Here is a 143,625-nt window from a genome sequence, read left to right as displayed (position 1 = left end):
AAGGGATGTTTATTCAAGACAAAAGCCTGGGGGCGCCTGGGTGGCTCCATTGGTTGAGCGATGGATTCTTGATATCAGCTCGGGTGGTCTCATGGTTGTGGGATCGAGCCCCACGACGTGCTCCACACTGAGCAGAGCCTGCTTGGGATTCTCTCTCTGCCCCTCCTCTGCTTGATCTCTCTCTCTCTCTCTCTCTCTCTCTCTCTCTCTCAAAATAAATAAATAATCTTTAAAAAAAAAAGGAAAGAGAAAAAAGCCTAAATATCAGTAAGAACAGTGAGCTTTGAGGCATTTTAAATTGCCCTATGCTATCCTCCCCCGGGTTCCACGGTGACTTGAAAGTCGACAGGCTCACAACCAAAGTAGCTGTGAAAACCCACCAGCCTCACAGCCACAGGAGAGGGAAAATGGTTGTGGAGCTCCCCATAGCCCCGTCTCCAGAGAATTGCCACTCTTTGACCCTAGAAGGGCCCCATTCACAGGGTTTGTCTTCATTTCCCCTGGCTCGGAGCTGACTCAGTGGGAAAAGCCCCTATCCTCAGGGAGGAGCAAGAGGCTAGCCAAAAATCTTAGAAGGAAAATCTAAGCAATGAAGTGTCCATAGGAGGGCCGGAAGGAATTTATGCATCATGGGGCTGAGTAGGGATCCAATAGGAGCCCCAAACCGCCCCCTCCCACCCCACTGGGGTGGCAAGAAGCAAGACACAGCTACGGCTAAGGCACTGGTGATAAACCTGGAGATTCTACAATTCTAAGCGAACGTGCAGAGACCACAACGTGGCACCTCAGCTCCCCCGGGGGCACTCTGCCTACTGACAAGACCCTGCCCATTGTCACCAAGTGGGGTTAGAAGGCAGGCAGGCACGGACCCCCTGTTCCCAGAGAGGGCGATGCCCAAGCTGGACGAGTAGGCACACATTTTTCTTGGGCTTAAATGCAAATCCGATGCAAACGCTTCAGAGATGGCATCACATATCCTCAAGGAGATACGTCGTGGAGGGGTGTGTGCGCACATGGGTGCGTGTGTGAGGTTGTGTTTCGTGGGCATGCCGATCCTTTACGTGGACTGATCATTCTTTTCCCTTCCTTCTTCCTCTCTTACCACTAATGCTGCCCAAACCTTTTCTTCGCTGTCTGCCTCACTTCCCCAAGGCACTCTGTGTGGCTGCAAGGAGAATACGCTCACCCATGAGTGCTGACTGGCCCTTTTGACCTGCTAGTCATGTCATCAAGCCAGCCAACGTGAAGAGTCTACATGGCAAGGGCTTCCTTTCCCCCAACGTCCACGCTCAGCGGGAGACCTCGTTGCTCATTGTCATGTCCAGGGTTAGACCACAGACATGGCAGACACCAACACAGCACCTGAGCCTGATTCTAGGACTGGGCGGCTCAGCCTGGAACCCACCACAGGGTACCCCCTCCCTCACCTCTTCAGTGCTCACCCAGCACCTCGTCTGTCCATATGGCAGTAGACATTGCTCCTGTCCCAGCTCCCCGCTGGGGGTGAGGTCGGCAGGGGGATGGGGGCTGTGCAGAAGTAGACTTTAAGTATGTGTTCCCGGCTTTGAAGTAGGTCCCCACTGCAGTGCTGGAAAGTAACCTGCACTCCTTGTGGGTATGTTGAGATTCCTTGTAAAGCTATAAATGTCATGTGCTCCTCACTCTTGGTTTTGCTAAGAAAACCTTTTCCTGCTCTCCCTACTCTTTCTCTCTCATCAGGGAGAGGAAGAGGAGTAAAGGGTCCTGCCTCACCCTCCTCCAACCCCCACCCCAGACCTGGGGAGTTCACTTCAGCCGGCCCAGGTCACTCCTCACATAGTCACATCCTGTGACCCTCACACTGGGCTGGCAGAGGAAAGGGCGTTCCAGAATCTTCAACAGGTCATGGAGTAAGAGACACCTGTCTTTTGGCCAGGTGGGGAGGAGCTGCCATGGCCACCTCCCTGTCTGATCCCCACCTCACACCATAGAGCTGGTGTTTCTGGTTCCTTCTGTGCTAAGAGGACAGGGGGGTGGAGGAGGGGACCCGCTGCAGGTGTCAGGCCTCCAGGAGGATGGCCAGGGCTCTTGGGGACAGCTGCCTGCTGTCCCTCATCAGGGGACTGTTTTCTCCTGCCATGGAGAAAGCAGGCCCTTTCGCCCCCAGCTCCTCCAAACTGTGTGAAATGGAAAGTGACTTGTTCCTCACCCATCTTGAAAGCTGAAGGGGGATGCCGGTTGTGTCCGCTCTTTGCAATCTGGCCACACACGCCCCTTCCCAGCTGTAGGAAGTGAAAGGTGGGTGAGGAAGCAGGACAAAGTCTGGTTTATCTGTGTCCTTAGATGAGTCTTATGCTCTCACAAAGAGAAACTGCTGACAGTTAAATAGTATTTTCAGTTGTTCTTATATAAGAAAAAAAAGAAATTTTAAACTAATTGTGCCTTGGAGTAGGTGTGGATGTGTAGATGCGGGCCACCTCTGTTGATCTCTCTCTCTGCACCCCTGGTCACCTTTGAGAAGCCAAAGACGGCCCTCAGGAAGAGTCAAAGCTCACCTCTTTTGTTCTCTGGCCTACAGTCTGGGATACCCTAAACTCCTATCCTGAACACAGCATAGACAGAAGACAGCACTCAGCTATTAGAAGAAATACATATATTAAGAAACCGTAAAATATTTTGTTCATGGGAAAGAGACCATCCTCTTCAAAGGATGCTAATATCAAGACTATTTGATTTTTGACCAAGTATGTGCAAACGCTGCTTCTAGAGATATTTCTATGCACAGGAATTAAGGAAAAATTTCCACCTAACTTGCCGGAAAAACCACCGCCCAAAGTGAAGCCTGGCCCAGTTGGGGAAAGTGGCCTGGGTCCGAGCTTGTGGCTCAGTGCAGAAGCCCCCTGAGGACTGTAGAAGTAGACTAAACCTGACTCAGTCTGACAGAGCATCGAATCTGACTTTTGTGGCGGCCTCTCTCATGGTTTCTGATGCCTCTGCTCAAGGATGTTCTGGCCTCAGAGACCACTTGACGGTTGCATAAGGCCACACGCATCCCTCTCCTTTGGTCTGGGCAGGAGGGAGCCTTGTAGATAACAGGAATTAGGAATTCCAGTCTAAAAGCTCTTCCTAGACCTGGATTTCCTCCTTGTCCTGCCTTTTCTTGCATATTGGAAATCTCCACTTTCATCCATCTTGTTTCCCTAGGGTCAGCTCCAAGGTCAGCATGCGCCCCAAGGTCCAGGATTCCCCAGGGTCCATAACGTCCACGTCGTCTTCATCTGGGCTTGTACTTAGCGCAGTAGCTGGTACTGCCATGGGTTTTTGCAGTAGGCCTTCTTGTCCCTTGCCTTTTTTTTTTTTTTTTTTTTTTTTTTTTTTTTACTGGGACTAAAGCCACTGAAAATAGCTTATTATCTTTTTACTCAGGTTCATTTGGAAGGAACCTGTGTGCTCTATGGCAGGACTGGCAGAATCCTGCAAACAAGGATCTTACTGGCCTGGGCAGGGTGGCTCTTTCTTATGACATGGGTGCCCCACAGTCCATTCTGCCTCCCATCGTGTGTGCTCTCCTTCATCAAGGCACATAGCATCCTCTCTCTCAGCTCTTGGGGCCACATCCTTTTTCTGGCTCTTTCTGGCAGCCTAAAGCTTAGTGTGTGCCCGCTGATGCTGGCTGCTTTCTCTGGCTACCCCGTTGGCAACAAGCATCTGGGAAGCTGCAGGTCCTGATTGGCCTCGCTCTGGGGATGAGACTCAGAGACAGTGGGAGCCAGGCCATTCTGAGGTTAGGGGCAATGCAATCAGACCGGCCTGGGGTGAGGGTTGGGATTCTGTGCCTGATGGGAGATTGATGTAAGCAAGAAGCTGCTCTTTAAAGCATGGTTTCCCTAGATCTTACAAGCCACATGGTTACTGGTGTGGCTTGCTTATTGAAGTCCCTAATTCCCATAGATCTCATCTACCTTATGGCAGTTTTCCAGGCACAGTCTCCCAAAGTCTCCCAGTCGTTCTTAAGGAGCATGGTGCTGTTTGAATTTGACTATTTCTTTGATCTTCTTGACCCCCAAAATTCCTAAATTCTTTGATAATTTTTTTTTCGTAAAGAGGAAACTCAGATATTCATGACATGTGGCTGAACCAGACTTGGTAAACTCACATTTTTTGAGGTTGGGGACATGCTTTGGTCCCTTGAGCCTTATGTATACTCAGAATGTCTATTTCTTTTTTCTTTTCTTTTCTTTTTTCTTTTTTTTTTTTTTTACCTTCCATGATTACTGACTCTTGAAATGCCTCTTGATTATGGTTAAGGAGTATTGGGGTTTTTTTCTTGCTATTTTTTTCCAAGACACATGACCATGGATATGCTATAAAGCCATGTCCACTAACTTCTTCCTGATGTGAAAACTGAGCTTAGAAGACATGCTTTCCTCTTTTGGTGAGGCTGACATTCGCAGACTTCAGCATTCCAATTCCTGACAAGTTTGGGAAAGAAGAGGAAGGCCAGGAGAGCTTGTCTGGAGTTGATCTCCATGGGATAGTCTTCAGTTGGATTGGAATTGACTGGTGATAGTGGTGTAGAGAGAATTGGTGGTGACGTATGACTGGTCAATGAATTACTGTGTGCAGAGTGAAGAATTAACCTTGTCCAAAGGAAGGTTTGGCTCATGCCCCCAATTCGTAGTATGTAACCTCTAAACCTGTGGAATTTCCTGCTTGATATGTTTACCTAGGGCCTTGGGCCATGTCAGATAGTCTACACTAACAAAGTGATTTATGTTGGGGGCCTTGGGCTATGTGGTATCAGCTTGACTACTGGAGGAGCTAGAGACAGAAGTCAGCCTTGCTGGTGATCACCTATGTTTACATGACTGATCTCTAATAAAATCCCTGGACACCAAGGCTTAGGTGGGCTTCCCTAGTTGGCGGTACTCCATGCATATTGCCATGCGTTGGTGCTGGGAGGATACACCACCCACACGATCCCATTGGGAGAGGATAACTAGAACCTCATATCTGGAACTCTCCTGGACCATGCCCTATGCACCTCTTCCCTTTGCTGATTTTAGTCTGTATCCTTTCACTGTAATAAACCATAATGTGAGTATAACAGCTTTTCTGAGTTCTGTAAGTCCTAATTAATTACAAAACCTGAAGCTGGTCTTGGGAACCCCAAAATTTAGTAGGTATGTGGAGTGGGATTCATTAAAACAACCTTGGCTCAGTGACACATAGCAAAAGCATGATTTGGGTACATGAGGGGGCAGGATTTGATGAACCTTTGGTTTCTGAATGACCAGTGGGTCACCTATGGTATGAAATTACAGCTGCACTGCTATCAGTTACTGGAGATAAAAATTACCAGTGTAATTTAGAAACAATAGATCCAACTCCCATGCAGTTAGCTCACTGGATACATAAGGAAATGCAAAATGAGATACAAGCTAAATATACAATCCCTTGGCTATTGCTATAGCTAAGATGAAAATAAAGAAGAATTTGGGGCAGATTCTAATGCTGGGCCAAGCATGGGCTTTGACTGATTAAAAAGTTATAACTTCTAGCATCAGAGCTGCTACCAAAGGGAAAAGTTATGGTGAAACAACAGATGGCTATAGAAATTAGAGTGAGTGACAAGAGAGAGCTAAGAGAATCATTCCAGCAGAATGGAAATCTTTGAAGAGTCATCAAGAAATGAATAACATTTCTGGTGGGCATGTAAAATGGTACAGCCACTGTGGAAACAGTTTGGCTGTTTCTCAAAATGTTAATCATAGAATTACCATATAATCCATCAGGCCCATCCCTATGTATGTACCAAAGAGAAGCGAGAACAAATATCAGCACAGAGACTTGCATATATGTGTTTACGGCAGCATGATTCATAATGGCCAAAAGGTGGAAAGAACCCAAATGTCCATCAGTGGATGAATGGATACACAAATTGTGGTATATCCATTCAGTGGAATACTATTCAGCCATAAAGAGATGAAGTACTGATGCACACTACAACTATGAACCTCAAAAACATTATGCTACATGGAAGAGGCCAGACACAAAAGTTCATACATGATTCCTTTATATAATCTATTCAGAATCAGTAAATCCATAGAGAAGGAGAGATTAGAGTTTACCAGGGGATGGGGGAATAGAGGGATGAAGAGTGACTATCTAATGGATACCCGGTATTTTTATGGGGTGATGAAATATCTAAACTAGAAAGAGCTGATAGTTTCACAATATAAATACAAAATAAAAAGTTTCACAAGCAAAATGCCACTGAATTGTACACTTGAGTTGTATGCTATGTGAATTTCAGCCCTGATAAAAAAATTTTTTAAGGGGTGAATAAAGGGGTCATTGGTGGGGTCAAAACAAAAGTCTTAATGCAGCATATTGGAAGGAAGCCCTACTGGTCCCCCAACATTAAAGGTCCCTAAATAAATCTCTATTTTCCCCAGTTTGGAAGAATTTTAAAAGCCAGAAGGCAAAGATGACAAGGAAATGCCTGACCTAAAATAGCTTGGGGCAATGATTCTACAAACTAATCAAGATAAGGATTGACAAAGAGCCAAGGTCCCTTGGCCCAGTCCCTGACTTGAGATCCAAAGCCATATGCACTTGTGTGGGTAAAAGGGCCAAGGAGTGGAGAAGAAGCTTCTGAGACTCATTGGCATAGGAACCCAATGCACTGATTCCAAATCTGTTGAAGTCCTAGTGGTGGGTTTAGATCAGATTGGGAAGATAGGGGGATGCAGTAACTGATGGGATTAAGGTGAAACTTTAGATTGACATGGAATTTTTATTTATTTATTTTTATTTTTATTTTTTTAAATTTTTTTATATTTATTTTTGAGAGACAGAGTGAGACAAAGTGAGAGTGGGGGAGGGGCAGAGAGAGAGGGAGACACAGGATCGGAAGCAGGCTCCAGGCTCTGAGCTGTCAGCACAGAGCCCCACGTGGGGCTTGAACCCACAAACCACGAGATCATGACCTGAGCCGAAGTCAGATGCTCAACTGACTGAGCCACCCAGGTGCCCCTGAAATGGAATTTTTAAAAAAGGGAGTTTGGGTTTTCTACATAAAGTATCTCGAGAAAATCAGTACACGTGTTGCACATATTATGTTGTTAATAATGTATTTTAGATTAATATTTAATGGGTTTTAGTATATGTGCCTAGGAAAATGCATGTATTCTATAGGAAAAGTTATAAACTTTGAATCTCATCTTTGTATCACCATGCGGTTATGATCAATATTTAACAGAATGTTGCCCATAAAGTCTTTTGTATCAAGAATAAAGCTTCTAGAGGGGCGCCTGGGTGGCTCAGTTGGTTAAGCGGCCGACTTCGGCTCAGGTCATGATCTCACAGTCCATGAGTTCGGGCCCCGCGTCAGGCTCTGTGCTGACAGCTCAGAGCCTGGAGCCTGCTTCAGATTCTGTGTCTCCCTCTCTCTCTGACCCTCCCTCGTTCATGCTCTGTCTCTCTCTGTCTCAAAAGTAAACATTAAAAAAAAAAGAATAAAGCTTCTAGAATAATAAAAACATTAATTTTTTTTTTAAAAAAAGATACCTGGTGGACAAAAAGTTTATCCCTTGATAGTGACATGTTAGAAACTGGAGTTCTGGTACTAAAAATTTTCCATAGAGTAGACTTGTGTGGGCCACAGACTGGGACTGATGGCAAAAGCCTATGAGTACCACCCAGCAGCAACCACTGAGATCTGGAACCAGAAAATTTCTGGATACTGTGGTACAATGTAAACCATTTGAGAGACAATTACTTGCTTGCTTAATTGAAACTTCCCTATAAAGTACATAAAATAATTGAAACCTGAAACACCCACAAATGTGTTGAGTGATGTTGGAGAAAAACTTTAATGTGGAGGGCAGTAGCCAGAATAAAATGGAAAAGGTTTATGCAGGAACGTGCTACTGGGGCATGCAAGGAAGTACTCATCATATTCACAAGCAGATAACCTTTTTTCCCCTAACACTGACTTTGGAAGCAGCTGAGGAGCTGCTGGATTCCATGACCACATGGGAAATGCCCTATGAGTATGTCTCTATTGACTAACAAAGAGTTGCTTGGTTTATAGATGTCAGTTCCAAGTTGAACAAATAGCATCATGTTTGGAGACCAACACTCAGAAGAAAGTAAGAACAAATCAGCTCAGTAGGCTGAATTGCATATTGTTTACCCTGTGTTTGGGTCTTTACCAACTCATGGATGGTAGCTAATGGCCTGTCCATGTGGCTAGGCATATGAGCAGTGGAAAATTAGACAAGTAAAAAAAAAAATGCCAGTATGGGGCAGAGTCCTAGGGAAATCACTATGGGAATTTAAGAAGTGCATAAAAGTAAGATTTGTTAATACCCATCAGAAGAACCCTCTTTCAGGACTGTAAGGTGAATGGAACTGGCAAGTCAATATTCTGGTGCACTCGGTTGAGTTGGCCATCAGGACGGTACTGCAGCAATGCAGAGATGGGCTGACTGTTGACATATTTCTTTTGCACCCTGTGATGCACAAAATGCCAAAAGTGCTGTCTATTAGCAAGAGAGAGACTGCAGAAAGCTATAGAGTAGATTTCTCAGGAGGAAGGCTCCATTCATAGCTGGCAAGTCAAATTCATGCTGGTAGCCCTGGAGACTACAAAAGCATCCTGACAAGAGTAGACACTAGACTAAGCTTCACATACCCAGTAGTAGATGAAAATGCTCAGAGTACTAAAAGGGGGCCGGAACAGAAAAGACTGTACCAATTTGGACTGCTAAGTTATATTTCTTCAGTTAAAGGAACACATTGTACAGACAATAGTGCCCATAATGGGCAAAGAGATATCAAATGGACATGTTACATATCATACTCCTGGTTTAACAGAGAATTGGAATGGGTCGTTGAAACATTCGTTATCTAAAATGGAGATAAAGACATGAAGGGCTGTCTTACATGCCTTCATGAGGATGTGCTTACACTTAATGCATAAGGGGCAAAGGAGGGTCCCACTCAATATATCCCTCTGCTTTTCTGAGGGATCCAAGGTAGAGGAGGTTGGGAAGGACACTAGTACAATCTACCATCTTCAACACATCACTTTAATTTTCCTTTCCCCCTTTTTTCTTTTTCCTGGAAGAGGCATTAGGGAAAGAGTAAGCATTAAAGCCAGTATCCTCAGTCCTGCTGTGAAGGCTGCAATTTTCTAGCTTGTATAACATGGGGCAAGGGAATCTCTAAACCTGTTTCCAATTTCTGTAACATTAGTATTATAGTAGCAATCTCATAATATAGTTGTGAACGTTATCTTAATAACATATATATTGGACATTATCGTTAAAGAGCAGACAATTCTTCATGGAGCAGGGAAAGGGTATTCAGATCCAAACTACCTGTGCTTGAAGGGACTCCTTTCATCCCTTTCAATCTGGGATTTGAAATCCTCTGTCTCGGGAGCTGTCCGTGGTACTGATCTCACACACCTCTTGGGAAGGCCTGCTCTGTACTCTACCTGTGTCACTCTCCTGGGGTCTGAATGATGCCTCTATCTTAGCCAGAAGCCTTGCCTGCAATAAGTGTGCTGACCACACTTCTTCCCTGCCCATTCCCTGCCTGCCAGTTCAGCCCTTTTGTGAGCCTTGTGGAATAAAGGTTGACTCAGAGCCATCATAATGAGATAGGAGTTCTCAGCATCCATACTCCCAGCTCTGGAGAGTTAGAATGGGGCACCTTGCTGGGTTTGTCCATGACCTCTCGCTGCCAGAGAGAGTGCCAGGCTCTAGCTCTAAACTTCTGCAGAGGAAGCCCACCACTCCCCACAAAGCCTAAGAAGTATTTAGCTCCTGCTAGAGCAGTGGCTCTCAACAGGGGGCAACTTTGTCCCTCAGGGGACACTTGGCAATGTCTAGAGATATTTTTGGTTGCTACAAATAAAATGTTGGGGCATTTGTTACTGGATTTCTAGGGGACAGAGGCCAGGGATGCTGCTAAACATTCTGAAGTGCATAGGACAGATTTATCTAGCCTACAACCAAGATTTATCTAGCCAATTTGGCCCCAAAATTAATGGCCCAAGGTTGAGAAACCCAGATCTGAGGTTTGAGAAAATTTGAAGTGGTGGCTAGGACTTTACTGGATAATGAGGTCTAATTCAATGTTCTTTATTCACCAGCCCTTACCTTGGATAAGTCACTGAACTACTCTGAGCCTCATTTTCTACACATAAATGCTTAGGTTCCTCAACTAGAAGGCCTCAAAGCCCCTGCCAGTTCAAACTCAACAAGTTTGAGTCTTGATGTCTTCATCAATACTTGCTGAGTATACCACTAGGAACCAACATTCTATGATACTATGAATATATAACATAAAATATTAAAAGGAAAGGAACAGAATGGGAGAGGGTGAGAACTGATAAAATGTTAGTACCCAAATATACACAGAAAGTATGCAAAAATAACTGTGCAGATAAAATACAGGTGGTAGATCCTCACGTACTGAGAAAAATGACATCTTCACTAGCAATTGAAGAGATGTAAAATAACTGTGTTACTTTTGCTAATCTTATGAAAAATCAACACAATGTCTTTGGAACTATAATGGAAAAACAATGCACTTAAATATTCCTCTGTCTCCCTCTGAACAAACTTTCAACCTGGCACTACAAAACAGCAGCTACAAAACTGGTTATGCTGTACAATCAAATCATTCCATCACAAAGAGTATACCTGAAGCTTACTTCTGCACCTGTGAAGATTCATGCTAGCCTTTGGACTGGAAGTAAAACATAAGCTCTCTTGCTTTTCGGGCCTTGAGACTCAGACTGGAGCTAGACCTCAGTTCTCCTGGGTCGCCAGCTTACCGATTCACAAGCAGATCCTAGGACTTGTCAGTCTCCATAACCATGTGAGCCAGTTCCTTGTAATAAATCTGTTTCTGTGTATAAGAAAGTGTATAGGAACCTAACATTCTAAAGTATAGAACAAGGTGCTAGATTATTGTTCCTCCTCCTTCTTCACTAAACAGTAAGACACTGGATTTAAAGAATTAGTTTTAAGAATTAGGAATAAACCCCCTTACCATACCTTCCTCTAGCCTCTTAAATATCTTGGCACTACCTTCAGAGTTAATGGGGGCCAAAAGGTGTCGAGATCCCAGAAGAAGACCTATCGTGGATTGTGAAGTCCACTCCTCAGGAGAAGGTGTAAAGTTGCAGGTATAATTCTTTCCATGTGGAGGTCTCTGCCTGAGGCAGTCAATGTTCCTCATTTATCCCTGTACAAGAAACTGTTTTATAAAAAGGACCAGAAAGAGGTTGCTTCCAGAAATGGTGTCTTTCAAGTTGATACAATTTGGAGATGGAGGTCTCTACCATACTGGTTTCAGAGATTTGACAAAGACAGGCCAACCTAGCTGTGCCAAGGTGGGGAGGGCACACATCATAGGAACATTTTAAATTGCCTCTCTTAAAGCCATATTGGGGGACACCTGGCTGGCTCAGTCCTTTAAGCGTTCAACTCTTGGTTTCGGCTCAGGTCATGATCTCACAGCTTCGTGGGTTCGAGCCCCACGTAGGGCCCTGTACTGGCAGCGTGGAGCCAGCTTGAGATTCTCTCTCTCTCTCTGCCCCTCCCCCACTCGCACTGTGTCTGTATCTCTCAATATAAATAATAAACTTAAAAAAAATCCATATTTGCATGACCCTCTATTGCATCGCCCCTGAGTGTGAGGAATCAGACCTCTTTACTCTGCCTGTAGATCAGACAGCGAGAAACAGTTAACACCCCTAGGAAAAGGTACTCCTAGAAGAATGAGCCTAGGAAGTATCCCTCTGTTCCCTAAAGTCTCACTTACTTGAGTCTGGCAATCAGCCTTTTGCTGTTTCAGAGGACTCTTCAATAGAGAAGTCACAGAAAATCAGGCATAGGAAGTAAATTGAAGCAAAGGCAATGAGAAGAAAGGTGAGTACCACCAAACACAAAGGAAAGCAGACACCTCAGTGGAGTAAATGGTGACCCAAAAAGACCAGAGGGCAGTAATTATCCCCATTCTTGGCATAAGAGTGGGAGGTACACATGGTTGGGGTCAATACTGCACATTGCAAATCAGAGAAGTTGACTGCCTAAGAAAAAGTGAGTCCTCACTTATTCACCATTCTGTGGTGGACTTTGGGAGGAACTCCATGGAAGGGATTCAGGCTCTGGGAGGGGATAGAGGAGACAACTTCCAGCCCAGACCATCTGTGGCTCTCTGACTTTGCCCCATTGCACAGGGCTCTGTGCCCTTAGATAGCCCTTATGATATTTCTCTCCCCCCTGCCAGGTAAGGCTGGACAACTTCTTGGTCAGCTGCCAGGTGCCCATTTTGAGAAACTGGGAAGGATTACAAAACTGGGCTCTGAAACACTGTACCTACAGCAGACTTCCTGTGCACAAGCTGGTGAGGAGCACATAGTCTGTTGGACGCTGGACTGCTACAATTACCAAAATGTTCCAAATGGCCCCAAATGGTATGTGACACTGCAAGTGTGGGCATGTGTGCATACTTTTGTCCACATGTTCATATATACACATGCATTTACTACACTTATGTATTTACACTTGTAGAGATATCTTAACACATGTCTCTCCATGTACAAATGGAAACTGACCTTGTGCACATAGATCCTCTGAGGTCACAGTGCTGCTCTGCTTCTCAGAGAAAGCCCATTGTGTGTGAGGCGACCCTGTTTATATCTTTGGCCATAGCCAACTGGTTTTTGGTCAAATGACCCCTGGGGCTGTCTTGTAGACAAATCTCCAACGGAGCTCTTCCCAGATTGATGTGGAAGAAGGGGTGGCTGTCTGGGGCTCCAAGAACAAGGCAGAGGCCATCACTGCCTCTGTAAGTCTAGGCCACTAACATTGGTGCCCACCAGGCTCCCAGACAGGGCAGACAAAATAAGCAGTTACCAAGCACCTAGGCCATGACAGCACTCTTGTGAGCCACAGTGGTGGTCTTTCCCTTTTGTAAAGCCTCCATGCCTTTGCTTCAGGAGTTTTCCTTTCCAGAGTGCCTGTCTATGGTCAGTGTTCATGGCCCAGAGACACTGTCCAGGAAGTCTTCTCTTGTCCCCACCTTCCCTTCTCCCAAGCTGCAATTAGTCACTACTTTCCCAGGACTCCTCCAATTCATTGTTTCTGTGTTGGTGCATTCTAATATGGCCCCGTGAGTACCTGCCTCTCCAGACCACCAACTACGGCATGGGAGACCTGCTATATGTCTTACACCATCTGCAAGTACCAGGCAGGTAATAAGTCACAGTGTCACCTTGATCTGAAGTAGTTGCTCAACCTTGGGCAGTTAATGCCCCTATAAGTGGGACATGGGGAGTACACACATCCTTCCTCTGATTAAGGTGGGTAACGTTTAATTAGTGCTAAGCTCTGGGGTTATAAAGGTATAGAAAACACATTTCCTATCTGTTGGGATCTCATTTTCCAGAGAGAAACATAGAAATTTAAATACAGGGGCACCCAGGTGGCTCAGTCGGTTAAGCGTCCAACTCTTGTTTTTGGCTCAGGTCATGATCTCACAGTTTTGTGAGTTCGAGCCCCACATTGGGCTCTGCACCGACAGCATGGAGCCTGCTTGGGATTCTCTCTCTCCCTCTCTCTGTCTGCCCCTTCCCTGCTCACGTGCTATCTCTGTCTCTCTCAATGTAAGTAAATAAAAACTTTAAAAAATTTTTAAGAAATTTAAATGCGTAGTTTTAATGAAGTTAGGTACAGAGTGAGGGTACAGAAGTCTCACATATTTGGGCCTCATAGTGACAATGCAGGTGCTGTTGCTCACTGTGTGGTCCTTCACCTGGTGTCTGGGACACTGTGTGACTTGGGGAGGGCCAGCCAGGCAGAGCACAGAAGCCACGCCAGCCAGCAAGGCAATGTAGCTTCCTAGTGAGCTGCCCCAATGCACCGGGGCTTGGGGCTTCACTTGTTTGCCAGGATGAAATGCTGGGGGGGGGGGGGGGACAACTGTTCTCATGGGAGTCAGGAAGGTAGTTCTTAGCCCAGCCCAGCACCCAGCCTGGCACCTGAGGGAGGAAATGTCATTCCTATCAAACTTGAGCTCAACTCCCAACCCTTGATCCCCATATTCCCTGGGAATGGTTTTCTCTGGCCTCTGAAATACGTAACGGAAATAGATATCTAGAGGTTATCATAAAAAAAAAAAAGATAACAAGCATTGGTGAGAATGTGGAGAAAAGGGAACTCTTGTGTACTCTTGGTGGGAATGTAAATTGGTGCAATCACTGTGGAAAATAGTATAAATTTCCTCAAAAAAAAAATTAAAATTACAACAACCATATCATCCAGCAATCCCACTTCTGGGTTATCTATCCCAAGGATTTAAATCAAAATATTGAAGAGATATTGCACTCCCACATTCATTGAAGCAATATTCATAATAACCAAGATATGGAAGCAACCTAAGCGTCCACTGATGGACGAATGGACAAAGAAAATGTGGCACATATACAATCGAATACTACTCGGCCATTACAAAAGAAGAAAATCCTGCCATTGTGACAATATGGGGAAACCTGGAGGACATTATGCTAAATGAAATAAGCCAGTCACAGAAGGATGAATACTACGTGATATCATTTATATGAAGAATCTAAAATAGTCAAACTCATAGAAGCCAAGAGTTGAATGGTGGCGGCCAGGGGCTGTGAGGAATGGAAAACAGGGAGGTGTTGGTCAAAGGGTACAAAATTTCAATTATACAAGATGAAGAATTCCTAGAGATCTACTGTCCAGCACAGTGCCTATAATTAGCAATACTCTATTGTATACTTTAACATTTGCTAAAAGGGTAGATCTCAGGTTAAAGGTTCGTATTGCAAAAAATAATTAAGAAATTGGGCACAGAGAGGGGTCCCTGGGTCGCTCAGCTGGTGGAGTGTCCGACTTCGGCTCAGGTCATGATCTCACAGTTTGTGGGTTTAAACCCCACATCAGCTCTGTGCTGACAGCTCAGAGCCTGGAGCCTGCTTCAGATTCTGTGTCTCCCTCTCTCTGCCCCTTCCCAGCTCATATTCTGTCTCTCTCTGTCTCAAAAATAGACATTAAAAATTAAAAAAAAAATAAACTGGGCAGGAAGAAACTTTTGGAGGTGATGGTATGTTTATGGCACAGATTCCAGTGATGGTTTTACAGGGGTACACGTATCCCCAAACCCATCACCTTGCCTACATTCTATATGGTCAGATTTGCATGTCAATCATACCTCAATAAAGTGGTTTTTTTTTTTTTAAGAAAAAGCACATTGCTTCACTAAGTGGCTGTCAAATCTCAAATATTTCTACATTATCTTGCCATGAAATCTATTTTTTCCAACAAGAAAACTAACAGAATTTCATTCTTCCGTAAGAACTATTGTCAAAGTGATTCTTTCTACAACCGTCCAAAGTAATTTCTCTCCTTTACTCAGAGACCTTTCCTACAGGAATTGTAACTGTTCTTTTTTGTGAATCTGATGAAAACCAGGGATTCTCTTTAAAGAAATGACCCTGAACGTGTGATATAATGTTTCACATATAATTTCTGTGGCTATTTGACAGATGTCCCTGGATCCAGGTTTTTTAAGTGTAGAAAAGGAGCATTTGAGGGGCACCTGGGTGGCTCAGTTAAGCATCTGACTCGATTTCTGCTTGACTCACAATCTCACGGTTCCTGAGTTTGAGCCCTGGGTCAGGCTCTGTACTGACAGCACGGAGCCTGCTTTGGATTCTCTTTCTCTCTGGGTCCCCTCCTCCACTCTCCACGCTCTCGCTCTCTCTCTCTCTCTCAAAATAAATTAATAAACTTAAAAAAAATACAAGCAATATTTGAGCTCTAAAGCTTCTCAGAAGCCGAGATGATGATTCTTTCTTACACTGATCAAGCCAGTCTGGACGGTGACAATACCCCCCTCTCCTTCTCAAGTGTACTGCTCCAACTCCAGGGAATATTCGGCTCAGACCTGCCAAGGTTGACTGTCCCAGCAGAGGCCATGCCTTCAAATATCTCTTCCCTTACCCTTTTTGCTCCTCTAACATCCTGAGCTGGTCTTAATTCATTGCACCGGTGTGGGGTAGATGCAACGGAGAAGCAGGTGGGCAGATGGAAGCCATCTAGTGGTAAATCAGGGCTGGGGGCCCACTCAAGTCTGCCACTGGGTCCTTGGCAAGACTGATCCTAGATCCCTGGCCAGCACTCCCCCCTCCTTCTGCTGCACTCCTGCCCTGGGCCCACCTAGAAGGTCACACTTGAGGAAAACGCCTCCTTAGAGAGAACCCAGCTTGACTGGGGTCTCCCAGCAAATTCGAGAAGCTCAGAGAAGGGTCATAGTGCAAGTGGTAGGAATTCATACTGCTTTCTTTCACACATGGTGGTAGGTCATTCTGTATAATCCCTAAATGGTATAGGAATGGAGAATGGGCGTCTCTCAACCTTCTCAAAGTACAGACGTAGGGTATGGCCCCCACTGTGGTATCCTTGGGAGATTCAGATCTCATGCTAGATCAGTGTCTGAAAGGTAAGAAGCTTAGGAGACTATTCCCAATAGATCAGAATGCAGAATGCAGGCCCAGTACTGGGCCATGTCCTTTGTTGCAACACTTCCACTCCATTCACATTTCCTACGCAGTCTGTGAAATGGGTGTAATTACCCTGACTCATGACACATTCACTGGGTTTTTTTTCAGCATGAGAATAACGAAATTCCTATGGACTACTCTGCCCTAGGGTGAAACTGGGCAAGCTTCGTTTGTAGGCCTAGTCTTGTTAGATGCAAGATACATTGGCAATGGCTTTCTGTACTCCTCTTTCAGAGAGCAAAGAATAGATTAAAGCTTATCTGCAAGGCTTGCACAAGAAGGAGCCTCGTGGCTAAAATTCCAGAGAACTCGTGGTTATCTGGAATTTCCTATCAGATTATTTCACGTCAGGGCTCTCTTCAAATGTTTGTTTTTTTTCTTAAGAAATGGGTCACAGGTGTGTATAATCTGTCTTTTCTTAATAAAGCTTTGATAACATCTGCTTGGGTATCCAAACTCCTTTGTAAAGTTCCGCAATCGTTTCCCCTGGGCACCGTAAGATAACACCTTTCCCTGTGTAACCTGGAAGCCCAACAGGACTGGAGGGCACTCCACTCCAGGTGGTACCTCTAACCCACCATCTGGCTTGTCCCATCTGCGCCAAAGCCCCTCTGCCTTTGGGGAGATGAGAAATCACCTACCTCTCTCAGGAAGTCTGTGTCTGGGCCAAGCTGCGGTTCTTTGAGAAAGGTCTTCTGAAGTGGGAGTGGAGCGAGGCAAGGACAGGGGTAATCAGTTACCTTGCTCTCAAGACATTCCCCCCCCCCCCCCCCCCCCAGCGCTGATCAAAATGAACACCAGCGCCACCCAGTGGCAAATCCCCATTAAAACAGCCTCTCTTTGGAATGCTTGCGTGGCTCCGTGGGTTAAGCATCAGACTTAGGCACAGGGCATGATCTCCCGGTTCATGAGTTGGAGCCCCGCGTCGGGCTCTCTGCTGTCAGCACAGAGACCGCTTGGGATCCTCTGTCCCACCCCTATGCTCCTCCCCCGCTGGTTTTCTCTCCCTGTCTCTCTCAAATAAATAAAACAGCCTCTCTTTTCTGGAGCCACAATTGTCTGTCTAGTAAGTAGCCTCTAGCTACATGTGACTATTAATTACTTGTAACGTGGCTGGACAGGAATCAAACCCAGGCAGAGAACAGGGCCCAGGGCAGAATGGGGCCCAGAGATGCAGCATTCTCTTCTGCACGCTGAGCCTCTTGACGTCCTGCAGAGGAACTGAGCTGGAACCAGTGAGCCAGAGTGCAGCCTCAGCTCTTCCCTGCTCTCTAGGGGTCCTTGGAGAAAGCACTACCCTTGCTGGCATCCGTTTTTTTTTTCTTCTATCAAATGGAAAGTATTAAACAAGATGACCCCAGGGCGCTGTCGGGCCAAAAGCATCCCATAACCTCTGTTGTTTCTTCTGTCCTCTCCGTTCTAAGTGAAGGCGGGAGCTGGAGGGGAGGGCCTGATCTCCCCGCTCGTCAGAAGTTCCCACCATTTCCTAGCAGCTCAGGGGCCTCGAGGGGACAACAGAGACACATAGTCGGCATCTCAGCTCTTCACACAGCCACTGTCACACAGCCCTGAGAGGAAGACCAGTCAGGGGGCGATGGTTCTCCCCATTTTGCAGAGGAGAAAACGGTTTCGGAGACACCGTCGGACTCAGCCAGAGTCAGACGCAGACGCACAGGATGTTAGTGCTGGGAAAGATGTCAGAGATTAAAGGGAGATAATCCCCGCTGTTACTTTACTGATAAGGAACCAAGATGGTGGGCGCAGGCAGTATAGCTCTGATGGTGACAACAAGGGGCCCCTCAGGTTCCAAGACTCCTGGACCTCTGTTCTTCCCTTTAAACTGTGCCTCCGCTTCCTCATCTATAAACTCCGACAGTGGTGCCCCCACCTCACGCGGTGAGCACTTCGCACTTAGAGGAAAGTTCCCAACAAGTACAGCTCTTATATGACGCTGCCTGCACTCGCCTTTCATCTCCATTCAAAATGTATCCATGACGTCTGTGGCTAGAACTACCCTAAACAGACTTTTCAATAAACATTCACCCTTTGTCATCTGCAGTGGTGGGCTGAGAACGATCAGTGAGAGAGTTGAAAAGACAGCGTGCGGAGGGTGTGGAGGGGGCTGCGATTTGGGGAATGATTCTCTTGCAGGTGTAAAGGAATAAAGAGCCTGGCAGTCCCCTCCACCCACCCACCCGCCTGTCCTGCAGAGATGAATGCAATGGAGAGGGACACCCGGGGCCAGCTGGCAGCTCACAAAGAGTTATTGTCCCTGTGCGTCTGACCTTGCCCGAAGTCCCTGGAAACGGGGCAGCTGAGTCCTCGTGGCCGTAAGTGCCATCATCAGAGCACAAAACAATCTCTGCGTGTGTTCCCGCCTCTCTCCACGTGACGCTATCTCACATTGCACAGCGCTTTACAGTTTATCAAGGTCAGACTCAGGCAGATCGTATCCTTGCTCATCCCCGTGCAGGGTGCGGAGAATGTCTGTCTTCACCAGGCCTACGAGCTAGAAAGCAAGACGCAGAGATGGTTGCACAACTTCTTATAAGGTCACCCCGCCGGGACACGGCTCCGACAAGGCCCGAACTGCCGTCTGACTTCCCGCTGAGTGCTGTCCAAGCCTCTGCGCCAAAGGAGTGCACTGACCAAGGGCTGCTAGCGCCTTCCATCGATCTGCTCAAACCGTAAATGCACTGAGACGCTGCATACAGTTCTGTGCTGTCACACTCTTCCTTTGTTCTGTTTTTTCTATGCGTACTCTGAACCCCGAAGGTACTGCCTAGTGTTGGGACAGAGCCCCATAACATACCCGGTGAGGGGAACACAAAACATTTGAAATCCCCGGGACCCTAGGATGAAGACATGTCCTTTTAAGCGGCCATATTTCTAGGGGGACATTTTTTTTCTAACAATTACAAAGGATCTCTGGCTATGAAAGAAAACAGCCTGGCACACCAATTCCACTCCTAGGTATTTAGCCAAGGAAAATGAAAGCATATGTCCACAAAATTACTTGCCCGTGAGAGTTCACGTACAACCCAAATACGGATTGACAGGAAATAATATACCCACACAGTTGGATATATGCTACTCAGCCATACAAAGAATGAACTACAAACAACGACAGGGATAAATCTCAGATGCCTTAGATTTACCAAAAGGAGACAGACAAAAGAATATTCGCTACATGATTCTATTTAGATGACGTTCTAGAACAGACAAGATAAATTATAGTGGTTAAACTCAAAACAGTTGTAGAGGGCAAGTGGGGTGGATGGTGGGAAGAATTCACTAGAAGGTGACACAAGGTAACTGTTTTTTTTTTTAAGTCTTATTTATTAATTTTTGAGAGAGAGCATGGGACTTGAACACGTGAACTGTGAGACCATGACCTGAGCCAAAATCAAGTCAGCTGCTTAACCAACTGAGCCACCCAGGTGCCCTGACACAAGGTAATTTTTTAGGATGATGGAAAAGTTTATATCTTGCTTGGAGTAATGGTTTTCCAGGTGTATACATTTGTCAAAATTCACTGAAGTGTATACTATGTCTCACTAAGTGAACACGTTAATAATACATTGTTAAGTTTTGCATCATTTTGAAGTCAAAATTGAGGCAGGGTGCCTGGGTGGCTCAGTCAGTTAAGCGTCTGACTTCAGCTCAGGTCATGATTTCACAGCTTGTGAGTTCGAGCCCCGCGTCAGTCTTGGTGCTGACAGCTTAGAGCCTGGAACCTGCTTCGGATTCTGTATCTCTCTCTCTCTCTCTCTCTCTGCCCCTCCCCTCCTCACATGCACTCTCTCACTCTCTCTCTCTCAAAAATAAATAAACATTAAAACAATTTTTTTTTATGTCAAAATTGAGGGAAAGGTGAGAGTCACTTTAGGAAAAAGTGTTTTTCCCATAACTCTATTCACACACACATTTTCTTCTGCATGTATGGTTCTATACATCAGTGGTTTTATACATATTGATTTTGTGGTCATTTTTGGAACATTTTCAGAAATGACGCTTGGCCTTTTGTTATTCAGTCAACCTAGCATTGAGCAAGCACCTAACCACATGTCTGGAAACATCTAGAGGTAGTGGATTGGGAACACAGAACCAAGCAAGACATAGGCCCATAGGGGGGCCTCTGGAATCAGACTGCTTAGGGTCTGTCCTTTACCAGCTGTGTACCCTGAGCAAGCTACATGGCCTCTCTAAAAAGATGGGGATGAGCACAACATTCACGCCATTGGTTTTTGTGCTGATTAGAAAAAATAATCCACGTGGAATGGTTAACATAGAATCAGGTACGCAGTAAATGCTCAGTAACTGTTAGATATCACTATTGTTACCGTCATCTTTTATATATGCCAGAAATTCGGGCAGGCCCTGGAAATTCAGGAGAAAACCCCGCGTTTGTATTACGCAGCTCAGGCTGCTATAAAAGAATACCATAGACTGGGTGGCTTGAACAACAGATATCTGTCCTCACAGTTTCCAAGATCAAAGTGCCAGCAGATTCCCTTCCTGGGGAGAACCCCCTTCCTGATTTGCAGATAGCTGCCTTCCCACTGTGTCCTCACAGGGCAGAGAGAGGTCGAGCTCTGGTCTTTCTTTCATAAGGACACTAATCCCATCGTGGGGCTTCACCCTCATAACCCCATTTAAACCTAGTTATCTCCCAGAGGCCTTGCCTCCCAATGCCATCACGCAGGGAATCAGAGCTTCGACGTGTGAATTGCGTGGGTGAAGGAGGGGACACAAACCTTCAGTCTGTAACACATTCTAGTGGGGGAGACAGACAAGCTGACGGATCATTACAATACTATTTACTAACAACTTTGACAAAGCAGACAATTTAGAGATTCTGTGTTATAGATTATCTTTATTCCTCCAGAGAGTCCCTGAGGAGGGAAATGACCTTCTTCAGCTTTTAGGGCAATAGACAGCACAGTCTGGAGTCGGGCCTCCTGAGTCTCGGTCCAGCAGGGGATTTACCTCTGAAGGAAGAAGACCTATATCCTTGCTCCTTTGAATTTGCTCCAGCTCCAACTACAGTTTTTTTGTTTTGGGGGGTTTTGCTTGTTTGTTTGTTTTTTGTTTTTTGGAAATGGCGACCTCTCAGTGACTAGAGAGACAGGCTAGGTCACTCCCCCCCCCCCCCCATCTGGTTCTTGTGTTCAGTCCATTTATACAGAAACATGTGTTGGCAGCTTTCTGGAAGGTGACAACTTCATCTGCCCCTCTGCAAACCAGGGGTCTGTGGAGGAGGGTGTCTCAGGGCACAAAGAAACGGGAGGAGAATTTCTCGAGCTGGCTGAGAGTAGGACCCAGATAGACTAGCCCTGGGTCTACTAAAGCGCTTAGTAAATCAGCCCTGACTCCAGCTGAAGGCAGGAAGCCCCCGGGTTTGCCAAGCAAGGGACTGGGGACATGGATCGTCTCTGCAGCATTTGCGTCCCACATTTACCTCCTGGGGGTTTTCTCATGGCCGACGGTGAGCACTGCCCATTCCTCTCTCCCTCTTCATCGGAAGTGCCACACTCACGTAGACCTCTATGTGCACACACACACACACACCATTCCAACACTCAGCCACAGTCCCACGTCACGTGACAGCTCACACAAACCCAGACTCACCGCTCATTCTGACTCCCAAGTGCAGAACCATACATACAGCCTCCAAACACACGTACACAGTTGCACAAGCACCCACCATGCACACGTCCGTCCCTCATATACACACAGGTGGCCCCTCATCCACAATGCTTTGTGGTCGACCTCTCCCCGCCCATCGCTTGTGATTTGTCAGAAGGGGACATTCGGCATGTGTGGGAGAGAGCCCCCTGGACCCCTGTGTACTCAAAGCAAAAAACCTTGCTGACTGATAAACCTCCAGGTGGTTCTTTGTCTGCAATATCCGAGGCACAAACAGTGCGATGTGTCTGTTGAGCGAACAAATAAAATGTGAGCTGCTCATCTGGTCCTTCGGGTTTGTCTCTGAGTCACTGTGGGGGCTTCCGTTATTTACTGCCAAATGTACACCCATCTTTTGGTTGGCTGAATTAAGCATTCCTTAATATTAATCCCTTTTTGCGGGCACCTGGCTGGCTCAGTGGGTGAAGCGTCTGACTGGATTTCGGTTCAGATCATGATCTTGTGGTTTCATGAGTTCAAGCCCCACATCAGGCCCTGTGCCAGGAGCGTGGAACCTGCCTGGAATTCTCTGTCTCCCTCTTTTTCTCTCTGCCCCTTCCTCTGCTCCTTGTCTGTCTCTGTCTCTCTCAAAATAAACTTAAATTTTTTTAAAAAAAGAGAAAGAATCCCTTTTTTATGTGTTTATATGTGGGGAATATCAACCAAAGGAAGATAGAAATGGCACTAATTGTCCAGCACCCCCCCCCACCCCCAGTCAACAGGTGCAGAGTGGAGGTCAGGCATGCTGCCTCTTAGAGTGGAGGCTGCTCAGAACAGACATGGTAAGAAGGGGTTCCTCCTGGACCACTGATGGGCTACTGGAATCTCACCTTCCCTCTCCAGAAAGACCTGAAGGGATAGAGCTATGTCTCGAAGACATTTCCTGATGAGTATGTATATAATTTAACCACTGATGCCTCAGACTGTGACCAGACCTCTGACTCTACAGTGTCAGAGTCACCCCCACCTCCATCCCCACCCCCAAGGCAGAAAAACAACCTTTACTCTCCAAGCAGAACCAGTTTGTTCTCCTCCAAAGTCAGAGCCAACGGGTTTGTCTGCCACTGACTCCCTTCCCTGCCAGATCCATGCCATTGGCCCAGCTGTTGCTTGACCTGTTGTGTGAAATTGCCAGTGAGGGGAGTTAGGAGCAATTCCATCTGTTTCAAATGAATACTTGATTATACTCCCAGAGATAAGGTAAATAAATCCAAATGGTTTTTGCAGGGGGGTCCTTCCTCCAGTATCGAGCGATCATTTGATTTATGATCCACTAAGGGCCAAAATACCCACAGTAGTTGAACAAGTGGACATCCCAAGATGTTCCTGTCTGGCTTCTTTTAAGGCTGCTGGGGATGAACATCCATTTTTTCCTTTCTCACCGGGGGGAGAAAACCAAGAGGAAAATTTCCATACACAAGCTGGAGCCTGCTCTGCCCAAGATTAAGGAATTAGGGAAAAATGTGCAGTCGGGATCTAGTTAAGATTTTCAGGGACACGTTCAGGACTCTGCACCCAGCATGGGCCCTCCGTAGGGAAAGAGAGATGGGGTCAGTTCACAGTTTCTTTCCATAAGAACTGGCAGTGCAGGGTCAAGACTCTTGGAAAGCACTTACTTTTCAAAAGTATTTGTGGGGGCGCCTGAGTGGCTGGGTCCGTTAAGTGTCCAACTTCACCTCAGGTCATGATCTCACGGTTGGTGAGTTCGAGCCCCTCGTAGGGTTCTGTGCTGACTGCTTGGAGCCTGGAGCCTGCTTCCGATTCTGTGTCTCCCCCTCTCTCTCTGCCCCTCCCCTGCTTGTGCTCTGTCTCTCTCTCTCTCTCTTTCCCTCTGCCTCTCTCTCTGTCTCAAAAAAAAATTTAATAAATAAATAAATGATAAAAAGTATTTGTGTTTGTATAGCCACATTCAAAGCAGCATTGTTCACAACAGCCAAGAGGTGGAAACAACCCAAGCGTCCACAGACAGATGAATAGATAAACAAAATGTGGTCTCCACACACAGTGGAATATATTCAGCCTTAAAATGGAGGGAAATCCTCATATATGCTACAACATGGGTAAAGCTGGAGAACATTATGTCAAGTGAAATAAGCCAGTCACAAAAAAGACAGGCACTGTATGACCCCACTTATATGTCATATTGAGAGTAGTTGAACTCCTAGAAACATCGAGTAGAATGGTGGTTACCGGAAGCTGAAGGTGGGGGGGGGCGGAGAGTGGTGGGGGAGGGAATGGGGAGTTGTTTAACAGAGAGAGTTTCAGTTTTGCAAGGTGCAACGTTCTGGAGATTGGTTGCACAACAGTGTGAATGTGCTTAACCCGTAAATATCGTTAAGTCGGCAGATTTTATGTTATGTCTATCTTACCACAATTTTTTTTTAAACGTTTATTTATTTTTGAGACAGAGAGAGACAGAGCATGAACGGGGGAGGGTCAGAGAGAGAGAGGGAGACACAGAACCAGAAACAGGCTCCAGGCTCCGAGCTGTCAGCACAGAGCCCGACACGGGGCTTGAACTCACGAACCGCGAGATCATGACCCGAGCCGAAGTCAGACGCTCAACCGACCGAGCCACCCAGGCGCCCCTACCACAATTTTTTTTTTTTTAATTTTTTTTTTCAGCGTTTATTTATTTTTTTTGGGACAGAGAGAGACAGAGCATGAACGGGGGAGGGGCAGAGAGAGAGGGAGACACAGAATCAGAAACAGGCTCCAGGCTCTGAGCCATCAGCCCAGAGCCTGATGCGGGGCTCGAACTCCCGGACCGCGAGATCGTGACCTGGCTGAAGTCGGACGCTTAACCGACTGCGCCACCCAGGCGCCCCTACCACAATTTTTTCGAAAAGTATTGTGTATCTGCTGTCAACAGCTGAGCAGGATGTGGACAGCTCTGTCTTTCAGACCTTTGGATCCTGCACGTGCGGGGACAGTCCGAGGGGCTGGCCCTGCGAGCTCCACACAGCTCCTAGGGGAAGTGCTCGAAGCCCCCCCTCTTCCTGCAGGAGGCAGGCATGCCAGGCCTGGGAGTCTTCTGCAGCTGAGGTGGACAACCCCACGGCGGGTATGGAAGGAGCCTGTCGGGACAACTCAGGTCAGAGTCCCCGTGAAGTCCAGCAGGGAGCCTGTGCCTGAGAATTTGTGGTGCTGCTCCCCTCCTCGGCCCTGGCCTCAAGAATGAAGGAGTCAGCACAGAACCGCCCTTGCCAATGAGGCCAAAGAAACCAGTCTTCCTTTTCATCCTTCTGTCATCCTGTTGCTTGCTCTGGTTTGGCTGAAGGCCCTTCTAAATTGTGTGTGTGTGTGTGTGTGTGTGTGTGTGTGTTATTTATTTTTGAGAGATAGAACGTGAGAGGGGGAGGGGCAGAGAGAGAGGGAGACACAGAATCTGAAGCAGGCTCCAGGCTATAAACTGTCAACACAGAGCCCGACGTGGGGCTCGAAACCACAAACAGCAAGATCATGAACTGAGCTGAAGTCAGACACTTAACCAACTGAGCCACCCAGGCACCCCCGGCTGAAGGCCCTTCTAGACAGGCAGTAAAGTCACAAATGTTGATGTTCCCTATGTTAGGCTGAATAATGGCCCTAAAAAGTATCCAGGTCTTAACTCCTGGCCCCTGTGAATGTTACCTTATCTGGCAAACGAGACTTGCACACAGTATTAAATCAAGGATCTTGAGATGGGGAGATTATCCTAGATTATCTGGATAGATCCTAAATATAATTGCAAACTGTGTCCTCTAGAAGTAAGGAGAAGGAGACTGGACACACAAGAGAGAAGGCAGTGTGAGATTTAAAGAGAGATTTGAAGTTGCAATCCTTCGGGATTTGGAGATGGTGGAAGGTTCCCCCAAGGCAAGGAATGCAGGAGCCAGCTCCAGAAGCTGGGAAGGACAAGGAAGGGACTCTTCCCTAGAACTTCCGGGAGGAGTGATACCTTAATTTCATCCTGGTGAATCTGGTTTTCAGGCTTCCGACTCCCAGAACTGTGAGAGAGTAAATGTGCGTTGTTTTTTAAAAAAAATTTTTTTTCAACGTTTATTTATTTTTGGGACAGAGAGAGACAGAGCATGAACAGGGGAGGGGCAGAGAGAGAGGGAGACACAGAATCGGAAACAGGCTCCAGGCTCTGAGCCATCAGCCCAGAGCCCGACGCGGGGCTCGAACTCCCGGACCGCGAGATCGTGACCTGGCTGAAGTCGGACGCTTAACCGACTGCGCCACCCAGGCGCCCCAAATGTGCGTTGTTTTTAAGCCACCAAACTGGGGATAATTTTTTTAATAGTAGCCATAGGAAACTAATATCCCCTTCACGGTAGGCTGGCCGGCCCATGCTGTCCTTCGTCCTAGCGGGCTTTGGATCAGGAAGGAGATGGATGGGGAGGCCAGAGGCACTTACGTGCACCCTGCATTCCTTGGGGATCTTTACTGGACCGTGGGGGAGCAGAGGCCTGGAATGCAGCGTGGGAAGTTCCCCAGCAGGGAGAAAGAGAGACAGCACAGTCCTGGCTCCCTGAGAACTTGGAAACAGACTACAGGAACCCCCAGGAGCTGCCCTCTGCGTGCTCAACAACCCAGGATGAGCAGGGTCATGTTCCGGAAGAAGCTCAGAGTCCTGGTGGTGACAGAGCCAGTGCAGACAGATATCTCAAGCAGGGAGGAACTTGGGCTCTGACCATCATTCTTAAGAACATCCAGGTCCAGAGCCAAAGTTCACAGCCTCCAAGAAGGGCAAAGCCCCAGGGTTGAAGACAATGCACAGACGCCCACGGGTGACTCCTCCTAGCACATTCCCTCATGTGCCCTGAGAGTCCTTGCTGGGAGAGGCCCGTGCAGGGCCTGGAAACCCCACACCACGACCCGGTCACAGCTGCCTGGTGGCGAGCACTCTCTGTGCATTCAGTGCTAGAGTCGCTCTCTCCAGGGGCTCTTCTGAGTAACTTCATCACTTGGGTTCCCTGATCATTGCAAATTTTCCCCTCACTTATTTAAAAAAAATTTTTTTAAGGTTTATTTATTTTTGAGAGAGAGAGACAGAGCATGAGCAGGGAGGGGCAGAGAGAGAGGGAGACACAGAATCCGAAGCAGGCTCCAGGCTCTGAGCTGTCAGCACAGAGCCTGATGCAAGGCTCAGGTCCTGATGTCTCGGTTCTTGGGTTTGAGCCGAAGTCAGACGCTTAACCAACTGAGCCACCAGGAGCCCCTCCCTTGCTTATTTTTTATCTTTTCTTGATTATCTGTGAGCTGCTTCAAAGCCTCTGTGTGGAGGGAGGATACATTATTAAACAAATGGTTACTTTTTTTAAAAAAAAACCTTCAGAAAAAGAAGATGTTAAGAACATTCCCCACCCCAGTTTCACCTCACCTCCTGTAAAATGAATCCAAGAGAAGAAGAAGAAATCAGCTGGATTATAAATATTCCGGCTCTTTTAATGTTTACCAGATTATCCCCGAATTTAGCAGTTTAAAGCAACCATTTTATTTTGCCCGCGATCTTGTGGGAATTCAAGAAGGACTTGGCTGGACAGCTCTTGCTTGAAGTCTCTTATGCAATTTCACTAAGATGTCTGTGGAGGCCAGAGTCATCTGAAGGCTCAACGGGGCGGGATCAAAGACAGCTTCACTCGTCTGATGCCAGGTGACATTGGGAGACAAGCACACCACCAGCCCGAGCATTTATGTGGAGCCTCTCCATACGGCTTGGGCTTCCTCACAACATGGTGGCCTCAGAGAATTCAGACTTTATTTAATTAATTAAGTAATTAATTAAATGTTTGCTTGTTTATTTTGAAAGGTTTATTTTTGAGAGAAAGAGAACGTAAGCAGGGGAGGGGCAGAGAGAGAGGAAGAGAGGATCTGAAGCAGGTTCTGGGTGGACAGCACCAAGCCCAACGCAGGGCTTGAACCCATGAAATGTGAGATCATGACCTGAGCCGAAGGAAGACGCTCAACCGACTGAGCCACCCAGGCGCCCCTCAGATTTTTCTTTTTGTTTTCTAACTTGGTAACTCAGAGCTCTGAAAGTGAAAGACCTAATATATAAAATCTTCAGTGCCTTAAAAAAAAAATAACAACTTTCTTGAGATATAATTCACATGCGATAAGGTGTACAATTTTAACATAGTCGCAGACTGGTGCAACCATCACAACTATCTAATTTCAGAGTATTTTTATCACTCGGGAGAAACGCCATACCCATTAGCTGTCACTACCCCCCCCCCCTTCCTTCCTCCTTAGCCTGTCTTGCCCTGCCAAAAGCTGCCCAAACCTGCCAAAACGCTCGTGAGAAACGAAACTGTCATGTCTCACAGGTTGCTTGGGTTTCTACCACTTCCTTCCTCTGAAGCAATGAAGCACAAACCATCTACCTGCCGGGATTCATTCGTTTGTTCAATGAATATTTATTAATAGTCTGCTTGGTGACATGAACTATGTTACTTAGTAACCAGGAGTACCTTCCTGAACAAAAAGACAGAAATCCCTGTTCTGGGGCGCCTGGGTGGCTCAGTCTGTTAAGCCACCAACTTTGGCTCAGGTCATGATCTCGCGGTTTGTGGGTTTGAGCCCCGCGTCGGGCTCTGTGCTGACAGCTCAGAGCCTGGAGCCTGCTTCGGATTCTGTGTCTCCCTCTCTCTCTGCCCCTCCCTCACTTGTGCTCTCTCTCTCTCTCTCTCAAAAATAAATAAACATTAAAAAAAATAATAAATCCCTGTTCTCCTTGATCTATTTGAGCAGAGAGAAAGAAAGAATGAATGACCAAATTAAATAGTATGTCACAAGGTGGTAAGTACTAAGGGGACATAGAGCAGAGGAAGCAGGACAGGGAATCCAAGAGGGATGGCAGTTTTAAACAGGGTGGTCAGGGTAGGCCTCACCAGGAGAGTGACATTCGGGAAAGACAAGGGGGAAATGCAGCGAGAAAAGCATACACGAAAAACCCTTCGCTGCCTCTCCTTTGTCCCCAAATCAATTCCTGACTTAAAACATAGCCTTCGGCTTGTTCTAGCCTGGATCCTGCTTTCTTCAGTCTCACCAACAGAGTCACACACACACACACACACACACGCATGTGCACACATGTTCTGTCGCCACACTGGCCAGCCTCGAATGTCCTACTCTTCCTGTGTCGCACATGGCAGATACATAATGCTAGTCACGGCATAAACATAAAATAACAGGGTTTGGGGAGAACAGAGGAGGCTAGTTGAATGCGGCAACATGGAAAACATACAAAAGTTCTAGCCACAGGGGCGCCTGGCTGGCTCAGTCGGCAGAGCATTCACCTCTTGATCTCTGGGTTGTGAGGTCAAGCCACACACTGAGTGTGGCTCCTACTTTACAAAAAAGTCGTAGTCATAAAGCGAGGCTTCCAACCTCACGCTCACTTCTAACCGCAGATCGTTGGCACGTGAAGGGGAAGTTAAAGGTCATCCATTCCGCCCCTCACTGGGGCCCAGAGATGGAGGGTGGCACCCTTGGGGTCCCACAGCCTTACCTGCACAGTGAGGCCAGATATGCTGCAGGAGTAACATTTTATGCACGCAGTTTTCTCGTGAGGCCTCAAGTTCCTCTACTGAGTGTCAGAAGGAGAAATGACTGGTTAGATTTCCCCTCCACCACTGATGAGGGGCCGCCGTTGAAGGGGCCCTTCGCAGATCTCTGCGACATCCGAGGCAGCGTCATCTTTCCTGACTGAGGATTCTGTCTGGGGGCTCTAGGAATGTGCTGGAAAAGACAAGGGCAGAATCTTTGTTGTTCCTCAGGAGGAGAGGACTGTCAAAATATAGAATCCAGAAACAATCTCTTGGCTGTGGACCAAGGCTTGACTGGCTGTGGTGGAATCTTATGAGCTGGGGTTCTGTGGTTGGCACCAGACTCTCTGCCCGGGGTCTGGAGGAGGGGAGTCTCTGATGGCTCAGAAAGAAAAGGGGCACTTTAGAACTTCAGGGCTAGAGTGTTATAGCCATAACACACACGAGGAAGTTAGAACTAAGTGTGAAGGTCACCGGATTGTGACAAAGCCAACAAAAACAGTCAAATGAATAAAGCTGTGTTGTCAGTTCTTCTACGGGGGGATGGAGGTGTGGGCTAAGGGAACGCATGAGAGAGCCTGCTTCTCTCAAGAAGTCTCAAGTCTCAAGTCTCAAGTCTCAAGAAGACTGGTCAAGTCTTCTTACTCCTGTTTCCCAGGTGAGGCCCAGGGAGGTGAAAAATTACACCCAAATCTCCAAATCCCTCCCAAGCTCTTGCAACCCAGATGCTTCAAGAATATCCATGAGCTTCCTCCATGGACCAGTGCATTCCCCTCAGCAGGGCTCCCTCCCAGACCCCCTCATGATGTCAGTCCCATATTCTTTCCCTGAGGCTGACCTGATCCCTGACATCCCTCTAACCCCCACTGTCCTTCAGACTGAGGCTCTTACAAGCTGCCTGACCCTGAGCAAGTGTCTTGACCTTTGGCGATCTGCTTCCTCTCCAGAAATATCTGTGCTAATGACGACAAGAGCTACCATTTATTGAGCAAGCTCCCATAACCAGGTTCTGTACTGAAAATTTAACACACGAGGCTTCATTTAAGCCTTAGAACATCCCTATGACATAGATTCTGTTATTATTTTCATTTTATTGACCAGGAAACTGAGGCTCAGAAACACAATACCTTTTGCCTGAGGTCCCAAAGCCAATACTTGCTGGCTCAGGATTTGAACTGAGATCACACTCCAGGCTCAAGTCCTCTACTATTACTGTCTCTGGTAAGATTTCTCTGAGGTTTCCTTTTTCCCACTGGACAACTGTGTATTTAAAAATGAGGGCGCCTGGGTGGCTCAGTTAGTTAAGCGTCTGACTTCAGCTCGGGTCATGATCTCATGGTTGATGGGTTTGAGCCCTGCGTCAGGTTCTGTGCTGACAGCTCAGAACCTGGAGCCTGCTTTGGATTCTGTGTCTCCCTCTCTCTCTCTCCACCTCCCCCACTTGCACTCTCTCTCTCTCTTAAAAATAAATAAACATTAAAAAAATGAAATACTGTTAAAGGTCACTCATCCCCCAGAAAATTCCCTGCACCTCGAAAAATTGGATGGATAAAATGGGCAGACAATACACAAACAGAGATACCAATAAGAAAAAAGTTTACCATCCTAGTAATCAAATAAATACAAGTTAAAATTAAAACTGTGTGTCTTTTTTGCTTAACAGATTGGAAAAGATAGAAAAAGAGCAGCCACATTTAAAAGCCGAGGGCATAATTTAATTTACTCCTGATTTGTTGCTATTTGGCCCATAGAATTTATAATTTTTCACTCGTGTAAAGATTTGCTCGCGTTATTAGAAGAGCAATAAACTTTTTAAATGATAATTGCAAAGACAGGTCAAGTGCAAAACTGGATAAGGAGCCAAACGGTGCGCAGGACGGAGCCCCCGCTGCGCTGGCGACTCCGGCTGGCGCGCCGCCGGCTCGGGGACCCGTGGGTGCGCCCCAGGCCGCCCGGAATGAGGCCTCACGTGGGGACCACAACTCCCAGGCACCCGCGCGCCCGCCTCACCCCGACATGTGACCGCGCCGCCCGGGTCGCGACCGCGGCGGCGGAGGCTGGACGGACTCGGAGCTGGGAGCCCCGAGTGAGTAGCAGCGGCTGCGGCGCCCGCTCGGCGCGCTCACCTCGAAGGTGAGTGCAGGCTCCGCCGACAGCGACGACGCGGGGCGGGTGGCCCGGGCGGGACCCTCGAGTGCCCGTCGCCCCTTGGCCGGGAGCGAGCCTTGGGGGGACGCGGGAGGGGGAGCTGGCGGTGGCTTTGCTTTGGGGTTTTCTCTTATTTGTGCCTCCCGCTGGGAGTCAGTCCGGCCGGACCGGACGAGCGGTGGAGGCGCGGTGGGTGAAGACGGACTTGGCCGAGGGTTCCCTGCCCTGGGGGCAGTGACTTGGCGGAGATTCCGAGAAGGCCCCCATCAGGAGCTTAAGGCCCGGTGCACTTCACGCACCGAGAACACGCCCGGGGGTGCGGGTGGGGGGCTCTCTGTCGCGGCTAGCCTGTGGTCTGAATCTCTGGGGGGAAAAAAACCCCAGACCCAGCTACTTTCCATCTTCCCTACATTTGGGTAGGAAGTGGCATTTCAGACTATTTTTTTTAGGTGGAGTTCACCTGGGAGAGAATGACAGCTTGCCAGACTCTTTGGTCTTCGAAGAAATCATAATACATCCCACGAAGAATGTCATAGAATTGAAGATACAGGAAGCCAACACTGGTCACTTAGTCGAAGGCTCACCCCCCACCTCCTACTGGGTTTCTAAAAGGGGAAATAGAGGGGAAGAGTTTGTGAAAAGCTCCGGAGCTGGGCAGCACAGGACAGGGACATAAGCTCCCCGCTGAACTCTTGGGTTTATAAATGAGAGAGCGCTTCTCAAAGTGTAAGTAACCGCAGATGAGAACGTAAAGAAAACAAGTCCATGATTGCTCTCTTATTCACCACAGCCTCTCCCTGCCCAGGGTGGGGCCCTGAATAAGGCACAGATAAGTTAGACTTGGGGTCTGGAGGCTGAGATTCCACCCAAGTGGGGAAACGAGGGTAGGGCGCTGCCTCATGCATATCTGACCACGGGGCCCTGTTTCACTGAAAAATGTAGCCCCAACTCAGAGTATTGCTGATTTGAGTCTTGTTCTCCGGTTGAAAAGGCAAGGGTAGGCGAGGCTTTGTCTTCCCCCGATTCTTCACTCCCCAGTAGGTGGACCCACTCTCCGGGCACTTCCAGCTTGGAACATACTAAACTCCGTCTTCCCCCTGGCTGCCTCCTGCGCACGCCCCCCCTCCCCCCCCCCACCCCCTGCTTCAGATGTCCAAGCCATCTGTCTTCCTGGCTGGGTTAGGTACCTCCCCAGGGGGCTTAATCCCCAGCACCCCCAGGAAGCATCCTCTGTGCCTCCCTTGCACTGAACTACATACACCTGTTGTAATGATCTCTTCCCTTCCCTCTCCCCTGATGGATGGTTAGTTCTGTGAGGGCCAAGGACTTGTCTCGTTTGTCTCCGTATCTCCAGCATCTGCATCCCTAGCAAAACGAAAATCATTGTTTGTCAGCTGAATTACATTTATTGCTTTGTGGGTGTTCAAATCCACAGCAAAAGTTGTTTGAGGCTCCTGAGCGCGCTGGCCCAGGCCCAAGGATGATAGAAGGAAGCCAGTTAGGGAACTTCTCTGACTGACTAGCCGTTGGGGACATTCCAGTCATGCCAACCGCTTTATTAAGTGAACCCAGAGAGGGGGCATATGGTGCAATACCCCCTCTGCTCCCAACGCAGAGATGGTGCCCAAGGCTTCTGTTGAAGCTGAATGAGCGTAACTCCAGTGTAAATGGAGTCTCACAGGACGATTGGTACTTGTTTGTTTTCATATGTCCATCTTTTGTGAACATTTTGTCAAGTCAACGTATATGCTTTTTGAAATCTTAACAAGGGATGTCTGGCTGGTAGGATTGAAAATGATTTATACTTTCTTTTTGGTACTGTTTCAGCTTTTTACATTAAGCAGGTACCCCTTTCCCATTAGGGGGATAAAAAGCTTTTATCTGAGATAAAATTTTATCTCAGAATTCTTCAACATGATTTTTATATGATTCCTAGGTTTCCCTTTTCCTGTTATGTGGTCTTGGGCAAATCCCTTCCCCTGCTGGGACTCATTTTCCCCATCTGGGAATGAGATGGAGGTAGAGAGGGGCCAAGTGGGACCAGATCAGTGTTTTTCACACTGAGTTTCTGCAGAGCTCGGACCCCTCTCCCCTCCTCACTCAGAACCCCAGGTTTTATATGGTGGAGTTACAAGGAAGATTTTATTTGCCAGTGATCCCTGGCAAAACACACACACACACACACACACACACACACACACACACACACACCAAAACAAAACAGAGTTGAAAGCCAGGGGACTAAAAAAAAAAACCCTTTGAGAGAAAAAAAAAGTGATGCCCAGCATGGTGACTATAGTTAATACTACTGTATTGTATATTTAAGAGTTGCTGGGAGAGTAGATCTTAAAAATTCTCACCACAAGAAGAAAATTTGTAACTGAGCAGTAATGGATGTTAAGCTAGTCTTACTAGCTGATCATTTCACAATATATACAAATAGTGAATCATGTTGTACACCTGAAACTAATATAGAGTTACATGTTAATTATATCACAATAAAAGAAACTCTCTAAGGACACTCTAGCTCTGACATTTGGGGATTCTAATACTTGCCTTAGAAGGCAAAGCTTCTGTCATCTGATCCCACTCAGCCAGGGTCCCCTTAGCTGGCGGAGCCCTGACGGTATTTGCAGAGCCGCTGCTGTGGACTGAGGTCCTACTTACCCGGTGATGAGAGAGGACCTTCCTTTTCCTGAGACGGTGGACTAATATTGATCCCTCCGGCTTTAATGTTGCCGAACACAGTCATTAAGCCTGGTGTGGGTATTGAGAATCGCCACCTGGCTCCCTTCTTGTCCTCCTTTCTTGGTGATCGAGGGGAGCATAGCATCCTGGAATCCTGGCTTGGCATCCAGCTAGACCCGGCTTAGAATCTCCACTCTGCCAACTTCCTAGCCTTGGCACCTTCAGCAGATTACTTAACTCCTCTGAGGCTAGTTTCCCCAAGTTTCCTTTCCATGAGATGGGCCTAATTGTCCCTGTCACACACAGGGCTGTTGTGAACTGAGATTATGTATAAAGAACCCTTGATGCCCCCGCCGACACAGGATGGGCAAGGCGCTCTTTGAGAAGGGCACTCAGATGGCGACTGCGTGGTCTGTGCTTCTGCCTTCCTTCTTTCTGCGAGGTGGAGAGCTCATCGAGGGCAGAGATGTTAACCTTTGTCCAGAATGCTGGGCACAGAATGGGGTCACCAAATGTTTAATGTTAAATGAGCAGACGGATGTGGAGCACAGAGTGGAGATGGCGGCATTGGCCCCTCCAGGATACACATGGCTGGAACAGAATGGCTAGGGCTCAGGGTAAGAGAGGCAGCCGTTCCACAGTCCGGTGCTTCCCCACTGGGTTTGGAGGGCACAGAGGGGACATCTCAGCGTGACCTGACAACACCGACCTGTGTGGTAGTCCCCACACCTCACTTCCACCCGGAGCAGGACCAGCTCCGTGATAGCTCTGCTGTGCACCTGCTGTGGGGCCTTGGGTGCGTCCCTGCCCGGCCTGGCCTCAAGTTGGTCCTGGGGACAGCTAACGTCCCTTCCTGCACTTAAGACCAGTGACCTCGCTCCTCTGGGCCTTTAAGGGAGGCTGCTGGAGAGCATTAGGGGCCATGACTTCCACTGCCCTAAGCCCCCTGTAATGCAGATTCCCTTCTCTTTCAGATGCATTTCATTTTCTCCAATGAGGTGGTGCTTCTGTTTGATTTCTGGAATGTCCACAGTCCTGCAGGTAAGAATTGAGAAGCCTAGGCTTGTAGCTTGGAAAGCCTGGTAGTTCTAGGCAGTGGACAGCCTGGGTTCTCTTTACGCTCTGTGGACGTTTAAGTGGGCTCAAATGTAAGGGCCTGACTCCTCTTACATTACAATTGAGCAGGAACTTTGCATTTATAATTCCATTTGCAAACACTGCTTTTCAGATCCCAAAAGGCACCGTTTTCTCACTGTCACAAAGGCCCAGAGAGAGGCCAAGGATACAGCTTTTGCCTCTACTACAAGAGAAGGAACTGAAGCCCAGAGAGGGAAAGAGACTCATCCAGGGTCACACAGCGAGTAAACCTCAGAGCCAGAAGTAGATCGAGGTGTCTTGTCTCCTAGCACCTCCTTCATAGCATGCCCAGCGTCAGTTCAGAAACCCAGAGCAGCCGCTGCTGGTTGGGCTTTAGACGAGACACCAGTTTACAAGAGAAGGATAGGGCTTTGACTTGAAAAGGCAGAGCTGGGCCCGAATTCATGATGGAGTTCTAGTTCAGCTTCAATAACTGCATTTTAAAAGTAGAATGAGGGGCGCCTGGGTGGCGCAGTCGGTTAAGCGTCCGACTTCAGCCAGGTCACGATCTCGCGGTCCGTGAGTTCGAGCCCCGCGTCAGGCTCTGGGCTGATGGCTCAGAGCCTGGAGCCTGTTTCCAATTCTGTGTCTCCCTCTCTCTGCCCCTCCCCCATTCATGCTCTGTCTCTCTCTGTCCCAAAAATAAATAAACGTTAAAAAAAAAAAAAATTTAAAAGTAGAATGAAAGTGGCCCACATGCCCATCCTTGCAGGCGTCGATCAAATAAATCATGATCATGCCTTGATGCCGGGGATCCCAGTCTGTAGTACCCCTTCTCAAGGCTCTGAGTCGACTGTGCTCTGCCAGGCTGTCCCCCTCAAAGCCTCTCAGGCAGGTGCAGTCAGACAGTGGCTGGGACTGGAGTCCTCCTGAAGACCTCCTCATGTTCCAGTCGACCGCTCGCTGTCGGCTGTCAGCGAGGACCTCAGCGGAGGTTGTTGGCCGAAGCCCTCCGTGTGGCGTCTCCTATGGCCCCCCGGTTTCCTGTGGCAGGGCAGCTGGGTTCCAAGGAGCGAGTGTGTCAAGAGAACGAGGTGGAAGTGCACGGGATTTTTAAGACCCAGCCTTGGAAGTCACAGAGCCTCACTTCCACCTATATTGGGTGAGGAAGTCACAAAGGTCCTCTCAGCCTAAAGGGTGGGGGGCATGGACCCCACCACTTGATGGCAGGATGCTGACATTGTAAGCAGAGCACATTGGCAGGGATAGGGTGAGGTGGCCGTCTTTGGAAAATAGACTCTATCACAGACACTATGAAACCCCAGAAATAAGGCAGATCCGTGTGAACTAAGGGGAACCTCTGTACAAGGTGTACTTGGATGGCGACGTCAGATGCAGAAGAATATGCACAGACAGGATGCTGTCGTTCAAAGGCTTATATTGACAGCGAGGATCCCTGGAAAGCTATGGAGGAAAACGCTCCAGGGAGACGACTGGGGTTTTAGGGACTGGGCTGGGAGGAAGACTAACCTTTCATTGTATACCCTTTTGCACCAGTTGAATTTGTACCATATGCATGTAATTACACGTAATTTTATATTTTAAATAACCTGCATCTTTTGTAGATGATCTCCTCCTGGGAGCCCAATAAAATAACTATAGCTGGACCATTTAGTATCCCTCCTCTTGTCTTGTAAAACCAAAGTAGCAATTAGCAGCTAATTTTACACAGCAGCCCTAGTAAGCACTTAATGTTTTCCATAAAATAACTTACTGGTTCCCCCCCCCCCCCACTATTATACAAGCAATAAACACAGTAGAAACTTTGGGAAGTTAGGTGAGAAGAAAATAAAACTCTCTTATATCCTGGGGTGCCTGGATGGCTCAGTCGGTTGACTGTCTGACTCTTGATTTCAGCTCAGGTCATGATCCCAGGGTCATGAGATCAAGCCCCATGTCGGGCTCTGCACTGAGCATGGAGCCTGCTTGGGGTTCTCTCTCCCCCACTCCCTTTGTCCCTCCCCCACTCATTCTCTCTAAAATAAATCTCTTATATCCTAATTTGCTAAGATGATTACGACTCCTTTGCTGAATCTCCCTTCTTCCAGACTTTTCTATGTACATACTCATAAACGGAACCTCACTGTACATGCTCTTCCCTTAACAAGAAGTCATGACAGGGGACGCCTGGATGGCTCAGCCTATTGAGTGTCTGACTTGTGATTTCGGCTCAGGCGGTGATCTTGAGGTCGTGAGATACAGTCCCACATTGTGCTCTGCGCTGGGCGCGGAGCCTGCTTGGGATTCGCTCTCTGCCCCTCCCCTGCTTGTGCCTTCTCTCAAAAAAAGAAAAAAAAAGCAGTCTTGACAGAGACTTGTGACCCCTGCAGGGGGAGCAGCTGGGGGCGGTGGCATGTGTCTTCTTCACCCTAGGACCCTACCTTTCCCAGAGGGCTTCTCTTCCTGACCTCAAAGCCATACCCCGATAGGCCAACCCTTCCAAGAAAGAGCTGGAGAGGGAAAGAGACAGTGAAGTTCTGAGCCCACGGCAGGGGGAGAAGATGTGAGAGAGGCAGATGGGATGGATTCAGAGGGAATGGGTGGAGGTGGTCTCTTGCCACCTACCCCAGGCCCCAGGGGAAGCTGCCAGAAGGTGACCACGGCTTGCCCGGCCCGGTCTCTGCAACTCGGCTTCGTTTGACAGGCATGGCCCTTTCCGTGCTGGTGGTCCTGTTCCTGGCCGTGTTGTATGAAAGCATCAAGGTTGGCAAAGCCAAGCTGCTCCACCAGGCTGTAGTGAGTGTGTCCGTCCTCTCCAGCCAGCAGCTCACTGAGGAGACAGACCGGGATTCTTCAGCCTCAGACTCGGCCCCGGTCAGCAGAGCCCGCCTCAGGTAACAGGCACAGTGTGCGGGGAACGGCAGAGTACTACTCACAGTCACCCTGAGAGACAGGCTGGGCCCACAGGGCATTAGTCCCACTTCACAGAAAGCACATCGAGGCCCAAGGAACAAAACTTGCCGAAGTGCTTACCGTAAGTAGTGAGGACACCTGATGCCCAAGCCAGAGCTGTGAACAGCCACTTGGGAGGCTCAGACCTTCAGAACTCTGTGCAGGCCTCTGCCTAGCAATACGGGTGTCCACCCGGCCCCCCCTCCAAATCTCAGCAGTTTCTTAGGTCACTAAGGTTTCCAAACCCAGGATGGAATCTGCAGCCGTCCCTACACAAGTACTAAGAATTGCTGTCAGCGGTGGATCCATCTGGGTCAGGGAGCCCCCTCCTCCCTCCTCCCTCCTCCCCCTCCTCCCCATCCCGGTTTGATAAGGCAGTCCCGTAGGGTCCCAGTTCTGCCCTCTCTCCAGCTCCAGCCGTGCGTCAGGAGCCTGCCTGCTCCTTACACGGGCATCTCTACTATACACACCCACCCTGCAAGGGAGGCGTTCTTATTCCTGTTTCCCTGATGAGGAAATTTCAGTTCAGAGAGGTTAAGTTATTTGTGTTAAGTGACAGAGCCAGGAGCTGATCTGCCACCAAAGCTCATGTTCTTTCCATTGTAGTATTGCCTCCCACAGTAGATTCAGAAGGAAAAAAAAAATCTGCTTTACTGATTGATGAGTTTGTATTATCCTTTATCAGACATGACAGAATACATGTCTCATTTTCCCTTTTGCCTAGGATGCCAGGAAGCTCAGAGCTAAATGTAGTAAAGAAGTGATTATCCAAGGCTCCTTGTACAAGGCCCTGTCCCGTCAGTGGTTTCTCATAGAGCTCTTTGAAAAGAAATCTCTTCTGGGTGAAGCATACAAATTACAAATAAGCTGGTCCTGTAACTCAGCTGCTCTTTCTACTTCCTGCTTCCAGCTCATTACCAACATTAACATGGCTCTCCTTTTCATCTAGGTGGTTTTTCTGTCACTTTGGCCAGTCGCTAATCCATGTCGTTCAGGTGGTCATAGGCTACTTCATGATGCTGGCTGTCATGTCCTACAACACCTGGATTTTCTTCGGCGTGATCCTTGGCTCTGCTGTAGGATACTACCTAGCCTACCCACTTCTCAGCATGGTTTAGCTGGTGAGGGCTCTGCGGGCACCGAGGGCTAGAGAGAGCTGGGGCCCCCTCTTCCAGACATTGAAATTCCAGCCCCATGTCTTCCGTTTCTTCTGATGGCGGTTCCTCTCCTCGCTCCCAGCTCTTGGAGACTTTCGGCTGAAGCCGGCACTTGCTGCCTGGAGTTCGGAGGCCACCGCAGCTACCTCTGTCTTCAGCCATCATGCACAGGGCCTGGGCACGGTCATTTTGTACCTTAGTAAGGCTTCTGTGGCCCGAGGGAGAGTGGAGAGACCAGAACCTGGGGACAGGGTTGCTGAGCCCATGAGGACTTATTTCTGCGACTCAAAAATTAAGAATTTCCAAAGATCTTCAAGACAGGGAGATGGGTTCTGGGTGACGAAGGTCATGGAAGCTGTATACCTTCTGCTCTCGTGATTTGTGCCTTATGTAGAGGAGCATCTTCCACTGGCCTTCCTGACCTCTTCTGTCTGAGGGATAGAGACCACACTGGCTCCTTTTTCTCACCTTTCTGCCTTTGGGACACATAAAGTTTGTCCCCTGCTGTGGATCATGAGAACAAACTAAGATTTTTCATTTTCCCCACTGAACCCCTGGTTGGCAATTTTGCACATTAATACAAGACAAAATTTTTAATGAAATGACTTCATGTTATTCATGATGGACAGCAACTTCTGCTGGGAACTGTTTCTCTTTCTTGTGGGGAGAATGAGTGACAGCAGATTAAAGGCAGAGGAGCTGGACTTATCCTCTGGATAGGGAGCTTCTCCCATCAGACAGCACTGCCTGCGGGAGGAAGACAGTCTAAGGGCTTGAGGTGTCTGGGGCACTTTGGCTCCAGTGCCTCCTTTGATCCGGATCCTTCTTTTAGCAGAACGGAGAACTGCACTGAATATTCAATACTTAACGTTCTCTATTTATTACTTCCTGCTCAGCCATAATCATCTGGTGGGGAAACATGATTTCATTCACTTGAAATAGTGGGTAAGCCACGGGGGTTGCTGACCGAAGACGTGATAAGCAATCAAACCAAAGCATTACATTTGTAGACTTAGATGGAACTCTCCAGGTAGTTCACGTTACAGAAAAAGGAAATAAGAGACCCAGGGAGGGAAAATCACTGCTGTATACTGTAATGTCTGCGTTCAAGTACCTCACGGGCTAGATGAAAGACGGTCTTAAGCTTTGGGGATTAAAAAAGAAATATACATTTTAATAAATATATATATTTTAAACAACGTGTGACCATTCTTGTGTTTCTCCTCACTGAGACAGCAAGCACACGCCGCCCCCCCTCCCCCCCCTTATAACTCAGCAGGAGCTGAGACTGAGTCTGTGCACCTGCTATGAAGACAACTCTGTGCTCAGGGAAGCCAGCCCTGAAACGCCACGCCCTCAGGCAGACACCCCACAACCTTAGCCGAGCCGACAGTCATTCTTATGCTCACACACCAAATACTGACTGGGGGCTGTGCCGTGAGAAAAACAACGCTTTGTCACACAGACTGCAAAGCACCTTCTCTCCCTAGGCCAGAAGCAAAAATACATCAAACCCCCCTCTTTAATTTACAGTGACAACAGCAACAGAAAGTACGTGCCGCCTTCAATATTGACCAGTGCAACCTCCACACCTCAGCAGGAAACTGGAAGGCTGTTCTGTGTCATGACGGATGGAAGGTTTCCAGTGTCCAGTGCGGTCTCGCTGATGCAGCCTCAACGTATCCAGTTATCCGTGCTGAGCGGCTAAGGCTCCCTCCCCTGGGCACTGCTGAGATGAGCACTTCCATGGGTGACTGGCAACCTCTTTGGTTTGATATAGCCTCTAAAGGTGTGTGGGGCCTGAACAGCACAGAGGGCTTTTAGAAAATCTATGCTCTAGAGAAGCTAGGTAGACTAAGCATGTGGACATTCTTCAGGGCCAAGTCACAAAAGATAGCACCTTCACTAACCTGAATTTTTAAAAATTTAACAGACACCTAGCTTTGTACGTGCCAGTGTCCTAAGCACTTTACAGTATTAACTAATTTAACCTTCACAACAAGGTAGGAAATCTGTCTGTCTTAGAAAAGAGGAAGCTGAGCACTGTGAGTGGCAGAGCTAGGAGGCAGGGCCAGGCAGCCTGGCCCGAATCTGCTCATCCGCACAGATGAGGGGGAGGCTAAGAGAGTAACTGGCTAGGACCACATGATGCCCAGTGGCACGAGGCTGACTGTATGTAGACTGTGGGGACTGAAAAGTCCGTGCTGTGTATTTTACCACAACAGTCCAGAGATTCTGTTCCAGGAGATCTGGGATGGGGCCCAGGAGTCTGTATTTCTTACAAGCACCACTGCCCTCTTCCCTCAACGCAGTGATGGTCGCCACCATGGTGGACCAGAGTCCAGGCTCTAGAATAGGCTGGCCAGGATCTGAATTCTCGTCCTCTTGCTTCATAGCTATGTGACCTTGGACAAATTAATTTACCTCGAAACCTCAGTCTCTATAAAATGGGGTAACAGTGTCTTCTGCAAGGGCCATGGAGATGAGACAGTCTGTATAAAGCACTCAACAACAGAGCTGAGTCAGTGGTAGTTCTGTTGCCCAGCCCCACTTATGGCAGACAAGCTCACACAAGATCTGTCTTCACAAAGGATGGTGTCAGACCATGGGAATTCAGGAGCCTATCTTACAAACATTTTAAACCAGGGAACGTTTTTGTTAAAATTATTCTTTTTGAAGACTGGTTGCATGGTCTTTGGAAGAAGTAAAATGACCACGTATATTTTCTCACTACTCTTCTAGGCATTTGCCCTGGCCCTGAGTCCACAGGGAAAGGAAGCTGCTCTCAAAGAGAAGAATCAGGGATGCCTGGGTGGCTCAGTTGGTTAAGCATCTGATTCTTAAGTTTGGCTCAGGTCATGATGTCAGTCGTGAGATCGAGCCCCACACCGGGCTCTGCACTGAGTGTAGAGGCTACTTGGGATTCTTTCTCCCTCTCTCGCCACCCTGCCTTCCCTCCCCCTCTCAAAATAAATAAACTTAAAAAAGGGGGGGGGAGGAGAATCAGTCCCTCAGGTGCCATGATGAATGATAATGCAGCGTTTGGACCCTCCCACCTTCTGTCCACGGCTTCCTAGGGTGCAAGACTGAGTGTGCCAGATCAAGAGAACGAAATGACGGGTTCTCAGATAACCACGATGCCCCAAGCCTTCAACGGCTGGGACGAATGGGGACAGCAGAGTGGGGACATTCCTGGAAAGCCTGAGTTCCGGGGTACCCAGGGAGTATGTCATAATGCTTTTGTGCATGTTAACCAACCCAGGTCTGTTACAACTCTTACCCTGAGATTCCCAGAGAGGAGCACGGCCTGCCTTAGCACCAAATTCGATTTCTCCCCAAGAGCTTGTGTCGAGTTCCATTGCAGACATTTATTTGAGTTTGGTTAATTTCAAATATTCATTGACCTCTTGTATCAGACTTAAGGCAGAGAAAAGATACATGTCCCAGGACTGCAGGCAAGGCTGTTAACCGAACCGGGGTTTAGACAGTGTAATCCACCCTGGGTTCCACCAGGGAGACCTCACCCGAGGCGACAGGTTCTGTTGCTGGTGCACGGTTGAGCATCGGGAGGCAGATCAGTCTGAGTTAGTGAAGAGACTAAAAAGCTCACAAGAGGACAGGACTCTTGTAGGTGACTGGCTGGAGGCTACCCACCAGCCTTTCCTCCCAACGGGACACTGAGGCAGGACCCCAACGTTGTGAAGACAGGCTCACGCTCCTCTCGGACCAGCTGGGCGGGGCGCTCAGAAGCTGGGGAACTCGGATATCTGCACCGCTGTCCTCAGAACGCTCACCTTCACCTCCCCCTGTGGCTCGTCTAGACCCAGGGCTGGCTGTGCAAAATCGCGCTTAGGGAAGGGGCGGTAGAGAAACCTTTGCACCGGTTTCCTGGGGCTTCATCCCAGCCAGTCAATGTCATCATCATCGTCATCATCTCCAAAAAGGGGTGTCGGGGGCGGGCGTCCCTTCAAGCTCTGCCAAAACAGGAAAGAGTAGTCAGTCCTCACTTGTCCCTGCACCAGACGGCCTTCCCGCCTGTGTGAGGGGAAGTGAACTGACACCCGTTCCCGGCTCCAGGTTGGAAAGGAGGGTGTTGGTTACGGTTTTACTGAAAGGACTAACCCCGAGGCCATCAAACCTGGGCTTCCAGATAAAGCTGAGACAAGCAGGCAGAGAAGGGAGGCAATCTTCCAACACAGACACAAGAAGACCAACTTTGTTTGGCTAATTTGGTCATTTATTTGTGAAACACATGTATTGATTTGACAGGTTTCTTCTCATGCAGTGACTTACACATTTCGTGTGGGAAAAGCAGGGTCGATAGGGGAGAGATGGGAGCAGGAGGAAGAAAGAGAGAAGCAGAGCAGCCCTAAGGGGAGAGAGAAGATGCAGGAAGATGAAGGGAGGCTGGAAAGAATACAGCTCTATCCGAAAAAACATTGCTGTGGCCCATGGTGGCCTGTCTGTTTCTAGATGTGACCCCGCCATTTGAGAGAGAGTTGAGTTCAGCGGCGTGGCCACATTACCAAGTGGAGAAGCCAAGAGATGAAGAAAGCCCAGGAGCACAGGGCCACGGCCCCCGCACCCTTGATCTCACTGGCCCTTCCCTCGCTTCCTCCACCCGGGTAGTAGGAAAAGGGGGATTAACGGGCTATGGAGGAAGTTCCCTACTTTTCATGACTTGAGCTCCTGGCCTTTTCTTCTGGCTTGGTGGGGACCAGGTCCCATGGGGCAAGCAGGGATTGATGCTGGAGAAAGGCACGCACAGACCACCCCCTACTAAGATACTTTCTGCTCTGAGCTACCCTGGCCCAGGGTCAGTCTTCACAGGGCCGGCCAAACAGAAGGCAGCATGATGTGGTCAGGGGTGCCTGGGCTGATCCCATCTCCACCACCAACTAACAGACCTTGTGCCTCTCTCTGGGCATCAACTAGGTGATCTCTACGCTCTGACAGTAGTGAATAAAAATGTGCCTCACTGCTTCTGTTCTATTCCGGCTCTCCATTTACCAGCGTGATAACCCTGAGCATGTTATTTAAACTTGCTGAGCCTCAGTCCTCTTTCCTATAGAACAGGATAAAAGTGCCTACCTCACTGGATTAGTAGCGGATTCAATGAGAATGTCTGTGAGGTTTTCAGAGTACCCCGGAAATAGGAATTAACTTGATAGTATTCATAGTAATACCAATAATATACTGCTAATTAAACACTCCAACTATATTTAGGGCAGCCACTTGGGATACTCAATTGGTTTTTCGTTCTTATTTTTAAGTGCAGAATTCATATGCAGAATTCCTGAATGGAAATGTAATTGTTGAAGGCTAACAGGAGGAAATGGTGCGTGTCCCGCAGGGGCACAGGCAGGAGGGAAAGGTTTTGGTCGATGCAAGCCAGCTCCTTGCTCTGCCTTGGTTCTGGCCAAAGGCAAAGCCCACTCTGGCTGACATGTGAGGGGAGAAAATGTGCCCCCAGTCACCGCACGTTTCTGTCCTTGGGACAGTCTGAGCCTGAGGCTGGTGTGTGTTCTCCATCCACGCCTCCTCTAGTGACATTCCCATCAGAGCAGCTGAATGTCCTAGTGACAGCCTGGCGTTGCAGAGTGGGGACAGGCTGCACGGGCAAGCTGCTTCCGGCCGCCACCCTGGAGCTCTGTAGAGTGAGGCTGCTTTCTACCCTGGGTGTTGTGGTGACAAAACAAGACAGCAGCTTGGAAAGCAGGCTGGGGAAGCAGAAAGGCTCAGGTGCCCAGTTCAGGAGGAGCCCAGCTCTGCCACTAATTCCCTCTGTGGCTTTAGGTAAACCACCTTTTGGAGCCTCAGTTTCTCTATGAATAAGGATGCAAGACAAGACCTTCCAAGTCCCTTCAGGTTGTATAATGCACATGGTCTCTGAGCAGACCTGAGGGAACCTGAGGCTGTAGCGTTTTAAGGCAGGACTGAGCAGCACAACTTCCTTCACTGACAGTAGAAACCATTCCCACATGGACGGAGATCGTGATCCTTTTTCAGGAGTAAAGTGGTATCTGCCCATCCCCCCTCTGCTTACAGAGCTGCCCCCTCCCAGCCCCAAGCCTGCTCCCACAGGGCGCTGCACACAGAGCCCAGGGCGTGGGCCACCCACAGACTCCGGTCCTCTTCTCAGGGCCAGCGGGGAAGGGCCCCCAGGTAGTGGCGGGAGGACTCGGCAGTGTCTGGGATTTCCTTACCACCTCATCTTCATCCTCCTCGTCAGGCTGTGCTTTGGGCCTTGAAACTTTCAGAGCTGCCCCTTTAAATAGTTCATCTTCTTCATCCCCAGAGAGACTGAAGGAAAAATCAAGAAAATCAAGTCACAGACAATGTTGCTGTTCCTGTTCCAGCCCACGGCGCCCACACGAGGAAAGAATTCAACAGCTGTGATGACCACCCAGGAACTCCTCCCGCCTCCATGCTAGCCTCTGGCACTCCTGACTCCCTTCATAACCTACAGCCAGCGTGATCTTTTAAAACGAATATATCAGGCCGTGTCACTTTTTTGCTTAAATCCCTTTAGTAACTTTTCATGGTACTTAAAGTCCAAACTTCTAAGAGTGATACAAAATCTCACATGACTCGGTCCCTACTTTATTCTCCAATCTCAGGTTAACACCACTCTCCTACTTACTGTGCCTTCTTTAGTTCCTTGTGTCATGTCCCTTTCTACCACAGGGCCCTTGCACGTGCGGTTCCTGCTTTCTGCAGTCTCTTCCTCCCACTCCTGGCATTGAAGGCTCCTTTCCATTCTTTAGGTCCCAGTTTAAAAATTGCATTCTCAGAATCCTTCCCTAACCTCTCTATCTAAAGTAGAATAATTCCCCCTTTATTCTCTATTATAATAATAGAGAATTTCTTTTTTTAAGCACTTATCATACTTTTATAATACATAAATATTTGTGTCTTCCCCACTAGACTATAAGCTCCTTAACTCAAGAACCAAATCTGCCTTGCCTACCACCCTATCACAGTGCCAACCACAGAGCCTCTCACATACATGACTGAATGAATAAGTGAATCAGACAGTCCACCTCTGAGGATGCGTTATCAGCCCTAGAAAAACCAGCGGCAACCTCCACATGCAGCCGCCTTGTTCTGGAAACTCTGCTGAGGCAGACATACCCGGTGTGCTGAGAACAGTGGTTGGGTGCGCCTGCTGCTCCAACAGCTGGAGAACCCGCCTCTGTGCCCCCTGGCTCCCTATAGGGAACAGCGGAGCTAGTGACATCCTCGTCTTTCTTGAGCTCTGGAGGCTGAGGCTCTTCTCCTGGACTTTCGGACCCCGAGGCTAGTGGGTCCCCCTTCAAGAGGTGTGAAGTCAGGGACAGTCTCGCAGTGCTTTCTGGCTCCTCAACACAGGGATTTTCCAATGGGCTGGCAAGTGTCTCCTCGCACTCAGAGTCCACAAGTACAGGGCCCGGAGGCATAGGGGGAACGGAAGTCGGAGGCCCCAGAGCTCTCTGGGAGGGGCCACAAGTCAGTTCAGGTGAGAGGGACCCCTCTTCTATCTCTGAGAGCGCCTCTGCTTCTGAGGGCTCCCCTTCCTTTCCCTGTACCTCTTCCTCGGGAGTGGAGAGGACCCAAGGAGGTGGGGGGACAGCCTCCTGGACTGCCTGCTCCGGTGACAGTGAGGGGGACCCCTGCATCTCCCCGCTCAGGGGCGCTGGAGGCAGTTCAGCACTGCCTGAGACTGAAGGTTGCCGAGGCCGCTCTTCTTTCTCCTCCTCCTCTTCTTCACTGCTGCTCTGTCCCTTGTCTTGCTCATGTTGGTTTAACAGCTGAAGAGTCACCATCTGTTCAAAAGTCAAGGAGGAGGAGATGACCGCTAAGAGGAAAACAGCAGGCATTCCTATCACTTCCGTCCCTGGTCCCTGTTTACACAACTACTCATGCAGCTCAAATGACTTTGCCTCTTCCTCTCACAGGAGGCTGCCCTTATGTATCCAGATAAAAGTCACTCCAATTATCCTAATTATTGATGAACAGTCTGGAATACCTTTGAAATTTATGATCCCTTGGAAGGTACTTAAGCAACAAGATACCCGCTTCAGTGAAACAATCAACAGCCGGCCACACCTTGATGGTGTTCATGATGGTCCCCAGAACGGCCCTGCCATTGTAAGATTCCTCCAGCTCGAACTCTCCCCGCAAAGACTGGAACACCTGGTTCATGATCTTCTTGACCTGTGTGAAGACGTGAGGAGAGCGAAACAAAACTTGTATGCTGCCAGAATGGAGTGATCAAGGGACGCATGTCAGCTCTAGAGAGGCGTTTGGAGGGCTGAAATGAAGCCTCCTGGAACCAGACAACACAGCTGGTCACGAACTGAGACGCCGAAGGCTGTCACTGTGGAGAACGATGTTAAATAAGGAACCGTGTTGGATGGAAGGGCTACCAGGGACAGGCGAGCTGTGGCACGTGTGCCCACAACTGCTTAAATAGCATTTATTGCTGCTTCTTCCCACCATGGCCACCACCGGAGCTGCCGTGGGCTATGAGGATTAGTGGTACCAGATGCTGGGCACGCTCCTCACTCTTGTGAATTAGAGGCACTTCCCTTATCTGTCAAAACCTCAGGATAGGGCCCTCTGGGCTTTGCCACCAAAGTGACGGGCTCCAAGGGGTTAATTTTTACTTAAGTCAAACAAGTGGTCTATCACTGAAGGCAGAAAATAAAGCTATCAACACAACACATTGGCCACATTCTTTCTGAATACCTGCTACGCTCATCAATCCCCTGATACGACCTGGGCTGCTTCTTCGAAATACTCACCTTCTCTGAGGGGTCAGTGGCAGCAGCTGCAACCCCAGACATTTGGGACTTGTTCTCCAGGTCTTTGGTGTGCTGTTCATTTTGCTCTGTCAGGGCTGTGACCTGGGCCTGGAGGGCTAGACACTGCAAAACAACCAGACCGTGGCCATGGCCTCGGGAGCCTGCACTGCCAGATCCAAGTCAGGACACCCAGGAGGACCAGAACCATCCTAAGCATCAGTGTTAACCTCAGGAAGGTCTGCTGGTGTCCATACGCCCCGCCCACCCCAGGCCTGCTGACTCAGGGCATTCTGTTTCCTCATCACTCAGCCTCAACTCGCAATTTCGTCTCTGCTTCCCCAGTAAGGCCACTCGCACTGTTCTAACCAGGTCAAGAGCATGATGAGAAAAGGGGGGATGTAAGTCCAGGGACACAGACATATAAACACCAGTCATTAGAAGCAGCCTATTCACCTGCAAGACTGCCTTCATCACCCGTGGGTCCAAGATTTTCAACTAGATACTGTAAGGGTGGACAGTGACCTCCAGACGTGGGGACTTTCATACCAAGACCCTAAACCATCTTCTAGCTCTGTCATTTTCATGCCAATGAGTCTACCATACCCACACCCCATCCCATCTGTGTGCTTCCGCCCAGGGTGTTCTGCCGCCTTCTTCACCTTCCCGAGGCCACTTGTCCTTCTTGGCTCTGCTCCCTTAGGCACTTCCTCTTCTGCGCCTCACAGCACTCAGTGCTGATCTGTGTCTCTCTGTCTCCCTTTCTTGACTGTGAGATTCTCGAGGGCAGAGTTCTTTGTAAGCCCTTTCCCTAACGGTGTCTGGAGTCCAACTGGCAGTCAATAAAGATTTGCGTCATAAATGACCAAATAATGGAATTAAACACCTTCCAGAACACTAGTGCTGCCTTTTCTCTCTCGAGGTCACAGACCTGTCATCCCAAATCAGTAAGACTACTGACAGACCGGAGAATTGAGCAAGTGTGGTTTGGTTTTGGTTTTCAAGCTGGTAACATCTTTTAGGTTCAAAAGAATTTACGAGACTCCACGTGTTCACCTCACATTAACTGTGCTAAGCTGTCTGGCCCAGGAGAAACACCTACCTTTTCCTGAAGGCGGAGCAGCTCCTGCTGGCTGGCGTCTCTCTGCGCACACACTTCCTGGTATTGCAGCAGGTGTTCATCCTTGGCAGAGGCCAAAAGGTGTTCACATTTTGCTTCCCACTGGGTCTGCAGCTCAGCCTGTACGAGAGACAGCTGCCAAGAGAATGGAACGACCGCATCCCGGGCGAGAGCCGTCACAGCCAGGGAAGCCCATCTTTCATTAGGCAAAAAGAATAAGCTAACAGCCCAGACTTGATAGGAACACAACTATTCGAAAGACCTTGATTACTTTCAAAGTAAATGTACTTTGTAAACGTAGGGATGCAGATGTCATTGGCTGTCGGGAGTCTAAAAACTACTCCAACCAGATAAAGGTGTGACTGCCCAGCAAGGTTGCGAGAGGACAGGACCGTGACGTGATCATACTTTTCAGAATCTGGGCCCTAAACCTTACAGGTTCAGAAGAAACAGTTTTGTCAAAGTTCCCAGAGGTGACCAAACTGAGGGCACCAATTCACTCAACAGTTAGACGCACAAATATGAATTTATGAACTTATAAGGAGAAAGGTCTCTGTCAAATGGACTATAGATCCAGGTGTGCCCTGCCACTCTCCCGGGCTTCCCTGCCTGATTTACCCAAGTAAATCCCTTTTTTCCAAGGACGATCATGTACCTGAAGGCCTATTTCCAAGTGCGTCAGTTTCCCGTTACCTGCTCTGCAGCTGCTTGGTCTGTGGACACCCGAGCCTTTTTCAAGAGCTGCCGAAGCTTGTCCAGTTCCTCCTGGTAGGACTTACGGATTTCATCGATCTCCTCCTCGGCCCGACAGCGCTCTTGAGCAGACTTCTTTTTCCTTTCAGAGAGGTTCTTAGGAATAAGAGAACCATCGTCAGCTCTAGCTGTTTGACCGAGGATCAATGCAGAAGGTGTTGATATTGGTGGTAGTTTTGGACCCTGCTGGGTCCTTCTGGAAACAATTCAACGTTAAATTTAATTTTCCTTCTATATTTAACATTCTCAGCTACTGGACAAGAAAAATTGTGACAAGAAGAAAGGAAAACAAGAATGGTTTTATCTACAATTCTATTAAGAGATGGTGAATATCTTAACAGTGTAAGAGCATAGGGAAGTGGACACTTTCATACCTGCTAGTAGGAAAATAAATAGATATTCTCTCTTTGGATGGCAATTTAGCAGTCCTGTGAAAGGAATTTCAAAATATACGCACCCAGGAATCTCACAAATTACCATTTATCTTAAGGAAGCAATAAATCATGTCCACAAAAACTGTGTTACAAGGGTGGTCACTGTAGTGGTATCTGTAACAATGAAAAACTAAAACAGCCCCCCCAAAAATCAGAAGGAATTAGGTTAAAAAAAAAAAAAACTGATAAAATCAGAAGAAACTGAAAATGAAAACCAAGATTTATCCCCTAAAAAGGAACCAGGCCACAAAGCCCTTACTAAAGAGTTTCGTAGAAATGTCAGAAACAGTTTGTTCTTTTCATATTTAAACTGTTCCAGAACAGAGGAAAAAACCAGGAATGTTCCCATTTTGTTCAATGGGGCTAGTTTAGGCTGACCTTAAAATTTTAACACAACAAAAGATACTACAAATACTAAATAATATTTGTAACATCTCTGAGTGACAAAGGATGAACACCCTCAGTAGTGTTTATAAATCAAACTAATATTACAACAGGAAAAGAGAGCAAAGGACATTAAAAAGAAAATTTACAGAAGAAAAACAAATAGGTATTAAATATATGAAAGCTTTACTACTAACAAAAATACATGTTAAAACAAGACAGCATACTGCACCTATCAGACTATGAGTATTAGAAAAACTGACATAAGCCGAGGTGGAAAGAATATAGAGAAACGGGCTTCCACAATGCTGGAAATGTAAGCCAGCATACCCTTCTTTGAAAATAATCTGGCAATGTGCATTTTAAAACTTTAGATGTGTAGCATTTCCTGTGATCTAGCAATTCTAATTCAAGCAATCAAGGTTATGGAAATGCTCAAAAATAAATTCACAAAAAATAACTATATAATACAAGGATGTCTACAGCAGCAATGCCTGAAATTGTGAAAAAACAGAAATATAAATATCCATCAACAGATGAATAAATTACGGTATAACCTCACAGCAGACTAGACTACTATGCTGTAATTAAAACGAATGAGAAAGTTCTCATTCTTAGTAGTACAATGTCCAGGATGTAAAAAAAAAAAAAAAAAAAGCATTAAGCATGATTATCTTATCGTTACAAAATGATCCGTGTACATATATGTATGTGTAAGTGCAGGTGTACATATGTTTTATACACACAGAAAACAACCTGCACGGATAATTATGCGTTGTTTACAGTTGTTATCTCTAACGCTTGAGATTGGAGAGGAAAACAAGATAAATTTTATTTTTGATTTTATACTTCTGTCTTATTTGTATTTGTTACAATGAACACATGCTACTGTTAATATTTAAAGGAAAATAAAAATGTTTATTAAAAGCTGATCCTGGCCACCTGGGTCCAACAGAGAAACTTTAGTTGTAGAACTCACCTTTTCCAGAGATTCCTTCTCAGCTCTAAGATCTGCCAGCTCCTCCTCCAGGGAGGTCACCTTGAGCTCCAGTTGTCTCCGGCTTTGCTTTTCACTTTTGAATTTGGACTGTGCTCGCTCAGAGGTTTCCTGGAGCTCTGGGATATAACGACAAAGAGACTACTAGCCGCACAACCAGGGGCATCCCAGCCGCTCCTCCAAACCGCACCCCAAGGTCTCCCAATTCAACCCCGTGAGCGCCTTCCTCTCACTCCCTTTGGCACCAACTCACTGACCAGCAAAAGGTGTATCGGGTCACGAACCAACTCCCTCGCCGACCCATGCTCATTTCTCTGCGTGTGTGTCACCTTCTCCACACACAAAATTGAAAGGAAACATTTGAAGCAGTCCGAAACCACTGGCGACATGTATCACTGCCACAATCCTCTTTCAGTCATCGGCTCCACACACTGAACTGATCTTTATTTAGCTTTAGTCCAGGCCCTGTCTCATCGCCGGGTAAGATACTCCCAACCTTCTTGGTAGTTGGGACATTCTACCAAGAGTTTGCTTTTAAAGCATCAAACAGGGGGGTACCTGGGTAGCTCAGTCAGTTAAGCGATCGATTCTGGCTCAGGTCATGATCTCACAGTTGATGGGTTTGAGCCCCGTATCAGACTCTGTGCTGACCGCCCAGAGCCTGGAGCCTGCTTCCGTCTGGATTCTGTTGTCTCCCTCTCTCTCTGCCCCTCACCCACTTGCAGACTGCCTCTCTCTCTCTTTCAAAAATAAATAAACATTAAAAAAAAAATCAGACAGGGGTGGCTGGGTGGCTCATTCAGTCTCTTGATTTCAGCTCAGGTCATGATCCTAGGGTCATGGATGGAGCCTTGTGTTGGGTTCTGTGCTAAGTGTGGAACCTGCTTAAGATTCTCTCTCTCTCTCTCTCTCTCTCTCTCTCTCCCCACCCCCCCCACCCTCCCGACCAGCTCACACTCTCTCTTTAAAAAAAATAATAAAGGGGCGCCTGGGTGGCTCAGTCGGTTGAGCGTCTGACTTCGGCTCAGGTCATGATCTCACAGTCTGTGGGTTCGAGCCCCGCGTCAGGCTCTGTGCTGACAGCTCAGAGCCTGGAGCTTGTTTCCAATCCTGTGTCTCCCTCTCTCTCTGCCCCTCCCCCAGTCTCACTTCATCTCACTCTGTCTCTCAAAAATAAATAAATATTAAAAAAAATAAATAGGGGCGCCTGGGTGGCGCAGTCGGTTAAGCGTCCGACTTCAGCCAGGTCACGATCTCGCGGTCCCGGAGTTCGAGCCCCGCGTCAGGCTCTGGGCTGATGGCTCGGAGCCTGGAGCCTGTTTCCGATTCTGTGTCTCCCTCTCTCTCTGCCCCTCCCCCGTTCATGCTCTGTCTCTCTCTGTCCCAAAAATAAATAAACGTTGAAAAAAAAAAAAAGTTAAAAAAAATAAATAAAAAATAAAACATAAAACATCAAATAAATGTTCAAATAAAGCTATTTGTAATATTTCTTAAAAAGGTAACACCTCAAAGTTACATTTGTTGGGAAAACTTTTGAGACCCTTATGGCGCTTTAGAAGTAACCATCCTAGGGTATCACCAAAGCAGAAAAGAAGACATCTGTACAACATTCAAATCTAAGACTGTCCCTCAGGTGCACCCGGGGGACACTCTAAAAGGGAAAGGGTGTATCTTCAAGGTATCACTCTAATGACTGACATCAGTGTTTTTAGCTCTTTCCAGGCAAGCAAACTTTGCTTCTTCCCAGTTCTGCTGCTGCTCCAGCTATGCCCCACCCCCGGTCCCATCTGTGCCTTCCACGTTTGTTCCTATACACCGAGGTGCATGAATCAGGTGCATGAAGCACTCTGGGCTTCCCAAATCTTCTATTCAAGGCCCGTGTCTTGAGCAGCACCTTTGTGCCAGGCATTGAACTAACACGAACTTGGAGAAAAGGACTTAGCGAAGATGAGCAAGACACCATCCTTGTCCTCCAGAGGCTTGTATTCTAGGAGGGAACACGGACATGTAAATCGTGCTGATCTAAGGCTAACTCTGATAATGTCAGAATAACGTACTTAGAAGTAAAGAATTTTAAAGGAAATCAAATGTTGTAGGAAAACAACCAGAAAAGTTTCTGAAAGAATAAATTTTGGAGAATTAGAGGGAAACATTGGTGACAGCAGACACACCAAGTCCAGGGAAGAGCATGGAGGAAAAACAAGACAAGAACCACAGGATGGGCTGAAGCTGCAGCAGGCTGGTTAGGATGTCCAGAGACAAGATGAACTGAGCAACATAAGAGGAAGTAGGCCAAGCTGGAGAGGCCTCGAGTGCCAGACTGAAGGGCTGGAATCCACCCTCTAACAAGAAGGCAACCGCCACAGGAAGCATTTCTTCCTTAAACTTCCAATGAGTCACGAGTTAGAGGAACCCATTAACTCAAAGGCACTGAAGGCAACACTGGCCCAAACAAAGTAGAAGAGTGGCGGCTGGTCCATCCAGATGGGTAGTCCATTCTTTAGTTGTCCTTTATGTCAAGCAATCGTGTAGGTTGATACAGGCCTACTTTCATTTTTGCCTCAGTCCCTCCCAAGCAAACTTCATGAGCGTCATGACAAATGGATGGGGAGGAAGGACACGGTTAAATTCCTTTTTACAATAATAACAATAATAATAATTATTGTTATTATTATTATTATTAAGTAAACTCTACCCCCAGCGTGAGGCTTGAACTCACGACCCTGAGATCAAGAGTCACGTGCTGTTCTGAATGAGCCACCTAGGTGCCCCACACTTTCATTCCTGAAGTTTAAACGGCAAACGTCGCAGCCCCTCCACCAAGGACGCACCTGAGAGCTCTGCCTGCAGTTTGATGAGCTGGCCCTTGAGGAGGTCTGTCTCCTTCAAGCTTTCTGTCAGCTGCATCTGCAGCTCCGCTTCCTTCTTCTGGTGAGCGGTCACCTTCAGCTGCAGACGAGAGACTTGAGCGGTGGCTGCTGTTAACTCTTCCGTCACCTTGGCCTGAATAGTAACAAAGTATGACGCCACTTCAAACACGGCTGTCCCTTGCCTCCAAGTGAGGACCCAACCGCACACACTCTGCTGACTGAACTGGCAGGAAGGGAGCTAACCCTCAACATGCATTAAACTGAAATCAAGCCTTCAATATACGTCTCTGGTCCACGAATTCCCTTGCGGAAATCTGTCCTTAGGAAGCATTCAGCAAAATTACAAAAATTTTGCCACGAGATCTTCACTGCCGATTGTTTCCAGTTGCAAAAGAATGGAAAAATAAAATGCTGGGAAATGGGCTTGAGGAAGCAAACTGTGATACATCTATCCTGCACGCAACTATCAAGAACGGGGCTATGAGAGAAAACGTCGGGGACAGAGCCACAGCCTACTATTAAATGTTACCAATCTGATACGTGAGAAATGGTATCCCTGTCCATTTTCTAACTTTCCTAGGATAAACACGTATGGTTTTTTTTTTTTTTAAAAGAAAAGGATCTTTTAAAATTTAAACTGAATGCCTTCAACACTGTCAACTTGTGAGTTTGCAGCTTCTCCCTAGCGGTCCTGACCACTGGCAGTATTACGATGGAAAGCTCAGCCACATGAGAGCAACTGTGCTGGGGGTTCTTGGAAGAACAGAGCTAACAAAAGAAGGAAACGTTTCAGTTTTTCTGAGGGCTGGACGTATTGCAAACGGTGCCCTGGATTGGCCTAAGAGAAGCTGCGTGTGCATGCCCGAGTAACATCCGGCAAAACCACAGTGATTACCCTGGAGAGCCCTCTAATGATAGTCTGTGCAGTACGCGTGATGATTAAGAGGACGGTCAACAGAACAGAATGGTAAACAAGTGACAAATACCACAGTCTCATCACCTGAACTGATGTGCTCCCATAAAAGTAAGGAGAAATGAGATGACAGGAAAGGCAGTGAACAGTTGCTCGGCTGGTGACCAGTCTTGATTTTGGACAGTGAAGTATTGATGTGGTTGGACCATCTCTCCTATACTATTACGCTGCTACTCCCGTTCCTCCTCCTGTACTATCTACTTGTGCATTTATAGTTGTTTACTTTCTTACTGTCACTTGTCCCTTCTTATGGTATTCACTGCACCCCTGCAGATTTAAGCTTTCCAAAGCCTTTACTGGTTTTCTAGCTTACATTTACAATTTTTTTTTTAACATTTTATTTATTTTTGAGACAGGGAAAGACAGAGCATGAACAGGGGAGGGTCAGAGAGAGGGAGACACAGAATCTGAAACAGGCTCCAGGCTCTGAGCTGTCAGCACAGAGCCTGACGCGGGGCTCGAACTCACAGACCGCGAGATCATGACCTGAGCCGAAGTCGGCTGCTTAACCGACTGAGCCACCCAGGCGCCCCTCTAGCTTATGTTTAAAACCTGATATTCTGGGAGCACCTGGGTGGCTCAGTTGGTTAAGCGTCTGACGTCGGCTCAGGTCATGATCTCACAGTTTGTGGGTTCGAGCCCCACATCAGGCTCTGTGCTGACAGCTCAGTTTTGGATTCTGTGTCTCCCTCTCTCTCTGCCCCTCCCCTGCTCATGCTCTGTCTCCCTCTCTCTCTCTTTCTCTCTCAAAAATAAATAAAACATTTTTAACAGTTTAAAAAATAAAATGAAATAATAAAATAAAATAAAATAAAATAAAATAAAATAAAATAAAATAAAATCTGATATTCTGGCTCTCCTAAAAGTGGGGGAAATAAAGCAAATTAAAAGTGTATCTAAAATAAAAAGAAACAGGCTATGAATGAGTATTGAGAACCCCCTGACAAAGACTCTCTCCTTGACCAAACTTCAGTCAGACTCCTCTGAGCCCCTGACCTTGGCCTCCCATCCTGTCTGTGGCCTGCCCAGCCTAGTTTTAGCAAGAATCCTGCTATGTCCATTCAGAGACAACCCCTCTCCTTGATATCTGAACAAGTTCTTCATCCTCGACCTTTGGTATCTCAGTCCTTGGCCTGTCATTAGCAAGAATCCTACTAGGTCGGTTTAGCCAAGAATCCCCCTACCCATGATGTCTCCTCTGAGTCATTTTCTGGCACTGACCCTCACTCTGCTCCTTAGCTATAAATCCCCCATCTGTCCTTACTGTATTTGGAGGAGCCCAATCTTTCTCTCCTTCTGCAACAATGTTGAATAAAGTCTTCCTTACTATTTCAGTAAGTGCCCAAATAATTTTTTCTTCTAACAGTATGAGACCTTTGGAGTGAGCTCTAAGATACTTATTTCTGCTGTGTGGTAGCCTTAGGTTTTTACCTGTTAAACACAGAGGACAATGGTATCTAGAAATTCCAGACAGAAGAGGGGTTTTCATCTGCCCCAAGTAGAAAAAAAGTTTTAGTCACTGTACTGCCACATGTGGCCTAATGGGACCTGAGCTCACACAGCACCCACAGAGCATCATGTCTGTCTGTGGCTCGAGAGTTCACAGATATCAGAGCGAGGGCCATTCACAAAGGACTCACCGCAGCTAAGACCACTGGAAGGGCTGTACGTCCCTGGAGGGGAGGCAGTGGGATGGGTGGTCCCTCCCTCACCAAAGGACAAGCGAAGTCAAAGGTCGCTCAAAAGTTCTTTTTAGCTCAGGGCCTTACCTAGAAAGGCCTGTTAGAAGCATGAAAAGCAATACTTTCACCCAAACACACATGTGTGCACAGAGGAAACAGTGAAGGGATGAGTAATAGGAAAGGAAAGCAAAGGCAGGGAGAACCAAGAATTCAGAAAAACAAGTAAAAAAGAGCATTCAAAAGTTAGAGGCAGGAAAAGGTACCAAAGAAAAATGGCAATTGTCCTTTCCAAAAGGAAAAAGGACATAGCTGACTGGAAGTGAGGCCCTGGGCAAGTCTCTGACTCTCTCTGGGTCGCAGTTTGATCCTCTGTAAACCAAGTGACCTCCGACAGCTCTTGCATTAGTCCAGGGTTTTATGTGGAAATACTAACCCTGTCACAGAAAAAAATAAAAATAAAAATAATAATAATGATTAATTCCATTTACCAAATATCCACTGAGCACTCAGCCAAAATTTTCTGAGCTGCGTTGGAAGGCAGAGAACTGTCTCCAGGGATTAAAGGACCTCAATTATCTCCCTTTAGGAGAATTTTCACAGGGACGACTGCTAAGTAAGAAAGAAGTGGAGCAAAAGAAAAGCGGGTAGAGTCGAGCCTTGAAAGTTTCCCTGGAAAAAAAGTGGCCAAGTGAGGCATGTGGTACTTGGTACCCGCCCACCAAGCCCTGTGATCCTTAGTCCAGGAGATGCTCTCCGATGTGTGGAAGCAGGGTGCCTAGAACCTGGTGGGTACTTAACATACTGCAGCTGCTACCACTGTTATTATTACTAATGTTTCTGCTCTTACAGACAGAACATCTACCAGTTACAGGCACTGGGCCAGACATTTCTGTTTATCAATACGAATCACGTGGGTGGATTAATAAGCTAACTCATGGGGTTGGCAAACCCTGACCCACGGGCCAAACTGGCCTGCTGCCTGTTTTTGTAAATAAAATTTTATTGGAACTCACACACACACCCCTACTGATACTCAGCATGAGAATCACATGGTGAAATTACTAAAAACAAATGTGCCCAGCTGCCATGTCCAGAAATTGCCGTAAAAGAAACCACTAACAAGAGCAGGGTCTTTAGCTGGCTGTGCATCAGAATCAAAAGGAGCTTTTTAAAAGTTCAGATTTGGCTTTTGGCTAGATATCCTGAATTAGAATCTTAGGATGAAGTTTAATAACATGTATTTTTTTTTTTTTTAATTTTTTTTTTTTCAACATTTATTTATTTTTGGGACAGAGAGAGACAGAGCATGAACGGGGGAGGGGCAGAGAGAGAGGGAGACACAGAATCGGAAACAGGCTCCAGGCTCCGAGCCATCAGCCCAGAGCCTGACGCGGGGCTCGAACTCACGGACCGTGAGATCGTGACCTGGCTGAAGTCGGACGCTTAACCGACTGCGCCACCCAGGCGCCCCAAGAACATGTATTTTTTAATCAAGCATCTCAAGGGTTCTGAGGCAACCAGACTAGCATTTGGGAACAACTGATCTAGAAGTTCTAGTAATCATTTTAGACCTGAATAACAGGTCTAACAGCTAGACCAAACATGTTTGGGTGTCCCTGCCAGGTCTATGGATTAAACAAAGAAAGAAAGGAAAATGAAAAGAAAGGAAAAGAAAGGAAAAGAAAAGAAAAGAAAAGAAAAGAAAAGGAAAGAAAAGAGAAAAGAAAGAGTAAAGGAGAGAAAAAATAAAAGTAGAGGAAGGAGAAGTAATAAAAAGTATGGCAAATGGGAGTGGTGAAGTGACCCCAGTACTGTTTGGTGATGCCAATGTCATAGGCTGCTGACCTTGACCCAGGCCAGACAAGTCAGCCACAACAAACAAAGGATGTGGAAAGTAGCAGTGAGGAAGGACCGGGATCAGGATGGAATGGGGCTGTGCTAGGCAAGGCACTGCTCATCAGAGGCTAAGAGGTCGGAGCTATTTCTTCCCTGGATACTATAGCTAAGAGAACACAAAGAATGAAAAATTACATGAGACGTAAGTAAGGAATCCTCATCATGATCAGCCAATGAGGTAAACTCCACAAGGTTATCAAATGCATTCAACTCAACTTTTCAAGTTTCCAAGAAACATTCAAATAGAAAATGTAAACCATTTCTTAAACCTGAGGTAACAGACAACGGGGTCAAGGGCTCCCAACTGAGGAATCCATGCCGGATAAACAGTACTGCCAGAGCAGAGACAGGAGGAGTGAGCTTCCGAACCAGCCCAGCCCAGCCCAAGGCCCACTAGAGTCTTGCTTATAGCTACCCCAGGAACAGTCAAAATTCCTACTTCTGAACTGACTAAAGCCAAACAGCAGTACTTCAAAATGCTCCAGCAGACGCAGGTGAAGGAACAAAGTAACCAACCTTAAATTTCACCATAGTGTTTGTTATGTGGCATAAGAATTTTCTGTTGTGTCAACAGAATAAATTTCGTTTTCTAATAAATGATGTAATCCTCACCTTAATCAAATTACTAAGATCAAGGATAGTTTTTGAGTCAACCCATTGCAAAGCATATTATAAAACAGAAGTCTGGATGGTGGATATACTAAAATCTGTTGGATGCTTTCTAATTCCTTTCCCAATGATGGCAAAAACTTTTGCTGAAAAGTAGATCGGTAAGTCCGTACACAGGACCACTCCTGAGCTCTACACATCCTGATGGGCTTTCCTCTCCCTTGTTACTTTACCTTCTCTTGTTCAGCATGCAATACTCTTGCCTGTGTGTTTTCTGTGGCTGTCTGAAGCGAGTTGTTCCTCTTCTCCATCATCAGGTTATTCTGCTCAACATACCTATGAAATAGGGGAAAAGACATTTATCGAGCACCGAATGTATACCGGGCACAATCAGTGCTCACAACATTGCTCTACACTTCAAAAAACAATCTGAAAGCACTTTTGTTTTCCTTAGATCTGCAGTAATCAAGTTTGGAGGTAAGAACCAGGGCTGGAGGTATTGCCTTGCATAATGAAGAGAAGAGGAATTGGAAGCATGTATGGTGAGGGGGAATGAAAGAGAAAAGAGGAAGGAAGAGAAGAAAGCCCTTATCCCCCCCCAAATCCCCCCACAAGTGGGAATCAAGAGACCCTAGAAAAGAGAAATATGGAAGAATGATTCTTTAAGTGAAATGCTATATGCTATGACATGTTCCCCTGACCAGCCCCCTAATATCTTCAGAAGGATCTAGAAAAATTACACAATGTTTGGGCTTTATATGGAAATCAGTGAAGTTCTCATTGATGAAATAGAGTCAGCCCACACAAAAGAGAGAAGAGTTGACAGTATTCCTAAGGGTTTTCTACATATTAACACCACTTTTACAGATGAGAAAACTATGGCCAAGAGGAATAAATAAATATACAAAGCCACACAACAAAAGAGGAGCAGAGCTTGGATTCAAACACAGGTTTGCCTTATATCACAGCCTACTGTGCTCTTTCTACCAAAATGCCTCTCAGAAAACAAACAGTAATTCACATGACAGGCAGGAAACAAATAGCAGAAGTACACATAAACTACACTAAACAAACATGCTTATCTAACTTGGGCATTTACAAATGAAACCCTCTGTCCATCCTAGACAGTGCCCCGTACCTGTCATTACCTCTGATTTCGTTCAATTAGTTCACTAATCTTGTCATTCTGTTCTTCTATGCGACTACTCTTTTCGAGGATCTCTTGTTTCAATCTTTCATTTTCCTAAATTCAAAATATACGATGTATAACTTGAGTTTTTGAGAGAAAAGTGCCAGAAATATAAGGGAATCAGCTTGAACTGACGGGTAACACTGTTATAAAATTTGAGATTAAAAAACTAGAACTTATGTCCATACAGATATAATATTTAAAACATCAAACCATACCTGATGAATACAAATCACTATGCCCAATAGATTAAACATATACATGGACATAAAATGAAGCAAAATTCCAAACTACAGTCTAAAAAAAAGTTTTCTTGTGACTCTATATTGATGAGGCACTTGGACTCAAATTAGGACATAATGGATTTTCCAGAATTTCCCAACTCAGTGCAGCATTTATCACAAGCTCTCTATCTGTGCTGCAGAGGTTTTAAAGCATAGTGCATCCTGAAAGAGAAGGGGGCAAGACCCGCAGGCTGTGTTCTCTTCTTGATCCCTCTCACCTGAATAATTCGTTGGATGTTGCCCATAATCATGCTGGTTTCCATTGTAACCGACATGCTGGGAAGCAGCAGGGAATTGCCAGCACTGTGCTTCTGTAACTCTTCAACCTACAAAAGGGGGAAGGAAGGACTTTGTGAGAAATTTTTAAATGAAGAAATAAAACTTACCCAAGATCTGACTACTTTTTTGAAGAGTTTCTGAGACAATCTTGAACATAAGCTAGTTTTCTTCTGCCACCTGGATTCCAAAATAAAAACTAACCTTCTAGGAAAATAACTACTAACTACTAGGAATACAGGAAACCAAGGAAGAGTTTACCCGTAGTCTTGGTTGCTCCCTATTTGCACCCCCTGTTCATTCCCCTACTTTCAACACAGCCCCAACCCTGACTCAGTCACCTTGGTCATGAGATGATCCATTTTATCAGCCACTTTGCTGACTGCCATTCGAATTTCAGTGTTATGTTGCCGGGCTTCAGTCATGAGAAACGAAGCCATGTCACTGGATCCTAAACAGACATAAGCCAAAAAGAACCTTATGAAACTGGAGCAGAGGAGACTGTATGAGGAAAAACCAACAGCTCTTGCAGCAGAGGAAAGAAAGAAATTAACATCTCAAAAATACTGGGAAATGCTGTAGGCGATTCACACTGTCAGGAGAAGATATAGAGAACACAGAGGAAAAGGGCTCCAAAGCTAATAGTAAGCTATGCTCCTGCAAAATGCATTGAGGGAGACAGTCTGGTCCAAGGGCACAAGGATGCCCACGCTGGTCTGCCATAGCACTAACAGCTCAGATTACTTCTCCACTCATCCAAGTGCATGCCAGGCATCGTACCAGGTACCAGGGATTCAGCAACGAATGAAACCTGGTTCTGCCCTTGGCGAGCTCACAGTCTGGTGGGGAGACTCACAGGAAAACAGATTATTACAACAGAGTGTTTTAAGTGCAAGAGATGGACCATGTACAAGGTACAAAAGGAGCACAGAGAAAAGCAAAGATTAACTCTTTGGTGACACATATACGCAGTTCTGTCTGTGGGAGGAGAGAAGGTAGGGATGTTAACAAGCAGGGAACATTTCACAGAGGAGAAGAGATTAGATGGTTTCCCAGATGGAGAAGGGGCAGGGCTCCAGACACAGTAGCATCCATGAAACCCTTACCACTCCGGGACCATAATTATGTTGTAGGATATGCTGTCTTCTTCTTACCGCTGTCCTAAGACAAGCTGCGGAATAAGAAGGTAGGATAGCATTCCAGCTATTTACGTTTTAGTTTGTGTTGGTTTTTAAACATAAAATGTACATTTCATTTTCTTTCGTTTTTTAGTACAAAATTTACATTTTATTGTTTTATTTTTTATACCAATGAGTTTTTTGTAGACACTTGTACATGCATGAAAGATACCTGTAAGTTACCCAAGTAACTGTTAACAACAGTTTCCCACGGTCAGGGATATTAATGATGGAGATCAGGAAGTTTTTACTTTATACTCTTGTGTTGACTTTTTTATCAGAGCTTATTATTTTCATAATTTAAAAATGGTAACAAAGTAGCTTCCATTTGAGATACTGAATACCCCCAGTCACCATTTTCCCCAACATGTTATTCTCTTACAGTTTTCTATAAACTCTACAGAACCACTCTGACAGAGCAATGTAAAAGGGCTAGCAGGAGAAAATGCAAAAACAAAACAGAAAGTGGGCATGACAGGTTTTTTGCGGATGATGGAAACATTCTAAAACTGGACTGCCGAGAAGGTTGCACAACTCTGTAATTTTACTGAAAAAAATCCTTGATTTATGTGAGAGAGAGAGAGTAGGGGAAGGGTGGAGAGAAAGGGAGACACAGAATCTGAAGCAGGCTCCAGGCTCTGAGCTGTCAGCACAGAGCCCGACGCGGGGCCTGAACCCACAAGCGGTGAGATCATGACCTGAGCCAAAGTCAGGACGCTTAACCCACTGAGCCACCCAGGCACCCCTCTCAAGAAAGCTATTTAAAAAAAAAAAAGAAAAAAATGGAAGAAATCTATTGGAGTGAATATGAAAACGGGCTGGCGGCGGGGGGAAGGGGAGCAGAAGATGAGAAACCATGGGGTCCGCTCCCTACCTTGAAAATGGGGAGACTGAGAGAGCGGTGTGGGGTACAGGGGCCGCGCGGGCTGCAGCTGGGAGGTGACGGCTGACACGTGGGGATAAGCGTAGGCTTGCATACCTGCATAGGGCTGAGAAAATGCCAAGTTATGGCCAGTTTATAAAACATTCACGTCTTTCTTTTCTGCTTAATCTGTCTTTGATGGCATAAAGAGATTAAGCTGGAAGGAGACGCAACCTTGTTAAGGGTGGAGACAGAGTAGATCAAGTTCGGTACTGGGTAGGCACTGCAGCAGGAGAGTGATCTGTGTCATCCAGTGGTGCGTGATCACTAAAGTCCTGCCCAGAAAGTGAGGGAAGTGTGTCTCAGGTCCCTCCCCAGTCCTCTGGCAGTATGATTTAATTAAGTAGGGATTCATCTCCCAGCCACTGGGCCTACTGATGGTCTAAGAAATTTTTAAACTAAAGAAACATGGCTGAGGCTCCACTGGGGTCACAGGACAGGTATTCATTGAGATTTCAAAGTAAATCCACCAGTCTCCAAAGGATGACTCTTCCCTGCTAGATTCTGATGCTCTTGTGACCAAGAGCTTTCATTTTCTCCTGAACTGTGGTCCCTTCAACTATAAAATGAAAATAATAACTCCACTCAGGGTGGTTGTGTAGACTAGATGAAGTGATATATATGTAAAGTTCCTAACAGCTGGTAAGTTAAGTGCCTGGCAGATAGGAAATGCTCAATAAACAGTAGCTTTCATTTAAATGATGATGGTTATTCTTCCTTGAGTTAAGGAAATCCAGCTCATTTCCAGGGATAGATAAACTACCTACCCAGCCATTATTAACAAAAACAAACAAAAAACTCAGGCTATAGGATAGTAATTGTCCACTTGGCAGTGGGGAGAGGGCAAGTTGGGCCTTTATTTCACTCTTGACATACCCTGTCCCACCAATGGGGCCTAGCTCACCAGCCATCACTCCTACCCTTCCCCTATGGATCACCAAGGAAGTGAGGCCCTCTTATTACTGGGGGTATGTTTTATCCACCAAATATGTCAAGGCAGTAAAAAGAATCCACTGTCCTGGCAAATGTCAGCAGAGGAGACAGACTGCTGTCACTGCCTTCTGTGAAACAGAATAAAACTTACTTTAGGAGATCTCTTTTGGAAGATAACTAGAGAAAGAGTCTCCATAGAGACTCCACCCTCAACCTACAACAGTTCTGCTAAGTACAATGCAAAATGTTAGCCTATCAGCTGCTAGATAGAAAAGAACACAGAGGACTTGAATACGCCCTTCAAGGAGACATGTGCAAAGGAAAGAAAACAAACACTGACTGGGCCTTTACCATGTGCCAGGCCTTGTACCGGGTGTTTTGCCTGTTCTCACATTTCTGCTTTACAACAAGCTGTAAGGTAGGTGATCCTTTGTCTGGTTTAGAGATAAGATAGTGGCAGTTCAGGAAGGGTGAGAGTGATAAATTCTGATGTGGGGAATCGCTACGGTACAATCTGTGCAGGAAGGTGAAAAGACACTGACAAGAACCTAGTAAGTTACAGCTTATAACTGATGTGGTTTAAAAACCTTGTTACCTGAAAGGACTGGGCATTTCCAGACACAGCTGAGTGGGAATCGAGAGATGCAACTTGCATTAAGGCAGCAGAAGGTGCCTGGAGTCCAGAAACAGATGGCTGAGGTGCTAAGATAAAGCAGAAAGTTTTCACCATTATCCATCCTGCCCTCCCTGGCAGAAGTCTGGCCTAGAACTTTACATACTACAACACACTCCGGACTTGACCACTGTCCTCATCTACTCTCCTGAAACCAACTCTGCTGGAATCTCAGCAACGGGCTGGCACAAGGAACCTGGGGGTCTCGGGCACATGTGACTCAGACCTATGGTCCCATCGGCTGACGGGAAGTACAGAATTACATGCAGGGGGGTGTCTCCTTAGCTGAGTGCACACTTCCGAAACTGGCAATATCCCACAGCGGGAGACACAGCAGGCAGACCAAATCCATCTCCAGGGCTGAAAACGCCCCACCCAGGGACAAACTGACAAGTTTTACACTCTAATCCGGTTCTCAATACTAAAACAATGCAGCCTAACAATGTAAGGAACAGGGATGATAACTCTGGTGCTGACTTAATTCAAGGCCACAGAGCCAGAGAGGTTCCTTACCTTGTGAGGTCATCTGCGGTAGCACGGGATGCGCTGGCTGGAGAGAGGGCTGCATGGATGGAGTTGCCACCGGCTGTCCAGCTCCTCGCACAGTGTTCACTTCCTGAAACAGGAACAAACATTTTGGTTACTATGTAGTGGGTCCTTAAATGAAGACTGAGGCTGATCGTCTACCCTAAACCTGCTTACCCCCAGTGTTTTTAGGCAAAGAAGAGGAAGGAAAGGCAAGAGTTTAGGGTGTGGGCCGTGGGAGATCCCTTCCCCCTATAAATCATACCAAATAATTAAATAGAGTTAATTTCTTCAAACATTCTAAGTTGTTGATATTTTAGGGACTAAAGCAGCTGTAGTGACCGCTCTCCAGAATGTATCATTTTCCAAGCGAGCAGTTACCTTAAAATTGACCTAGTGTGTTCCTAGAGAACAGGGTTCTCTTGCAAGGAAACCCGGGGAACAGTATAGCCTCTCCTCTTCTGCCAAATAATCCCCACAGACCTCAAGGTACTCACTTAAAATCAGACAGATTGGGTTCACTGAGTCTCTTTTTAGAGTGTTTTCCCCCATTCTTTCTTTTCATAAAAATCAAAGCAATGTTGGTCTCTACTATAATTCTACACAAAATTATCTTCTGAACATTTGCCCAATTCGTACAAGGAAAAGACAAACTTGGGGCACAAAATATGGTGACTGTGATCTGCTATCTTACAGTTCGAAGGCTGAAATCTCTTTGACATTCTTTTACTTTAGAACTTCCCCTTGTCCCCTCATATTCTCAAAAATGTATTATGCATTTCTGGAAAAGTATGACAGTTTTACATCACTGCAGCTCTAATCCACCTAAATGTCTAACAACAGAATGAAAGGAATTTAAAAAATAGAGCTAACAGAACACTGAGTTGCCTTTGAAGAAAACAATGCTTTATTTATTTATGTTAATTATATTATTTACAATGAGTACCTATAACAAGAGGCCCCAGAAATCCTATCCTCCTTTAAAACATTAAATCTACTGAGAGCCTAGGGCACCAGGGTGGCTCAGTTGGTTAAGCAACAAACCCTTAATTTCGGCTCATGTCATGATCTCATAGTTCATGAGTTTGGGCCCCATGTGGGGCTCTGTGCTGACAGCATGGAACCTGCTTGAGATACTCTCTCTGCCCCTCCTGTGTGCCTTCTTTCTCAAAAATAAAGAAAGAAACTTAAAAAAAAAAAAAAAAAGAACTCTTAAAAAAATTTGAACTTCAAAACTACTTAGAGCTTTGCCAGGAAGAAATAAAACAAAATGATGAAAAATAAAGCCTATTTTGGAAAATTTTTTCAAGAGCATCACCTTTGCTTTGTTTTATATCAAAGTCAAAGAATCCTAAAAATCAATCTGTTATGTGTTTCAGTTCAACTGAGAGAGGATGATTTTATTCAATAAGGACCTGACCAACAGGAAAAGAGCTAAGTTAGAACTAAGCTACTTTCATATCATACACCAAATTCCAGGTGGATAAAAATCTTAGATCAAAATATGAAATAATACTTTTAGAAAACACATGTGATGTTTATAATATCTGAAAGTGAGAAAGCTTTCTAAACATAATGTCAAAACATAATGTCAAAGCATAATGTCAAAAGCAAAAGACATAGGGAAAAAACTGATACAATTCATTGCAATAAAATTCTTGAAATTCAGGGGTGCCTGGGTGGCTCAATTGGTTAAGCGTCTGGTCTTGGCCCAGGTCATGATCTCTGCTGTCAGCACAGAGACCACTTCGGATCCTCCAACCCCCCCCACCCCCACCCCCACCCGGCCTCTGCTCCTTCCCTGCTCACTTTCTCAAAAGCAATAAATAAAAAAATTTAAAAAAATCTTTTTAACTTCAAAACAACCACACCATATACAAACCCGAAAGACAAAACAGTGCGATCCGCAGCAAAAGGTAATGTCAGTGGGAACACCAACATGTCCGAAGAGAATCTAGACATTCAATCAACCAATATGAATTGAGCATCTTTCATGGTTTGGGCACCATGCTGCCTCAAGCGTGGTTTTTAATGACAATAGAGATTCTAGAAGAAGGCTAAACTGACTACTTAAAACTTGCCTGTTCTTGTGGCAGATGTAGGAGATTGCTTCCATTTCTGAGGGGAAGTACTAATCACAGTGGAAACACATGTACCAATACTAACCTGCATCGTTTTGAATATAAGCTCTCCACATGATTCTGGGTTACAGGCAGAAAAAGTAATAATTTTAACCAAAAGAACACAAGGTAGAAATATTAGCACTATTCATTCTAACAGAGCCAGGGGGTCATACCTCAATTTCTGAATCATTGGAATCCAGCTGTGGTGGAAGGATGGGCAGCATGGGCTGGCCCATTTTAGCCATCCTAGAGATCAACTTGGCTTTGACTGTATCAGGATTCTAAAAAGAGAAGAGAGTCACAAAAGTCACTATAATCAAGGCTCACTACTTTAGTCCTATGTCTTTGGCTCTTAAATCAAATCCTTCAGTAAGCCCCCCCTGCCATGTTGATTTGAAACTATTTCTTCTACAAAGTAAGAATTAAATATGTCTTGCCAAAGAAAGCACACACGGGTCACAATTAATAATAGCAGTAAAAAATAATTCCCTGTATGTTGGAATGAACACAGGGGTTCCACATGTATTACCTCATTTCAATCAAGTCTCCCACCAGGCGTAATTCTTCTCATTTTACAGGTGAAAAACTATATACAGATCAAGGGAAAGAGGCATTGTAGATGACAGTACCCTCTGAAAACCCTGGGAGAAATTCAGCAAATAGATGTTCAGAAAAGATTTGGGGAAAGAAGGAAACAGGAGCTCTTTGTTCCAATTCAGGTTCATATAACTCTGACTTGGCATTGACTACACACTAGTCCCTGTGCTAGAAGCCTCTATATCTGTTCAAGTGCAGCCTTCAGAGTGGAGAGTACATACCCTGAGGATATAGATGATGATCTATTGGGCATAAAAAGAAATGACCATAACCTCTATTTTCGGATTATTTTAAGCGGTTAAAAACATAAGATATTAAACTTATTTATTACAGGGATGGACAGTACTTTATACAATTTGTAAACAGATATATATTAGGCGCATGTTCTCATTTTTTTAACTGATCAGAGGGACATAATCAAAGAAAGCCGAGTCCATCAAAAGAGGACTAGATATACCATAACCACACAGTGGCATACCCCGATCTAGAGATAAAAAAAGAACAAGGAAGCTTTCAGTATACTAACACGGAAAGATACTGTTAAATATACCATAATGTAAAAAGCATGGAGGACAACATGTATACTATGCCATTTTTTGTGAAAGGATGGAAAAATAGAATATACATTCCTATTTGTTTGCATCTGCATTAAAAACATTAAAAGAGTATATATGAAACTAATAAAAGCATTTACCTAAAAGGAGAGGGAGATGGGATGGGGTAGATGGGGCTAGGGGCAGGAGTGAATCTTTGCAATGTATATCTTCTTATATTGTTTTGATCATTATCAAAACATATGAATGTAATCACCTATTCAAAACAAAAAATAAAAACTTAAATGTAAAAAGAAAGAAGAAGATGGTGAGTTTTGCCTCAATTAAAAAAAAAAAAAAACTATTGCGGCGCTTGGGTGGCTCAGTCAGTTGAGTGTCCGACTTCGGCTCAGGTCATGATCTTGTGAGTTCGAGCCCCGCATCGGGCTCTGTGCTGACAGCTCAGAGCCTGGAGCCTGCTTCGGATTCTGTCTCCTTCATTCTCTGCCCCTCCCCACTTGTGCCCTGTCTCTCTCTCAAAAATAAATAAATGTAAAAAGAAAAAACAAAAAAAAACCAACAACTGTAAAAGACAAAAGAAAATTTTTAAAAAGTTTGAAGACCAGGTGTCTACTGGAAGTTACTGAAGCTTAGAAACGGTGACAACAATAGCTCTGCCTAGAAAGTACCAGAGAACCCACACTAAATAATTTTCGTGACCGTTTGAAGATCCGAGGTTATCATTGTTTTTCAATTTTCTTAATTCTCTGGCTTCAAGTTTTGGGGTTCTGGAGATCACTCGTTATACATACCAAATCAATTATTTGTTTAATAATTCCTGCTTTGGGCTGATTATAAACAAGTAAACCAGGGCTAGAGAGAAATTAATCATCAGTTTCACTCCACGCAATTATCTTGTTTCCCAGCATGGAGCCGAAGGCCCCAGGGCTTTCATCTCATCCTCATGCGGCAAACTCAGATGCCTTCACCGACCAGGCAGGGCAGCAGTCAAGAACAGTGTTCATGCTCCCAAAGGCTTTCAAATCCAAATTCTACTACAACCGTATGCTAGTCTTCTCATCTTGCAGTCAGAGAAACACAGAGGCCCAGTGACTGCCTCAAAGTCAACTAGTTGGTGAATTAGTGCAGGATTCGTCTAAGACAATGAAAGCGTGAAGCCACACAGTGTTAGCAGTAATCATGATAATAACAAGAGCTAATGTTAAGTGAACGCTTACAGTATGCCATACACAATGCTAACACCTCCACAGACATTATTTTATTTAAACTTCATAAAAATCTCTTAAGTATAAAGTGAAGGCATACTTTATGTAGGCTCTGAGCTTAGTGCTTTACAAACAGATCACAAGAACCCTTTAAAAGAACTATGAGAATTATATCCACTTTAATAATGAAGAAGCTGAGGACCAGAAGTTAGATAATTTTCTCAAGGCCACAAGTTTACCAGAATAAAGATCTGAACACAGGTCTGTCCTTGTAGAAGCCCAAGCTAATTTATACTAATTTCCAAGGAAGGGGAAATTAATAAAATAGTGAACTTTTTTTTTTTTTTTTTTTTTGGTCTATCCTACCCTAGGCACATGAAACCTTTTCAGCAGACTTGGGGTGAGGGAGACAGACTTGCATACTCACTGTATTTACTGTCAGCTGTTCATTGAGGGAGTTAGATTTGATACGAAGAGCCGGCTCCCTGAAAGTAACACATATGCTAAGATAAAAAAAAAAAAATCCCAAATCCATAATCTTAAGTCTCAATCATGCTGGATAAGCAAACTGTTTTTGAAAACATTTGTCAATTCACTTGCTGTGAAAGAGAATTTTAATCATTCTTCGGTTTGCACAATCTCTGAAAGTTGGTGAAAATGACTAATTTTCCATTCAAATTTTTTTGATTATTTCCATTTTTTTCCCCTTGAGTATGTGCTTTATGTTTATGCCTTTTACCCAATTTTCTTCCAGGGTCTGGCAGGTATTCATATACATCTGAGTTAGTGGTTTAAAAGACTGTGAGTATTAATCAATTCTTTGTCAGAGAAATCTTCAAGGAAATATTTTCCCCACTTCCCTCATCTCATTTTTTCCCAATTATTTAAAATTATTTTAGTTTGCAACTACACCTTATTTCTTAACCCCTCTACGGATCGCATGATCCGTATGATACAACTTCAGGATCTTACCCTGATTTGAAAGGCACCGATGTAGGTGGTGACACAACAGGGTCAGCAGAGAGGCTGTCCGCACCTGGTATGGGAGAAGGGGCGGCGGAATCGCGGGAGCTAACGCTGTGCCCATCAGAGCCAGAATCTCTGGCAAACTTGACCTGGGAAGAGATCAACCACAGGTGGAACAGGCTACAAAAAAAGAGATCCTGCCTTCTCTGCCCTGCTTTCTTTTACTTATTCTTCACTACACAAGTCATTACCTGTTCCCTTGTAGCAAATCAGAAAATGTAGATAAGCCAATCATCATCATCATCCGTAATCCAACCACGACACAATAACACTGCTAGAGTCTGTGCAGTGTTTCACATCTATGTGTTTGTATATTTTTTACAAAAAAGGGACCATATTGTTTTGAAACCTGCTTTGCTCACTCAGTAATACATTTCCATGTTACTAAATTGCCAATCTACAACATCATTTTTAACTACTGAAGAGTATGTCTAACTTCAAGGGTCATACCCATACCTGCTATTATCTACAGGAAAAAGTCTCTAAAAGACTATGGAAACAGAAGTCTTAAATATGTTGCTACAAAATTTATTTCACCAATTCCTAGTTGTTAGACATCCAGTTCATTTCTAATTTCCCTGTCACATCATAAACAATACTTCTATGAATGACTTTTTATCTGTATCTTTGCACATAATCTTTCCCAAAGTATAAATTCCCAGAAGTTAAACAGTTGGAGAAAAGGTATGTTCATTTTTAAGGCTTTTGGTATACACCACTACATTTCACACCACAAAGGGTGAACTCCTCTCTCTCTACTCCACAAGTAGTGTGTAATGTTCTCTTGATGCTCATCACACTGGGTATTATCATTCTGTATCAGCCTGGTCAATTTAATAAGCATGTCAATTTGTAATTCATTGATTATTAGTAATATAGAGTATTTTTTTTCTTATGGTTACAAAATGCCAGTCTTAATGGATTCAAATTGGTTTGCTATCTTTTTTTTTTTAATGTTTATTTATTTTTAAGACAGAGAGTGAGAGAGACACAGAGTGTGAGCGGGGAAGGGACAGAGAGAGAGGGAGACACAGAATCCAAAGCAGACACCAGGCTCCGAGCTGTCAGCACAGAGTCCGACGCGGGGCTTGAAATCACGAACTGTGAGATCATGACCTGGGCCGAAGTCAGACGCTTAACCAAACTGAGCCACACAGGTGCCCTGGTTTGTTATCCAAGACCAATCATGACTTCCTCAAAGTCAAAGGAAAACTCAGAATATAAAAGCTGTGGAAAAGGCAGCTCAAAGCACATCAGTAAAAGAAGGCTGGAATGACTCAGCAGAGATAAAGGTGTTCAATTAGGAAAGTCCTTGAGAAGAAAAGCATATCATTGGTTGCAGCAGAAAGAACAGCCACAGTGAAGATAATCATAATTTTTATTTTCTACATTATATTTTATAGTCACAAACACTAGCACACCTAACAAACACAATGTAAAAGCAAACAAGGTCTTTTTTTTTTTTTTTTTGGAGGGGAGCATTAATTTATTTAACCACAATTTGTTGCAAATTTTATTGTAGAAATTCTACATATTCACGACAAAAATTTTGGAGGATGTACAAAAGAAAAGTTTCTGAACTCCATTTCCATTCCCCAGAAAAAGTCACTTTTAATCATTTTTTTTAACATTCCAGAAATTTCCTATGAAGATATGGGCAATATACATGTATCTATCTGTATAGATACAGACATACATATGTACATGTGTATGACTGTGTATATACATTTTTATATATGTTTGTTCATAAATATTTTATATATTTACATACACATGCATACACGAGATCATACTATCCATACTAATTTGCAACTTGCTTTTTTCACTTAACAACAGATTTTGCATATTCTGTAAGAAATGCATAAAAGTCCACTCCATGAAAAACCATAACTTACCAGTTGCTTAATGATGGATATTTAAGTTATTTCCAGTTTTTACTATTATAAATAACATGGCAGAGAGAGGAAGCTAAGTATCTCTATCTATGTACAGATATCTTTGCATTATTATGTAAACATAGAGACAAAATAAATTAAATTTGTAGCCATGGAAATACTAAAGCAAAAATCACGTACATTGGATAGGAACCACTATTTTACAGACAGAGTAAAAAAGTTAGTGTAGAGAACTGACTTGTTCAGTCACTACCTCTTCTAGACTCAACAGAGCACCAGGAAGGACATAAACCTTGGTCTCTAGATTCCAAAGCTGTAGCTCTTTCCAACTATACCATCTCTTTAAAAGATAAAAAATAAAATAAAAAGACTTTGAACTTGTTTTTCAAACATATTTATTCATTTTACTTAATGGCAAAAAGGACTCATCAAACACAAAACAGCACAATTTCACTCACCCGCCTCATCTCCACCTCGTACACCAGGATTGAGTCTGGCGACTGAGTCCATCCGGTTACCCCTTCAGAGCCGGCAGCACAGGCTGGAGGGATGACAAGCAACCGCTTCCCTCCTTTTTTCATGCCCAGCATCCCATCCTCCCAGGCCTTCAGGAATCAGACAAGAGGAAAAGCTTATCAGACACAAGCCTTCTCGTAAGACAAAATGAAGTGCTGGGATTAGGATCCTCTCATCTACACTTTCAGATTTGGACCTCTAAAGATCCTAGAGAGAGATCAAGTTCAACTATTCCCCTTGCCACCCCACCCCCCACAGGTTATAAGAATATCTAGAATACTGCTTCTATTCACTTGTAAAAGCCAGCATATTTGGGGCTAGATGAAATACGCTTATCTTAGATAATGAGAGAAACTGGAGGAGAGAATGATATTAAAAGAGAAATAATTTGCGGGGCGCCTGGGTGGCGCAGTCGGTTAAGCGTCCGACTTCAGCCAGGTCACGATCTCGCGGTCCGGGAGTTCGAGCCCCGCGTCAGGCTCTGGGCTGATGGCTCGGAGCCTGGAGCCTGTTTCCGATTCTGTGTCTCCCTCTCTCTCTGCCCCTCCCCCGTTCATGCTCTGTCTCTCTCTGTCCCAAAAATAAATAAAAACGTTGGGAAAAAAAAGAGAAATAATTTGCAACTATGTGGATGGAACTAGAGGGTATTATGCTAAGCGAAATTAGTCAGTCAGAGAAAGACAAATATATGACTTCACTCATATGAGGACTTTAAGATACAAAGAGATGAAGGAAACAAAAATAATATAAAAACAGGGAGGGGGACAAAACAGAAGAGACTCATAAATATGGAGAACAAACTGAGGGTTGCTAGAGGGGTTGTGGGAGGGGAATGGGCTGAATGGGTAAGGGGCATTAAGGAATCTACTCCTGAAATCATTGTTGCACTATATGCTAACTAACTTGGATGTAAAGTAAAAAATAAATACATTTTTAAAAAGAGAGAAATAAAAGCTATCATTCATTAAACACATTTTCCAAGTACTCTGGTAACTGCTTTAGTTGGACTGTATTGTTTAATCCCTAAAATAGCCTCATAAGGTTAGAAGCATTATCCCCATTTTACAGATAAGAAAACTGAGGCTTACGGAGGCTTAAGTAACTAACCCAGGATCAAATTATTAGTGAATTGTTAAGCCAAGATGTAACACTAGATCTATCTAGCTTTAAAGGTCAGGCCTTAACTCCTATGATCTATAAGAAAGTCTCCAAAAGATTCTAAGAAAAGGAGTGATAAACAAAGCTATGAAGAAAACCGAAAACCTTTTTGTCACTTGAGTGGCAATGAGTACTTTTACCAATGAGTACTTTGTAACACCTCAACATTCCTGACACAATGATAGCCCACATTTGTAAAATACTCTGAATTTTATAAAACACTTGCACAGTTGGTAAAGAAAAACTTCACAGTATGAACCCAAGTCCTCAGACTCCAATCCCAGTGTTCTGCCTGCTATATCATAGCTGCTCACAACGATTGGAAAATGATGATTCAAAGCATCTCAGACAGATAAAAATCACCCATTATGATACAATTCTAGAAGAAACAGTTTCACTTCTCTCCCTATGAGGCTACAAGAAGGACTTAATAATTTCCTCACAGTAACACAATGAAAAAGAAACAGTAGGAATTAAAGAAATGTCCCCATCTTTGCCTGAGTGGCTCAGTTGGTTAAGCACCCAACTTCTGTTCAGGTCATGATCTCACAGTTCATGAGTTCGAGCCCCGCGATAGGCTCTGTGGTGACAGCACGGAGCCTGGAGCCTGCTTTGGATTCTGTGTCTCCCTCTCTCTGCCCCTCGCCAGCTCACACTCTGTCTCTCTCTCTCAAAATAAACATTAAAAAAAAAAAAATTGTTAAAAAAAAAATGTCCCCATCTTCAATATATTCTCATAGGTTAAATTTTCCCATGTAGTTTTCCAGATAACATGGAACTTATTTTTCCTACTTTTTAACCACACCTTGCTGGACTCAATGCACCCAGGCTAGAAATTTCACAAATTTAATCTAAATTAAGCCCACTGAAACTAATACAGTCATACAAAGAACACAGTTAACACTGTACCTTGATGACTTTTCCTGATCCTAATTTCAGGCGAAGCAGCTTATCTTTGTTAGCAGTAGAATCCAAAACCTGCAATTTGATCAAAGTAAATGAGGTCAGCCAATTTCCAAATAAATAAATAAATAAATAAATAAATAAATAAATAAATATAATAATAATAATGTGATAGTCAATATAGATCAGCACAGTATTCCTGGAATAAGGAATGTCAAATATACTGGGCAGGGGCGGGGAGGGGAGGGGGTAGGGAGTTCTTAAAAGACCCCAAAAGAAGGGACCACATCATGGCTAAATTGGGACTTGAATGTCCATTTTTTTTTGACTTAGTCTAAAGTTCTTTCTATCACATCATACTGCTTTTGAGAGCTTAATGATATTAAAACACAAAAGTCCATTCTATTTCCAGTATCTATTACACACAAAAAAACAAAGAAACAATTGTTAGGAAAGTCTAAAAAGAAGTTTTAAGCTTTGTGCAGTTGGCAGTATCATAGCCAATGAGGTTTATCTGAGGTGTGATTATTGCTAATACAAGTTTTTAAGACCTAATCCCATCAGAATAAATTCAAGTTTGAAACCAGTATAGAAGGACAAAGACATACACACAAACCATTACCAAAAATGATACTTAGGAGGAAACTGGTTTCCATTCTAAATAGATGAGACCAGGTGGCACCGAACAGATTGAACATATTAGCATTTCATGACTATACACCAAAAGCAGTCAGAGCAGCGTCCCTGAAAGATTTCTATTTGCCAAGAGCAGCAATTCACAGCAGTAATGCTTTACGTATGAAGAGCCCTCATGCTATTTCAGTTACAAAAGCACTTGCAGGCTCCATTTCCTTACCTGGCCCAGCACATGATTCTGCAAGAGCCAGCTGGTATAGGCCACTTCCAAAGAATCTCCAACTTCTACAGCAGGGCCCTCCACTACAACGAGGTCCTGGCAGAGCACTGCATCTAGGGAGGGGGTGCTATTGCACTTGGCAATGCACACCTGTGAGACGAAATCAAAGCAGCATAAACTTAGTTCGAGCTCAGGAAATATTATCGTTAATGCTCTTTTCTAAACAGTGCTGTCCACTAACAAAACTGATTACGTGTTTAGGAATAAACCACTCTGAAGTCAGTAATCCTGCCAGGAATCAAAGTGCTTAAGAGTAAGGCTTTGGAGTCAGACTGTCTGGGTACAGATCTGGGCAACTGCCACTTATTAACTTATGGCCTCAGCCAAATAACTTAACTTCTGTGAACCTTATTTCATACAGGTTATTTTGTAAAATGGAGATAAAAACTCTGCAGTTAAGTTATACAACTTAGTTAATACAAATACAGTATTTGTATCTGTAGTTACTATCTGTAGTTGTGTCTGGAGTATCTGTAGTTAATACAAACACAGCACTTGGCACAGTGCCTGGCAAAGAATAGTAAGTACACAAAAAGCATTAGCTAGCATTACTCTGATGATTTTACTATTTCAGTGTTCAGGAACCTAGGAAAGAAAGGAGGGCTTCTAAAACACTTTCAAAAGGCATTTCTAAAGACAAACTAGAAAAAAGGCCATTTACAAAATCATGCTGCATTCCCAGAATTTGCATCTTCACTACTTACAGATTTAGTCATATTATCTTAGCACAAATCTTAGACAAAAGAGTCAGACACATCTTCATGAATAATTATGGTCATTTTAAAACATGATACACATGAAAAATTTGCTACTCATTTTCTTAAAAGAAAGGTTTTATGGGGTACCTGGGTGGCACAGTCAATTAAGCATCTGACTTTTGATCTTGGCTCAGGTCATAATCTCATGGTTGGTGAGTTTGAACCTTGCATCAGGCTCTGCACTGTTAGTGGTGAGCCTGCTTGGGATTCTCTCTCTCTCCCTCTGCCCCTCCCTGCTCACTCAGTCTCTCTCTCTCTCAAAATAAATAAATAGAGTTAAAAAACAAGATTTCGTAATTGCAATCAATTACAACGAGACATCATTTTTTACCAAGCAAACCAGACTAAAAGAAAAAGGTGATTTCTAAGTGTTGGCAAAGGTATAGTGAGAGAGCAGATATGAATGTGAAATATTATAATCTCTCTGAAAAGCAGTATGCCAAACTGTCTAGAGAACCAAAAAATATTTGGACTCTTTGACACAATCTTCCACATCTAGAAATCTAGCGCAAGTAAATAATCAGGAAAAAAAAAAAAAGAAGACACAGACTTATATACAACAATGCTTGCTACAGTATCATGTCAGACTGAAAACAACCTAAATGTCTAAAAGTAAGGGAATGGTTAAATAAATTCAAGAACATTCATACTATGCAGCTTTCAACAATGTTTCCAAATAATTTTTCATGAGGTGGGGAAAAACGCATTATACATTGTTAAAAAAAATAAGCAAAATATTGAACTCTTAAAGGAATATGCCTATTTACATATATTACCCATAGAAAAAGGGAAACAGGGGCCTGGGTGGCTCAGTCTGTTAAACCTCTGACTTAGTTTCAGCTCAGGTCATGATCTCATGGTTCGTGAGTTTGAGCCTCGCATTGGGCTCCGTGCTGGCAGTGCAGAAACTGCTTGGGATTCCCTCTCTCCCTGCCCTTCCCTCCCTCACGCTCTCTCTCTCAAAATAAATAAATAAACTTAAAAATAAATAAATAAGGGGCACCTGGGTGGCTCAGTCAGTTAAGCATCTGACTTCAGCTCAGGTCATGATCTCACAGTTCATGGTTTTGAGCCCCACATCAGGCTCATGTCAGCTGACAGCTGAGAGCCTGCTTCGGATTCTGTGTCTGCCTCTCTCTCTACCCCTTCCCGCTTGCACTCTCTCAAAAAGAAATTAAAATGTTAAAAAAAACCTTATAAATAAATACATAAATAATTTTTTTTTTTTAAGAAAAAAAGAAATCTAACATATTAATAGTGGTTCCTTCGGGCACTAAGATTTCAAGTGATTTTTTAAAAAATGCTTTTCTAAATTTTCTACAAGGATCATGTAACATTATAAAAGTTCTTTTGAAACACTATTTTTGAAAGATAGTTTTATTTATCCCTTAAAATAATTTATAAAGTGAAAAATGTTTGAAAGAAGTTTGCATTAAGCCTTTTTGCTCTGAAAGTCACATTTTCAAGCAATTTCAATAAACATTCCTATTATTTCTCTGAGCCACAATAAGCTCAAGTGACAAATTTAGTGGTTTTTTTTTTTATGCTTGTCACTAACAACACATAGCAGGTTATAAGTTTCCCATATAGTTTCCTAAATCAAGAGAAATCCAAACTAGTGTTTGGCTTTTCACAATAAGAATAAGATGGTTTTACCTGTTTATTGAACTCCACAGCAGCCTTTTCCGACTCAAACATGATGGACCAGTTTTGTCTCTGGTCATCATAAAAGGTGCTATAGTTATTGGGCCGAACCTGGGGAAAGGAGAGATACTAGGATAACCCAACCACAGGTAGCACAGTGCATCATCTGACTGCCTAAACTCATTGAGAAGGGCCTTGACTGAAGTGGACCCAAAGAGACATAGGGAACTTTCTTCTTCCCTCCTGCCCTCCACCAACCACCCTTGGTCCATTTCCCAGAAGGCAGGCAAGAGACTTTTTTGACAGGCTCTGTTAAGACATCCACACAGACATCCAGGAGCTGAAATAGTAGATCTAATTCCTACCAGGTACGCACAGACCAATCTCTCCTATAAACCCTTCCCAAAGGAGCTAATGATTCCAACATGGGAAGTCTTACCATGAGCTCAAAGTTCAGATGAATCCTGGCAACAGTAACTGGCTGTTGTTGACTGATATAAAGAAGAATCCTATACTGTATTCAAGTAAAGATAGGCAGAAAAAAAAGAGAACGGAAGTTAAAAGGCAATACAAAATCAGCAGTAAGATGTCAGGGGCTGTGCTTCAAAGAGGCATAAAACTCAAAACTCAGTTGATTGCTGAAAGCTTCGATTTTAAATTATATCCATTTTAATCGCTTCTCATTTTGGCCTTATTCTTTTACTGTAATTAGCAATGTCTTTATTTTGTCAGTGTTTCCATTGGTATGAGGGGTGACAAGAGATCTACAAATGGCCAACAGGTGCATAGAAAGATGCTCCACATCATTAGTCATTAGGGAGATGCAAATTAAAACCACAAAAAAGTACCACTTCACACCAACTAGAATGGCCATTTTTAAAAAAGGAAAAATAATGAAATAGTGGCAAGGTATTAGAGAAATTGGAACCCTCACATACTGCTTGTGAAAATGTAAAACAGTACAGTTGCTGTGGAAACAGTCTGGCAGCTCCTCAAAAAGCTAAACAGAATCACCATAAGACACAGCAATTTCACCTTTAGTGCATCCCCCAAAGAGCTGAAAATAGATAATCACCAATGTTTACTGTACCATTATTCATGACAGTTGAAAGGGAGAAACTACCAAAAATGTCGATCATCTGATGAATGGATAAACAAAATGTGTTACCTACATACAACAGAATATTATCCAGCCCTGAAAAGGCATGAAATTCTGATAACACACTACAACATGGATAAATCTTGAGAACATTACACTAATTGAAATAAGCCAGACATAAAAGGACAAATGACAAATATTGTATGATTCCACTTATATGAAATATCTAGAATAGACAAATTCATAGAGACAATGTAAATTAGAGGGATGCCAGGTTGGCTCAGTTAAGTGGCCGACTCTTGGTTTAAGCTTAGGTCATGATCTCACAGTTTGTGAGATCAAGCCCGTCAGGCTCTGCACTGACAGCACAGAGCATGCTTGGGATTCTCTCTCTCTCTCTCTCTCTCTCTCTCTCTGCCCCTCCCTCTTCCTCCCTCTCTCTTAAAATAAATATTAAAAAAAGGAAAAGATTAAAGATTACCAGGGGATATGGGAAGGGAGAATGGAAAGTTTGTTTAAAGGTGACAGAGTTTTTTGTTTGGAGTAATGAAAAAGTGGAAATAGACAGTGGTGAACACTGCTCAGTATCATGAATGTACTTAATGTTATTGAACTGTGCACTTAAAAATGGTTAAAACGGCAAATATTTTCTCTCTTTTTTAATTTTTATAATTTTATTTATTTTCAGAGAGAGACAGAGCAAGCAGGGGAGGGGCAGGCAGAGAGAGAGAGAGAGAGAGAGAGAGAGAGAGAGAGAGAGAGAGAATTCCAAGCAGGCTCCACACTCTCAGCACAGAGCCCGACACGGGGTTGGAACCCACAAACTGTGAGTTCATGACCTGAGCCAAAACCAAGGGTCAGACACTTAACTGAGACTGAGCCACCCAGGTGCTCCTGAAAATATTTTGTTTCATTTATATTTACCACCCCACCGCCCCCCCCACCCCCACATACACACAAAATCATAGTTAAGCAAATAATTACAATTCAATTCCAGAGGGGAGGGAAGAACTTGGGGGCTCACATACAATCTGGTACCAGAAAGTACTTTCCTTATCCTATGTTAGGCAGATAGAGTAAGGGGCTGATCACCTCAATCCAATCCAATTATAGGCTGAACTGGTTAAGGAAGATTCACAGATTTATCAAGAGTTGATCTACTTCTGGGTTGTCTCTATCTCAAGCATTATCTTCCCTGACTTTTGATTAAGAACCTAGAAGGTCTCTGACTCCTTGGTCCTGAAAGTTCTGCCCATCAGACATTCTGAGCTGGGTTCTCCTCCCCCTTAAGTTCAAAATTAGCAAATGTATTGAGATGAAAGTTGTTGCTTGCTGCTTATTACAGGTACTCCCCCTACAGTAGGACTTTATCTCCTATGCACCACAAGATGACAGAAGTTTCCCTCTGCCTTTCTGGCACAGCCCCTGGACTTCCACGCCACCCCAGAATTCTGCAAATGTGCCATGGGGAAAAACTAATCTTGTGTTTGGAGCTCCTCTAGCTTCTGCCAGTATCTCTTTCCCCCAAGAGGTCTCTCTGATTGGGCCATACCTGATGCTTGGTCCACCCCTAGGCACATCAGCAAAAGAACCAAGAGAAGGAAATACTTGGCTCATCGGCTTTTCCCTCTTTGAAATTTTAGTTCCTCTAGTCCACATCTTTTCTAGAGCTCTCCAGTGAATTTTAAAATATAATTTTTGCAATTTATCTGCTTTTTTACAATTGTTGCAGTGGGAATTGCTACTTGCCATAACCTACTGCATCTTATCGGGGCTGAAGGCTGGTGGAGTCTCAATACCAGATTTTTAAAATCCAATGGCAACTCCTAATGAATTAATACATCTGGATAATAATCACGGATGGCTACTACATAACAAAATCAGGGATAGTTAGACACTATGTACCTCTGGATGAGAGAATGAAAGATTTAAGGGACATGGTAGCCAACTGCAATGTATGGACCTTATTAGATCCTGATTAAAACAAACTAAAAAAAAAAAGAGAGAGAGAGAGAATCAGGTAAATCTGAACACTAGCTGGTAGTGAATGAGATCAAAAAATTATTGTGGGTTTTTTTAGGTGATAATTGAATAATGGTTATGTTAGGAAAAAGATCTTGGGATATATACTAAAGTATTTACAGGTAAAATTGTATGCTGGAGATGTAGTCAAAATAAGACTAAGAAGAAGGAAGACAGGCTGGAATTAAGATGAACTAAGAAGAGGGGAGCCTGAGTGGCTCAGTCAGTTGAGTGTCTGACTCTTGGTTTCCGCTCAGGTCATGATCTCATGGTTGTGACGCTGTCCATGGAGCCTGCTTGGTATTCTCTCTCTCCCTGTGCCCCGTCCTAGCATGCACTCTTTCTCTCTCTCAAGATAAATAAATAAACATTAAAAAAAAGAAAACGATGGAACAAGATTAATAACTGTTAGAACCTAGTAATGGGTTTCTGGGGGTTCATTATTCTAGTCCCACGATTTTTATGTGTGTTTCCAAATATCCAGTTAGACTTTTTTGTTTGTTTTTAATACAAATGAGTGTTGTCTATTACATTAGTTACCTGAACAGGCCATCTTATCTAGGTCTCTGAGTGTCTCAGGAGCATGGCCCTTAGTTCACTGGACCTCTGAAATTCCATAATTTCTTAGGCTGCTCTCACCAACGTTTAAAATGTTCTGGAGCAGAACTTGAAGCTAGAGACAACTCACACAAGGAAATCAAGTCTCGGGGCTGCTAGCCATATCTTCTTTTTGATCCAAACCAATAGTATTCTGTGTGATCAACTACCCAACTCATTGTCAAACTTTCAAAGGATAAACACCAGTCATTAATTCAGGTGTAAAGACAGAATGCTCTAAGTAGAACACTAAGTGTTGTTCATTACCTAACAAAGGATTGTCCTTAGTAAATGGTTTACTCTAAAACTCTCCAAAGTCTTAAGCTAGTTCCATAACACAAAGGTCAAACTTAAAAGACTGAATGGTTGCTTTGTTTTAATGCACAATAGTAAGCAAGACAGGACTATAACTATTACTATGTACCTTGTATTAAAAATTCACATTCAATACAAACAAACAATCATTCTAATCCTCTGATACGTGAGACACTGGGCAAGCGTAAGTACAAACCAGCTCAACAGTATGATCTGGGACACCTGAAAACACACAAGAGTTCTCACCTCTCTGGCTGTGTGGTTCCCCAGGACTGCAGCACCAAACTTGCCCTGCTTTACATACTGACCATTTGTGCTAGAGAAGCAAGAAAAATAACAGGTATTACTAATAATTCTTTAAACTCAGCTTTCTCTTCTGCCATGTAGAAGTGGGGAATCTAGTCATTCAGTCTCAAGAAGACAACACAGGTGAGCAGTTCGTAATTTAAAGCTCTTCTACAACTTCTTTACTCTCTAAATATCTATTCATAATATCTCAGTGAAGTGGCTTCCTTTCAGCACTTAAGAAGGCAGTTGTTGAGGGTACAAGCACTTCCTAGTACACAAGGTATACAAGATAACGGCTTTTCAGGGTTTTACATACCGAATTCTCGAACTGAAATGTTCAAAAGCATTACTGATACTTCGCCTGTGGAAGGACTGTGCAGCCTAACTGCAGTTTATTTCACAATGAACAGAGGCTTATTGAGAAAAGATGGGCACCTAACCCTAACTGCAGAGAGCACTCCTTCTCAGCTACTTACTATCGATACGCATGGACTGCTGTTGCAACCAATACGGTGGAAGTGCCTGTTGTACTGGGTGCTGGTTTTGGTGTTGCCGGATTTCCTGAAGATGAAGAAAAAAACAAAAGATGTCATTCATGTCTTTGCTGAAACTGATTTTAACCACTAAAGGGGCTTCAAAATTCTTGTTTACATTTTACAGTTAAGTGGTACAGTGCTTTCGTGACCATTAGCCTTATCTGATCTGCAAAACAACCCTATGACCTCATCTGGGGATGAGGACACTGAGGCTCTAAGCACCCCAGTGTCTTACACAATGATAGCAGCAAGCCTAGGACTAGAATCCAGGACTCTGCCTCCACTCCAAACACAGCAAGGTCCTATCCCATCTACTTTCTTTTCTCCAATATTTGGCCAGCTATAATAAACATAAATAAAGTTATTTCTCCTGCCCTTATTTTGGGGTAGAAAATTTATGATGATATTCAGGTCATATCCATTACTTAACTTTTGCAGGGTACAGGGTAACATTAGTGTTTTAAAACAGTATATTTAGGGGTGCCTGGGTGACTCAGTCGGTTAAGCATCTGACTTCAGCTCAGGTCATGATCACATAGTTTGTGAGTTCAAGCCCAGCGTTGGACTCTGTGCTGACACCTCAGAGCCTGAAGCCTGCTTCAGATTGTGTCTCACTCTTTCCCTGCCCCTCCTCTGCTCACGCTCGGACTCTCAAAAATAAACATTAAAAAAATTTTTTTTAATAAAACAGTATATTAAGAGAAAATTGCATATTTACACTCACCACATGAATGTGGGGAGAACACTGGTAAAGACAAGAAACCAAGAACTTACTTTCAAAAGTATCCTTGCTTGATTTCTTTCTTTCTTTTTGTATTGTTAAAAAGATGACAAGCTTAAAATGGAGTCACTTATGCCAAAGCCCCAGGGCACCAAACGGAGACTAACTCATAGTTTTGGCTCTCCCAGAAACGGAATCTTAAACCAGTTAATCAGGAACTCCCAGCTCAGCACAAGTCAGACAATCTGCATAATAGACCCCTGCCACCCACTAAAGGAAAGTAATCCTGCAATAGCGATCTTGCTTTTTTGCCTCCTGTAACTTCCTCGTTCCTACTTCCTTCTCTCTGTAAGAGTCCTTTTTCTTCAGCTCCTCAGAGCTCCTTTCTATCTGCTAGATTGGAGGTTGCCCAATTTATGAATCACTGAATAAAGTCAGGAAGATCTTTAAAATTTATTCAGTTGAATTTTGTTTTTTAACAATATTGACACATCTTTTTTTCTGATTATAGAATGCATGTACTCTGTAATATGCAAAGCTTGGCAAATACAGAAATGGATAAAGAAGATAAAAATGACCTGTAGTCTCACCAGCTAAAAGTAAAAGTTCATAATTTGATGTATTTATTCCTAGTTCCTTTTTCAAGACAGCTTTTTTTCTCTATTTTTTTAAACAAAATTAATACTCCAATTTGACAATCTCCTTTTCTTACTTAGTATTAGTATTTCTTTTAAAGCATTCTCCAAAACAAAGATAAAATAATCCTAAAAATACTTTTTGGTGGTTACATAAAATACTACGTTATGACTCTACCAGAACCTATTCAATGTCTTATAAGTTGACATTTCTTTGGACTGTTTCCAATTTTCCTCTATTATAAATAATGCTATGGTGATCATCCTGAAAACACATTTTTGTATGTACCACTAATTACTTTCTTAGAACAAATTCTTACAACTGGAATTATGGAGTGAAGAAGTGTAAAACATTTAAAGGTTTGTTACGTCCTGCCCAAATGCCTTACTGCATCAGTTTACATCCCTACCAGCAGTGCGAATATGCCAGCTTTGCACCCCTGCTAACAAGAGGGGGCTGTTTTTTAAAATCTTTACCAACGAAGCTGGGCAATAGAAAAAGGGAAATACCATGTCATTGTTGTTTTCATTTGCATTTATTGATTACAATGAAGCAGAGATGGAATATTTTCTATAGATTTGTAATGGTCATTTGTTTTGTTTAGATGAATTGCCACTTACACTGTTTGCTTACTGTCCTGTTATTCATGTTTCCCTTATTATTTTGTAAAAACCTACAACATAGTTGTTAATTCAACCACTACTGTCCAGTTGTATGTAACACTACAATAATATTTTTCTCTTGATAAGCTGTAAGAAAAAAAGTAACTAAGGTCAGAGGCAGGTTATTAGGACAAGTGTGAAACGCTGAGAAAAATTACTGTCTGCCCAAGATCAGCCTAGCATCCTCCTTTAGGATAGAAGCTTAGTTCAGCTTCTCCCACAATACTCTTCTGGTTGTCTAATGCCCTGGAAAGGGGAAGGTTGTTCACGGAGTTGCTAGAAGGTAAGTCAGGTGCTCACAATCGTGGGATCTTATTGGCTCAGCACTTCCTCCTCTCTGAAATCAGTACTGCAGATTCTTGAATTCCCCACTGACAAGGACTTTTAATATGTACTTTCAAATCTTTTTTTTTTTTTTGAGTAAAGTTTTCTTGAACTGTAGTTTCTAAAGTCTGTTCTTTCCCCCCTTTTTTTCCTTCCTGTGTACACACACACACACACACACTCTCTCTCTCTCTCTCTCTCTCTCTCTCTACGTATTGGATCTTCTTTGCCATCTTTAATATTTATCACACTTTCTTTTGGAACATTTTTATCTCTCAAATTTTTTATTGTTTAAAAATGTCCTTCTGTGAACCTTCTGTTTCTCTTCAGGCATGATCTGCTCTTTGTATTCATTCTTGTGTTCCTGCTCGTTTAGCCTTCGTTTCTGAAATAATTCTTATGTCTCTAATTCTTGCCTGAGTCTTGTCACTTACTTCTGAGATTTTCTAATTCTCATTTCATGTCTTACATTACTTTCTTAAACAGGTGGTGGTAGTTTTTGAGAAACATTCTCACAGAATCTCTACAGCTCTCACTGTAGGGATATTATTCTGTTTCTTGCTCTCTTTGTTCTTATAATTTTACATGGAGTTGGATTCTGCTAAGTTCCTACTGCTCATTTTAACGTGAAATCTGCTTTTCTGAATTTTTAGAAGGAGATAGGGTTCAAGTGGCTTTCCTAACTTCATAGAGCTCCCTCTTCTGTTGCTTTTGCAGAGTTAAAAAATATGGTGGCTCCCTCCTGAGACTGCCTGATTCTATTTCTATCCCTACTTTTATTTTTATTTATTTAAAAATTTTTTAAATTTTATTATTTTAATTTACAACCAAATTAGTTAGCATAGAGTGCAACAATGATTTCAGTAGATTCCTTAGTGCCCCTTACCCGTTTAGCCCATCCCCCACCCCACAACCCCTCCAGTAACCCTCAGTTTGTTCTCCATATTTATGAGTCTCTTCTGTTTTGTCCCCCTCCCTGTTTTTATATTTTTGTTTCCCTTCCCTTATGTTCATCTGTTTTTGTCTCTTAAAGTCCTCATATGAGTGAAGTCATATGATATTTGTCTTTCTCTGACTAATGTCGCTTAGCATAATACCCTCCAGTTCCATCCACGTAGTTGTAAATGGCAAGATTTCATTCTTTTTGATTGCCGAATAATACTCCATTGTGTATGTGTGTGTGTATATATATATATATACACCACATTTTCTTTATCCATTCATCCATCAATGGACATTTGGGCTCTTTCCTTACTTTGGCTATTGTTGATAGTGCTGCTATAAACATCGGGGTGCATGTGTCCCTTCGAAACAGCATACCTGTATCCCTTGGATAAATACCTAGTAGTGCAATTGCTGGGTTGAAGGGTAGTTCTATTTTTAGTTTTTTGGGGAACCTCCATACTGTTTTCCAGAGAGGCTGCACCAGCTTGCATTCCCACCAACAATTCAAAAGAGATCCTTTTTCTCCACATCCTTGCCAACATCTGTTGTTGCCTGAATTGTTAATGTTAGCCATTCTGACAGGTATCTCTTTGTGGTTTTGATTTGCATTTCCCTGATGATGAGTGATGTTGAGCATTTTTTCATGTGTCGGTTGGCCATCTGGATGTCTTCATTGGAGAAGTGTCTATTCATGTCTTTTGCCCATTTCTTCACTGGATTATTTGTTTTTTGCGTGTCGGGTTTGATAAGTTCTTTATAGATTTTGGATACTAACCCTTTATCTAATATGTTGTTTGCAGATATCTTCTCCCATTCCGTTGGTTGCCTTTTAGTTGTGCTGATTGTTTCCTTCGCCATGCAGAAGATTTTTATTTTGATGAGGTCCCAATAGTTCATTTTTGCTTTTGTTTCCCTTGCCTCTGGAGACGTGTTGAGTAAGAAGTTGCCGTGACCAAGGTCAAAGAGGTTTTTGCCTGCTTTCTCCTCGAGGATTTTGATGGCTTCCTGCGTTACATTTAGGTCTTTCATCCATTTTGAGTTTATTTTTGTGTATGTGTAAGAAAGTGGTCCAGGCATTCTTCTGCAAGTCGCTGTCCAATTTTCCCAGCACCACTTGCTGAAAAGACTGTCTTTATTCCATTGGATATTCTTTTCTTCTTTGTCAAAGATTAGTTGGCCATACATTTGTGGGTCCATTTCTGGGTTCTCTATTCTGTTCCATTGATCTGAGTGTCTGTTTTTGTGCCATATTATTTTTTAACTTGAGAGAGAGAGAGAGAGCACAAGTGGGGAGAGGGGCAGAGGAGGAGAGGGAGGGGGAGGGGAGGGGGGAGAAAGAGAGGGAGAGGGAGATGGGGAGAGAGACAGACAGAAAATCTCAAGCAGGCTCCATGCTCAGTGTGGAGCCTGACTCAGGGCTCAATCTCACAACCCTGGGACATGACCTGAGTTGAAATCAAGAGTAGAAGGCTCAACCGAGTCACCCAGGTGCCTCATCCCTACACTTTTTTTTTTTTCTAATTTTTTTTGGGGGGGGGGGTTATTTATTTTTGAACAAGAGAGAGAGAGACAGAGCACGAGTGGGGAAGGAGCAGGGAGAAGAAGACACAGAATCTGAAGCAGGCTCCAGGCTCTGAGCTGTCAGGACTGAGTCTGATGCAGGGCTTGAATTCATAAACTGTGAGATCATGATCTGAGCCCAATGTGACCACTTCACCAATTGAGCCACCCAGGCGCCCCACCCCATCCCTACTTTTATTTGGATCTTCTCTTCTTCACTTCTAATATATCCCTATCTTCTTCAATTTTAATTCCACTCCCAGAAGGTTCTTTTCAGTGTGGGGGCCTGTCCTGGAAGGCCACGCTAGGGGGTGAGTTTCAAAAGTTCATAGGAGCAGGGCACCTGGCTGGCTCAGTTGGTAGAGACTGTGACTCTTGATCTCAGGGTCATGAGTTCAAGCCCCACGCTGGGCATGGAGCCTACTTCTAAAAAGAAAAAAAAAAAAAAAAAGCTCATAGGAGTGAGACTACTCTAGCTCTTCCAGTCCCCGTTATCAACCCCTTGTACTTAGCCACAATTAGAGTGGGCAAAACGCCTTCCAGTTTCAGCTTGGCCTGCCATATTTTCCAAGAACATTTGGTGGCTACTTGGGGTTCTCCCATTTTCTGATGGAGATATCCCACCACTACCCTGTACGCTCCCACGCAAATGCTGATACTACACAGCCTTGTGGCTTGTCCAGACCTTCTTATATTTTGGGATATTCATGAAGATACCTTTCCAACGGGTGTTGTTGTAAATGTTATCCATAGGTTTGTCTTTTGTATCTGACGTTTTTACATTCAGATCTGAAGAGATTCAAGAACTGTATTGCAGCCACCTTCCCCACAAAGACTTCTTATACAAATATCCCTTGAACAGACAGGGTCTCCTGTCTTGCTACTTTATTTTTGTAAATGCCTACATATGACTGTGTAGGTAATTTTTAAGCTGAAATGCCTCTATAATTTCCCTTTAAAAGTGTAATTAGCTCATAGTTGTTGTTTTCTGATTAAAACAAAATCAAGTTACCTCATTGGGTGGGGACTGGGGTTGTTTATTTTAATCCACATCCATTAACTCAACCACTTTAAATTGAGTCAGAATCACACTGCTGATGAAGAGATATGCCAGAGGAAATGTAGAGGCATAGCCTACTAGAAATCTGGCCAGGTGATGGCTTGGAGAACAGGACCAGAAATCTACACCAAAGATGCTAAAAGTGACAGGTTAAGATTTAGAGCAGAGGTCAGCAAACATTTTCTGTACAGGGCCAAACAGTAAATAGTTTAGGCTTATGGGCCATATGATATCCGTTGCAATTCTTCAAAACCCTCAATATCCCAACAACATCCTCAGTGCCAGCATTGTGCCTAGTATGTAAAAGGCACTCAATACTTTCATCTTCATTCAGGAAACACTTAATTTAATGTCCCTTACCATCTGTTCTGCTTAGGGTTATTTCTATTGGTCCTTCATTCCTCTTCAGGTTCTTACTCAAAGAAAGCAAAGTATACAGGAAGAGCTTTGGAGTGAATCAGGTTAGGGTTCAAATTTCAATTATGTCACTTACTGCTGTAGGACCTTGATGGAGTCCCTAAACCTCTCTGAGCCTCTAAACTGGGGGTAGTCTTACCTATTTCACAGCACTGTTGAGATAATTAAACAAGGCAATCTATGTAAAGCATCTGAGACCAGACACATAGCAGGCATTTTAGAAATATTAGTTGCCCTTTTCTCTCCTTTCATTCAACAAATGTTCATTCAATGCGTCTCCATCACAATGAAGGGTACGGGGGATATTGCACTGAGCATCACTGTCTAATTGGGAAAAAATCACTGTCAGGATACATCTAACCTATCCAGGTAAAAGAAGTGAAAAGCAGTTCTTCCTTTTCGCCAAAACATTGGACCGTGCCTACTTAGAGTGCCTCAGACAGTTTTAGAGAGTGCTGTTCACAGGAGGTAAAAGAGTTTGCCTGAGACCTCCCTCCATTAACTTCGGACAAAGGACACACTCTGTCTAGCTGCTGGAATTCGATCTCAGAGCTTAGAGAGAGAATGCACCGCTGGCAGTGAGCTTGTCCAGACTGATTGAGGCATGTCACTTTTGGAAGGCTGTTCATCCTTCCAACTAACCTGTTAGGGGCCAATCGTAACCTCATAACTTACCTGTTGTTGCTGTTCCCTGGCCTTTCTTAGGCTGCTTTGGGGCTGTGTACTGGAAGAATTCATTTCCGTGGCCAGCAGATGCCTGATCCAGGCCAAAAAGAGAGGCCAATCTGGCACTGTTAGTAGAAAGTGAAAATGACATTTCATTTGACATATCTCAAACCCGGAATCATTATGAAAGCTGCTCACCTCCAACTTTGAACGAATACCTCCTTGAATGTATATCCCACCATTCTATACTGGAAGTGACAGCTAAGTGTCTTCAAAATCAAGATTGTATTTCTGATCTGAACAGCATCAGCTGACCTTGCCTGTCCTCAGGACTTTGATCAAGGCATTTCTTCTTTTTGGACCTCAGTTTCTCTGTATGTAAATTGAGGTGATTGGTCTAGATGCTCTCTGTGGTCTCTTCAAACCATAAATTCTTGCCTTTAGCAAGTCATAGTTTCCTACCTTTTACTAATTTATTATACTGAAATAAAATTGTACTCCATACTTACTCCATCAAACAAACATGGTCCTACCATTTCACCTAACAGGCAGAACCATTCTTTTACCATCCCTTGCAATGAATCCTATGCCCCAACCATTCCAAGGAAACTGCTCTTGCTAAGGTCACCAACAACCTCTTTGTTACTAAACACAGCTTATCAGTCATTATCTTATTTGGTCTTCATGCTGCCTTTTTACACTGTCAACTAATTTGTTGTTCTTCAAACAAACTCTTCCCTTGACTTTTGGGGGGATATTTGCAGGGGTGGGAGGAGGAACTGGTCCAAGTAAGACATCAAGAAATGCTCATGGGATCCTTCTCATCTTCCCATCTCTTTGGCTTCTTGTTTAGCTCCTTGAACTCTTCCTCTTTTGCCCAACCTTTTTTTTTCCGAGAGAGAGAGAGAGAGAGAGAGAGAAAGCAAGCGTGTGAGTGGGGGAGAGAGGAGAGGGTGAGAGAAAGAGAAAATCTTAAGCAGACTCCCTTGGGCAGGGGTGGGGTTTGATCCCACGACCCTGGGATCATGACCTGAGCCGAAATCAAGAGTCAGGACGCTCAACTAACTGAGCCACTTAGGCGCCCCTGAACCAAAATTCTACACTCCCAGAAAGAAGGCAAGGTGTAGTACAAACCATACTGTTTGCATAAACACTTTAGGCACAGTAAGTCACTTCATCATTTATGGGAAGCTTGTATCAGTGTGTGGAACTGTTTACCAATTACGTTCCCAGATGCCAGCCAAGAGCCAACCTTGTAAACAGGACTTTCTAAGGATGATGTTGTCACATCCCCTGTGTTAACTCTTCTGCAAACATACACGGCCAAAACTGAAATCTGGGCATCATCCCTGCCTTTTACCCCCCTGGTGTTCATGACCAACCCCTGAGTCCATTTGATTTTACTTGCTCAGTACTTTTTGAACCCTTGCGCTTCCCATTCTTACTGCCACTTGCCTGGTTCAGGTCACCATCATATCCATCTAGCTTAAATTACTCCAATAGCCTCCTGACTCACCTCCCTGCCCTGGTCTTATCTGCTTCTTATCCATTCTCCGCACTGCATTCACAGTTTTCTTTCTTTCTTTTTTTTTTTTTTTTTTAATTTTTTTTTCAATGTTTATTTATTTTTGGGACAGAGAGAGACAGAGCATGAACGGGGGAGGGGCAGAGAGAGAGGGAGACACAGAATCGGAAACAGGCTCCAGGCTCTGAGCCATCAGCCCAGAGCCCGACGCGGGGCTCGAACTCACGGACCGCGAGATCGTGACCTGGCTGAAGTCGGACGCTTAACCGACTGCGCCACCCAGGCGCCCCCACAGTTTTCTTTCTAAAAACTAAACTTGACCAAGTCTCTTCCCTACTTAAAACCCTTAATAACACCTCAACATTACCAAGATAAAAATCCAAACTCCACAAGATGGCTTTATAAAGCCCTTCAAGACCTCACCTCTCCATACTTTCCCAGCTTCCTATCTGACCACTTCTCATCTCCAACTGTGTGCTACACAGAACTTGTCGTTTCTCAAATAAGGCAAGCTCTTTCTAATCCCTAGCTTTGGATATGCTGTTCCCTCTGCTTAAAACATTCTTCCTCTTCCTTCTCTCCCCTGAAAGCTGCCCCTAATCTCAAATCTCATCTAAGTTAGATGACCTTCTTAGGAACTCCCATAAGAGTCTTCTTCCTTCATTCAAGAAAGATGTATCGGGGCGCCTGGGTGGCTTGGTCGGTTAAGTGTCCGTCTTCGGCTCAGGTCATGATCTCACAGTCTGTGAGTTCGAGCCCCACGTCGGGCTCTGTGCTGACAGCTCAGAGCCTGGAGCCTGTTTCTGATTCTGTGTCTCCCTCTCTCTCTGCCCCTCCCCTGTTCATGCTCTGTCTCTCTCTGTCTCAAAAATAAATAAACGTTAAAAAAATTAAAAAAAAAAAAAAGAAAGATGTATCAGACACTGTGCTAAATGCTGAGTATATATTGATGAACAAAACTAGGTTCTATTTTCAAGGAGCTTATATACTCTAACAAAGAAATTGGCATTACATAATGAATAATTGCAAACTATAATATGAGATATATATCAGGCAGCTGTTGTATGGAGTTATACTCCACACAGATTAATATAAGTTATCAACCAGTAATTATATAACATGATAATTGACAATTTATTGTAATCACCACTTGACTGAATATTTTGCCTAGGGTCTGGTATGTACCAGGCTCAATAAATGAACTCAAAGTCTAGTCTAGCTCTGAGCTCCTTTTCTCCAAAGGCATCTTTGGTTTAGGTAATGTAAATATTGAGGGGTGCCTGGCTGGCTCAGTCGGTAGAGCGTATGACTCTTAATCTGGGGTTGAGTTCGAGCCCACATTGTTGAATGTAGAGATTATGAAAAAAAACCCAAAAAACAAAAAAACAAAAAACAAAAAAACACAAAAAAACAAAAAACAAAAAAAATTAAAAAGCACACACACACACACACACACACACACACACACACACAAAACCTTAAAAAATATCTTGAAACTACCCAACTTTTTTTGGGTCTTTTCCCTCAATAATTTTAAAGTTTAATACGTACTAACATTTTGCAAAATAAATGTAATATAATCTGCAACTACTACCCTGTTCTTTCAAGATAGTGTACTATAAGTTTCCTGTAAATGGGACCAACAATGCCTACTTTAAAGGACTAAGAGGTTTAAATGAGATTTCAAGCATAGAGAGCAGTACTGGCCTAAATAAGACATCAACAAATGTTAATAAAATTAAAAGGAAACCAAGATTTCTCCTTTTATGGAGACAGTCTGGGAAGATTCCCTAAAAGAATAACATTCTGGGAGAGTTGGGCAATGCCTTTAACACAGTGAAAAATTTACAAAACTTAGAACCTAGTTAACATAAAAGAGTTTATGCACAAATAAGTGACAAGAAAAGAATGTCCTTGTTATCTTTAGTATGGGTATTGGATTTGCTGTTTTAATTTTGCAGGTATGTTTTTTTCAAGGGAAAGACAGAAATGTCATGTAAACTATGTTTCCATAGATGCTCTAAAGGCCAACCTTGATGACTGCAAAACCAATCCAAAAGCCAGGTCAACCCAATTATCTTTCAAATCCATTCTATTTTCTATTAATTTTCTTAGATAAACTCTATATAGACTTAGGGGCATAAGTTTCTTGTAAATTATTATTTTTTCTACTTCTAAAGTATTTTCAAATGTACACATTTCTCTCTGGTAGCAAGAATGGGCTTGCTAACTCTGGACTTGAGTCTATGTTTATAATTATGGGAAGTCATCATGGCACTAATTACGTTTTAAAAATAAATGCTGGCCGGGGCGCCTGGGTGGCGCAATTGGTTAAGCGTCCGACTTCAGCCAGGTCACGATCTTGCGGTCCGTGAGTTCGAGCCCCGCGTCAGGCTCTGGGCTGATGGCTCAGAGCCTGGAGCCTGTTTCCGATTCTGTGTCTCCCTCTCTCTCTGCCCCTCCCCCGTTCATGCTCTGTCTTTCTCTGTCCCAAAAATAAATAAACGTTGAAAAAAAATTTTTTTTAATTAAAAAAAAAAATAAAAATAAATGCTGGCCAATGCATTTAGTTGCCAAAGTCTTTATCTAGCCTTAGTTTCATACTCCTTTTCTTTTCTCATCAAAAACAGTAACACACAGCAGTTATACTATATTAATATATTTTAGTAAAAAGGGATCTTTTGTTGTTAAAGTATTTCTTTTATGAACTATGGCATCAAACACCTACTTTTACAATAATAATAATGGGCACATGGCAGTCTAGTAGAAATCTGATTGCCTGATTTCAAATCCAGGCTCTTTCACTTTATAGTTATGTGATCCTGGGCAACTCACCTCTCTGACCCTTAATTTTCCATGTGTAAAATGGGTATAATAGTAAAAACCACCTAATTGACCAGTGGGGAGAAGTAAATATGATAATGTATATTTATACTTAGTATGGTGCCTGGCATAGAGTATGTATTTTAGATACATGTGCATATTTCCTGTTACCTAAAAATGTTGCTTGAGGAGCACCTGGGTGGCTTCAGTTAAGTGTCTGAGTCTTCATTTCGGTTATGATCTCAGGGTTCATGGGTTCAAGTCCCATGTCGGGCTCTGCGCTGTTAGTATGGAACCTGCTTGGGGTTCTCTCTTCCTCTCTGCCCTTCCCCCACCTTTCTGTCTCAAGAATAAATAAATAAACTTAAAAAATATATATATTTAAAATGTAATTTGAACTCAGATACCCCTGTAAGGGAGAAAGCATGCTCAATCAGGGCACAAACTGACCTGTAATTATAAAATGCTATTAGCATAAATACAAAAATATAGAACTGGAAAAGGTCTCAAAGATCACCTAGGGCAAGCCTAATATTTAATAGACTGGGGTATGGAGAACCAAAGACGAGAAGCGATTTGTCTAAGGTTACACTCCTCACTGGGGGCAGAATCAACATTAGAATCTAGACTTTTCTGTATCCTTTACAGAACCTAAAATACTTTCTGATAATCAAGTTCCATATTTATCTTTTTTTATGCATTTTTTTAATGTTTATTTATTTTTGAGAGAGTGCGAGCAGGGGAGGGGCAGAGAGAGAGGGAGCCACAGACTCTGAAGCAGGCTCCAGGCTCTGAGCTGTCAGCACAGAGTTCAATGTGGAGCTCAAACTCACAAACCGCAAGATCATGACCTGAGCTGACGTTGGATGCTTAACCAATGGAGCCACCCAGGTGCCCCTAGATTTCTCTTTTTTCTACCTCTACACTGGTGACTTCTCATTACTATGCCAATCAGATTTGCCTACATATACCTTTTATATAGTCTAAAACATGTATCACATAAAAACAAGTATTTACGTAACTGGCCTCTTAAAAATGCTTTGTGATTATTACTGGATTGGTTTTATTCCACTACTAAACTGGGAGTTTCCTAGGGGCAAGAATTGTGCCTTATTCCTATCTGTATTGGATGAAGTGAAGTACCATACACTTAAGCAGACACACATTTCTTCATTTCAAAGTCACCATGGTAGGAAAAGAGCCCAAAAAAAAAAAAAAAAAAAAGGCAAGCTTCCTGATTACTACTTCTAGGTTAAGCATGGGTTTGAAGAGGCCTGGAAACTGGAACACAGATTATCAATCATCTTGACAGCCATCCAAGACACTAATGCTCCCGCTTCTACCAGGCCTGAATATCCTAAATGGAATCAAGGCAAGTCAAAATACATGAAAATTAATAAGCAAGTATATTTACAGCAAATTACAGTTATAAGAGGAAGTGGAAAGCAATTGCAACACCCACTGTCATATGTTCTATTTCCTCAGGAAAAAACAAAGAAGGAATAGATAAATCAGAGACTGCTGGGAAAACTTATGATATTCTCAATCTTAAATTTGATTTGGTTTTTCTGGTTATTACTGGGAATAAAAATAAGTTATATGTACAACTTTGTTTACTAAGTCTTTTATCATTCAGTTAGCTGCTGTGTACGTTTAAGAGCATAGATAAATGCCCAGAACTAAAATGTTTCATGTCCTTGATGGGCCTACTCAGAAAAGCAGCACAGCTGAGCCACCAAGAACTATCTCCGGCCAGCAATCTGGAAAAGAGCACATGACTGTTTTTATCCTGTCATTTTCAGTCAGTAGCAGACTGCTCACTGCATAAAAGTTGGGAGCTCTAACATTCGTTTATAGACTTCTCCCCAATATTTTCACCTAGTGAAGAATGTGAATTTAAAGTATCTCTTATAGGGGCACTTGGCTGGCTCAGTTGATAGAGCATGTGACTCTTGATCTTGGGGTTAGGAGTTTGAGCCCCACTTTGGGTGTAAAGATTACTTAAAAATAAAATCTTAAGGGCGCCTGGGTGGCTCAGTCGGTTGAGCATCCGACTTCGGCTCAGGTCATGATCTCACAGCTCATGGGTTCAAGCGCCGCCTCGGGCTCTGTGCTGACAGCTCGGAGCCTGGAGCCTGCTTCACATTCTGTGTCTCCCTCGCTCTCTGCCCCTCCCCCACTCACACCCTGTCTCTCTCTCTCCTTCAAAAATAAATAAGCATTTAAAAAAATAATAAAATTAAAAAAAATAAATAAAATAATAAAAAAAAACTTTTTAAAAATACTGATTCAAAAGGCTCTTTCCCTCTTTTAAAAAATATATCCTGGGGCGCCTGGGTGGCGCAGTTGGTTAAGTTTCCGACTTCAGCCAGGTCACGATCTCGCGGTCCGTGAGTTCGAGCCCCGCGTCAGGCTCTGGGCTGATGGCTCGGAGCCTGGAGCCTGTTTCCGATTCTGTGTCTCCCTCTCTCTCTGCCCCTCCCCCGTTCATGCTCTGTCTCTCTCTGTCCCAAAAATAAATAAAAAACGTTGAAAAAAAATTAAAAAAAAAAATATCCTTACTAGTTTTTTTATCCACTTATTCTAGGTTTGGGATATGTTTGTTACAGTCTTCTTTATTAATGTGTCTATTTGTCCTTTTATATCTTGTAGTTTTGCTTTATGGAAGTTGCTGCTCTACTACAAGAAGCCCTCAGCTTACACAGTTCCTACATGCAGCATCTTCAGTTAGTATGTCTTAATTAAACTAATACCCGTCCCTCAACAGCACAGTGCAAATTTCACTTATAAAGGTATATTAACTGTAAGTAAATGCATAAAGTGCAAACTTTGCAGCTAGCTCTTCAGTCCACAGATCACTACACGACAGACACACGTATGATCAGTGACCAAGAGTGTCATTTCTTTCAGTCTGTTGGTGATTGGATATTGCACACCTGTTTTCCAGTTCAAGAGACAGAGAGCAAAGCATGTGCTTGTGCTGTCTTGTCTCCCAGTGATAAGCTTATGTGACATTTTACAAAAATAGATACTCAAAAGAGGGAATTGGCCAACAAAGATAAAAGTGCAGCACAGAAACTAACGTGATAATGCTGGAAGTGAAATTTGGGTCATATATAAATGAAGTTATAGAAGAAATGTAAACTGAGGAATTGATACCACTGCTGTTTGAGAGACTCTAGATATAGAGTCAGAGGAATTTAATGAAGGCAAACATCAATATAAATAAGTGGTTATGACAAATGTCCTAGAAGAAATGACAAGGCAAAACACTTCACATTAAAGGAACTCTTACAAGTATTTTACAACATTGAAAACACAAAGGATAAAATATCAGAAGCTGATCCAAACTTAGAAATATGACAACTTCCCAAAACAGAAAAAATGCTCACTCCATATCTTAAGTTATACAAAGAGAAGGCAAGCACTTGACTTTTTTCTTGATAAGTTTTTTTTTTTAAAGAAATAAAACACTAAATCTCAATGTACCAACAGTTTGTTTCAACCAAAAATTTTAAGGGCTTTGAAACAATTATAATCTTTCCCATTGTTTATTAAGCTTGCTTTGTACAGTTTCAGCTTGCATGGCCATATTTACAGTAACTCACTACCATGCAAAGTTAAGTTCTCCCCATATTTAGTTCTGATTTCCCTACATGCTTACTGGCCCATTATTGTCTTAGTGGTATCTTGTTGTGATTTTGATTTGCATTTCCCTAACAACTAATGATGTTGAGCATCTTCTTACATAAGAAGATGTTATTGTCAATTTGTACATCTTCTTTGGAGAAGTATCTATTCAAATCTTTTGCTCTTTTAAATTGGGTTCATCTTGTTATTTTTTTAACTGTATCTAATTGCTAGCTCATCTAATGGTTTTTTTTGTTTGTTTTAAATAGGTGAGTTAGGCCTAAATCAAAAAGCTGACTATGTCAACAGCAACTGGCTGGACTATGTAGAAATTTTAGTGTTTTAGGTAGAATAGGGAAAAAGGAACCAAAGCATTGCTTAACTCTTTTTTTTTTTAATGTTTATTTATTTTGAGAGAAAAAGGGAGAGATGGACAGAGCGTGAGCAGGGAAGGGGCACGGAGGGAGAAACAGATTCTGAAGCAAGTTCCAGGATCCTAGCTGTCAGCAGAGCCTGATGCAGGGCTTGAACTCACGGACCATGAGATGATGACATGAGCCGAACTTGGACGCTTAACCAACTGAGCCACCTAGGCGCCCCTCAAAGCATTGCTTAACTCTTAAAATAACTGAGGAACTGAAAGAACCCAAAGTGGAATTCAGTGGATGTGGGCCATCCAAAGTGAAAGCAAGGGTGGAATGGGGTGGTGAGGGTGAAGAAAGGACTTAAGAGTAGGTAATAAAAATTCAGTCACAGTGTAAGTCAAAAGATCCTATGGAAGACCAAGACAGCCAGAGTCATTTTATGGTCATTCTTGTACTGAACTCTCCAACAGGAGTAGAAGCATCTTGAGAGCAGGCACAGACGCTTAATCTGTTAGTAGTCAGTAAGATGAGGGGTGTATGTTGATGTATTCATCATTCTCTGTACATTCTTAAATTTGTTAAACACGTGTTCAAAAAAGGCTCTTCAAGGAGCAGGACTGGCAGCTCACTTTCAAAGGTCAAGCGGTCTACTGACACAACCTGAGGGAAAAGGCTAAACTGATTATCAGAACAGACAAAATCCTGCCACGTGAAGACTTGTGCCCCAGGCTAACAGACACAATGACTGGGGACAGGGAATAGCAACCGCAGTCTCTTATACTGGTTTTAAGCTCTAGAGTGCAATTTCACAACTATCATTCATTCAACAGGCACTGACGGAGCACACACTACGTACAGTGCTGAGCGCTAGACACAGATGAACGACCTAAGCAGTCCCTGTTCCGTCAGGGTTCATAATCTAATAGGTTCGGTGTTGCAAGGATGGAGGTAATCAGCCTAGCTGTGGGAATAAGGAAGAGAAAGCAATGCATTCTGCTTGGGTCTGTAGCGAAAGGACCAAAAGGTGCCATCTGAGCTGGGCCTTGAAGGATGCTGCAGCTGACCCAGAAGGGCCAATTCTGAAGTATCACTGCCTTGTCCCCGGGGAACAGAAAGTGTCATATCGACCTCAACTGACTCCTATAAAAACCCTGAGGCAGATGTTCTCATCAGTAATCCATTTCACAGAAGGAGAAACTGACCCACAAAGCAAAAGGCGAACCCTAGGGCCATACTGAGTGCCAGGGGATATGCCGGGTCCAGAATCGAGGTGGACAGATACAGCGCAGTTTCGAACTGTGCCGGGATTCTGAAACCTGTAGAGCACCGGAATGTGGCAGGGGTCTGGACCCGGAAGTAGGGAAGAAGTCTGAGAGCGACCCCTCCAACCATTTGCCCGGTTCTCTCAGCCACGCCCTCGGTCCCACGCTTCTCAGTCACTCACCCGCCGCTAGGCGAGAGGAAGTCGGTGTCGTCTTCGTCTCCCGCCCCGAACATCGCGGTGCCTTTCACCCAGCCGCAGGGAGGGAAGTCGGAAGGTTTTCGGGGCCTTTCCCCGCTGACGTCGTGAAATGCCGCGGCGGCGTGCTGCTTTCCGGCAGGACGAACTCTCGCACGGTTGATCGGCTGGGAGGGGCCTAGGGGCTGGAGAAGGTGGGGGAAAGGCAAATGGGAGGGCCTCGCAGGCACGCGCGCCCGTGACGTAAAGCTTCTCCAGCCTGCAGAGGCGGTGAAATTCGCGGGAGCTCCAAAATCCTGCGCAGGGATTGGCCAACGAGGCAGGGGGCGGGGCAGGGGCAGGAATCCGCGGCCTTGGTGGCTGTCGTGGACACGTCTAGCCGGGCATAAGTGGAGGGGGCTTCCGAAGAGTCGTGCGATTGGTGACGGGTTAAGGTTCCAAGAGGGAGGTGCCGGTGGCAACTGGATCTGGAAGGTAAGCAACCCACCCCCACACCCCCCGCCCTCTCCCACCTTTGGCACAGGAACAGCCCTTTCGCCTCCGGGACAAGGACCCTCCATGCGACTCTAATCCGCTCTGCGAAAGGAGAAAGGGCCCGAGACTGGCAGACTGGAGAACTGCGCTTTCGGTCAGGCCCCACAGTGACATAGGGAGAGTGACCTTGGGGCAGGGTGTTCGGTGCCTCACTTTCCCCGTCTATAAAACGGGCTTGACGTCCCTATCGCTTGTGCCCTGTGGCCGACCTCACTGTTTATTCAACGGGCTATTTGTCCACTAATTCCAGGTGCCGGCTGATCAAGAAGCTTTTAGACCTCAGAGGTCATCGAATTCAATCCCAGTCCCCTCATAATCCCAGAATTTGCAATAGGGAAACGGGGTAATAAGCCCTTGGATGACTAGTCCTAGGTCACACAGAGTAAAGGGCAGGCAGACTGGGGCTGGATCCCTCCTCCTCTCTTGGTTCAGGAGTTAGCAAGCTGATGGGTGAGCAAGAACCTTATCAGGTTTTAAGCACTGTGCACCTTTACGGAGTGCTCATTGCTGGACTGAGGCATACGTCTTTAGAGAATTCCCCTCTCGATGCAAGTGAGGTGCAGAAGAGCTGGGATATTCTGGGGGTGAGTGTTGGAAAGGAGAAAACTTTAGAAGCGCAAAAATCCCAGTCCCAGTCTTGGTCTGGGTTTTGCTTCGTCTTCTGGCCACAGACCTAAGTCAACATCAGTTGTTGGGGACTTCTCTTTCTTCAGTTTCCACCTTCTCTGTATCTTATGTAAGTGTTTCTTTGACTAACCTGGTAGAGTTACTGAAACCATCTCTGGGTAGGCCTGATTTAGCCAAGGTGTAGATAAGCAGATAATGTAGCGTCTGTTTCTTAAACAGTTTTTTTAAGTTTATTCTGAAAGAGAGAGCGCAGGAGGGACAAAGAGAATCCCAAGCAGGCTCCACACTGTCAGCGCAAAGCCCAATGCAGGGCTAGAACTCAAGAACTGAGATATGACCTGGGCCAAAACCAACAGTCAGACGCTTAACTGACTGAGCCACCCAGATGCCTCTGTAGCATAGCATCCGTTTCCATAGATCTCTTTCACTCAGGGCTTCTCCCGAACAGTTTAGTATAACAGGTGTCCCTTACCTGAAAGTTTTAGTCTGTTAACATGATACTGAAGTGAAGTGATTGATAGTGATTCACCTCCTAGAGAACTTCCCACCTCTTGGTACTTCCCTGGTTCTGCTTTTTATTATAGTTTGTGTACTTGTACTAAAGTGTGAGCTCCTCAAGGGCAGGGACAGTTTTATTCATCTTGAGGTCACCTGTGCCACAGAGTACTGTACCCTCTTGGCAATAATGGTTTCTTATTCTTTGTTACAGTGAGTAATGGAATTCATCCTTGTTCCCATTCCTTAACTTATGCTCTTAGGATTTTTTGCACGTGGGACCCAGTGAGCCCAGCAATGACTCTTGCCTTCCAGAAAGATAGATATGTTGTACTAGCTATGAACAGTCAGGGTTGCTTCGTCTCTTTTGGTAATTGAAGATGATTTTACTATTGTTTAAAGCTCTAGGGGAGGAGAAAGAGGGAAATAGAATAGCTAGAAATATTATGTGTTACTAATTTTTGTTAGGATTCCTTTGTTAAACTGAGGGATGGGGCTGTGGTCTGCTTCCTGTGTTTATTTTAAAGATTAAGATGGTTAAAGCAGTGAAGGCTGACAGTGTGAAAACAATGATGCCACTGGAACCTAAGCACTAGAACTGGAACCCTTTGCCATAGCTCTGTTTAGAATATGAACTTGGCTATCTCTCAGGGAAAGAAAGAATGAAATGCATAAGTAATTTACATAGCTCTTTCTAATTCCTCTTCCTCGTACTGATCATTGTCATTCCAGCACTAAAACATCAGAATAGTGTTTTATTTCTTTTTTTAATGTTTATTTATTTTGAGAGAGAAAGAAAGATGGCTAGTGGGGGAGGGCAGAAGGAGAAGAATCCAGATGTGAAGAGCCAGAAGCTCAAACCAACTGGGCCACCCAGGCACCCTTGAATAGTGCTTTTCAAAAATGCTATAGGATTGGGACACCTGGGTGACTCAGTCGGTTGAGCAGCTGACTTCAGCTCAAGTCATGATCTCACTGTTTGTGAGTTTGAGCCCTGCATCCTGCTCACAGCCGTCTGAGGAGCCCACTTTGAATCCTCTGTCTCCCTCTCTATCTCTCTGCCCCTCCCCAACTCACACGCACTAGTTCTCCCTGTCTCTTAAAAATAAACATTTTTTTTAAATGCTAAAGGATCATTTGAGTGCTTATCTTGAATTCTTGAGTTGGGAATGTTTTCATGCAGGGTATTTAAGTAGCCTTTTTAGATAGGCAGGAACATAAAATCTGGATCAACATTTTTGAGACACCACAAACATGCATGCCTAGGTCACCATTGTGGGAACACAGCTGCTAGTTCTGATCAGCAGTATGAGAAAGGGGAAGATAATGGTAAGGCCTCCTCAGTAAGATTGGGTACACTAAAAAGCCACTGTCTTCCTGAACTGGAATATTGGACCAGGAATCAAGAAACCTGAATTCCCATCCCAGCCCTTCTAACTCATTCTGAGCTTGGGCCAGACTCCCTAAACATTTTGGGAGTGATTTAGACCCAGACATCTATTAAGTACTGTTGAGGATGCAGAGGTAAGTAAAGCACAACCCTCATCTCAAGTGTGAATTAAGCATTTTTGTTTAAGTACACAGTTTTTAGGTGTATTTATAAAATGGATTGACCTCTGAAGATTAGCTAGGAAGTGGCAATTTTAACAATTCCTTTCAAATTCTCAGTAATTTTGCCATAGAGATGATAATTCTTGTATATAAGCACACCCATACTAGTCTACTAGTGAACGCATTGTAAATATTAAACTATAAAAACTATTAATGTTTAAAGTTATAACCAGGTTTGGGGTGCCAGGGTGGTGCAGTCGGTTAAGCGTCCGACTTCAGCCAGGTCACGATCTCGCGGTCCATGAGTTCGAGCCCCACGTCAGGCTCTGGGCTGATGGCTCAGAGCCTGGAGCCTGTTTCCGATTCTGTGTCTCCCTCTCTCTCTGCCCCTCCCCCGTTCATGCTCTGTCTCTCTCTGTCCCAAAAATAAATAAACGTTGAAAAAATAAATAAAGAAAAAAAAGAAAAAAAAATAAAGTTATAACCAGGTTAGATCATAGGTGTGGTGATAGTGATATGAATTGAATATAGGTTTGGGGGAGTTGGTATAGTGTTCTTTCTGTTCAGTCACTGAAAACAGAAGAATGTCAGAACCCAATTCAAGAAATATCTGAAAACCTTCTATGTGTAAGGCCCTGTGCTGGGTATTGGCAAGGAATAGGAAAACGAATAAGTCATTGCCCTCAAAGTGCTTATGGTTGAATAGCGGGGATAATTGAAGTATACAAATAATTTAGAAGACATAGCGAAGTAAGTCCCATAAGTAGAAATTAATTATTGTGGGATTTCAAAGGAAGAAGAGATCATATCTGGTTTGGTGGAGTTTGTGGGTCTAGATAATGGCCTTTGAAGATGACTGGGGTGGTTCCTAGTGAAATGAGGAAGTAAGGCTTTCCAGGTTGAGGGGATGGCTTTGGCAAAAGCAAAAAGGCAGGAAAGAAGGCATGAATTTCTTTTTCTTTTTCTTTGTTTCTTTTTCTCTTTCTTTCTTTCCTTTTTTTTAAAAATTTTTTTTCATGTTTATTTATTTATTTATTTTGAGAGACTGAGCATAAGCAGGGAAGGGGCAGAGAGAGAGAGAGAGAGTCCCAAGCTCTGTCAGTGCAGGCTCGGTCTCAAACCTAGAAGTCACAAATTTCTTATGGAACAAGAGTTGCCCTTTTATCTGACGCAGTTAGGGCCAATAGTTGGCCAACAACAAAAATAAGTTAAAACAAGGAATCATTCAGATATTAGTTACACACAGATCTTAAACATTTAATTTTTAACTTAAAGCATAAACATCTTTTTGCCATTCTTTAAAATAAGCTGTTTCCGGGCTGACAATGTGTTACCTGCTTGGGATTCTCTCTGCCCCTCCTGTGCACACCTGTTTGTACATGCCCTCTCTTTCTCTCAAAATAAGTAAATAAATAAAAAAGAATAAGGCTTTTCTTGGGACACCTGGATGGCTCAGCCCATAGAGCACCAACTCTTGATCTCAGGATCACGAGTTCAAGCCCCTCATTGTACGTGGACCCTACTTAAGAAAACAATAACAACAACAGAAACATTTAATAGTTTTTGTAAAATAAGCCTTTTCTTAGGGTGTGGGTCCCAGAGATCTGCAGACTACAGCATGGCGGCCAAATCTTGTCCTAGCCCTCTGTTTCTGTAAATAGTTTCATTGGAACACAGCCATGCTTATTTATTGCCATATTATCTATGGCTACTTTGACTTACAAAGTACAGTTGTCTGTATCTGTGTGACTCATCTTTATCTAGTCTTTGAAAAGCTTTCAACTTGGTTTTCATAGAAGTAACTACCAGAGAGTCTATGTAGTATAGTAGCTAAACTCTAATGTTTGGAGCCAAATTGTTTCGCCATTTATTAGTTATGCAGTCCTTGAGCAAGTTGCTTGGTTTTCTCCTTTGGAAAAAAGGGACAGTGACAGTATCCAGTCTCTAGGGATCTTGTGAAGATTGTATGAGTCAATTCATGTGGAGCACTTAGAACAGCATCTGGTAGGTAGTAAGAAAATATTAGCTGCTGCTGTTGTTTTCCTCTTCTCACTTACATTTAATTGCTTTACATAATACTTTATTAAATTATATTCTTATAACAGTAAACACAATTGGCATAAGTTGATTTCTTTTTTTTTTATTAATGTTTATTTATTTTTGGAGAGAGAGTATGCTCACATGCCAGTGGCGGAGGGACAGAGAGAGGGAGACAGAGAATCTGAAGCAGGCTCGAGTCTCTGAGCTGTCAGTGCAGAGCCCGAGACAGCCGGATGCAGGCTCCAACCCACCCACTGTGAGATCATGACCAGAGCTGAAGCCGGATGCTTAACTGAACTACCCAAGGCCCCCAGTTGATTCATTAACAAACATACCTGACACTCTTGATAAGCACACAAATTCCCTAAGGGAATCCCATGATATTAGAAAATAGCCAAGGGGCACATGGGTGGCTCAGTTAAGCATCTGACTTCAGCTCAGGTCATGATCTGGTGGTTCGTGAGTTCGAGCCCTACGTTAAGCTCTGTGCTGACAGCCCAGAGCCTGGAGCCCGGTTAGGATTCCATGTCTCCCTCTCTCTCTCCCCCTCCCCCGCTCATGCTCTGTCTCTCTCTCCTTCGAAAATAAACAAACATTAAAAAATTTAAAAAAAAAAGAAAGAAAAGAAAATAGCCTGGTTACTGTGTTATTTAAATTGGTTAAGAGAATTCTGTGAGGATGGTTTGCTAAGAGTATAAGACAGCAGGAGCGCCTGGGTGGCTCAATCGGTTGAGTGTCCAACTTCGACTCGGGTCATGATCTCACAGTATGTGTGTTCGAACCCCGCGTCGGGCTCTGTGCTGATAGCTCAGAGCCTGGAGCCTGCTTCACATTCTGTGTCTCCCTCTCTCTCTGCCCCTCCCCCACTCACATTCTGTCTGTCTCTTCTTCAAAAATAAACATTAAAAATTTTTTAAAAAATACTGTAGGACAGCAGAACACATCAGGAAGTAGTGGATTAAGATTGAAAAAGAGAGCAGGGCCATATTTGTTTAATACTTTGAAGGCCAAGGGGATAAGTTTGTATTTAGCCGTGTGGGAAATGGGATTATCTATCCTACATGACATGAGTTATATGAAAAAATTCAAGTGGTTTAAGAGTATATGATGTAAAAAGTAAAATTCTCTCTAGCTGTGCCCCATGTGAGTATCCACTTCATTTTTCTAACAGTCCTGGAACGTGGAGTTGACCCGAGGACTGAATGAGATAAGGCATGGTAAACACTACTTGGGGCGTGGGTATTAGCTGTTAAAAACCTCAGCCCAGTTTTTCTTCGGATTATAATCTCAGTTTTGAACGAGAAAAATAAAGGTTCTAGACTGTAAATAAAACTAAATGCTCTAAAGGGAACAATTTTGCCACACTCCTAGGAGTCTCTGAACCTTGTTCTTTGCCTCTCCTGGTTCTGGTTTGGCTCTGCTGTTGATCCCTTTTTGAAGTGCTACAAAACAGAAGAAGATGGCGTAATTATCACTGGAAAAGCAAGTGTTTACAATGGCAAGATGACTTGAACTAGTGGAAGATGTCAGATAAATCAGTGACCAGGCATCCCCCAGATAACTGCCATTTAAGGTTGGCAAGCCAGGCACGATTGGGGGATGGGGAGGGAGAAGGGAGGGCAGGTTGATGATGCTGGCACCCCCACAGGCAGCTTTTAGCATAATAAAGCCACTTTAAAAATCAGAAGTTTTTTGTAGATCATGACTAAGTATGAGAAGTCATCAAAAGTGTGATACTTAATACTTTAAAATGAGCCTTTTATGCCAAAAGAAACCTTACAGTAAGGACTGGGAAGGAAATGCTTTTGAAGTTCCATTGCTTTGAGTGATATCATTTCAGATTTAGGTGACCTTCCCAAGCAGAGGAGGGGCCCATCCTTAGGAATGCAAAGCCCTGCAGAGAAGGAAACCTTTGAGAAGGGTCCACCCTACCTCTTTTCCTTTTACACAAAGGCCCTAGGCTTCTGTACACAACCTGCTTTTGTAGGCTGAGGACATTATGCAATACAGTATACTGAGATGGAAACCTGCATTCCAGAAGTAAATGGATAAATGGTTTGGAGGGAATCTCTATCGAGAGCAGAACTCTAGCAACCAGTGACACGTTAAAGGACCTTTTTTAGTCAGGTTGAGTCTTTTCTCTAAATAGGTAGCAGAGGTGCTGTGAAAAATGTGCTGTTTACACAATTTTGAAGCAGTTTAAGAGCACCTGGAAGTTAGTCTTTTGGTTTACAAAATAAAAGGCAAAGGAATGCTAAGTATACCCCACCCCCACCCTGTTCCTCTCTCCTTCCTTTTTTTTTTCCTCCTACCTTTTCTGATGGCTTTTTATCAGCTCCCACACAGCCCTCTGCATGATCTATATCTTAGTACATCTGCTGTTTTTTATTGTTTGTATGTATTTCTTCTCCAACAGACTGGACTTCTCGAGGGTAAGAGTTCACCACAGTACCATCACTCAATAGGTACACAATATACTAATGAATGAATGAATGAATGAATGAGTGAGTTCCTCAGGGTCACACATATAGTAAGTCCCAAGAGCCAGATCTAGAACCCAGGTCTTCTGATTCCTAGCCCAGTACTTTTTCTACCACACCATGCAACCTCAATCTGAGGTAATAAACAACTTTTCTCTTTCTGGTTTACATTCTCTCAGTGCATTTTCATTAAATCATCCTTTATTAATTAAAGGGAGGGAGGAGTAAAGTAGTAGCAGTTAAAATGCTTTCTAGTTTCTGCTTCACACTGTAATGCCCGAAGTTCCGAAACCTCCCACAAAAGTCCACCAGAGTCATAAGTCAAAGCCAAGCGGCAAGGGTCGTTTATTGCAGGTTCGAACCTGGTCCCCCGCGCACTCGTCGCCGGTGACGCAAGAGGCCACGATCAGGGTTGGTACAGCGTTTTTATAGACAGAGACAAATAGCACAGGGGAGGTTTTAAATTATGAGGTGCCTGATTGGTTGATTTTAAAGTAAGGACATTTGTTGTTCTCTGATTGGGCGTCCTTTGTCTGTCCTTTGGCGGGAAGGCTTTGTCCGTTACTTGTGGCGGGAGGAAAAAGGGGGAAGGGGGTAGGGTAGGTGAGGAATGTGCTAAGCAAGCAGGTTTACAGAAGCGAGAAATGCCGGTTAGTTTATGTACAATCACTCATTCCATCACATATCGGACTACATTTAGGAAGGTTTACAACCCATTCTACTATACAGCGGGTTACATTCAGGAAAGGCCTCACAATGCTCGTAGCAAACAGCAAGCAAAACAGACTTCTCAGCAATTGTATTTCTTATCAAAGATCTATAATAAGCAGAAAAGAGAACTTTAGCTTTAAACTAAGGCAGGGCAGTCATTTGGATTAAAAGCTGTTCTTTTCAACACCAAATTTATTCCCAATATTCTTCAGAGGCAAACCAAAAACATGATCTAGATGATTAAAATCCTTTGTAATATAACCGAAGGAAAATTTAGGGGTGCCCGTCTGGCTCAGTCAGTAGAACATAGGACTCTTGATCTCAGGGTCATGAGTTCAAGCCCCACATTGGGCGGGAAGCCTACTTAAAAAGAAAAAAAGGAAAATTTAAGCAAGGGGGACCTTTGCCTTTGATTATAACAGGAAGGCAGTTAAAGCAATGCTTTGCCAATGTATGTTTATCTGACTAGCTTGTGTTCTTTTTTATCTTATTTTATTTTTTTAAGTTGATTTACTTTGAGAGAGAGAGAGAGAGAGTCTTCAAGTAGGGGAGGTACAGAGAGAAAGGGAGAGAGAATCCCAAGCAAGCTGCATGCTCAGTGCTGAGCCCAATGCAGGGTTAAGTCCCACCACCAGGAGATCATGACCTGAGCCGATATCAAGAGTCTGATCCTCAACCCACTGAGCCACCAGTTACAACCTAGCTTGTGTTCTTTATTTTTTTTTTTTTTCAACGTTTATTTATTTTTGGGACAGAGAGAGACAGAGCATGAACGGGGGAGGGGCAGAGAGAGAGGGAGACACAGAATCGGAAGCAGGCTCCAGGCTCCGAGCCATCAGCCCAGAGCCTGACGCGGGGCTCGAACTCACGGACCGCGAGATCGTGACCTGGCTGAAGTTGGATGCTTAACCGACTGCGCCACCCAGGCGCCCCTAGCTTGTGTTCTTTAAATCAAACTGTAAGGGACTGTATACATTTTTCTTAATGTTTATTTATTTTTGAGAGAGGGAGAGAACGTAAGCAGGGGAGGGGCAGAGAGAGGGGGACAGAGGATCTGAAGCGCGGGCTCTGCACTGATAGCAGTGAGCCCAATGTGGGGCTTGAACTCACGAACCATAAGATCGTGACCTGAGCCAAAGTTGGGCGCTCAACCGACTGAGCCACCCAGGTGCCCCAAGAGGCTATATACTTTAAGTGACGTGGAAGTGAGCCGTATGTGTGATTTGGACATCTCCTTTCAGAGTTTTTGTCATCTAATGAGTAAGCAAGCTATTATTAATAGGATTTCATACTTACTATAACTTAGAATTAAAAGTATTTTGACATATTTTATTTGATCCTCCCAACCCTATGAGTTGATGGAGTGTAGGTATTTTTATATCCATTTTGCAATAAACTAGTATTTGTTGGCTTGAGTGATTTGCTTAATGTCATGTGGCTAACGTATGGCGTGTGTGTCTGTAGCCCGGGGCCACTTGTGTCTAGTCCAGTGTTTTTGCTACTTTTACCACACTCTCTGTAAAACACTGTAATCTATGTAAATCATACTAAAGCACTTGTGGTCAGCACGTTGGAAATGTGTCAAGACTGCACAAGGATCCAGTAAGAGGAGTATGAAAGGGTGCATCTTGTGCTTGCTGGATTTCAGGATATGGCTTAGCCAACAACAAAGGGTATCTGAGAAATGGAGTATAGTAGCAGGGAGATCCACTCCCCATTGGACTTAGGCCCTTGTATCATTGCATAACTAAAAGACCTTTTCAGTTTGTTTGCTTGACATATCAAATTTAAGTTGTCCTATTCAGACCAGGTAAATAAAAGCTTCGCCAAAGGCCTTTGTGAAAAATGTTGTACACTTGATCTTCTATGTACGGAAAGGTGAGAGTGGGCCATAGAAACAGGAGCTTCTATGTTATTTGTCACTAAAGCAGGATATGTAAAGCTCAGAAATCCCTCCTGCTTAGCTGCTTCCCATCTGAAGAACCATCTGAAGAAATGAGAGGGTCGGGGTAAGTGGTTAGACCGCTGTTACAGCAGCCTTATGTGAGAAGTAAGTATTACAGATTCAGTTGAATAAAGAGTATATTAGCGTTATTGTTTACTGACGTGGGCCTCGGTTTCTCCATCTGTAAAATAAGGGAGTTGGACTTGATAATTTTTTAATAGGAAATATATTCACATGGTTGACAATTCAAAATGTATAAAAGGATATTAGTGAAAAACGCTCCTACTCTTTACCCACATCTGACCAGTTCCCCTCCTAGTTACCACTTTCTCGTACCCTGATAGTACAGATGTTTACAAATAATATGTATATACTTTTTAAGTTTATTCATTTATTTTGAGAGAAAGAGCAGGGGTGGGGGAGGGTCAGAGAGAGAGAGGAAGAGAGAATCCCAAGCAGGCGTCCCCCTGTCAGTGGGGCTCCATCTCACAAACCATGAGATCATGACCTGAGCCAAAACCAAGAGTCAGACACTTAACTGACTGAGCCACCCAGGCACCCCAAGAGCTTCCTCATTGTTTATGGCTGCAAAGTATTCTATTTTATGGAAATATGATTATTTATTTATTTAATCGGTGCCCAATCAATGAACATTTACGTTGTATTTTTTTTTTTAATTTTTTTTAATGTTTTATGTTAGAGAAAAAGAGACAGAGAGCGAGCAGGGGAGGGGAGCAGAGATGGAGACATAATCTGAAGCTGGCTCCAGGCTCAGAGCTGTTGTCGGCACACATCCTGATGGGGGGTTCAAACTCACAAACCATGAGATCATGACCTGAGCCGAAGTCAGACTCTTAACTGACCGAGCCACCCTGGCGCCCCTATTTACATTGTATTTTCAATATTTTGCTATCACAGTCCTCTGACAGATAACTTTGTTCCTATAACAGTTGACATATGTTTCAATGTATCTTTAGGATATATTATATACAGCTGACCCTTGAACATGGTAGGTTTGAACTATATGAGTCCACTTACAGGTGGATTTTTTATAGTACTGATCTGTAAATGTATTTTCCCTTCCTTATGATTTTCTTAATAAAACTTTGTTTTCTCTAGTTTACTTTATTGTAAAGATACAGTACATAATGTATATAAGATATAAAACATATTAATGGACTATGTTATCAGTAAGGTTTTCGGTCAACAGGAGGCTATTAGTAGTTAAGTTTGGGGGGAATCAAAAGTTATACACAGATTTTCACCTGCTTGTGGGTCGACGCCCCAACCCCTGTGTTCTTCAAGGGTCAACTTGAAGTGCTGGCTCAAAGGGTATGTACATCAGACTGATAATTAAACACTCTCCTAGTTCTGGTATTCTATGAGATTTTAATTGAAAATGAACAGTAAAAGAGATGAGAAGGTATCGTTTTCTTGGAACATCTTAATTTTTTTTTTAATGTTTATTTTTGAGAGAGAGTGCGAGCAGGAGGGGGGCAGGGAGAGGAGACACAGAATCTGAAGCAGGCTCCAGGCTCTGAGCTGTGAGCACAGAACCCAATGTGGGGCTTGAACTCACGAGCCATGAGATCACGACTGGAGCCAAAGTCAGACGCTTAACCAACTGAGCCACCCAAGCGCCCAGACATCTTAATTTTTAATCTCTTTTTATTCAGAGACTACATCTCAAGTAAAGGCCAAGTGTGCAGTGTTACCAAAATGATGTTGAATTGCAAACTTGACAAAAGTCACCTACTACATTACAATCCTATAGATTTCTCTAGTGCTGTTCAGTGTGCTATTACTCAGAAGTTAATTTGTAAGGTCAATGTTATAAACTCAGGACAAAAGAGAACTATCGCCTAACTATTTTTACCAGTACTTACGATGGGGTTTTGGAGTGGTGGGGTTTTGGACCTACCATCCAAGAAAGAATTCTGGGGACCTCTTTGGTGCAAAAAAGGTGATTTTATTAAAACACCTAGGGGCGCCTGGGTGGCTCAGTCCGTTAAGCGTCCAACTTCAGCTCAGGTCATGATCTCGCAGTCCCTGAGTTACAGCCATAGTCCCTGAGTTACAGCCACGGGTGGGGCCCTGTGCTGACAGCTCAGAGCCTGGAGCCTGCTTAGGATTCTGTGTCTCTGTCTCTCTGCCCCTTCCCCGCTTATGCTCTGTCTCTCTCACTCACAAAAATAAATAAATGTTTAAAAAAATTTTTTTAAAAACCCAGAACACCGGGACAGGACCCCTGGGAAGAAAGAGCTGCTGGGGTTGTGAGGAGTGACTGGTTACATACTATGGAGTTGGAGGAGGTAAAGGCCAAAGGGAGGTCTCCAGAAGGGCTTTTTTTTTTCCCCCCAGAAGGAGTTTCATATGCTAAACAGGACTCAAAGAAGCCAGAGGCCTTACTATTATCAAGCTGAGGTTGTTCTTCCTCTAGTAAGACATTAACAATAATGACTGTAGGGGGTTCCTGGAGAAATGTTATACTCTGTGTTTACCTCAAGTCTTTGTCAATGGACTGCAGGTTATAAGGAAATTTAATTTTATCTGCCATTTCCTTCTTGGCTTTGTTCCCTTCATCACTATAGAGGGGAGGGTGATATTAAGGAATCTAGGAAACTGAGTCTATAGGTTTCTGGAGATTAGGCTATTGATAAGATTGCCTTTTCCTTGTAATTTACTAAGATATTTGTAAACTGAAGGATACCCCTGTCCTGCATGACTGTGATCTCTATCGGTTAGCCATTTGTTTTCTTTCCTTCCCTTTGTTCTTGGGGCAGCCAGGGGTGCCTGAGGAGGGTCCTATATATCCCACCTGGGGTGGGAGTGGGACGGTTGTTAAGCTTGTGCTTTGCCCTCAGCTGACCTTATGCTCCCTCATCACCTCATAGAGGATTCAGAAGATTAGCTGTTTATGACAGTCTATGTAGGGAATGAAAGTAGAAAGATAAAGGAGAGCCTAACTGAGATCTGTCTGTTGGTGTGTGTTTTTCACCAGCTTCCCAGGTTTTTGACGATTGTGGAATGTGATAATTTTGTGAAATAGGTGATACTCTAGCAATCACATGTCTTCCTGAGGTGCTAGGGGCACAAAGCAGATCGAAATTCTGTCATCCCCTCATACTTCTTGACTGGACCTACTGACCTTCCCTCCATTTCTCACCTCCATCTCATTCTCTTTCTAGGTGTCTTAAGCCATTTGTGAAATTTGTTCTGTAGGTAGTAGGTTTCAATTAGAGCCTCCATGGGCGTCATCACAACATTCTCTAAAGCCCCTGGGGCAGAGGGTACTTAATACTAATTGAATGTTGAACTGAGTTGAGTAGATGTCTGAGTGATCCAGCCTCTATCCCGCTACCCTCTCAAGGTGCCGCTACCCTCTCAAGGTGCCGCTACCCTCTCAAGGTGCCGTATCTCTCCTTCCCTCCCCCACCCCCATATATGACACACCTTCCAACCGACCCCTGAGCACACCTAGTATGATTCAGGAAGGAACAAAAGGTCGAGTAAATTGTCTTGAAGAAGGGTGTATGTGTGGGTGGGTGTGTGTTTGGGTAAATCTACACACACATTCCTTCTGGCTCCCACAGCCATTCTTTGTACTGCGGTTAAAAATGTGGACCTTATTTACTTAACTACACACTAGTGGCAGCTGTGAAGTTAGACACACTCTAGCAATAACCTAGGAGGTTCATCTCAAAATAAACATGTATCTTTTTATTCCCACAAGTCTCATGTGTATGAAATCATAAAAATAAAAGGGAATATTAGATAAATATAAACTCTGGCTTATAAATGCAGTCATATGTTTAGAAGAGCAGTTGGATTAGTGTTGGCTTCTCTGATTTTTTAGAAAAATTTTTTTAATGTTTATTTATTTTTGGAGAGCTAGCATGAGCAGGGGAAGGGGCAGAGAGAGGGAGAAACAATCTGAAGCAAGCTCCAGACTCAGTTGTCAATATAGAGCCTGATGTGGGGCTCAAACTCCCAAACCGTGAGATCATGACCTGAGCCGAAGTTGGACACTTAACCAACTGAGCCACCTGGGTGCCCCTTTTTTAAATTTTTTGATGTTTATTGTTTTTGAGAGAGAGAGAGAGAGAGAGAGAGAGAAAGTGAGCGGGGGAGGGGCAGAGAGAGAGAGAGACACAGAATCTGAAGAGGCTCCAGGCTCCCAGCTGTCAGCACAGAGCCCGATCTCAAACTTATGAACTGCAAGATCATTACCTGAGCCAAAATCGGACGCTCAACCAACTGAGCCACCCAGGTGCCCTTTGACCATTCTGATTTTAGAATAAAGAAACTTGTCTATGAACCATGCTTTAAACACTTAAAGACTCTGTGGGATAGGAGATAGCTCAGCCCTGTTGTACACTATACCTCCCAAAGTTACAGATGAGAGGATGATAGGGCCGAACACACAGCATACCCAGGTAGGTCCCATCTTTTCAAATATAAGCTTTCCTAAATGTCAGGCTCCCAGGGAAATTACTGCTGGGTAGCTCAAGCTAGATGCCTCACTAGGCTTCTTTCTGCCTGTTATTTGGACAGCTTGTTAAAGGGCCATTAGCTACATGAAAAGAGTTTACTTTATTATGGTTTCAGAAATACCACAAGGTGTATGGTGCTATGTTATAGCTTAGAATTAAGGGGCAGTATTACTACCCTTTCCCTATTCTTAAATTAGGATGTAAAAAAGATGAGATGGGTAAAAATATAATGTATCCTATTTCCATTTCAAGATGGCATTTTGAGCACATTTCTTTTCCTTCCCAGAATCTTAGTGAAATGACTAGAAATATAAACAGTTTTCTGGGGTACCTGGGTGGCTCAGTCGGTTAAGCGTCCAACTTTGGCTCGGGTCATGATCTTGCGGTCTGTGGGTTTGAGACCCGCATCAGGCTCTGTGCTAACAGCTCAGAGCCTAGAGCCTGCTTCAGATTCTGTGTCTCCCTCTCTCTCTCTCTGCCCCTCCCCCGCTCACACTCTCTCAGGTTCTCTCTCAGAAAGAATAAATATTTTTTTAAAAATTTTTTAAAAACCCATTTTTTTTAAGTGTGATATTTGTGATTTATGATAAGAAATATATGGTATGCATCCCATTTCTGGCACAGAACTCCTAAAATCCTTGAGATTTCCTAAGTGATGAGAGCTGTAAGTGCCCTGTGTTATGTTATAATGAGGTAACTTCTTTTTTAGCAGTCTGTAATTTAGTAGAAAATCAAAAACATGAACTTGAGTCACTTAACCTTCTAAGTAAAGTTCATGTTCTTAAAAAATGAATAAGACACTCTGGGGAAATGCAAACAAACTGGACACTTGACGAATAAAGAATTGTTAATTTTTCAGGTGAGTTAATGGTATTGTATTTTCTCTTGTTTTTTCTAAGGTCCCCCTCTTTTAGAGATGTGGAAATGCATACAAATAAAATATCGTAATAGTCAAGATTTGCATCAAAATTATGTGGGCCATGGGAAAGAATGGGGTATAGATGAGACCAGGCTGGCCTTGAGTTGCTGAGTGTAGAAGTTGGGCAGTGGGTACATAGGAGTTAATTATACCATTCAGTCTAATGTGCAGATAATTGAAAACGTTTATAATAAATTATTATACTTTATTGAGTTTTTCTTTGATTGTGAAATCAAAACACTAAACATTCCTGGAGCTTCAAGGACCCACCACACACCATATTATCCTCTCTCTACCTTTATATCCTACCCAGCAGCTTGCCTGCCCTTCCTCCCAGGCCTCTATCCAACTCTAATGAGGTAACTTTTAGAAAGCCCTGAGTTTGGTTGCCAGTGAAGCAAACCAATATGATTGGAGAATTGGATTTTCAGCCCCCAACCTCCTAGGAGGGGAATGGGGCTGAAGATCGAGTTGTCACCAGTGGCCAATCATTTAATCAACCGTGCCCCTGTCGTGGAACCTCCATTTAAAAAAGAAAAAAGAAAAAAAAAACAAGTTCAGAGAGCTTTTAGCTTGGGAATCCAGAATGCTTACATGTGCCGGGTCCCAAACACCAGGACAGAAGCTCCTTTGTTCCGGACCTTGCCCTCTCTTCATGAGGCTAGTAATTTGTATTAATATCCTTTGTGATAAATCTGTAATCTGTTGAGTTCGAACTGTGGGCTGCTCTAACAAATTAACTGAACCCAAAGAGAAAGGGTTGTGGAGACTTTTGATTTTATATCCAGTTGGAAACACAGGCAACAACCTAAGTTTGTAATTGGCATCTGACGTGGAGGGCAGTCTTACAGGACTAAGCCCTTAACCTGTGGAATCTGATGTTGTCTCCACGCAGTGTCAGAATTCACTTGAATTGTAGGACACCCAGCTGGTGTTGGAGAATTTAATTGCTTGGTAGGGAAACCAATCATAGAAAGTATCTTTTATAATTGTAATTAGAAGACGTGGAGAAAGAAGTGTGAAGATTTGAGACCTTTCCAATTTTTTTTTTATTAATTGATTTGGGGGGGGGGGGGTAGCAGACAGAGTCTAAAGCAGGCTCCAGGCTCTGAGCTGTCAGCACATAGCCCAGTGCAGGGCTTGAACTCACAAACCCGTGAGATCATGACCTGAGGGACGCTTAACTGACTGAGCCACTCAGGTGCCCCTTGAGACATTCAACGAATAGAGATGCAGATTAGGATCAAATTAAAGCAATTACGACCACCCAATTCAACATAGGTGAAGGATGACCCTGTGTGTGAAGGTAAGTGGCTAGGATTCACTAGCTCACCCCAAAAACTCCCAAAATGAGAATAGCAAAGGTTAGGAAGAAAGACTAGCTATGGAGTAGGGGGTGAAAGACAAATCAAAGACAGAAAATTGCCCTTATGCCAAGAACAGTAGATGAAAAAGTAATACAATACAGTATTCCGGGGTTTTATGTGTTTGGGTGCACACTGTGATGAGGTCAGTGCTACTGACATCCCTATCTCTGAGGAAGCTAACTTGCCTTCTTTACTATGCTATCACCTTAATGAGCTCCTTATAGCAGTCCTTAAAATAATCCTAGGAGGTAGCTACTTTTATTACCCTGATTTTACAAAGGCTGAGGGACAGAGATATTAAGTAATTTGCCCAAGGGCCCACAACCAGTAGGTACAGTCTTACCAGTTAGGGGAATGGCTATACTCCCTTGTGTACTTGGAGAGCCACCATAAAAAAGAAAGGGAAAATACCTTTTCTGCCCACAGTTTCCTGCTCATGATTTTTTTGGTTGCTTTTGGTAGGCTATTCAGGATCTCAGAGTTTCCGGTCTCAATGCAGGAGCTAATGGTTGGTTAGGAACAGACCCTGGGAGCCCATCTTAATTTCATTAATCATGTTGGGAGCTATATCCAACAATTTCTTCACACGGAGGTTTGGTTTTTTTGTGGGTCTTGTTGTTTGTATTTTGGGGTTGGTTTTTTTTTGTGGGGGGGGTGATTTTTGGTTTTCGTTTGGTTTTTAGACAGTAAAACAGTGCATTTCCTATTTGAGGTTTGTCTTTCAAGCAGTTCAGTTAGTATATTTCACAACTAGTCTAGAAAAATAAAACTACAAGAGATGTATAAATTCCTCTTCATCCGGAACTCAGAGATTTTATTCACATAGTAGGTGGAAAAACTTCTCTCAAGTCCCAAAGATGAGCCATTTGGTTTTAAATTCAATGTTAACCCAGAAAGTTCTTTGATTATTAGGTGATGGTATGTGTACCTTTTAAGTGAGGGTAGGCTAGCTCTCCCCTTTTGGAACATCACAACAAACAATGCTTTATTTTAGTCCCTGGTTGAATCTTGGCTTTCTTTTCCTTTCTTTCTTTTCTTTAAGCTCTCACTTGTTAAACATGCAGTCCTTAGATTCTGAGTAGTATATATCTATTTTATACATCTCTATAATTCAGAACTATGGTTCTCAGGTTTTAGGGTGTTAAGAATTGCCTATATAGCTTGATAAATGTCTGGAGTGGGGTCTATAATTTTCATTTTTTGCCAAATATCCTAAATGATTCTGATTCAGGCGGTCCTAGGACACACTGAAAGAAACCCTTGAGTTAGGAGGAAATTAACACTGTTTTCTATGTGATTAATGTACCAGTCACTTTCATATGTATTTTTACATTTTGATGTTCAAAATATTATGAGATTTTGTTTCCTGGTTTTTATGGATCTATTATCCCACAAAGTTTCAGTAGCTTGCTTTGAGTTTCAACAGTTAGCAGGCTGACTCCCAGACCAAGAGGGCTCTTGCTCTTAACTGTTTCTGCTTCAGCAAGGTTATCTCTCAGAAGATGGTTAAGATTGGTGAATTGGAAAATGTTACAGGGCGATATGAACAGTATGCTCTGAAATGTGTTTGATAAGTGTTAAAGCCACTGAGATGTTAGAATGTCTAAAGCATATCAATATTCACAGTGCATCTAGAAAAGACAGATATGCATTTGTTTCTCATTGAAAAATATTATATATACCTAAACTTTTCTAATTGAAATAGGCCCTAAAGATGAGTTATTTTCTTTACTGAGGAAACTGTGCCCATAAAGATTAAATTACCTGAAATAATGGAAAAACCTAGGCTAGAACCAAAATTTCCTGATTTTACTCTCTAGTATTCTTTCAAATTATAATAATGGTAAGGATTAAGGGTGGCTGCAATTTATCCAGAGGATTGGTTGGGAGTGATGACTCTGTGATGATATTCAGCATTTGAAAGCTTGTACAGAGGCATAATAATTAGAGGTGATCTGGTATTTTATTTTATTTTATTTATTTCTAAATCTTTATTCATGTTTGTTTATTTTGAGAGAGAGAGAGTGAGCACATGGCAGGGAGCAGGAGGAGCAAAGAGATAGGAAGAAAGGGAGAAACCCAAGCAGGCTGTGCACTGTCAACACAGAGCTGGATGCAGAGCTCAAATCATGAGATCATGATCTGAGCCGAAGTCAAGAGTAGGTCGCTTAACTGAGCCCCTGCAGGTGCCCCTTAGTTTTTTTTTGTTTTTTTTTTTTTGTTTTTTTATGTTTATTTTTGAGAGAGAGTGGGAGAGGGACAGAAGGAGAGGGAGACAGGATCCTAAGCAGGCTCTGCGCTGACAGCACAGAGCCCAGCTCAGTGTGGGGCTCGATCTCCTGAACCCTGAGATCATGACCTGAGCTGAAGTCAAGACAGCCAACTGAGCCACCCAGGTGCCCTTACAAGTTATTCTGTAAGAGTTCTGGTTCTGACACTGAAAACCTATAGTAGAATGATGGCATTTTGGGATTGCGTGAATCTTAACAGAATGCTGAAATGTGGCCTGGAGCTCGGGCTATGTGGAAGTCTTTTCTCACCTTACTTAGAGCCATGTAGAGGTAGAACAGTCAGGATTACTGTAGGTTACAACTTTAGCCCAGATTGTATGCCGTAGCACAGTAGAAAGCAGTGCAACTGCTCTAGGGGTAGCTAACAGTAGACTTAGTTCCTCCGGGGCAGCTTACTGGGCAAGGACTTAGAGACTTGGCAAGGCGCTTGGATAACTTGGCACTGGTTTACCCCGAAGACAGGGAATAACCACGTGTGCCTCCCAAGAAAAATAGGTCCACTTTTCTTTGTAAACCTCTCTCGTTAAAAGCTGCAACCCCAGGAGTGCCTGGGTGGCTCAGTTGGTTAAGCTTCTAACTTTTGATTTCAGCTCAGGTCATGATCTCACGGTTCCTCAGGTCTGGCTCTGTGCTGAGAGTGCAGAGCCTGCTTAAGATCCTCTCTCTTCCTCTCTCTCTGCTCCTCTCCTGCTCACTCTCTCTCAATATAAAGAAATAAACTTTTTTTTTTTAATTAAAAAAAGTTGCAACTCTGTTTCCTTATCGCAATTTTCCAGGATTGCAGCTGGAAAGCAAAATAGCTGACTTTGTGTTAAGAGACGGAGACACAAGGTGGGTGGATGAAAGTGCCATGGCACAAATGATAGAGCGCTAGAGGTCAGAATCTGGATTCTAATTGCAGACTGCCACCAGACTGACTGCCACGTGATGACCTCAGCCAGTCTGTTAACCTTGAGTACCTCAATTTTCCATCTGCAAAATGCGTAGCCACTCTCGTTTAACCCAGGCCCATCTTTCAAGTGCCGTTAAGTTTGGAAGCACACTACACTGTTGTAGCTCAGCAGAATGACCTAAGAACACGCCACAAAAGTAAATGAAGTGATTATTGGACCCAGACTTAGAGTCAATCAACAAATATTTATTGAATGCCTAGAAGGTGTATTAGACAGCATAATAGCCTTAACCTAAGCCTTACGATGCATCCTGTAAGCAAGATGTGAATAGTTTTCTTCAGCCTCATTATTGATCACTCAGCATGATAATAACTCACTGATGCCAGAAGGGGGGTGGACAGGGTGGGTGAAACAGGTGGTGGGAATTAAGGAGTGCACTTGTTGTGATGAGCACCAGGTGTTGTGTGTGGGTGTCGAGTCACTGTGCACCTGACGCTGGTATTACACAGTATGGTAACTGAGTGGAATAGAAGTAAAAACTTCAAAATAATAATAACAGTAATAATAACTCACTGAATAATAATGCTTTTACATATGTTATATGGTCTTTTTCCCCCTCAGTATTTCTTCCCATTCATTATTTCATTTGAATGACGTAACAACCCTAAAGGAGAACAGATGTTATTTCTATGTTTCCCCGAGTTTTGGATGAGACGCTGAAACTCCAAGATCAAAGTAGTTCTCAGAAAGGTAGGGTGATTTCGCCCCTCAGGGGACTTTTGGCAATGTCTGGAGACATTTTTAGTTGTCACAACTGGGACAGTGCCACTGGCATTTGGTGAGTAAAGGCTAGGGGTTCTGTTAAACATACTACAGTGGACAGGACAGCTCATTCAACAATGAAATTATTCAGCTTCAAATGTCAGTAATGCCAAAATTGAGAAACTCGGACATAGGTGTTTTATCCGAAAGAATGTAAAGCGATGGAGTTGCATGGACCAGAATCCAGATCTTAGACTCAGTCTAATGTGTGTTCCACTGTCCTCAAAACATTGGAGCAATTAAAAACTGGAATCACATAAATTCTGGATTTGTTGCTAATGTTTTGAAAAGGTATAAGTGAAAAATGGAGTTGTTTCTATCACTGTTGAAGGTTTCCATGTATAGTATAGATTGTATAATCCACTAAAAATCTATTAAGTACTTGCCATGGACCTCAGTCTGCCGTTCATGTCCTGCAGAGAGCTTAGTCTACTTTTATCATATTTTTCTATTGAGCACATTACCAAATTTGAATCATTTATCCAAATACTGTTGAAATCTGGACACAGTCTCTTTAGCGTACTCTGTACACAGTACCCACTAATAACCTAAAGACCCAGGGAAATGTTTTATAGGAAATGTCACCATGACACTCAGCTGGAAATTAACCGAGCCAGGATTTGAATGCCATCTGGCTCCAAACTCATGCTCTTCTGTAAGCTTAACTCTCACTGACAAAGGGTGGCATGGGACTTGAAAAGCTCTTACAACCCGGGATAGTCCTTGTAGAATATTCTTCAGTTTTGACCCTCAAACCATTTTATAACCCAGACATTAGAAGGTTCTTCTGATCCTTCTAAAGCTTTAACAGATGTCTTTCTGGTTTCTGGCAAATCAGAGGATTATAGCCCATGATTCCATAAGGATTTTTTTTTTCCTGTGAATACCTCACAGAAGAACTTGAGCAGAAAATGTTAGGGAAGAGCAAATAAAGGCCAGTTACTCTACACAGCAGCAAATGTACTCTATTAAAATATAAATCTAATCATATCCCTTCCCTGCTCATTACCCTCATAGCTGCCAGTTGCCCTTCAAATAAAATATAGTCCCCTTAAAATGACTCACTGTGTTCTATTCATACTGACCTTGAATGCCCTTGATTCTTTTCTTGCCTCCGGGATGCTGTTCCCTTACCTTTCTACCCAACTCCAGTTATTTATCAGTCTGTTTGAAGGTTATCTCCTTAGAGAGGGCTTGTCTCTCTCTCCACATGCCTCTCCCCTGCCATCTAAATTGGTTCTTTCTGTTCTCTGCTGCAGTACCATATTTATTTCCTTCATTTCATATATCACGATTTGTAATTATATACACTTACACATAATTATTTGTTTACATACTTAATGAGGACTTTCTCTTCCTAGAGTAAGCCCCATGAAGGCAAGAATCTTGTCTTTTTGCATCTGGCTCACTGGGGGTAGATCTTGAAACCTACATGGATGGTACTTTTGGAATGAATGAACGTTTGTTGAATGTTCTTCCAGATGCAGTAAGGAGGTAGAAATTAGAAAGTTTACTTGTCCTTAAGGAACTTGCTGTATAAAAATGGTGTTTTTTATCATGTATTTTGAGAACTGTAAGTCAAATTTTCCATAAGAGAAGACTGCCAGGGAAATTCAGAAAAGAGATTTCTTCTGTCAAGATTCCAAGGGAAACCTAATGGAAGAGATGGCATATTAAATAATCCTTTAAGAATGAGCTAGATTGGGGGTGCCTGGGTGGCTCAGTCGGTTGGGCGTCCGACTTCGGCTCAGGTCATGATCTTGCGGTCCGTGAGTTAGAGCCCCGCGTCGGGCTCTGTGCTGACAGCTCAGAGCCTGGAGCCTGTTTCAGATTCTGTGTCTCCCTCTCTCTCTGACCCTCCCCCATTCATGCTCTGTCTCTCTCTGTCTCAAAAAATAAATAAACGTTAAAAAAAAAAAAAAAGAATGAGCTAGATTGTAAACTCAGAAGAGCAAGGGCCATGTTTTAACTTCACCCTAATTCTGGTATATTTAACTGGATAAATGTTGAATTAATAATGGTTTGTACATATTCAGGAAATGGGGGGAGAGAGAGGAATTAGGGGAATGACACAAGCCAAAAAGGCATACAAATGTCAAAGTGCTCAGTTTATTCAGGAAAAGTAAGTAGATCAGTTTCAGTGGAATATTGGCAAAAAGGATTAGTTTGAAATAGGCTGGAAAGTAAGTCAGTAACAGATAGAAAAACCTAAATGCCAGAGAGTGAGCATAAAGTAAGCATACCCACTATCAAAAGTTAGATGTGAAGATACTTAGGTTTCTCTTTGCAGACAGTAGGTAGGTAGTTCAGGGGAGTGAAGCCTAAAATGCAATTATAGCTCCAGAAATACATGCAAATAGTACCTGGAGTACAAATACTGGTTTAGTTTTGAGTACTGGTTGTTAACATCATCACCCTCAAATAGCAAGATTCAGATTCCTGTGGAACATCTTCTGTAATTGGTTTGTCTGGAAAGAGAGGCTTTTCTTTATTATATTTCTAGAAGGGAGCAACATGTTAGCCTGAGAAATTCCTAGACATGTTCAAACAGTTATTACAGAATTTGTATGTTACTGCAGAGCTCCATGCAATGACCTCCATGTGATTGGTCCTTCCAATTCTTCGTGAGATTTCTATGACCCACAGATTAAGAGGGCATTCAAGTTTCAATTTCAGGTGGTCTGTATATAGTTGAAGAAGTGGCCCATGCATCTTTTTCTAGGCCTAATTGTCCAAGCTAGGCTTCTCTTCTTGGGTGGCCAAGAAGGAGAAGCATTCAAGAGGAGCTCATTAAATGTCTGCAGTTGATTAAGCTGAGAAGGAATTTTAGAGAAGTACTCCATTCAACTGTGTCTCCTACCTTTTCTCAATACTGTTCTATCAACACGACGACAGAAATAGGCACAGATTGAAAAGATCAAAACAACATTTCAGGGTATTTTGTGAGACCTAGTCCAAGCTGGAGTTCTTAGGAAAGGCACAATGTGCTCTGAATGTTCAGAGGACTTAGCCGGAGACCTTGAAAGACGAGGAGGGTTTGTTGCATTAGAGATTGTAAGGATGGGCGTTCCAGACTGAAGAAACAATGTGAGCAAAGATATCAGACAGAAAAGTGTGGGGTTTGTCCAATTAAAGCTTTGGGCTATTAGACTTGTTCGACTGGAACTCCAAGTATGTGTAGGCAGAAAGGTAGGTTGAGGCCTTCATTTTAGAGATCTGTGATCTCAGAACAAGGAGGTTAATAGACAAGGGAGAGAGGTTCGTAGGCAGTGGAATTTTTTTTAACAAATAAGTAGAGCCATGCCTTAGGTAGATGAATTTGTCATTGGTGTATCACATTAAGATGAACGGGGTAGGGGTACTGTTAGGAAAACCCATGTTTGTAATAGAATCGCTGGTGGCAAAACCGGAAGCAGTCTGGGTGAACCTTGTAATGTACTTGGGATTAGGAAGGGTGATCAAAACTGTGACATTTAATGGATACAAAATTGTGACATTGGGTAAATAATAAGGCAGATTTAATAAAGACTTAAGTCCTGGGCAGGGAGTGAAGATAGATAATAAGTTCTAGCAAAGGCGCTTGCAGAGCTTTCTAAAATAGCATTGCTTAAGCTCTCAGCACCTCTGGTTCTGAGAAGGGAGATGGTGAGGGACGCCATTACTTCATACCACATACCATTTGTTCAGGTTCCACACCGTTATTCATTGGGTAGATGCGCAGAGTAAAAGTATTTTCAAGTTGATCTTATCTTACGGTTTGGTCTGTTTTCTCTACTGTCCATTTCAAGAAAGTGGCATTTACCCAGGATTAGTGCCCTAGAGATTTTGATTCATATAAAGGATCTGGATTTGGCATTTCACACCACTGGAAGATCAACAGCAGTATGTCCTCTTCCTTCCATTTTAAAAACAGGTGTGAGTTTTATGTACAGTCTCCTTACATTTGTCACCAAACATTTTATAAAAGTATCCGTGAAGGCAAATTAGGCCAGAACATGTAAATATTAGATTCTCCCAGGTGCTTTGTGGTTTCATACTCTAGGCTTCCATGAAATGAATAAGTAGGACTAGATGAATTCATAATCCCCTTCCAACTCTTAAAAAGTTCAACTTTTCCGGGTGGCTCGGTTGGTTAGCTTCCAACTCTTGGTTTCAGCTCGGCTCATAATCTCACAGTTCATGGATTCCAGCCCTATGTCCCGCTCTCTGCCCTTCCCCCACGCATGTGCACATGTGTGCGCATGCTCTCTCTCTCTCTCTCTCTCTCTCAAAAATAAATAAACAGTAAAAAAAAAAAAAAAAGTTCAGGAGCACCTGAGTGGCTTGGTTGGTTAAGCATTGGACTTTGGCTCAGGTCATGATCTCGAGGTCCCTGAGGTTAGGACCCGCATAGGGCTCTGGGCTAACAGCACAGAGCCTGCTTTGGATCCTTTGTTTCTCTGTCTCTGTCTCTGTGTCTCTGTCTCTCTGTCTCTCTCTCTTTGCCCTTCCCCTGCTTGTGCCTGTGCTCTCTCTCGCTCTCAAAAATAAATAAACATTAAAAAAAAAGAAACAATGTTTAAGTTCAACTTGTCTATGTTACTTCTATATCAACTACATTTTGCTACTTATTAATGTAGAACTACTGAATAATTTCTAAGCATATCCATCAAATATTATTACGTAGCATTTCAGAGTCACTAAAGTGGTAGGAAATTGAGGTTTGCCCAGTGTGTCATTAACAGATTAAGAAATTGATTTGTCTGTCTTATGTCTAAGTTGCCAGGGAAGAAGTACAGAGAAAAACATTTCAGCAAGCACTTACTACGGTGTGCAGGATGTTAGGAAATGCAGGAGATTCATGAATAAACAAGACAGGGTCCTCATAGAACTTACAACCCAATAATAAGGATAGGGATAGAAAAGCATTCTATTCTTCTGGAAACTGAACTGAAAAAATATAGAATTAAGTTTTAGCTCTGGGTGAAGTTTGATTAATCATATAATTCAGTGTTTATACAGTTACGGAAAATGAAGCTATAAAATATAAAATTGCTTGCCCAATATAGTGTTTATCACCTGCATCCCTTTCACATTTAAACTTGTTCTCTTGCCTTTATATTTTGTTGCTTACATGGTAATAGCCTGGTTCATTCAGGTTTGCCCACAAGGTTTAGGTGATCTAGAAATGGGACAATGAGTATTTTAAAAATTAAGTTTGTCTTTAGTGTGCTTTCTGTTGAAAATGATAGCCCTCTCTGCCAGTAAAGGTTTCCATGTGATCAGTTCCTCCAGGATCTGTCCTGCCCCAGCCAGTTTCTTATCTACCTTGCTGAGCCTGAGCAGCTTAATAAGGTGGACCGGAGATGTGGGAGGATGAAATTTATGATAGAAAAGGGTGACCTTGAACCAGTATCTGGAAACAAAGTGCTCGTCTTGCTTTGATTAGAATCAGATTACAAGTCTTGCTGTCTTTTCTGTGGATGGTTAGAATGAGATAGAATCAGAGTCTGCTATCTTGTGTTTTCTGTGGATAGTTAGAATGAGATTTTCAGGACAGCTGAGTTATCGTCCTTTCTATTAACATAGATATTCTTAGTCTTTTTTATTAACATAGGAACTTCTCAGTAAAGAGCTACTCTAACTAATTCCTAGCTCCTCTTTTATTTTTCTAAAAACTTGTCAGTCCACGCCACATTTCTTGTTTGCCTAGATCACTGGCTACTCATAAATGAAGGCTCTTTAAGTTTTAAATGTAATTGTTTGAAGGAGTTTTCCCCTTTATGACTCTGGCAGTTACCTTTGGTGAAGCCCATCAGTCTGATATATGAGTAATTCAGCCACATAGACTCTGCTGTTATTGGGTATGTAAACTGCTTAGTTTGGTTTCTTTCCATGAAAAGCGCTTTCAGGGAATGGTGCAAAGTAGTAGACCTCACTATGCTAGATGGTGAAGAAAAAGAAAATAATACTGAAATTAGCAAACAATCACTACATGAATTCTTTGCCAGTTCTATCAGATCAGCCTAGCCATTGCCATGAAGAAAAGAAAGTGAGAATTTGTTGTAGATGATCGCTTGGAGTTATTTTTATTATCAACAAAGGCAAAAAGTTAGAAGAGACAACAGTAGCCTTTGTTTCATTGAAGAATTTTTAAAAGGATAAAAATCTAAGTGTTTTTGTATTGGTAGTAGTAGTGTTAGTGGTGGGTTTTTGGCAGTTATACTCCTGAGTTCTGACCATTGATAAACCTTTAGTCGTAGCAAGTGCCCTGTTGATGAAGTTTGGGGTTGATGGTTGGGTGGTCCAGAGCCTATGGTCAAGAAATAATTCCTGAAGACTTTGGTGCAAAAAGGTGATTTTATTAAAGCATGGGGACAGGACCCATGGTCAGGAAGAGCTGCATTGGGGTTGTGAGAGGTAACTCATTGTATACCCTCAGGTTGGGAGAGGATCAGGGATATAGGAAGTCGCTAAGGAATTTTGGAAGCAAGGTTTCCAGGACCTTGAGGGGCTAGCTGTTGCTAGGTAAACACCATTTATTACCATTTAATAAAACCTCAGTCATGAGACCCTTCGGATGCATATTAAGGGTGGGGGGGCGGGCGGGTGTTGGCGTAAACTTGGAGTATGATTGCCAGCATATATCCTGGGGCAGTTGAGATAAAGGAAGTCGACTTATAGGACTTATAGGATCGACTTATAGGATTTATAGGATCGGTGAAGTTGGGACAATGTTAAGCCAAGGTTCTCTTTTGCCCCTAGCAAAGTGTTATCCTTGAGGCAGCTGAGATCCTAGAGGGAGGTCAAGGTCACTCTGCTGGTTCGAGGACTTGTCAATGGCTGTAGGCAATAAGGGAATTTAATTTTTCATTTGCCTTCGTTTCCCATATTACCATGGCAAGCACTTAAACCCCTTTCCTTTGTTCTTGGGTAGCTGGGAGTGTCTGAGGAATATCACACATATTCCACCGGCAGGGTGGCAGGGGCATGGGGTGCCAGCCTGTATTTTGCCCTCAGCTTGCCCCAAGCTCCCTTCCCTCATCACTATCATGTCCCATCACCTGTCAGAGTTGATCTGGGGACAGCTCTATGTGTGTGTCTGTGATTTTAGGGGCTTTTACTTTTTTTTTTTTCTTATTGACCTGACCTATTTTCTCTCTACCTCTACTGCATAATTTTACTTAACTGTATTTAGCACATTGATGTGGCAGAACTTCATAAGTTTTTGCCAGTACTGGCTGAGAACCTGTGTAAACCTACGATTTACTCAAGCCTTTTATAAATAAAATTGGTAAAATTCAGTGTCCTCAAGAAGGACACAGGCCAAGGAGAGGCAGCTAAAATATCCAAAGCGTTAGGTGGGTTATGTGGTTATTGTGGTCATACAATTATGACCAATATTTCTGCCAGTCAGTTTGGGGTATCAGAATGAGGCCAGGGCCGAGGGATGAATGGAACAACAATATAGCCTTCAAGGGGAAGGGTCTTCCCCTATGTGTTCATCATTATATTTCCCCCTCCTATTTACTGGGAGCTACTACTTTTTCTCAAAACAACCCTAGTAGGGGTGCCTCGGTGGTGCAGTTGGTTAAGCATCTGGCTCTTATTTTAGCTCAGGTCAGGATTTCACAGTTTGTAAGAAAGGGCCCCAAACCTACTTGGGATTCTCTCTGCCCATCCTCCGCTCATAAGCGCGCATACGTGTGCACTCTCTCTCAAAAATAAATAAGCTTAAAAAACAAAACAAAACTCTAGTATATTGGGCTGGAATGCCATGTGATGGAGGTACACCTAGACCCTATTTTGTTATTGCATTATATCTCTCCTTTACCTCTGCGTCTCCTTAAAGGCCTCCCTCCCCAAAGGACAACATAGTGTGGAATTACAGTCATCAAGAGAATTTTGAAGTTCACCTATAGGGGCACTTGAAACAAGGCCAGAGCCATTTCTCAGAATATCTGCTGACCCCGTACAGGTCATCAAAAGGCAGGATTGCTTGATCATGAGAACATAGTCCATAAGCATGAATCCCTGTTTATGGTAGCATAGTGTCTGTGACCTTGAATTTTCCCTATCTGTGCTTGCCGAAAGCTTAGAAGTCCTCAATAAAAATAATGACTGCAGAAAGCAGAAGAGCAACTAGATAGATTTGTCTTTGTTTTATGGTTTTACACATCTAAAGAGGAACATGACCTTTATCATTTTAAAAATAAAAACTCTCTTCCTTATTTTCTTTATCAGGAAACACTGTAGGCAGTCTCAAACAATTGTCTAAGGTTCCAGACTATGTCTGAGCTGGAGAAAAGGGACCATGTGGCAGATGTCTGACTACTTCTGTGTAGTCTTTTTGTGGGGTCTGATCTCCATAGTCCCTATGATTATTGTTTCTTATCCATCATTGTACAGTACCAGGAAAATAAAAAAGAATTTGAGGTTTAGAATAAATCCATTAAAAGGAAAGTCAACGCTAAGACTCAGAATGGGCATCAGAATTTAGCCTTCTTGCTAATTTCCCAACTTCTGTTCATAAACTCATGTTTATTTTGCTGAAGATGCTAGACTTTGCAAAGAATCTGGCCCTCTCGGTGCTTTACAGTGTGCCTGTTTTGAGAGGAATAGAGAAAACTTCTTTTTTGATGATCCTCAGAAGTAGACTGAGAAATAATTAGACCCTTGAATACAGGGATGTTCTAGAACCTATTTGTGTAAATGCTGCACAATACTTACTAAGTGGGGGAAAGGGAAAGACAGAACAAAATACAAAGCTATGTGGCATTCAGCATAGAATGTGCCATCTCATTTTCCACATCTGATAGTATTCAGGGCAATACAAACAAGTTGGCATATAGCTGACTTCAAGTATACAACTGAAGATAAGATAGAAAGTGAATAGTGTAAAGCCTTCTGAGAAATAAACTTCTTATACTCTGTATGAACTAAGTTCTGTAGAAGCTTATGCTTGCTTGCTTGCTTCCTTGGTTGATTGGTTGATTGATTGATTGATTGATTTCTGTAGTCAGATCCTAAACCTTTCTCTTGTATTTCCTGAAAGATCCAGGGACTTGTCTATGCTAGAAGGAACTATTTCAAACCAGAGCAATTCTGAACGACACACATGAGTGTCGAGAGCCACTTTGTGTTCTCGGTTAGGAGACAGGATAAGCAGAAAGGGCCTTGAATGTGGTCTTGGCTAGAATACTTTGTAGGAGAAAAGCAAGCATAATATTTTGGTTGTGTCTTCTCCCACAAAGTTTATCCATTGGATTTTCCGGACCTAACGTCTTTTATCTCCTCATATTCCATGGAATGATAACACTACCACTTGTCAGGCACTCTGCTAGATGCTTTAAGCCTTTTATCTCATGTCACCCTCCCAGTAGCCCTCCACGTTCTAGTGGCCAGGAACCAGCTCCAGAGAGGGTGAGTGAGTCTCCCAGGTTGTACAACCAGAGCACCTTCAAAATTCTTTGACTATGTTTCCAGCTGTGTAGTTGAGCTCATCACTCTGTTATCTAAAGTGAAGGTGCTTCTCCAGCACGGGTCCCTCGTGAACTCTGTTAGAGAAAACTAGTTGACCTGAATTGCAAAATAAACAGAAGTACTATATTCCTAATTTTTTCATCTAGCTATACACTCAGCTTGGTAAATAAATATTGGAGATGGATTTTATTGTGGATTGAAAGCTAGGAATACTCAGATTTTTTTTTTTTTTTTCAGTTTTATCCTTGAGTGATATATTCAGATTATTTTTTTTTTTTTGGTTGGTATTCTTTATAAATAATTTGTAAATTTGATGAAGTAGAAGGATAAAGATAAGAAGAGAAGTGAATGATAGAGATTTTTACAAATCAAGAAAATTGCATAAAAGAACTATAGCTACTTTGTAGACCTTGAACCTAGTTCTTGGAGACAGTGAGGTGGAGCTATATTAGAGAAAAAAGTTCTTGGACAGCAGCAAGTAATTCAAGTTGGCTGTGGAGTTGAGAGAAGCTTGAATAAACCAAAGACAAAAGAGCACAACTCATGATTAAACCATTTTTTTCAGATTACAAATTGAAACAGCAAATGATATTGCTGTGCCACTGTTCTTTGATTTATTCTCAATTCAGTACCCTTTTTTATTCTGGAAGAAGCTGAGCTTGGATCTTCTTAGATTAAAGCTATTGAAAGAAACAGACTTACACTAACCAACTGCCAGTTTACCTCCTGTAAGTAGAATTTCTCTTCTGAAGAGAAGGGGTTAGATGTGTTTGATTGCTATAGAAGATGAATTATCCAAACACATAGGACACAGCACTGAAAAGTCAAGTAGGAAGAGAAAAGAATATAATTGCTTTTATTTTTTATGCTTTAATAATCAATTTCTAAGATATATATATATATATTCCCATGGCATTTTTGCTGGAACAGACTTGTACTGAGCCCAGGATTGGTTTGAGTTTGCGTCTGCAGTGTATGTATATACATTAATCCACCAGATTTGTACCTTCCTATTCATACACTATGGGGCAAGCCTTGCATAGGATTCCATTACAAGAAATCTATTGTCCACTCACAATGAAAGAAAATAGACTCTATTCCTGCTCTATTTCCTAGTATGTTTGAAAGTGAAATTTATCCTACAAAGATGACATTTAAAACAGGTGCATACTTTGAAAGGTGTTCTTTAGATTTGGACAGATGAATTATCGGGCCAGTGATATGCTGAAGAGATTTGATGATAGGTCTTCATTGAGCAGGTGTCTCTAACTATAATGAGGTACCTAAACAAGTAGAACCTGTGGGTCTTAAAATGTTAATGGGAAGAATATGTGAACGTTCATCAAGGATTTCAAGGGTGCAAATCTTTAGTTTGTGGTGCTAAGATCTTGCTTTTTAAACTGCTCTTTACATGTCTTCTTAGGCCCAAAATGAAAAATTAAAACAGTTCGGTTTCCCTGTTTAGCTTTTAGCATTGAGGCTCCTTGGAGAAAGACTGTATGTCTGGTTCATCTCTGTATCTTATTTCCCTCAGTCTTTTACACCAGAAGACACTGCAAATAATCACTGAATCAGTGGCCAGGATTCGGGTTGATAATGTGAAATGAAGTTATCCTTTATGGTTTTCTTTTGTTATAATCACTTTTCAAACTCTTCTTGGAAGAGACAAACCGTGACTTGTACTTGAGTCTCTTTATGAGGATGTGTTCTCAGTCTTTCTGGCTGGCAAAAGTCTTCTCATGCTTGCTTCGCTGCACTTGCTCGGCTCAAAAACTATAATCTGTCATCACTCGGATACCAATGCTCTCTCCCTTCTACCGTGATTCTTTTATCCGAAAACTGCTGCCCACTTACATTTCTCCCATCACTGAAATTTTCCGGGTGCTGTCGTGTTGATTATTTTTGTGTGCATTCTGTTTTTACTCTGTGCTGTAAAAATTTTATGGACAAAGAGCCTGTTACAGATGTCCTTTATGTCCATGGTATTAATAATACCAGATTGTCAAGCTCTATAATTATGAAATAATATAGTGTCTGGCATGAAAATTACTTAAATTCAGAGTTGAACTTTGATTACCCCTTACTGATACTTTGCCTCGTCTTTTGCTGGAAATACAAGCCTGTTTCTTAAGCTTGCTATCATAGAATCATGAGACGGGAGTTTGAAGAGGGGAAAATAGGTGACTGAATATTTGTGCTTTTAAGTTAGACATACATAACTCCCTGAATCTAAAAAGATTTCCTCGTCTAAGATATGCCTTTTTCCACCTCCTAGTAATGCTGCCATATTACCCTATTTCCTTCACAGCACTAATCACACCATGAAATTGTTCTGTTTACTTTGTCATTTCTCTCTCCATGAGGTAGCTCGTTTGTCTTATTCACAGAATCACTAGCACTTAGCTCAGAGTTTGGCACATAGTAGGAGCTTGATAAATATTGATTGATTGAATGAGAGGCACACTCAGGCTGAGGAATTTCTAAAGCACGCTCTTCCTCCACAGACTCGAGTTGAGGGACACATAAAGAGAATCCACCAACACCTCACTCTCAGCTTCCCACTCTCTACCCCCACCCCAGCTACAGGAGTTTTTGCTCCTTGGTTTATGTCCCAGGTGGACTTTTGCAGTAAACCAGTAATGTGACAGTAAAGACACAAGGCTGAATATCTAGTCGTCTGGACTTAATTTAATATAGAATATTCAATTTATACACTGTTTTCAGTGTTCTTAGCTCTAATGCTCAGCTAAGATTGAAATTGTATCTTCTGAGCACATTGCTTGCCTAAGGCAGCAATAGACCTTTTCTTCAAGTTTAAATTAGCTGAAGGCTGGTTGTCCTATACGTGAAAATGCATTCTTAATATCTTGATAAAACACAGGCCATCCAATTAGGTGAATTATTTGAAGTACTTTTTTTTTTTTTAATCTACTGACATTTATGGTTAGAAAGCCTTAGAGAAGTTAAATTTCATTAATGACATCAATCTGTCCATTATACAAATTGTTTCTTGCAACCCAAAGAAACTACTTTTCTTTTTATGTTTAAATTTAGATGTACTTTGAACATACCTATCAAAAGAACAATTCTGCAGAGTAAGGGTTAAGTTTCTGAAACCCTAGGCGCAAATCCCTCGTGCACCAGTCCTCAAAGGTAATCTCTATTGGATGAAATCCCACATAAACAAATAGTTATCAAGAATCAAGATTTTAGGGGCACCTGGGCGGCTCAGTCCGTTAAGCGTCCAACTTCGGCTCAGGTCATGATCTTACAGTTTGAGGGTTCAAGCCCCACATCTGCCTCTGTGCTGACAGCTCAGAGCCTGGAGCCTGCTTCAAATCCTGTGTCTCCCTCTGTCTCTGCCCCTCCCCCGACTCGTTCTCTCTCTCTCTCTCTCTCTCTCTCTCTCTCTTTCAAAATAAACAAACATTTAAAAAATGAGGTGTATAAAAATAACAAAATTTGAAAGATAATCAAGATTTTATATCATGAAGTCAGTATATATAATTCTTTTTCTTTAAAGAATCTTCTGCCGAGTCTCAACTTTTCCTGCAATCGTGGACCATTCCCACCATACGGGCACAAGCCATATGGCTGACAACAGTACAACGGCGCCTCCTCACCACCACCACCACCCGACTACTTCGGCCCACCACTCTCATGGCGGGGGAATGGACGGTATGATGATGGTGAGTACCTCAGGAGAGGCGGCCCTTTTACGCCCACTTGGGTAATAGACTGGCAAGTTATCATCTTTAAAGATCAGTTTACTGATGAGGAAAAGCTGAGACGGACTCAGACAAGACCAGTGATTTGCCCAAGATCACGTGGCAGGTTAATTTCAGAGCCACACCAGCACCAGGATTTCTGGGGCTCTTGTGTATTCCTTCCATTCAAAATTGACCCTTTTCTGAATTAAGTTCTGCTTTGTGTGGAAAAGAGAAAAGGACAGTGCATTTATCACGATGAGCGCTGAGTAATGTGTAGAATTGTTGAGTCACTATATTGTGTATCTGAAACTAATATAACACCGTCTGTTGACTACACTGGAATTAAAATTAGAAAGAGAGAGAGAAGGTGGTGGTGGGGACAAGGAAGAATACTTGTAGAGTGTGTCTATGGTGATTGTGCTAAAATGAAGTAGAGAGCCTCCCACTTCAGTGAAAGTCTCTTACAATCCAGAACTGATACTTTCAAATGCTCTAAGCTTCTTTACCTGAAATCTCTAATTGACTTGTTTTGGTTTTCTGGCAGTCTATGACCTTCTACTTTGGCTTTAAGAATGTGGAACTGTTATTTTCTGGTTTGGTGATCAATACAGCTGGAGGTGAGTAAACCTTCATCATCAGGTGGTATTCGAGAATGACACAGGAGAGGCAGTGACAAAGAATCTAGAAACCCAGCAGCTTTTTCTGCCATAATTACTGAATGGTTATGGTTATGATACATGATCATCTTCCTATTAACTGCCTAGAAGGTAAGGATACACAATGCTTATTTTGGTCCTACAGTAAACCTTCCTTAAATAACATGTTTAAGAGTTTCTGAAAAATAATTATTTAGATACCAGATAGGAATCTTTTTGCAATCCATTTCCTTTCATCCTTTTCTAGAGTGCTTCCTTATTTGATAAGTTATTGATCCTGGACGAAAGTCTATAGTCAAGGTAAAATGACATAAGGGGGTGCCTGGGTGGCTCAGTCGGTTGAGCATCTGACTTCAGCTCAGGTCATGATCTCACAGTTTGTGGGTTCAAGCCCCACATTGGGCTTTGCGCTGATAGTATGGAGCCTGCTTCAGATTCTCTGTCTGCGTCTCTCTCTCTCTCTCTCTCTCTCTCTCTCTCTCTCCCTGCCCCCTCAAAAATAAACATTTAGAAAAATGACATAAGCATTTTGCATAAACCACAAAATAACCCTAGGTAGAAAACTATTGATCGTATAGTCCTTCAATTTTATATGGATAGATACATTAAGGGTCAAATGCTGAAATGATTGGCCCTAAATCACATAGCATTAGTATGTCAGAGATAGGACAGGGATCTAGACTTTCTAGACCTCCCTACTCCTGTGCTCTTTCTAGCATAGCAAACTGGTCTACATCGTTCCTGATTCTTGGCATGGCTCATCTTAGGGTCATTCCTACTTTGCAGATAACACCCATTTCTGTGTGTCTGTAATGTTAAGTGGGTATGCCTTAAATTCAAATTGCTCAAGCTCAATCATCAGTTGAACTGCTTTCAGAAGGTATATCTTTGGAGCCACAAAATCAATTTGGAGAAAAGGGGAAGCATTTAGTTCAAGTCGTGTGTTAAATCTGGAGTTTGAGTATATTCGTATGATTATTAACAATGTGAAAGACTTAGAACTAAAATATTTATTCAAGAAATAGCACTTTATTGGGGTTCCTGGGTGTCTCAGTCAGTTAAGTGCCATCTCTTGATTTTGGCTCAGGTCATGATCTCACAGTTAGTGACTTTGAGCCCCGCGTTGGGCTCTGCACTGTCAGTGCAGAGCCTGCTTGGGATTCTCTCTCTCTGTCCCTCCCCCATTTGTGCTCTCTCTCTCTCTCTCTCTCTCTCTCTCTCTTTCTCTCTCTCTCAAAATAAATAAACTTTAGAAGAAAGAAATAGCACTTTGTTTTTAAGTTTTTAAAATTCTAGTTACTTAACGTACAGTCTTATATTAGTTTCAGATGTACAATACAATGATTCAGCAGTTCCATACAACACCCTGTGCTCATCACAAGTGTATTCCATAATCCCCATCACCTTTTTCACCCATCCCCCCTTCAACCCCCTCCCCTCTAGTAACCATCAGCTTGTTCTCTATAGTTGAGTCTGTTTTCGGGTGCCTGGGTGGCTCAGTTAGTTAAGTATCTGACTTCGGCTCAGCCCCACATCAGCCTCTCTATTGTTAGCACAGAGCTGAGCCCACTTCAGATCCCCTGTCCTCTTCTCGTTGCCCTCCCCCACGTCCCCTCCCCGCTCCCCCATCTCAAAAATAAATAAACATTAAAAATATTTGTTTTACAATGTTTTTTTTTTTTTAAGTTATTTGATTTATTTTGAGAGCCAGGGGAGAGAGAGCACATGCAGGTGGAGGAGGGGCAGACAAAGAGAGAGGAGAGAGAGAGAGACAGAGAGAGAGAGAGAGAGAGAGAGAGAGAGAGAGAGAGAGAATCCCAAGCAGGCTCCACTCGGTGCAGAGAGAGAGAGAGAGAGAGAGAGAGAGAGAGAGAGAGAATCCCAAGCAGGGTCCACTCGGTGCAGAGTCCAACCAACACGGGGCTTGAACTCATGAACTACAATATCATGACCTGAGTCAAAAGTAAGAGTTAGACACTTAACTTACTGAGCCACCCAGCCACCTGAAGAGTCTGTTTCTTGATTTAGGTCTCTTTTTTTCTCTTTGCTCAAGGAAATAGCACTTTACAATGTTGTTTTATTCCCCTTTTGCATACTCTATGTTGTGTGGTTCAGCAAATTTATGACATCAAGCAGCCAGACCTAAAGGTTATTGTTGTTCAGATGATTTTTTTGTATCATAATCAGAAAATGAGTATGTTCTTCAGTGGAGGCAATGGTTTTCACTAACACCGTCACACCGTCTTTGCTATTCTCTTCTATCTGCGCAGTAGAGAGGTAACAATGTAATGTGTTCAGACACTGAAAGGAGCCCTTTTTTATGTTGTGTCTCTAGCTTGGACAGCATACCACCTGGTGATTTTGCACGTTTGACCATACCACCATCTTTTCCTTCCCTACTTAGAAATGGCGGGAGCTTTCGTGGCAGTGTTTTTACTAGCAATGTTCTATGAAGGACTCAAGATAGCCCGAGAGAGCCTACTGCGTAAGTCACAAGTCAGCATCCGCTACAATTCCATGCCTGTCCCAGGACCAAATGGAACCATCCTTATGGAGACACACAAAACTGTTGGGTAAGAAGACTGAACAGATCCAGAGGGAAGTTCTGGAGAGCTGGATTAGTTAAGCAGCAAAGCAGCTCTTTTATTAGCAATAGCCCTCTTCTTGAGTTACTGGTGATTCTATATCTACCCAGCTCTAGTCTCATTTGGTTTACAGTGTAAGACTATATAGAAAACCTGTATTCCGTCAAAGAAAGTATTTAGATTACTGCTGGTTTTTCCCCACAGATTGGCAAATGCCTTTCGAGATTTTTGAGTTTTAATAGAAATGTAGGTCTTAAAAACTAAATCGGAGGGGTACCTGCGTGACTCCATAGGTTAAGCATCCAACTCTTGATTTCAGCTCAGGTCATGATCTCACGGTTCATGCCTTCGAACCCTGCATCGGACTCTGTGCTGATGGTGTGGAGCCTGATTGAGATTCTGGCCCTCCCTCTGGCTATGCCTCTCCAGTACTCATGCATGCCCACGCACTCTCTCTCTCTCTCTCTCTCTCTCTCTCTCTCTGTCTTTGAAAATAAGTTAAAAAAAAAACAAAACTGAAATAAATTGGAGTCCTTGAAGACTCTTATAGACCAATATGCTGCTTTCAAGCAAGTGCAGTATTATTGAGGCCCAAACATGTTGTGACTTACCTAAGGTGACAGAGCTGGTAAGTGACAGAGGGGATAGCCACGCCTCCTGATCCCTTGTAAATACTTTGTACTATACTACCCAACCCTTGATTCTATTTCTGTTTTTTAGAATGTGAACTTTGCAAAGGTGGAAGGCCTGAAAATGTTCAAATAAGTATGGGAGGGTTTAGGGCTTCCGTTTTGGGATCCATGGTAGAGGTAAGTTAGGGAATTAGTCCTCCTTCCTCTCCTCCTCCTGCAGACATAGAACTATATCTGGCCGATTCTTATTAACCCAGCAGCCCTATCATGTTTCACTCCAGGGACCGTACACAACATACATACACAAAGAAGCCATGAGTTGCCTGGATGGCTGTGAGGAGTCCAGTTCAAGCTGAGCTCGTGACCAGAACTGTCCCCCTTTCTCTTGAGCTGCCCAGACACTGCTCAGGGTCCCTGATTGCTATGTTCCTCTTTGTTCTCCAGGCAACAGATGCTGAGCTTTCCCCACCTCCTGCAGACAGTGCTGCATATCATCCAAGTGGTCATCAGCTACTTCCTCATGCTCATCTTCATGACCTACAACGGGTACCTCTGCATTGCAGTAGCAGCGGGGGCTGGCACAGGATACTTTCTCTTCAGCTGGAAGAAGGCAGTGGTGGTGGACATCACAGAGCATTGCCATTAGCGTTCAACTCCATGGTGCGGCCTTATCGATTGCAGTGGGAAGCAGTTCAAGACTGAAAGACATGATTCCTACTCCAATCTTCCCTTCTTGCTCCTTATTTCCTTTCTCTCTCTCTCTCTCTCTCTCCCTCTCTCTCTCTCTCTCTCTCTCTCACACACATACACACACACACACACACACACCCCTACTCAACAGAGGCTTATCTTTTAGTCTCTGAGCTAAGGTGATAACCTCCCTGGGTTTTTTCTAATGATCTGAGATTCCCTCAGAATCTCTCCTCCCTCATCATCTTAGATCCAAGTTACATGTTCTTGTCCAAGCCAGGTAGCTTTCTATTCAAGACTTGATCACCTGCTTCCTTTTTTAGTCCTGTGTTTTTATTTTGTTAACAGACAGTGTGTGAATTTGGTGGGTTTCTCCTGGGTCGGTGATGGAAGGAGATTCTATTCAGCTAGGATTGATGGAAGCTGAGGGAAATTCTGGCCCAACTAAACCCAGAACCCAAACTTAACACTTGAAAGTGAGTTCCAGTCTTTGGATTCGATAAGTGTGAAATACATTGTGCCTTTCACTAGTTGTGATGTGTTGCGTCAGAATCTTTGTAGTGTGTAGAAGGGTGGTTTGAGACTAAACACAGGGCTGGGGCATGCAGAAGTGTGCATTCTTAGGTGGCTGGCTCATGAACTTGTGTTCCTACTTGACATTTTGATTAGAATGAACTTGTCAATCAAAAAAAAAAGATGACAATCAATTTGAGAAAATAGAAATAGATATTTTAAAATAAAACCATTGATACTTTGACTTGGTACCTTGGATTGTCACAGCTGAATGAATCAAGAGTTTGAATCATTTTCTTTCGTTATTGTTTTCTTATGTTGGCCTCTAAACCAGTGGTTTTCAAACTTGAGCATGCATCGGAATCACCCGAAGGGCTTGTTAGAGCACTAGCTTCTGGGCCTCAACCCAGAGCCCCAAAATTGGCATTTCTAACAAGTTCCCAGGCGATGATTCTGCTGATGGTCAGGGGACCACGCTTTGAAAATCTCTGTTTTAAAACTAAGGAAGTGTCACCTGGTGCGGTGAGCTACCTGGTATTGGGCACAGGACTTTGAACTGCTGGTGGTAGGTGATATGTCTAAGCTTAACTCGTGTACTAAATGCTGCTGGTCAATACTTAATCATTCCAGAAACATCTATTCTGCTCCAGCTGTGTGTATGTGTGCCCAAGGGCTATAGCCAAAGTAACTTTTATCAGTATGTATGAAATCACTAGTCTTTATTTTTAAAGGTCTGTGGTTTCTTAGAAGTAGCTTGAAGATTGAGGAAGACCTTTGAGCTGCAGTATAAAATCAGCTGGTCATGGGTCAGAAGGGCAAAAGCCCAGCCCTCTCTTTGGAGAGGTTTAGGGTATGGTCTGCTGATCATCAGATTTTCCTCAGCCCCCAGCATCCATGTCCACACCAAGCAGGTCCTCATCTTCTACATGACCATCTTCGTTACTCTCTGGGGTTTCATTAGATCACATGTGGCCAAAACCTCTTTTTCTCAATGAAGAACCACACTGGATTTTTATTCTGTTCAGTTGTTAGGTTACACTGCAGTCTTGTTCCCAGTCCAAACTACCTGCATGAAGCGACTCTTCCTGTGCTAGTCTGTTAAATCCTGCCCTCCTTGGTGCTAGACTCCAATCGTGCCTCAGGGCAGAGGAGACAAAACACAACTATTCTGTTGGTCTCTGTTGTGGTTTTGAAGTTTGTACTTTCTCTGTGGGTGCCAGTTAAATATTGGAGAGCAAGGAATGTGTACTTCCATGGCTTTAAGGCAAGAGAGGGTTATCAGCTTCCTGGATCGAGGGTAAAATCTAAGAACCAAGATTTAGAGTTTTGTGCTTTTTTCTCATTCCAACCACTTATGCTGATATTTAGCAAGAGTAGAGTGAATGACAGGTAGCGACAGAGTCCAACAGGAAGGTGTAAATAGCCTGTTATTATCTCAGAAGCCAAGGAATAATAAAACCATGAGAAAATAAGACTCAATGTTTAATAGTGACCCTGGTGCTCTTTGGAAATCTTGGCATGAGCTGCTATAAAATATCCTTTTCAGAAACAGGACTTTATCAGTAAGGTAAGAAAAATCGAGGCCAGTTAAGACAAAGTGCTGTGAGTTTGAAACTCAACAGAGAAACATCAGTTTGGGATAGGTCTTCAGGTATTCAAGATCGAGTGTCATGTAAAACCTGAATTCCAGCAATTCTTAGATTAGGTTGCCAAAGGAAGAAGCTAGTGAAGGAGAAACAATTTAAACCTTAAATTCCATCTTTCTTGAGCTCTTGGATTGTGTTAATGATCTCATTGACTTTGATTTGTGTATCTCTGTTCATCAGTTTAGTGCCTGACTTCTTTGTTCCTTCTGGATCCAAATTTCTTTTCTTCCTTCCCTGTTCAACATCTCTTAGAAGCCTGTATCGCCATTTCTTTGGCTTTTCTTTCCCTTTCTGTCTTTTCAGTCTTTAATCCCATGTATCTGGTTTATTAATCTCCTTAGCCCTCCTGATGCAGTGGACATAGATGTGCAGTGGATCTAGATACCCGTCAGAAGTTGTAAAACCCCTTAAGCACGCTTTGAGAAGTTGTTCTGCAGGAATGTCTATAAAAAGCTGAGTAAAGGGCTGCCTACGAGTACCACCTGCAGAGTCCCAGAATCTTAGGTGCTGTCTCCAGTCTATGTTGGAGGAACACTCAGCCCCTTGTTGTCCACGAACAGGGAATCCTCTGTGTCCAACAGCAAATGAAAAATTAAGGTTTCTTCACTACTTCTATGGTAGGACTGTCTGGAATTCTATTTCAGACTGAGGCTCTAGGCTTGGGATCTAGCCACAGAGTTTCTTATAAGGAGCTGGAAGGGGAGGGGGCAGGGGTTACATGTTCATGTCCTTTAATTTTGATCCTGCTCTCTCCAGCTGCTTCTTTCAGAAGATACATCTAAAGATACAAAGTCTGCATTTGATATAATGCCTTAATCACTGAGTCTACAATTAATGTTGACCGTTTTAGATTGTAAGCTCCTGGAGAGTAGTATTGCTGTAGTAGGAATGTTTTAACAGTGTCATATGTAAAAGAACAAAATAAATATTTTGATTTTGTGATTCTATGCATGTCTTTCTGCCCAGAGTGACAGTAGAGTAAGTGGTCTTTTTGTTGGCCATTACCATCAATTTTTAAGATGTCAGACTTTTAAGTGTTTTGATCCCTTTACATTTTCATCCTACTCTCCTTAAAATGACAAGCTAGTACATGCCAGAAGATCTACACGACATTTCTCACGGGAGACAGGGTCTTCATGAAGCTGCAAATAACTCAGCATACCACGGATTCCTGAATTTAAAAGCTAACCCACCATATCCTAATCTCCTCTTCGGTGTTTATGCTATTGGGCAAGAGGCCCTGAGTTGGGCCTCTAGGATCTTCACGACCAAGGCTTGAAGTGAGCACTGGCCCT

General features: G+C 43.5%; 3 protein-coding genes and 1 pseudogene across 6 annotated transcripts; 3 read left to right on the top strand and 1 right to left on the bottom strand.

Moving 5' to 3' along the window:
• The first annotated feature begins 31,837 nt into the window (after nt 1-31,837).
• SLC31A2 (solute carrier family 31 member 2) lies at nt 31,838-41,041 on the top strand. The gene is made up of 4 exons (XM_047829586.1): nt 31,838-31,953; nt 35,631-35,697; nt 38,438-38,627; nt 39,635-41,041. The coding sequence occupies exons 2-4, from the start codon at nt 35,631-35,633 to the stop codon at nt 39,801-39,803; spliced, it is 426 nt and encodes a 141-aa protein (XP_047685542.1). The 5' UTR covers nt 31,838-31,953; the 3' UTR covers nt 39,804-41,041.
• A 2,149-nt stretch (nt 41,042-43,190) lies between these two features.
• FKBP15 (FKBP prolyl isomerase family member 15) lies at nt 43,191-101,373 on the bottom strand. Of its 4 annotated transcripts, none has more exons than XM_047829581.1 (28): nt 101,254-101,373; nt 91,476-91,591; nt 84,416-84,500; nt 83,898-83,967; nt 80,058-80,132; nt 79,631-79,729; nt 77,157-77,306; nt 76,307-76,375; nt 74,182-74,328; nt 71,775-71,917; nt 71,230-71,287; nt 68,620-68,727; nt 66,312-66,414; nt 65,721-65,827; nt 64,145-64,259; nt 62,434-62,543; nt 62,035-62,142; nt 61,492-61,586; nt 60,577-60,679; nt 55,145-55,316; nt 52,296-52,432; nt 50,439-50,594; nt 49,728-49,880; nt 48,629-48,751; nt 47,931-48,038; nt 46,977-47,647; nt 46,049-46,145; nt 43,191-43,816 (listed from the first exon to the last, which is right to left on the bottom strand). In XM_047829581.1, the coding sequence occupies exons 1-28, from the start codon at nt 101,304-101,306 to the stop codon at nt 43,739-43,741; spliced, it is 3,609 nt and encodes a 1,202-aa protein (XP_047685537.1). In that variant the 5' UTR covers nt 101,307-101,373; the 3' UTR covers nt 43,191-43,738. The 4 variants fall into 4 exon arrangements, with proteins under 4 accessions (XP_047685537.1, XP_047685538.1, XP_047685539.1 ...); XM_047829582.1 differs by having other exon boundaries at nt 49,728-49,865; XM_047829583.1 differs by having other exon boundaries at nt 60,607-60,679.
• On the top strand, nt 76,774-76,896 carry LOC125151074 (uncharacterized; annotated as a pseudogene).
• A 225-nt stretch (nt 101,374-101,598) lies between the features above and the next one.
• SLC31A1 (solute carrier family 31 member 1) lies at nt 101,599-143,272 on the top strand. Its single transcript, XM_047829755.1, has 5 exons — nt 101,599-101,742; nt 135,422-135,587; nt 136,153-136,225; nt 138,669-138,837; nt 139,926-143,272. Exons 2-5 carry the CDS (start codon nt 135,489-135,491, stop codon nt 140,125-140,127), a joined length of 543 nt encoding a protein of 180 aa, XP_047685711.1. The 5' UTR covers nt 101,599-101,742; nt 135,422-135,488; the 3' UTR covers nt 140,128-143,272.
• The last annotated feature ends 353 nt before the right edge of the window (nt 143,273-143,625 follow it).

Source organism: Prionailurus viverrinus, chromosome D4 (assembly GCF_022837055.1).
Source record: "Prionailurus viverrinus isolate Anna chromosome D4, UM_Priviv_1.0, whole genome shotgun sequence".
Classification (NCBI taxonomy): domain Eukaryota; kingdom Metazoa; phylum Chordata; class Mammalia; order Carnivora; family Felidae; genus Prionailurus; species Prionailurus viverrinus.
The sequence above is the reverse complement of the archived record's forward strand: the minus strand, read 5'-3'. Positions and strand labels throughout refer to the sequence as shown.

What these genes read in the sequence shown, in the direction of transcription:
- SLC31A2 (XM_047829586.1), top strand. Translation starts at nt 35,631, where the DNA reads ATGCATTTCATTTTCTCCAATGAGGTGGTGCTTCTGTTTGATTTCTGG. An exon ending in GAATGTCCACAGTCCTGCAG is followed by an intron (nt 35,698 to 38,437) that starts GTAAGAATTGAG and finishes TTCGTTTGACAG; the next exon opens with GCATGGCCCTTTCCGTGCTG. An exon ending in GTCAGCAGAGCCCGCCTCAG is followed by an intron (nt 38,628 to 39,634) that starts GTAACAGGCACA and finishes CTTTTCATCTAG; the next exon opens with GTGGTTTTTCTGTCACTTTG.
- FKBP15 (XM_047829581.1), bottom strand. Translation starts at nt 101,306, where the DNA reads ATGTTCGGGGCGGGAGACGAAGACGACACCGACTTCCTCTCGCCTAGC. An exon ending in CCAGGGAACAGCAACAACAG is followed by an intron (nt 84,501 to 91,475) that starts GTAAGTTATGAG and finishes CTTCATCTTCAG; the next exon opens with GAAATCCGGCAACACCAAAA. An exon ending in AGAATCATGTGCTGGGCCAG is followed by an intron (nt 76,376 to 77,156) that starts GTAAGGAAATGG and finishes ATCAAATTGCAG; the next exon opens with GTTTTGGATTCTACTGCTAA.
- SLC31A1 (XM_047829755.1), top strand. Translation starts at nt 135,489, where the DNA reads ATGGCTGACAACAGTACAACGGCGCCTCCTCACCACCACCACCACCCG. An exon ending in GGTGATCAATACAGCTGGAG is followed by an intron (nt 136,226 to 138,668) that starts GTGAGTAAACCT and finishes TTCCCTACTTAG; the next exon opens with AAATGGCGGGAGCTTTCGTG. An exon ending in GAGACACACAAAACTGTTGG is followed by an intron (nt 138,838 to 139,925) that starts GTAAGAAGACTG and finishes TTTGTTCTCCAG; the next exon opens with GCAACAGATGCTGAGCTTTC.